At 38.3% G+C, this 127,179-nt stretch overlaps 1 long non-coding RNA gene and 2 pseudogenes across 1 annotated transcript, besides 2 other annotated features; 1 reads left to right on the top strand and 2 right to left on the bottom strand.

Moving 5' to 3' along the window:
- Positions 36,390-36,509: an enhancer, noted in NCBI's record as "active region_5495". NCBI's record gives its function as "activates an Ori minimal core promoter by ATAC-STARR-seq in GM12878 lymphoblastoid cells {active_cell/tissue: GM12878}" and the evidence as "EXISTENCE:reporter gene assay evidence [ECO:0000049][PMID:35858748]".
- Positions 38,372-38,985, bottom strand: RPSAP50 (ribosomal protein SA pseudogene 50; annotated as a pseudogene).
- Positions 48,388-74,854, bottom strand: LOC105369484 (uncharacterized). The gene is made up of 3 exons (XR_948004.2): positions 74,676-74,854; positions 48,978-49,057; positions 48,388-48,875 (listed from the first exon to the last, which is right to left on the bottom strand). It is a non-coding gene; the product is annotated as an uncharacterized LOC105369484 (long non-coding RNA).
- Positions 75,026-75,115: an enhancer, noted in NCBI's record as "active region_5494". NCBI's record gives its function as "activates an Ori minimal core promoter by ATAC-STARR-seq in GM12878 lymphoblastoid cells {active_cell/tissue: GM12878}" and the evidence as "EXISTENCE:reporter gene assay evidence [ECO:0000049][PMID:35858748]".
- Positions 113,504-115,481, top strand: TFAMP2 (transcription factor A, mitochondrial pseudogene 2; annotated as a pseudogene).

Below are 127,179 nucleotides of genomic sequence, written 5' to 3'. Positions count from 1 at the left end.
GTTTGTATTTTTCTTTGATTATTTCATTTTTCCTTAAGAGATTAGTGTTGACCTCAGGGGCTAACTGCAAAGTGGCAGCCTCTCAGCTTTAACTGTTAGGCTTCCATTTATTTACACATTGAAGTGGAACAAAGGAGCACTTTCTCCAAACTGTCTTACAAGTGGGAGAAAACAATCTCATGTATGGTACTTTAGGAACTATGGAGAAAGAACTTCCTTGAAAAAAGTCCCCTGGGCTAGGCAAGGTGGCTCACGCATGTAATCCCAGCACTTTGGGAGGCCAAGGCAGGTGGATCACCTGAGGTCAGGAGTTTTTAGACCAGCCTGGCCAACATGGTGAAACCCAGTCTCTAATTAAAAAAAAAATAAAAAAAATTAGCCAGACATGGTGGTGGGCGCCTGTAATTCCAGCTATTTAGGAGGCTGAGGCAGGAGAATCCCTTGAACCCGGGAGGCAGAGGTTGCAGTGAGCCAAGATTGCACCATTTCACTCCAGCCTGGGCAACAAGAGCGAAACTCCATCTCAAAAAAAAAAAAAAAAAAAAAAAAAAGAAGTCCCCAAATGCTACCAGGGAGATCATTTTCTTTATTAGCAAACACATGCATAGTACTTAGAGGTCCCAGGTTTTACTCTAAGTGCTCTATAAATATCAATTAATTTAATCCTTACAACTATTCTATGATGTAAGTACTTGATGTAAGTGCTATCAATACCTTCATCTCATAGCTGTGTTTTTTGTTTGTTTGTTTGTTCTATAGGTTTAGGGGATAAGTGCCGTTGTGTTACATGCATACATTGCATAGTGGTGAAGTGTGGGCTTTCAGTGCACCCACCACTTGAATAGGGGACATTATTAAAACTCAGAGATGTTAAATAACTTCTGCCCAAGGACAGCAGCCAGTGGGAAGTAGAGTTGGAATTTGAATACAAACAGAGTTTGTGTCTCCAAGGTTTGTGCTCTTCACCACCACACATCATGCCTCCTAAGTAAGTTCTCTCCTTTAAAATGCATTCTTTGCTTTTCATCACTATATTGCCAGGATGCATTGGAGCATACATCTCTGAAAAGAAGGTTATAATTTACTCGGGGTCTAAGGTTCCATCTAGCTTGCTTGGTAGAGGAGCCCTTAAATTGCGGTTCTGAGTTTATGTTACTTTGGGACTTTCAATTTGGAAATTTACATTGGAGCCCACCTGAACTGGTAGTGGTTCCTTGGTTCCAATTTGTCAAATGCCTGGCAAAACACAGACGTTGCCAAACCTTAAGCACATCTGAGGGCAATAAAAATGATCACTAGTTGTATCAGTTTGTTCTCATGCTGCTGCAAAGAACTGCCCATGACTGGATAATTTATAAAGGAAAGAGGTTTAATTGAGTCACAGTTCTGGAGGCCTGGGGAGGCCTCAGGAAACTTACAATCATGATGGGAGGGGAAGCAAACATGTCCTTCTTCAAATGGCAACAATAAAGAGAAGTGCTGAGCAAAATGAAGAAAGCCCCTTATAAAACCACAAGATCTCGTGAGAACTCACTCACTATTATGAGAACAGCATGGGGGAACCACCCCCATGATTCAATTACCTCCTGCTGGGTCCCGTCCTTGACATGTGGGGATTATTGCAATTCAAGGTGAGATTTGGGTGGGAACACAGAGTCAAACCATATCGCTAGTTGACAAGGTGATAATAGTGGTAGAAAATTTTGGATTTAGAAGCCTCACTTTGCCCTAGGTTTGTTGTTGCTGTAAGTTATATGCTCAAAACATCTTTTTGGTTTTCTGGGTATAATTCCTATTTTTTGGTGTGCTCATTTGTGTGTGCGTTTTCTGTGTTTCACCTTTCATACACAGATGGAATCACTGGCAAACTGCAATATAGCAAAATCAAAGCATTTTATTTCCATATCTGTCATGATATTACATGGCTGTCATGATTTATAGTAGATTTTCAGAAAGCAAAGCCTTCGTTTAAGAAGAAGAAAAAGCAGGAAGACATTTAGAAATCCCTACAAAGAGAAGAAAAGAGTCCTAAAACTCAGTATCACTGAACTGAGAGACAATCTGAATTCTAACCCCAGCTCTTCCATAAATTTGTTGTATGGCCTCGGGCAAGAAAACATTTAATTTCTCTGGGCCTTAGTTTATAATTTTGATGATAATTTCAATCTCATTAATATGTAGAATTTTGGGGAAAGGGTGATGGCATACTATTCTGGAGGGGAAAAATAAAGAATGATTGATTCCATTCCCCCCTACTCATTGTAAAGTTGTGTATGTATTATTGTCTAATCAATGTGAGACAAATTACCTTGTAGGGCCATTTACAATGGGAAATAAAGGAGACGTCAAATCACTGAATGAATTTTATAGAAGCAAATAATTATAGTAATGTTATTTCCAATGAGATTTTAAATTCATTTTTTGAGATAGGTTGGATAGGTGAAGTAAGGGGGGGTATTATATTGATTTAAACAGTTCACTTAATAACCTTTTATACTAACAGAGATCTGGTAGCCACAGTGAGAATTTTTTTTTTAATTCACCAAGCTTATTATCTTTCTTCCCATGTCTTCTTTTATCCTACTGTTCTTTGTCCCTATCACCAACAGATGTATCTGTCCCCAAACCAACCTTTCTGTCACTTATTTTAAAAATAAAGAAAGCAGTAGCAAAAGGAAAAAGAATGTTATTATAAATTTTAATTTTATAAAAGCCATAGCACAGCAATTAAGGGGATACTTTAATGGTATAATAACATTTAATTAATTAATTCTTCCAGTTAATCAGTATTTCTTGGGCACCTACTATGTGCCTAGGCACTATGCCAGTGCTTGGGCATATGGTAGTGAGTGAAAATACCTCTTAGAGTCCGTGAAGGAGTCAGACAATATGAAAATAATTTCATAAGACTATAAACTGTGTTATATTATAAACGAAAAGTACAGACAGCTATGAGGTTGTGTGCCTGGTGGGGCCTGCCCAAGTCTTGGGCAAGAGGTCAGGGAAGATTTTCTTAAGGAACTGACTTTGGATCTCAAATATTAAAGAAAAGGACAGTCTATTCTGCTACTAATGTGCATATTTCTGTAAATCAAATTTGCTTACACTGAAATGGTAAATTGGGGAATAGTGTCAGTATAAAATGGAAGTCACATTGTTTGATTGATTATGTAGGTTTTTCCCAACATAGTACCTGTATCCAAGATTGCAATGAAGGCAAAATACTCTCATAGAGCTGAATACAGTGAACTGTGGGAGAATCCAGAGCTATACAGATTGTCCATGCATCCTGTTATACTCCTCTCTAGTTTAGACACATGCTCTATCTTAGAAGTACTTATTGTGTGGTTCTTTCCAACCTGTCAACATTTACCTTGTCTCTTTATAAAACAGAATGCTCAATCCTTCACCCCTTTCATCATCAAAACTTCACCTTTTGGGGATATTCTTGTATGTATTTTAGCATTTCTTTATTTTTTAGGATTATAGTGTCTTTTTAGTGGAGTAGTGTTTTCTGTTGGGATTGATACTGTTTTGCTGTTGCTTAGATTAGAACATTGCATAGATTTTGAGTTGTTTGTCCCCAATTTTTTTTCAGCTTTTTAAAGTGAGGATTTTCAGATACGTTCTAGCAGAAACACCTTTATTTGAAAGTAAACTCATAATTCAAAGCATATACAGCAACTATAAAATTTTCGTTTTTTAGCCGGGTGCAATGGCTCGTGCCTGTAATCCCAGCATTTTGGGAGGCTGAGGCAGATAGATCACCTGAGGTCAGGAGTTGGAGATCAGCCTGACCAATATGGTGAAACCCCATCTCTATTAAAAATACAAAAAATAAGCCGGGCGTGGTGGCAGGCTCCTGTAATCCCAGCTATTTGGGAGGCTGAGGCAGGAGAATCACTTGAACTTGGGAGGCGGAGGCTGCAGTGAGCCGAGATCATGCAATTACACTCCAGCCTGGGGAACAAGAGTGAAACTCTGTCTCAAAAAAAAGAAAAAAAAAATTTTGTTTTTTTTTGAGACAGGGTCTTGCTCTGTCACCCAGGCTGGAGTGCTGTGGTGCAATCATGGCTCAGTGCAGCCTCAGACTCCTGGTGATCCTCCTACCTCAGTCTCCTGAGTAGCTGGGACTACAGGCACGCACCACAGTGCCTGTCTAATTGTTTTCTTTCGTGAGTGTGAAATGGGGTCTCGCTTTGTTGCCCAGGCTGCTGTTGAACTCCTGGGCTCAAGCAATCCTCTCCCTTCAGCTTCCCAAAGTGCTGGGATTATAAGTGTGAGCCACTGCACCTGGTCAAAAAATTTTAAAATGAAACCCTTTTCAAAGAACTCAGTGTGGGTATGTTAAATCTCAGCTTTTTCACTCAGTCAAAACTTAAGAAGTATGTAGCCTTCACTTCACCTTTCCAAATAATTTGGATAGAGAAAGGTTACCTCACTTATCCAAGGCGACAAATTAACTTTAGTCGAATACTTTTTTCATAATGGAATATTACCTTGGACATGTGCATTATTTTTATCATTTACACAGTGTCTCAGACATATACTAGTCATATGATGGAGACCAAAATTTATTTTAAAAATAAATTTTATTGGCCTGGCGTGGTGGCTCATGCCTGTAATCCCAGCACTTTGGGAGGCCAAGGCAGGCAGATCACGAGGCCAGGAGTTCAAGACCAGCCTGCCCAATATGGTGAAAACCTGTCTCTACTAAAAATGCAAAAAAATTAGCCAGGCATGGTGGCATGCGCCTGTAGTCCCAGCTACGCGGGAGGCTGAGGCAGAAGAATCGCTTGAACCTGGTAGGTGGAGGTTGCAATGAGCTGAGATCATGCCACTGCACTCCAGCCTGCGTGACAGAGCGAGACTCTGTCTCAAAAAAAAAAATTATTGATGTATACTGTATATAATAAAAGTCACACATTTTAAGTGTATAGTAGGGTGAGCCTTGACAAATGTAGCACCACCCCAAAAAGATTTCCTTCAGCTCCTTTCCAGTGAGTCCTCCCCACACCTAGTCCCAAGCAACCATCAATCTACTATGAATCACTATAGATTAGATTGGTTTTCTCTAGAGTTTCATATATCAAGCAGTCAAGCAGCTCCTAGGCAACAGTGACTACTTCTGGTACTAGTCCAGCTTGCTCTTCTGCCATAGTCTTGGCCAGTGAGGAGACATGATCCCAAACAGATTTAGACAGTTTATTACAACACAGTAGGCAACTTGAGCTTTGTGTTCTTACTGATTCTCTTTGATCCTCAAGACATATGGGGTGATGTGGAGGTGGGCCCAGGTTAATACTGCACACATTGTGGATCTATGACACATAGGAACACTGAGGCTAGGATCCCTAATATTATACAGGGGCTGCTGGCAAACCTGTCCATCCTCCCCTGTGGAGACAGATATTATCTTGATCATCTTGGTCAGGAAACAAATTTGTCCTTTGATTCAGATTGAGTGTTATCTTTACAACCCTGGAATATCTCTGGAAAGAGAAGAGAAGACTAACTTTATTATGCTAGAATGTAAACAAATCTGATCCCTGCCATGGAGCAGCTTTGCAAACCTTGCTGAACAAAGCTGTCAATGCCCCTCACTCAGAAGACATGCATAAATGCCAGAATTGTCTCCTAACATCTCATAAATGGGATCATTTAGGATATGCTCTTCTTTTAGTATGACTTATTTTGCTTTGCATAATGTTATGGAAATTAATCTTTCTATTGCAGCCCAATATTTTTTTGTATGAGTATGCCATAACTTGCTTATCTGTTTACTTGGTGATGGACACTTGGATCATTGGCATTTTGGCTATTGTGGATAAAGCCACTATAAACATTTATATACAAATCTTTGTATGCACATATGTTTTCATTTCTCTGCAGGAAGTTATCTAGGAGTGGTAGGTATGTGCTCACCAAAAATGGAAAATATATGGTAGATGTACCTTGATATGATTCGGATGTGTGTCTCCTCAAAAATCTCATATTAAAATGTGATCCCCAATGTTGGACGAGGGGCTTGGTGGGGGCTGTTTTGGTCATGGGGGTGGATCCCTCATGAATGGCTTGGTGCTGTCCTTGCAGTAATGAGTGAATTCTCACTCTGAGTTCATGTGAGATCTGGTTGTTTAAAAGAGCCTGGCACCTCCTCTCTTGCTCCCTTTTTTGCCATGTGACACGCTGGCTCCCCTTTGCCTTCCACCATGACTGCAAGCTTCCTGAAGCCCTCACTAGATGAAGATGCAGGTGCCATGCTTGTACAGCTTGCAGAACTGTGAGCCAAATAAAGCTCTTTTCTTTACCCTGCCTCAAGTATACCTTTATAGCAACATAAATGGACTAACACAGAAAATTGGTACTGAGAGTGAGATGTTGCTATAAAGATATTTGAAAATGTGGAAGTGGCTTTGGAACTGGGTAATGGGTAGATGTTGGAAGAGTTTGGATGGCTCAGATGAATACAGGAAGTTGAGGGAAGGTTTGGAACTTTTTACAGACTTGTTAAATTAGTGATTGTGAGTTGAATGCTGATAAAAATATGGGCTAATGAAGTCTCAGATGGAAATGAGAAATTTACTGGGAACTGGTGTAAAGGTCACTCTTGTTATGCCCTAACAAAGAATTTGCTGCATTGTTTCCATGTCCTTTGGCTTGTGGAAGGTAGAACTTAAGACTGATGAGCTAGGGTATCTAGCAGAAGAAATTTCTAAGACCCCAGAATAGTAGACCCCTGGCAGTTTGCAAACTCAGCCTGGAAAAGCTGCAAGGGCAGAGCCACTCAAGGCCTTGGGAGCCCCCTCCTTGCATCAGTGTGCCAAGATGCAGGACATGTAGTCAAAGATTGTTTTGGAGCTTTAAGATTTAATGTCTATCCTGATGGGTTTTGGATTTGTGTGGGGCCTGTTGCCCCTTTGTTTTGGCTCATTTCTCCCTTTTGGAATGGAAATGTTTATTCAGTGCCTGTATCACCATTGTATCTTAGAAGTAAAGAACTTGTTCTTGATTACAGGCTCATTGGTGGAAGAAACTTTCCTTGGGTATCAAATGAGACTTTGGACTTTTGAGTTAATATTGGAATGAGTTGAGACATTGGGGGACTATTGGGAAGGGATAATTGTATTTTGCAATGTGGGAAGGATGTGAGATTTGAGGGCCATGGTGGAATAACACGGTTGGGATGTATGTCTCTTCCAAATCTCATGTTGAAATGTGATCCCCAGTATTGGAGGTGGGGCCTGGTGGAATGTGTTTGGATGATGGGAATGGATTCCTTATATCTTGGTGCCATCCTCAAAGTAATGATTGAGTTATCGCTCTGAGTTCATGTGAGATCTGGTTGTTTAAAAGAGCCTGACACCTACTTCCCTACTCCTTCTCTCTTGCTTCCTCTCTTGCTATGTGACACACTGGCTCCCCTTCACCTTCTGCCATGATTATAAGCTCCCTGAAACTCTCACCAGAAGAAGATGCTGGTGCCATGCTTGTACAGCCTGCAGAGCCAAATAAACCTCTTTTCTTTAGAAATTACCCAGCCTCAGGTTTTCTTTGTTTAATAGAGATGTAAACAGACTAACACATACCTCTAACTTTTTAAGAAACTGTCAGTTTTCTGAAGTAATTTTACCTTATTCTATTATTACTAGCAGTGTATGATAGTTCCAGTTGCTTCACATCCTCACCAACACTTTGTAGAGTTAATCTTTTTAACTTTAGACATTAGGAATTTGTCTATTTCTCCTTTATTTATTTATTTTTTTGAGATGGAGTTTTGCTCCTGTTGCCCAGGCTGGAGTGCAATGTTGTGATTTTGGCTCACCGCAACCTCTGCCTCCCAGGTTCAAGCAACCCTCCTGCCTCAGCCTCCCAAGTAGCTAAGGTTACAGTCACCCACCACCACGTCCAGCTAATTTTTATATTTTTAGTAGAGACAGGGTTTCGCCATGTTGGCAGGCTGGTCTCCGACTCCTGACCTCGGTTGATCTACCTGCCTCAGCCTCCCAAAGTGCTGGGATTACAGGCATGAGCCACTGTGCTTAGCTTATTTCTCTTTTACAGTCTGAAGACTTTAACTTCATCTGTTCTGAAGCTTTGTTATTAGATACATACATGTTCGAGATTATTGTGACTCACTGATGAAGTGACCTCTTTATCATTATAAAATGTTCCTTTTAATCTCATGTAATATTCCTTCTTCTGAAGTTTACTTTGTCTGATGTATTTCTTTTAGTGGTTAGTCTAATATTTACAATATACATCTTTAAGTTATCACAGTCCAACTTCATATAATATTGTCACTTCACATATAGTATAAAAATCAGAGAAGAATATATTTTCATTTTCTACTTGTATTCTTTGTGCTATTGTATGCCTACATTTTATATCTAAACATATTATAAACCCCATATTTTATTTTTAAGTGGTTATTTATCTTTCATATAAATTTAAACTTGAGAAAAAATGTATTCTACATGTACCCACATATTTATCATTTCAAGCAGTCTCTATTCCCTTGGGTAGACTCAAATTTTCATCTGGTATAATTTTCCTTATGTCAAAAGTACTTACTGTAATATTTCTTGTAGTTCAGGTCTACTGGCGGCACTTCTTTCAGATTTGTTTGGTAAGTTATTTTTTTTTGCCTTTATCTTTGAAAGATATTTTTGCCTCACATGCAATGAGGGAAGATGGGTTGACAAATTTTCCCCAAGCACTTAAAAATGTTGATCTCTTGTGATAGCCCACCTCTGACATGGCTTCTAATGATCCTCTCCTACTGGTATTCATGCCTTTGTGTAGTCCTATCCCACACATTGAAATTACATCATATGACTTCTAAGACTGTTTCATGAAGTTATTGTAGCTTACCCCTTGGTTTCTTAGAACACTCATTCTGGACACAGCCAGTCACCATGTTATGAAGATGCTCAAGCAGTCTCATACAGTAGCCCACTTGGGGAACAACAAACTTGTCAGCATCAGTGTGTCAGACACGAGAGTGATATACCTTGAAAGCGAATTTTCCTTCCCTAGTCAAGAAAACTCATGAGAGACACCTACACAGAACTGCCCAAATGAGCCACTCCCAAATTCCTGACCTACAAGAATTGTGAGAATTAATATGTTATTATTGTGGTTTTAAGCCATTAATTTTGGGGTCATCTGCTGTGCCACAGTAGATAGCTAAGGTAATTTTTTTCTGGTTTGTATAGTTTTTGACAAAAAAGATGAAGTAATTCTTAACTTTGTTGCATTGTATGTAATGTGCCTTTTAAACTTTGTAATGCCTTTGGGATTTTTTTCCTTATTATTGATTTTCAGTAATTTGATTATGTTGTACCTTGGTGGCTTCACGTGTGTGTGTGTGTGTGTGTGTGTGTGTGTGTGTGTGTGTGTGTGTTTATCTTGGCTGGTGTTTGTTGAAATTCCTGAATATGTGTATTTGTAGTTTTCAACAAATTAAGACATTTTTTGGCCATTATTTCTTCAAATACATATATGCCAGATTGTTTGATATTTTCCTTTAGGTCACTGAATGCCTGTTTTTTTTCTTTTTTTAGTTTCATTTTAGATTGGTTTTTGCTATGTCATCAAGTTCACAAATCTTTTTTTCTGCAGTGTCTAGCTTAATGATAATTCTATTAGATGGAATTCTCATTTTAGATATTCTATTTTTTTATCTCAGAAATTTCATCAGGTTCTTTTTCATATCCTCCATCTCTCTTCATATGTTCATGTTTAACTTTAGATCCTTAAATACCTTGAAAATATTTATGACCGGGCATGGTGGCTCACACTTGTAACACCAGCACTTTGGGAGGCCAAGGTGGGCAGATCACCAGAAGTCAGGAGTTTACGACCAGCCTGGCCAACATGGCAAAACCCTGTCTCTACTAAAAATACAAAAATTAGCTGGGCATGGTGGCACACAGCTGTAGTTCCAGGTATTCAGGAGGCTGAGGCAAGAGGATAGCTTGAACCTGGGAGGCAGAGGTTGCAGTGAGCCAAGATCATGTCATTGCACTCTAGCCTGGGTGACAGAGTGACATTCTGTCTCAAAAAAAAAAAAAAAAAGCTGTTTTAATATGCTTGCCTGCTAATTCCATCATCTTTATCCTTTCTGAGTATGTTTCTATTAACTAATTTTTTTCCACGCTATAAATCACATTTTTCTGCTACTCCTTATGTTTATTCTAGTAATTTTGATTGAGTTATGAACCTAGTGAGTTTTGTGTTGTTGAATGCTGGATTTTGTTGTATTTCTTTAAAGAGTGTCGAACTTCGTTTTAGTGTACAATTAAACTAAGTGAAGATTAGATCAAGACTTTCATATTAGATCAAGAGTTTAAAAAAATTCCTCAATAAAAATGTCCAGAATACCTTTTTCTATGGTTAATTTTATCCCACTATGTGTGTGACCTTTTTGGGATTTTGACTAAATGCCTAATGTATTCATCAATGTCTCTCTACTTCAACTATTGGGAACTTGAAAGATTCCCAGTCTTACATGAGCTCAGGGATTTGTCCTAATTACAAATACCCAGTAATTACTCTTTCCCCAGAAGCTGATTTTTCCTGGCTGTGTGGTTTCTCTTATGCACATGAAGATTGGCATTCAGTCCAAAACTCAAGTAGACCCATGTGCAGATTTCTGGTGCCTTTCTCCATGTAGCTCCCTGTTCTTGTAGTACCCTGTCCTACAAATTCTGGCCATCTCATTTTCTCCAATCTCCAGTCTCTGTCTCCTCAATTCAGTCCTATTTCTGGGCTCTGCTTGGGTTCCACCACCCTGCACTGTCCTCTAGAAATTGTCTTCAGGTTGAAAGCTGGTAGGACTCATCTCATTTCTTTTCCTCCTCAAGAAATCACAGTTCTGTGTTGTTGTTCAATATCTGAAACTTGTTTTTTGTTCACTTTTTCTAGTTGTTTATGGTAGGAGGGTAATTCCAGAGCCTGTCACTACCTAATGGCCAGAACTAGAAGTTCCAACCAAAATGTTATTATTAAGAAAATCTTAGGAACATATCATAATTTCTTTCATAGTCTTCTTACCCTTCTATGCCAACATACAAATTTAATTATTCAGTTATTGTATTCAAAAATTTTCTTGAAAAAGGCTATTCATTACAGGTATCTTGAAGATATTACATCTCTGATGTAGAGGAAAATCAACCAGATACAACCCAAATTGATGTGCAATACCATCTTATGGTCAGTCCACCCACCATACCTGTGGGTGCTGAGTCTTATTCCAGAGTTCAAATCACAGACCAAGGAGGCCAGAATCTCTGGCTTGTGACAGATCTTTAGGTTCCAGATAGAAAGTTTCATACTTTTGTGGTCTACTTTGAATCCAAGGTTACTTTCTCTTTTTAAGGAAAATACATTGTGCTTTTATATTTTAGTGCCCTTAAGTTCTATTTCAGTTTGCTTTTGCCCTGAGCATAGTGACAATGCAGCATATTTCTCACTATTCTTACTCTAGGAAAAGAAAACCGTGGCAGCAACCTGGAGATAGTTTCTTTGCTTTGCTTTTTTTTTTTTAGATGGAGTCTCACTCTGTTGCCAGGCTGGAGTGCAGTGGTGCAATCTTGGCTCTCTGCAACCTCTGCCTCCCAGGTTCAAGTGATTCTCCTGTCTCAGTCTACCGAGTAGCTCGGACTACAGGTGCGTGCCACCACATGCAGTATAGTTTTTTGTATTTTTAGTAGAGACGGGGTTTCACCGTGTTGGCCAGGACGTTCTCGATCTCTTGACCTTGTGATCTGCCTGCCTCGGCCTCCCAAAGTGCTAGGATTACAAGTGTGAGCCCCATGCCCGGCCACCTGGAGACAGTTTCTAATTGGATGCAGTCCTTCTGAGAAAGGTGAAAAATGACCCATTTTCTAATAGTGGGCTTAACAAATAATAACCAGCAATGTGACATGACAAATAGTTTATTTAGAATAGGAATAATAAATAGAAATAATAATGAAGGATGTATGTTAAATAAACATAGTAGCTAACGCATTACTGATATTTAATGGATACTGGAGTATGAAGGATGATAAAATGACTGCTGTTGCAAGGTATGCCCCTTTTCTGCCTCTAAGTGTCCTCTGCTGATCTAGGAGGGTCCTTCCTGTTGGATCTACTCCATTGTCTGATAAAATGTGCTTGTGCTTAGCTTGTTGAGCTCCTGAGTATGTGTATTTCCAACTTCTATTAGGCACATTCTCCTCTCCATTCTAGCTGGTAAAAAAATAAAGCATGATAGCTCTTCCCAGACATAATAAAAGATAATGAAATTGAATAAAACAATCAATTTTGATTCCCTATTTGTTCATTTGCCTAGGATCTTTTTTCTTTTTCTTTTTGTAGGTTTGTTCTGTATAGCTTTAGAGGAATTTCCTTCTTGGGGAAAAAAAATCCCAGTAGATTAACACATTCATAGAGCTGAAAGACTATTTTCCTTTAAGCATTATTCAAAAGAGACTAATTATCTTTAGAGAGCTGGGAGAATTTGCAATGACCTTTCAGGCTGAATTTGTGGTGGCTTCACAGGAAGATTTCTGATTGCTAAGCTATACCCATCTAATTTTTAATTTAAATAATTTTCTGTAAAAGATTAGAACGTGATTCATTTCAAAACATCATTACAGTTGCTCCTAGGCTAGTTTCAATTGTGTATCAGAACTGGATGCTGCTTTAAACATCCATCGGCTCCATTTATTTGGTTTTGTTTCTTGTAAGTATAGAATTTAAAAGAAAAGTGCTAATATTTGGACATATTTTAAGCACTGAAGCTTATTCTCTGTCATCATAAGTAGGAGAAATATTGAACATCAGTTGGGAAGGAGATACTGGATTGCATCAAGTTCAGAAATGACAATTTTAATAAGCTTAGTTTGTTCTAATTGTTTTAGATGACAGCAGCTAAGAGAAGTCTTGGGATGGTCCTCTGAGGACAACATCTTAGATATATTTGAAAAACAGAGGACACACAAGTCCAGGAACAATAGGAGGCCTTCTGTCCCTTGACATTCTTCTCTGCTAATCGTGTAGTTTACACATTAGAAAAGGATTACTTTTTTTCTTAACTGGAAGTGAAAAGAACAGAGAATAAAAACTTTAAGTAATAAATCAACACCTGAAAAAATGCTAACACTGAGACAGTGTGGTGCATTACTAGTGTGTCATCAAGACCAAATGAATTAATTCATAGAAAGTACTTAACACTGTGCCTAGCACATAGTGCTGCATGAGGGTTGTTAAATGTTATTACTTTGATTAAAGTAAACCCTGTTTGCTTTCAAAGTCAGCCACTCATTAGGAAATGGGAGCTTAGGTATAGATTGAGGGTTGGTTTGGGTAATCAATTGTTAGAGCTGTAACTATTTGGACCATAAAGCTTTGTCTTATTTCATCTCTAACCTGGAGACTTACGAAGGAGCCTTCTGAAATGATTGACATGATCTATTCTTTCCCATGCTAAATAATTTCTTCTGTAATTTGAACCTTACTTTACCTACATTTTTTCTGCCTTTTACTTTTCTTGGCATATTCTTAAACAGAAGAGAGACAAGACAGTCAAAATGAATAAAAGAAGTAGTCATAAGAAAAGAAGGGACCTGTTAAGTAAGGAAAGCAAATAAGCTTATGCATTTTTCTCTGATAATTGACTTAGAATTATATCTCATAAGTTTTCATATATAATGTTCCATTATAATTAATATCTCAATAGTCTGCAATTGCAGTTTTTATTTCCTCTTTGACCCTAGAGTTACATAAACTTACTTAAGTACATTTCATTTCTCTTTTTCTTTCCCTCCTTCCCTCCTTCCCTCCCTTCCTTCTTTCCTTCCCTTTCTTAATTTCCAACTAATTGGAGATTCTTGTGGTTTCTTTATGATTATCTCTAATTTTTTTCATGTGGTTAGATATGGTCTGAACTATTTCAACATTTTGAAATTGTTGAGACTTACATTGCTACCTAATATAAAATTAATTTTCATAAATAGTCCATGGCAGCCTGAATTTACATTACTCTCTATGAATTTGGCATTTATAAATCTATTAAAATAATTTTATTTATTTTGAACTACCCCATCTTCTAGGAATAAGGCAATGATGTTAATTTCTTCATATCTACAGTAATTTATTTTGAATTTTAAAGATATATTTATATATGATTGCATGTTATTTGGCACATAGGTTTATGATAGATAAAATTCATTGTGAATTGTCACTTCTTAACAAAAGTTGCTATTATATTTAATGCTTTCTTCTTTGATTTCTACTTTGATGTTTGTATGGAAACCTTTTTTTGTTGTTTTCTTTTTTTGCAGTGAATATCAGCAGATTATGTTTTTATTTCACCATTTATCTTAACTTTTCTGAACTACTTTATTTCGAATATATATCTCCTCTAGATAGCATATACAGACTGGGCGCGGTGGCTCAAGCCTGTAATCCCAGCGCTTTGGGAGGCTGAGGCGGGCGGATCACAAGGTCAGGAGATTGAGACCATCCTGGCTAACACGGTAAAACCCCATCTCTACTAAAAATACAAAAAAATTAGCTGGGTGTAGTGGCTTGCGCCTGTAGTTCCAGTTACTCGGGAGGCTGAGGCAGGAGAATCGCTCGAACCCTGGAGGTAGAGGTTGCAGTGAGCCGAGATTGCGCCATTGCACTCCAGGTTGGGTGACAGAGCGAAACTCCATCTCAAATATATATATATATATATATATATATATATATATATATATATATATTTTCATACATACATATCACACACATATATGTAAAATAAAAAATAAAAATAAAAAGAGATAGCATATACAGTCATGTGCCACTTAATGACATTTTGGTTAACAATTAATTGCATATATAATGGTGGTCTCATAAATTGCAATGGAGCTGAAAATTTCCTATTGCCTAGGGATGTCATAGTGCAACATATTACTCCAGTGCTTGTGGTAATGCTTGTATAAACAAACCTACTATGCTGCCAGTCATATAAAAGTATAGCACATATAATTATGTACAGTGTAAAAGACTTGATGCTAAACGACTGTGTTACTGGTTTATGTATTTAGCACACTATGCTTTTTATGGTTATTTTAGAGTATACTCCTTCCATTTACAAAAACCAAGTAAACTGTAAAGCAGCCTCAGGCAGGTTTTTCAGCAGGTATTCCGTTCCAGGTATGTTATCATAGGAGATGACAGCTCCATGCATGTTATTGCCCCTGAAGACCTTTCAGTGGGACAAGACGTGAAGGTGGAAGACTGATATTTATGACCCTAAGCCTGTGTAGTTCTAGGCTAATGTGTGTGTGTCTTAGTTTTTAACAAAAAAAAACTTAAAAAAGTACAAGTAAAGTAAAAAGTTAAAAAAAAGTTTAAAAATAGAAAAATGTTTACAGAATAAATATATAAACAAAGAAAATATTTTTGTACAGCTATGTAATGTGTTTGTGTTTTAAGCAAGGTGTTATTACAAAAGAATTAAAAAGTTAAAAAATGAAAACATTTATAAAGTAAAAAAGTTACAATAAGCTAAAGTTACTTTATTATTAAAGAAATTATTTTTTTCATATGCTTATTGGCCGCATGTATGTCTTCTTTTGAAAGGGCCTGTTCATGTCCTTCACCCAATTTTAAGGGGTTGTTTATATTTTGCTTATAAATTTGTTTAAGTTCCTTATATATTCTGGATATTAAACCATTGTCAGATGCACAGCTTGCAAATATTTTCTCCCATTCTGTAGGTTATCTGTTTATTCTGTTGATAGTTTCTTTTGCTGTGCAGAAGTTCTTTAGTTTAATTAGGTCCCATTTGTCAATTTTTGCTTTTGTTGCAATTGCTTTTGGCATCTTGGTCATGAAATCTTTACCAGATCCTACGTCCAGAATGGTATGTCATAGATTTTCTTTCAGGGTTTTTATAGTTTTAGGTTATACATTTAAGTCTTTAAACCATCTTCAGTTGATTTTTTTAATAGAGTGGAAGGAAAGGGCCCAGTTTCCATCTTCTCCATATGGCTAGCCAGTTATCCCAGAACTATTTATTGAATCGAGAGTTTTTTCCTCCCTGCTTGTTTTTGTCAGGTTTGTCAAAGATCTGATGCTTGTAGGTGTTTGGCCTTATTTCTGGGCTCTTTATTCTGTTCCATTGGTCTGTGTGTTTGTTTTTGTACCAGTACCATGCTGTTCTGGTTACTGTAGCCCTATAGTATAGTTTGAAGTTGGGTAAAGTGGTGCCTATGGCTTTTTGTTGTTGTTGTTGTTTGGTTCTTTTTGCTTAGGATTATCTTGGCTATTCAGGCTCATTTTTCATTCCATATGAATTTTAAAATAATTTTTTCTGATTTTGCGAAGAATGTCATTTGTAGTTTGATAGGAATAGCATTGAATCTGTACACTGCTTTGGGCAGTATGGCCATTTTAACAATGTTGACTTTTCCTATTGATGAACATGGAATGTTTTTCCACTTGTTTGTGTCATGTCTGATATCTTTGAATAATGTTTTGTAATTCATCTTTCACCTCCCTGGTTAGCATATTTCTAGGTATTTTATTCTTTTTGTGGCAGTTGTGAATGGGACTGTGTTCCTGATTTGGTTTTCAGCTTGGATGGTGCATTAGAGAGATGCGAATCAAAACTACAATGAGGTACCATCTCACATCTGTCAGAATGGCCATTATTAAAAAGTCAAAAAGAAATAGATGCTTGTGAGGTTGCAGAGAAAAGAAAATGCTTATATCCTGCTGGTGGGAGTGTAAATTAGTTCAGCCATTGTGGAAAGCAGTGTGGCGATTTCTCAAAGAACTTAGAATTATCATTCAACCCATCCATCCCATTATTGGGTATATACCCAAAGGAATATAATTCTTTCTACCATAAGACACATGAACACATATGTTTATTGAAACACTATTCACAAAAGCAAAGACATGGAATCAACTTGCATACCCATCAATGATAGACTGGATTAAAAAATATGATGCATATACACCATAGAATACTACGCACCTGTAAAAAGAACAAGATCATGTCATTTGCAGCAACATGAATGGAGCTGGAGACTATTATTCTAAGAAAACCAATGTTTTCTTAGAATACATTGAATACGTAATATATTAGAATACGGAACAGAAAATCAAGTACCGTATGTTCTCTCTTGTAAGTGGAGCTAAACAATGAGAACACATGGGCACAAACAGGGGAACAATAGACACCAGGGCCTATTTGAGGGTGGAGGATGGGAGCAGGGAGAGGATTAAAAAAATTACCTATTAGATATTATGTTTATTACCTGTGTGACAAAATAATCTGTACACAAAACCCTTGCAACACAAGCTTACCTCTATAACAGTCCTGCACATGTGCCCCAAAACCTGAAATAAAAGTTAAAAAAAGAAAGACATATTTAAAAATAAATTTAGTGTAGCTTAAGTGTACAGCATTTATAAAGTCTACAATACTATAATGTCCTGGGCCTTTACATGCACTCTTCCAGATCACCTTTCAGTCCTGAAATCACCTCCATTTGTGGTAAGTACCCTAAATGAGTGTACCATTTTTTATCTTTTATACTGTAGTTTTACTGTATCTTTTCTATGTTTAGATATACAAATGCTTACCATTGCATTATAATTGCATACAGTATTCAGTACAGTAACATGTTAGACAGGTTTGTAGCCTAGGAGCCATAGGCTATGCCATATAGCCTGGGTGTGTAGCAGGCTATACCATCTAGGTTTGTGTGAGTACACACTATGATGTTTGCACAATGACGAAATTCCTAACGACACATATCCATATCATTAAGCGACACATGACTGTAGTTAGATTTTGTTTTTTGACCCAGTATGAGTCTTTTCCTTTCAACAGATGAGATATTCCCATTACATTTCTTTTTATAACAAATGTTTATTACTTCTCTTATCTCATTTCATGTTTTCTGCCTTTCTTCTGTTTTGTTTATTGTCTTTTTTGATATATGACCTGTGTTTTTTTCCTTTAATTTTCTTTTAGTAATTCTGTGGATAAAAAACCGATATTTTGTTTTGCTAATAATTAAATCTTTAGGTTCAAACTTTCTCAAGTTATTAATATAAACTAATATCTAATGACTACCACCTATGAAGATAAGGAATTTATCAAAAATAATATTTTTTTCCCATTTCTTAGGTTTCTATTGGTATACTCTGGAAGTTTTTTTCTAGATAGTTATTGAATTGTTCAAACATCATTTTTGAAAATGCATTATCTTTTCTTTTAATAATCACATTTGTGTCTTGTTTCTCACCTTGTTTGCCAAGTCATTTAGATTTGATTACATGTTTTAATTCATACATCTGGCCTTTCATCCCACTGTGTCTTCCTCTGTGACTTCTTTATTTGCATCTCCTGTTTGCCATTGGTACGTATCTTTGGGTCATTTTTCCAGAGAGAATACATGGGTTGATACTTTCTGAGAATTGGCATATTTGATAAGATTTTCCTGCTATCTCTGTATGAAAAGGATGCTTTACTGACATAAAACTCTTGAGTCAGGCCAGGTGCTTTGGCTCATGCTTCTAATGAGCACTTTGAGATGTTGAGGTGGGTGGATTCTTGAGCCCAGGAGTTTGAGACCAGCCTGGGCAACATGGTGAAACCCCGTTTCTACTAAAAATACAAAAAATTAGCCAGGCATGGTGGCGTGCCCCAGTAGTCCCAGCTACTTGGGAGGCTAAGGTTGGAGGGTCACATGAGCTCAGGAAGTCAAGGCTGCAGGGAGCCCACCTCTGCTCTCTAGCCTGGGAGACAGGGAGGGAGACCCTGTCTCAGAAAAAACAAAACCAAAAAACTCTTGAGTCATAACTGTTTCTTTTAAAAAATTAATGTGATCCCATTATGTTTTTGGCATTTAATGTTTCTTTTGGCATTAAATTTCACAGAGAAGATGGCCAATTCCAGACTGTTTGTTTGTTTGTTTTCTCGTAGATAACCTGGAGAGCTGGATGTTGCTGGAGAATATCATTTGCTCATTCGGCAACTTGAATAGTGTAGAGAGGAAATTGGGGTTGCATGTGGGTCAGAAAAGAAGGGATGTTTGTCACTGAAGCTCTGTTTTCTCTCTTTGTAGAGATTATTGCACCAGAGGCCAGTATTTTTATATCCAGTTTTCTGTTCAGCTGACCTCTAATCCAAGTGCACAGAATGGGTACAGCTTCCTCTGGGATGTTTCCTGGGGCTTTTATCCACCAAATTGGGGAGTGTCCTGTCATTGTGGAGTGCTGTCCCTTTAATTTGGGAATACATTTGAATATATCAGAAGGAAATGGCCAGTTAGGTCAAATTTTGGATGAGAGAAAACTCCTGTGGCCGGCAGAGTTTCATTGGTGGCCCTGCTCCAATATACACTGCGGTTAGTGTCAATAGCAAAAGCACCTCCATGGGGAGTGGTCTTCATCTGTCTCATGGTCCTTCTTGCCTTCTCAGAGTGGGATTGAGGGTCCTGCCCCGCTTCCCCATTTTAGGAAAGTGCTCCCTCATGTCAGTATAACCCTAGGGCTGCTATTGAGAAACTGGGCAGGTGGCACACTGAGTTGCTGCAGAGTTTTCTGATGTACCCACAGGCTTGCTTCTTCTGCCCTGTCCCTGTAGCCTCTGACCTGTGGCTCTGTCTGGTCTACTGCTCACCCTCACCTCTTGCCCTCATTTCTCATTATTCAGGATTGCTGGTGATACTTATAAAGATTTGCTTAACTTCTTACTGCACTGCACCACTTCCAGAGTGGGAAAACCAGAGGGGGCTTTCAGTGAGAGCTTTTGATCTTGTTTCACCTTTGCTTTAATCTTCCCAGTTTATAAGATGTTGGCAACATCACTTACTCTCAGCACTGAAACTTTGTTCCAGTATTTTACTTTTATAATTTTGTCTGTTTCCGGGAGAAGGATTTGAAACAGACCTGTCACTTCCCTTGGAATTCAAGAGATTACAGAGAATTCTGCATAAATTGCAAATTTTGCATTTCATTTCCTTCTTAAGAATCAAAACACCCAAGTCACTTGATAAAACTTCTTTACCGATTTTTCTTCAGGTCACTCTCAGCATGTGGCTCAGCTCGTTCATTTTTCAGTTGATTCATATTAGCTTCCTTTGGATTTGTCCCCTGAATTTGAAGATGCTTCTTTTGTGAGGCCTATTGCCCAAAATGCTCTGACCACAACCACTCTGGAGGAGTGGGGTTCGTGCCTGAGGGAAAGAAAGGAGAGTAATTGCAGGGAGTAGAAGTGCTTGCATCCACCCTTATCCCTGGGCCACTGTCGGGTAGTGGCTGATAGACTGTAGAGACATCAATTATTTGGATTGGCCTCACTCCACGCTCTCAGTGATCCAGGCCACATCTCTTACTCTCTTACAGACACAATTTATTTTTGTAGATAATCTCTGGCAAAATGTTACTTTTTTGGCTTTGCTGTGCCCTTGAGAGTGCTATTGGGTATCTTTCTCCATCCATCAGGTAATTAATACCCAAAAAGGCAAACAAATCTTAAATATAGTTGGGAAGATAAATCTACTGCAAACAATAATGTTAGAATATAAAAGTGAATATACAGGATTTTTAGATTATCTTCCCTGTTGCCCATTATTGTTACCATAGATGATGAGTTGACTCTAACAGTGTGGACTGTATATCTGTAATTCCTCACCCTATTCCTTAAGTAAATCCCTTATTGAAATGATTTTATATACATTTCCGCTGCTTTCCACCTAACACCTTAGCTGTCTTTTCGAGTGTTATCTTTAAACCATTCCTACTAAATGAGATTTAGACTTTGAACATTATATATTTATATCATCTTTTTAAAGCTTTTTTATAGAAAAAGTATGCATTCTGATTTACTTTGTAAGGACTTCGAGTGATGTCCTTATTTAGAACATTTCCGTTTCTTTCTGACATTTACTAAGCTGTTAGAGAAAACTGATGAGCATAACTTGCTGTCTTCAAGTTACATCAGTTTTTTAGGGAGTTGAATGAGAATACATTAAACTTATTTTTAGAATGTTCCTTTTTATAAATGTATCATGTACGTCATACAGGCTTAGCAACCCCACTAATGTGGGAAGTGAGCATGTCAGATATTACTCCCTTTGCACGGTCAGGCTTAACCGAACTTAGAGAGGGCGATAGGGAACCACTGAAGAAAACTCCAAGTAATACAAGTAGTGGTATTTATAAACCTCTGAGTCAATAATGATTCAGCACTGAAGTACCCTGCTAAGGAGACTGTTTGGTTAAAGTGACATTGGTGTGAAATTAAAGCTGAGAACATTTGCAGTTCTTGTTTGACATTGTGGATATTTGGCACTGTGAGTAGGTAAAACATTTGGTATAAGGCCATTTTACTCTAGAATCATTTGTGTAACTCTTCACAAACTTGAAAAACAAACTTGCCTTCATAGATTCTTCCTCCCAGTTTTTAAAATATTAAAAACGGAAAAAAGACATCCTGCTTAAGTTCATTTAAAATTAAAATTAGATATCTAATTAGATTAAAAAACAGGATTAGCATTTTACAGGATTGGCATTTACTTTATGCCAGACTCATTACAATTACATGCTGTTGGTCTTACAATACCCATTTTACACATTATGAAGCTAAGGATTAGAGAGGTTAAAAGCCTTCTGAAAGTAACATAGCCACTGAATAATTTTCAGTCAAGATTCAAACTCAGGTCTTTGCTGTCAGACAGACCCAAATTCTCTACCCCAAGCTGCCTCCTGTGGCAAAAAGAAGGGAATTGCCATATTTAACTAGGCCACGTCAAATGAGCCAAACTTCCAAATTCAACTTGCGTTTCAAGTAAACTCCCTAAAATTTTAATTGCTAAATGATGGAGGTAACATTAGAAATGGTTTTAAAATTTTGGAGGATAAAAGCTTGATGTAAATGAAGGTGAAACATGTCTATCTTTGGCTTGATATTGGTAAAATTATAACCTCCAATTTTCATTCTTTTTTTCTTTAGAATTTTTGAAGACAGATTCAGGTCAAATTTGTCAGATTGGTGATGATTGCCAAATGTATATTTGAGAATCTTTCTTTCAGAATGACACTGGAATATGATGAGCTTCCTTAGTAGAATATGTGGGGGACCAAGTATTCAGGATTATTCCCTCAGTTGGCAATGTGAGGACAGACTGTACCAAGGATTTTGGAAGGCTTAGAAATACTCAGGCTCAGCAACAGTTTGCAAAGCAGTGTGTTCTTCCAACTGCCCCGGGGCGGGACTCTGCATAATGCAGCCCCCATCCCTCCAGAGAAAATCTGGCTCCTTGAATAACTGGACCATTTGTATTGCTGGCCAAGGTGAATTTGCGGAGAGAGAGAGAGAGGACTGCAGAAATATTGCATTGTGTCTTTTCAGCATGGAGAGTCCTGAGAGCTGCAGAAAGCAAATGTCAGAGAACAAAGCCACACATGTCTGGGTTCACAGAGTGATACATCATTTATCAATCTATATATTAATTTATTTGGGGGTCACAGGATGGCCAACTTTTTATTTTTCAGTTAAGAACATTAAAAAAACCCTACTATCTACTATCATTTCATGAAAGAAATGCTACTTTAAATCTAAAAAGAGGAAGGATATCATATCAGAATAAAGAACAAACTTTTAGATGGAATAGATGTAGCTTCATTAAAAACTCACTCTATTGCACTTATCTCTAATTTTTCTCAGCCTGCTGGAACTATGCCACGGATCAGCACTGCCTACAGACTGTTGTCTGACAATCCCTGAATGGGAAGCAATTTGAAACCAAACATGAGTTCTAGAACTTTAATCCACTCATCAGATCTGAGGGAAGTCTTGAAAAATATGTGCTTTCCAAAAAAGCAGCCTGGGCTTGGTGCAGTGGCTCACACCTATAATCCCTCCTATAATCCCTGAAAGGCTGAGGCAGGAGAATAGCTTGAGTCCAGGAGTTCAAGACCAGCCTGGGTAACACGGCAAGACCCTGTCTCTATGAAAATAAAAAAATTAGCCAGGTGTGGTGGCACATGCCCATAGGCCTAGCTACTCAGGAGGCTGAGGTGGGAGGATCACTTGAGCTGGGAGGTCAAGGCTGCAGTGAACCGTGATCATGACACTGCATTCCAGTCTGGGCCACAGAGCCAGACCCTGTCTCAAAAATTTTTAAAAATTAGAAAATTAAAAAGCAGCCTGGAACAGGGTCTGGTACATATTGTGTGCTCAAAAACATTGTTTAAACTGTAGAGAGACGAATGCCAAGTCCTAGGATTGAATCTAGGGAGTGGGCCCATTCAGGGGACAAAGAATTCCTCAAGGCCTCCCTTCACAGCTCCTCAGCCTCTTCGCCCCACTGGTGTAAAGCACTAGCGTGTGGGGGCTGCAGCCTGAGGATCAGAAACCTTCAGGAACCAGATGGTCTCCACTGGGGGTCCATGTTGGAAGGGCCAGTCTGGGCTGGGCTGCATCAGTGGTGCCTGCACATTCCCGCGGGGAGGTCCCCAGGTGTCCTCTGTGCCACTCTCTACCATGGTGGGCCTTGTGATTTTGTTGCTGGGCTCTCCGTGGGCCACAGAGGCATCAGGATGTGATGACGAAGAAGATCACCAACTTTTAAGACAGGCAGACCCGGTTGGAATCTTTATAATTAGACTTAATACCTAAAGGCGTCCTTCTCCTAAGAATAATACCTGAGTATCAAAACATAAACATGGCCAGCCATCCCAGAATAAGTAGAGGAGGAATAAATAAAAATACAAATGTTATATTATGGGCTGGGTGTGGTGGCTCATGCCTGTAATACTAGCATTTTGGGAGGCTGAGGAGGGGGGTGGATCACCTGAGGTCAGGAGTTCGAGACCAGCCTGGCCAACATGGCAAAATCCTGTCTCTACTAAAAATACAAAAATTAGCCGGCATGGTGGCGCACGCCTGTAATCCCAGCTACTCGGGAGGCTGAGGAAGGAAAATCGCTTGAACCTGGGAGGTGGAGGTTGAAGTGAACCGAGATTGCACCACTGCACTCCAGCCTGCATGACAGGAGCGAGACTCCATCTCAAAAAAAAAAAAAAAACCCACAAAAATTATCCAGGCATGGTGGTGTGCACCTGTAATCCTGTAATCCCAGCCACCTGGGAGGCTGAGGCAGGAGAATCACTTGAACCCGGGAGGCAGAGGTTGTAGTGAGCCGAGATCGCACCACTGCACTCCATCCAGCCTGGGCAACAGAGTGAGACTCTGTCTCTAAAAAAAAAAAAAAAGCTATATTATGAAAGTGATCATTCAAATAACCCATTATATAATCAACGTTCGTGTCAATTAAAAAAAAGATTTCTAGTGGGTTTTGCTTTATCCCTTTCATAAATGGTGTCTTTATGTTTTATAACCTTCCCCTTTGTCCTGATTAATGCTTTAATCTTAAATGCTGTGTTGGCCAATAATTGTAGTAGTGTTGTTTTCTTCTCCTTCCTTTCTTTTCTTTTTTTCCTTTCTAAAAAATATGTGCTTTTCCTGATATCCATTTACCTATTTTTAACATTAAGAAAACACTTTAAGTGTGTTTTGAAATCAAGATACATCTGATTTATTTAGTCTGAAAATGTTTGTCTTTGAAAGATGAATTCAGTTCATATTTAATTTAATAACGGATATATTCGATTTTGTTTATTTCATCTTACCTCATGTATATTATTTATTTGACATTGTTTTTCCTTTTCTTCACTTAATTTTGGTAGATTCATCAAGGTACTATAATTACATTTTCCTTATTAAATTTAAAGATTCTACCACACTTTCCCATTCTTCTAGTGAATGCTTCCCCATTCTGTTCACTCCTGTTGGACCACTGATTTCTCTGCGACCAAATGAAAACAAGATGCCAACTATCTCTCTCACTCAAATAGCTTTATTTTCTCACTGCCCTCTTCCACCTTTATAATGCTTTCATTTCCCTATGCTTATCTAAGATGAAACCTTAAGAAAATTTGTACTTCCCTCTCTACTTACTCCCTCCTCCCTTCCCAAGATTTTGTTAAATAGTTTAGTACTTTTAGACATTTTTAGGTTTTCTCCTGTAGAATGCTTCTTCTATTTGTATAATCATTACTCAGCACTTATATTACAAATTCCCAGTCACTCTATCATTTTCAGTTTAGATTTCAATATGGGTATGCCTAAGTGGAAAGTTACACATACACACACACATAGAGAGATAGAGACTCAAACTCATGGCTGGTTCCTCACCTCCTTGTGCCCTACCAGGGACTCTGTTCAGGTTCATATTTTGCTGTCCTAGAGCCCTTCCTGAAGTATTTCCTTACATGGAATATGGCGGTGACATAAGCCTCAAATCCTTCCATATTTGTGAGCACCTTTCTTTCACCTTGGCAGGTGCACTGCGGCTCTCTCAGCAGAGGGTAGGACTTGAAGCTGGCGTCCTGTGTTCTGTAGCTGTAATTCTTCTGTCTTCTGTCTCCTGTGTTAGTCCAATTTATGTTGGTTCTTTCCTTTGTGTGTAACACAGTTTTTATGCCTGACAGCCTACAAATTTTGTGATGTTCGAATTTAGGATATCTACCAAGATATAACCAAGTATTTTTTAAAAGACAATTTTACCCCATAAATTTTGCCTGGAACTTGATGAGCACTTCAAATTTGCAGAATTGAATCTTTCTTAAAACCAGGGAAAATTTCTCCTATTATTCCCTTAATTAATGCATCCCTACATCTGTTCCTTTCCCTCCTTTGGAAGTCCTATTATTCATAGGTTTGGTCTCTTCATCTGTCCTCCAATCCCTTTTCAATAATTTCTCTCATATTTCCATCTGTTTGTGATTTTGCTTTCTGCATTGAGCTATCTTTTTGCTTGATCTTACAGGCCCATATTCAATCCTCAAAGAGACTAACAACTCTTTCAATTCATCTGTGTAAACTGTAAAGTTGAGCAAACAAAAACCCTCTTTGAATTTCAGAGTCTTTTTTTTTCACATTGGGACTGAATTTCTTTAAATGCGATTGTTGTCATTATTATTATTTTATCTCATTCAAAAACTACAGTTGCCACCTCTCTTCTTTAGTTTATAAGAAGTTCCAGTTTATAAGAAGCTGCCTGTTTTGGGCATTCTGCTTGCTTTTTCCTCTCTCTGGTTGCTAGGTCCTGTGGATGCTATTGTTACTTTCTTTTTTCTATGCATGGCTCTATTCACCCATGGGTTATAAGCCGGCAGTTGAAAATGCACTTAAGTGATGGCAAAGCCAGGGGGAAGCAGTGGTCTGTGCTCCTTTGAACTGGTGATGTACTTCCTGGCGAGTGGTCAGTCATTCCTCATGGAAAGGCCAATGCATATGTTGCCGGTCAGGAGGTTCTCCTAGATAGCTCTGCTCCAAGCAGTGACTCAGGCATACGAGTCCCTTCCGTCTCGTGGATCTTTAATCCTTTGGGATCTTCTCATGATTCTCTGTGGGATCTAATAAGCATGGTAAATTATACGCGTTATAGAAAGTTATAAATGCTGTTAAAATAGAGCAGGATGAAGTATTGGGAGCATGTATGGGCACACTTGCCGTTTAAATAGGGGTGGTCAGGGTGGCTTTATTAGGAAGGCGGCAATTGATCAAAATATCAAGGAGGATTGAGCCATAAGGATATTAGAGGCAAGAGAACAGTAAAAAGAACAGCCAGTGCAAAGCCGCTGAGGTGAGAGCAAGCCTGGAGTATCCGAAGAGCAAGCAGCAGCCAGTGTGGCTGGAACGGAGTAAATATGGAGGAGAGTAGTAAGAGATCATGTCAGAAAGGGATGGAGGGCCTGATTAGATAAGAGACTACTGCTATAATCCTGGCAAGAGGTAGTGGCAGCTCACTCTCTGAAGGTAGTGGTGGAACTGGTGTAAAGGTGTCAGATTTTAGACATGTTTTGAAGGTAAAATCAAAGGGATTTCCTGATGAATTGGAGGGGAGAGTGTGAGATAAAGAAAGAGATTAAGGATTTTATTTATTTAACCTACATGTAGCATTTACTATGTGCAGGTATTGTTCTAAACATTTGACAAATGCTGACTCATTTTATCCATACCACCCTTAAGGGATATTATTGTCCTATTTTTAAGATTAGGAAATTGAAGCATAGAGAAGAGAAGTAGTTTTCCCAAGGTCACACAGCTAGTATCATATCTAGGATTTGAATCCAGGCTGGCTAGCTCCAGAGTTCATGATCTTAACCACCACATTATATTGCCCTTCATGTGGGGATTCTGCCAGTTGCTGAGAATGTCAACTCCAGTGAAAACATAAGGCACTGCGGAACTAATCACAGTGTGGGTTTCTGGACACACCAGGCCCACTGTGAGATTTAGGTCAAAATTCCATTTATTTCCTGACTTCTGTAAGTTCCCATTTGGTCTGGTAGACCACAGTGGTATTTTGAGTTCTCAGGAATGAGCACCAATTTAGAGCCAGTCTTAGTAATCCCAGAAAAGTTTGGGTATTTCCATTTCCATTGTGCACAGTTATCTTGGTAACTGGCCACATTCCTTTGGGGAAGGCTAGGAGGAAGATTTATGGTCCTCATAGCATTGGGTCCTTCCTCAAAGGGATTTATGACATTTTACTAGGGTCCCTTTACACTTGGGAAAAGAAAAAAAAAGCAACTCCAACTTTCAGGAAAGTAGATAGTAATTATGTGATTTTTGAATTGAGCAAGTGGAAGGATGGATGCTATTGACTGAGATGGAAAAAATTGGATGATCCAAACTTGAGGGTGGCAAGAAGATCAGGAGCTCAATGTTGGGCATATTAATTTTGAGATACCTTCTAGATATCAAAATAGAATTGTTGAATAGATGGTTGGATAATGAGTCAAGATTTCTGGAGGTGTAAATCTGGCAGTTGTCAACATATTCAAAGCCATCAGATCCCAAGATGTGTAGACAAAGAAGAGGCCTGAGGACCAACCCCTGGGCTTGAAGAAGAGGCTAAACTAGCAAAGCAAACAGCAGTGTGTGGTCATACCTCCAAGTGAAGAAAGTATTTCCAAGAAGCTGAATGTGATCGACTATATCAAATGCTGCAGTTATGTTAAGTGAGATGAGGACTGAGCACTGACTATTGAATACAGCAATGTGAAGATTATCCGTGACCTTGGAAAGGCAGTTTTGTGGAGTGGTAGTGGCAAAAACCTAATTAGAGTGTGATAACAGAAAATTGGAGGGCGAAATTGGAGGCAGTGAATAGTCAAATCTTTTGAGAAGTTTTGTGCGAAGGAGATCAGAGATATAGGCATAGCTAAAAGGGGAAGTAGAATCCAGAAAGAACATGTTTATAAGGTGATTAAGATCAACTTGTGTTTATATATCACTGGAAATGACCCAAACAATAGATGGGAAAAATGACAGGACAGAAAGGGGAACATTCCTGGTGTAATTTCTGGGCTGTTTAATTACAAATATGAATTAAACCATAAGCTGTAAACCACAGAGATAGACTAATTTACTACTTGTTTGCTTGTCTTCCGCCTTCAAACATAGTTGATAATCACTGCTAAATCTTTATGAGAGCAATATGTCTTTATGAACCACCGTGGAGAGAAACCTCCACTCTTAGTCTGATATTCATATCCATGCAGATCCATTTCACATTGTGACTCCACAGAATGTCCTCTGAGAATGCCATTTACTGGGCTCCAGTCAGGAAGAGGTGGCCTAGGAGGGGGCAATCACTAAATTTTAGGACCTATAGAATATCTAGTTCTATTTCTCATGGGATATCAGCAGCATTGCCCACTTATGTACACATTTATGTTGCCCAATTACCCATGGCATTTCATTAGGAGAGACCATAAATTTCTAACTTCATTTAAAGTACATTCTGGAGCCTCCAGAGAGCAGTTCCCTATTCTTTATGATAGTCAGTTGTGTCTAAGTACCCTTGACATTTTATTTATTCATTTCTAATTTTTTGTCATATTGCTTATTGATGTACTATAACTGAATATTATATTTTTAATAATTGTTTAATCCTCTAGCTATTTCACTTAGAGTTCAGGATGATGCCAGGTAGCTTTTAACTTGAAGAAATTAAAAAGCAGAGACTTTTAAACATTAATAATTATAAGGTTTAATTCTCTTACTCCTTTTATTTTTTTCCAAAACAAGCATATTTTTTCAGTATTATCTGTAATATCACTCCAAGATAGATTCCCAGTGGACATAAAGATGAAATATTCCAAAGGTGGCACAATCAGCCTCATGGTTTAATTGTCTGAGGCTTAACGAAGAATATTAGATTCTGAAAAATCATCTCCCACTGGCTTTTATCTGCTGTTATTCTGATTACTCAGTCTCCTTATGAATCTAATTTTTAGTTTAATAGCTTCTAAATTCAAACCAGGCTTCATTTTTATACATCATGTCAATGACAGCTAGAGGCAGCACCTCTAGACTTAACCATGGAACATTTGAGGGAAGAGAGGATGCAGTCATACCTTCTGCCCTGAGCTTGCTGTTTGTTTGCTTGTGTACAGTGTACAGTTTTTATATATGGACATGTCAGTCTGCTCCTCCAGATGATGTCTTTGTGGAGGGAGACTTCATGCTTTTTTATCTTCTTCTCTGAAGTGCCCAGTACAGCGTCTGCCACATAGAGACACCCAATAAATATTTATTGAATGAAGGAATACACTATGTCATTAATAAACCATGTGACCTAGTTATCAATTTCTGCCTGAAAGTAGCTTGCAGTTTAGGAGATAATATAGTCTTTCATTAACATACTTAGTCTTCACTTTAGCTGTAAATAAACTAAAAAAATAAATAAATATATTTCTGTTTAAGCCACCCAGTCTGTGATTTTATTATGGCAACTCTAGCAAATGAATACAAGGACCTCACATAGTTCCTGGCCCATTGTTCAATTTCAATAAAAAAGAGTCTAGGGGGAAAAAAAAAAAGAAAGAACAGGAACCTATAGATTGAAAGACACTTCAATCTGTAGGTATACATCTGTAGTATACATCAACCATTTGCAAATATGGAGTTTACTTGGATCCTTATTTAAACAATGAAAAAATAAATTGGGGAAATTTAAATGCTAAGTAGACATTTGATGATATTAAGGAATTATTAACATTTTTAGATGTAATAATAGTATTGTTATGTTTTTAAAAAATGAGTTCCCAGCTGTAAGAAATACATACTGAAATATTTACGAATAAAACAAAAAGTGTAAAACTTTTTTGATTAAAAATGGTGCTGCCCTACACTGCTCATTTTAAAATTCAAGCCTGCATGTAGTGATACACATAAAATTTGACAAGCAAATACAATATTACTGCCGATGTGTACTGTGATAAACAAAATGCCAGGCAAGGTTTAGGTGCCTCTGTTCTGCTCCTGTTCTCACTGGCATTAATAATCAGGAGAGTGCTGCTGTGTCATGATATTTCATGGTAGATATTTTGGTGCTTTTTGTATATTATGAGTGCTTTTTTTTCTGACATTATAAAAAATGAAAGGAACTCTTAGATATAAATTTTCAAATTTAAAAGGAAAAGTACTACTATTCCTCTTTTTTTGTTTCTAGATTTGTTTATTTAAGGACAACCTGAGATTGCAAGGTAAGCTGTCAACAAATAAAAAAATTTTCAAAGCTATCTGTGGAAGTCATGATTTTATTGGTGCTGTATAACCAGAACAAAAGACATAATTTGGATGCTGAGTTTGATATAAATCTGGATATTTTCAAATGCAAGATTTTTTATTTATTTGTGAAATGAGATTCCTTGTTCCAATTGACTGACTACAATAACACATTATATATGTAGGAAAGATGTCTAACAGGAGAGGAGAGGGCAAACATAAGGTTTGGTTCCTCTGCGGAAGTGATCTCATTCTGCTCTTTCTCAAACATCATCGCGGATCACTGGGATTGGAGTGACTCCTGCCTGCTCTTCTCTTTCTCACTGATGATCTTACCTTACATTTAAAAGAGAACATCAATGTTAAAGGGCATGCCACCCTTGGCTTTTAGTCCTGATACCTACAAACTTATCCTCATCTGCATCTCCTTCAACTACCTTTCTTCAGCCTCAGAGCAAGATGGGTCTCTTTTCACCAATCTCATGATTGTTCTGTCTTTGCTGTTCATGTACATTTAAAAAAAAAATTAATTTTACTCACATCCACATAACATACAATTGACCATCTTAACCATTTTAAGTGGAAAGCTCAGTAGTGTCAAGTACATTCACATCGTTGTACAACCAATTTCCAGAGCTCTATTCATCTTGCAAAACAGAAACTTAAATGCCCATTAAATAATACCTCCCCATTCTTCTGTCTCTCCTGCTCTGGCAACCACCATTCTACTTGCTGTCTCCATGAATTTGCCTATGCTAGGTTCTTCATATAAATGGAATCATACATACTTGCCGTATTGTGCATGGCTTATTACACTTAGCATAATGTCCTCAAGTTTTATCCATGCTGTAGCACGTGGCAGAATGTCCTTTCTTTTAAGGCTGAATGATATTCCATTGTGTGTATGGAATATATACAATGTCTGTGCACTCATCCATTGATGGATATTTGGGTTGCTTCCAACTTTTGGCTATTGTGAATAATGCTGCTATAAACCTGGGTATACAAATATCTCTTCAAAACTCTGCTTTCAGTTTTCTTATGTCTGTACTCAGAAGTGGAATTGCTGGATCATATGATAATTCTGTTTTTAATTTTTTGAGGAACTGCCATACTGTTTTCCTTAGGACTGCACCATTTTGCATTCCCACCAACAGTCACCTGCATTTCTAACATGTTTATTCTACTGGCTCTCTCCTTGCAAATTTATAAACTTCCTGTGATCTTGGACCCTTCTAACATCTCCCCTTCTCTTCATAGATGGGATTCCTGGAAGAATAGTCCACATTTACTTTCCTTGCTTCTTACCTCTTCTTCACCCACCACAACCAAGTTTCTCTTTGTATATTTTACACTATTGTTCTCTACAGTCTACTAGCAAACTCTTCACTCCTTTGTAGCATTCCACACTATTCCTCCAGAACAACACTCTTCCGGCTCCACTCCTATCTCCCTGAATGTTCCTTCTCCATTTGCATTGCTACCTGCTACAAGTTGTTATTTGCTGGGTTGTGTCTGTCCTTGGCTTTCATCTCATTCTACACTTATCTTGGGTGATCTCACCCCCTTACTCAAATAACTTCAATTCTGGAGATTCCTATGTCTATGCAAACCTTCGACCCAGGCCTCTTGCCTGCTCTTTAGGCTTGGCAAGATTAATTTATTACCACTCAGTGCTAAGACATTGTGTTAATCACTAAGGTTACAAAGATGACTGAGACATGGCTAAGCAAGCTTGCTGAAAAGAAGCCCTGCCTGTTGTAATGGTATCCTACTTTAAAATAATATTTTAAAGCCATTCATTCTTTTCTTGGCTTTCATGATGCCATGATATCTCGTGGCTTTTTTAAAAAACCGTATTTACAACTCCTAAGCATTCAGAGCCTATTCTTGGGTACTCCCTTTTCCTCCAGTTACACTATCTCCCTAGTGTCCCACCTATTCCCAGGGCTTTAGAAATACTATGTGGGGGTTATTTCCAAATCTTTACCTATGGTTTTGACTTTCGTTGCAAGTCCAGATGTGTGCATCCACTTGCTGACTTGACATCTCCTCTGGAATGCAACAGTTATCTCAAATTTAACATAGCCCAATAGGAATTCTCATTTCCCTTTCTCATATCTGCTCCTTTCTCAGTAAACATTACCACCATCTGCCCATTGCACATGCCAAACATTCATCAGTGTTCTTTGATTCCACTTTTTATTTTTTCTTCCATATCTAATCCACCAGCAAGTTATTTTTTAACTCTGCCCACAAACGTATCCCAATTCCATCTGCTTCTCTCCATCTCCACTACTATCTCCCTGGTCCATCTTGATCTCCCCTGAGGACCACTTCAATAGTTTCCTGACTTCCTTCTACTTCTATTCTTGTCTACCTTCTATAGAGCAGCCAGTTATCGTTTAAAAATATACACCTTCCCATATCATTTACCCACCGAAAACTGTATAGTGATTTCCTACGGCCCTTAAAACAAAATCCAAACACATTGCCCTAAACCTTATGGCCTTTGAATTCTAGGCTTGGTCTACTTATCAGATGTCACTGCCTACCATTTGCTTCTGGCTGTCTTATTGCTGGCCATGTTGGTCTTCTTTCCATTTTTTGAGCTGGCCAAGCTCTTTCTCTCTTAGGGATTTTGCATTAGCTGTTCCTTTGCCTAGAATGCTCTCCTCCCAATCCTGTAATAGAATGAGTTTCTTGTCGCTCAGATTCTGCTCAGAGAGGTCTTTCTTAGCCACACAATTTTAAGTCACCACTGGATACTTCTTTTATACCAGCCTATTTGAATTTTTTCACAGAGATTCATGCTATCTTCTATTTTTCTTGTTTATGTATTCACTTTTCTTGTTATTACATATATATGCCCCTGCTGGAATGCTCCATGAGAGCAGAGATCTTGTCTCTTTGGTTCATTACTGTATCCCTAGAGCTTAGGACAGCTCTAGGGATATTTACTACTTAAAGTATCAAGTACTTTAAAGGCACTTAAAAGTGTTTGACTGAATGAATAAAAGGTCTTCAGGCCCCAAACTGTCTCATCCAATCTCGGCACAACTGCCAGAGTGAACTCTCTAAATCATATAATACATCTCACCAAGTCACTTCCTATTTGAAATACTCCAGAGACTCCACGTTGCCAAGAGAATATAATCCAAACTGCTTACTATGGCACACAAGACCCTCCAATACCTGGCCACTGCTTCCCTCTCCTACCTTATTTCTCTCCGAGCTCCCCTCTATGCCTAGCAATTTGCAGGCATCTAACCATCAGCATGTCCAGAGCCATGCTGTTTCATCTTCTGAAGCTTTGATAACATTTCTTCATCATGCCTGGACCACCCTTTCTTCTTGTTACTCCTCCCACTTTAACCCTCATGTGTGCTCAGTTTTTAAGACACAACTTGAGTCAAGAAGCCAGTCTGATTCCCATATTACCCTAAACTCCAACTTTGTTTTTTTTCTTTTCTCTCTGTTGCCCAAGCTGGGAAGCAGTGGTTAGATCACAGCTCACTGCAGCCTTGACCTCCCCAGGCTCAGATGATCCTCCCACCTCAGCCTCCTGAATAGCTGGGACTACAGTCTCACACCACCGTGCTCAGCTATTTTTTAAGTTCTTTGTAGAGATGGGGTTGCCATGTTTCCCATGCTGGTCTCAGACTTCTGGGCTCAAGCAATCCACCCACCTCAACCTCCCAAAGTGGGATTACAGGTGTGAGCCACCACACTCAGCCTCCAACATTTAGAAAAATCAATTATTTTTGCCTCCATCATAGCTGCTGTAACTCTTTGTTGGTCTTATGGCTTTCATGTGTGTCTCTACTTGGACTATAAACTCCATGAGGCGGGTATAGTGTTGTATATGCCATTTTATTACCAGATGTGACTTATGGTTGTTGCTCCCACAAGTGTTAATTGACTGACTCACTGAATGTATGTATCAATTTATTCTATTTGTCATAAAAATGCAAAGGGCTTGAGAATGCTTGATAACCTTTGCCATTAGGGTTGACAGATGTTACTCATTACACTGTGTTTACTGTGGCTTGGGCCCCACTGCATAATAACTCAGATTAATGTAGACAAATGTTTTCAAACTCTTAGGAAAAATGTGCTCAGAAAGAACATAGTCATTTTGCTACCTAGAACTAATTCTTAGATCATTACAAGAGAAATGAATTGCCTGACAAGAATTGGAAACACTTAAGGAAAAGTTGATTAAAGAAGACTTCATGAATGATGAATTATAAAATGTAATATCTGTGGGAGAGAGTTTTACTGACATTTAAATAAAGGCCAACAACACAAGCTGCAATTAAGCATTTACCATAGCAAATAAAGCACCATGAACGTGTTCATTCTGAATCACAATTATGTGCCATTCTGAATCACAATTATGTGCCATTCTGAAATAAACGTTCATGATCGGCAAGAGTCATTGATTGGAGTCTTGTGTTTTGGACGCTTTTGTGTTTACCATGATGATCACAAGTCCTGCTATGCAAAGGCAAGTGTGTTTTGCCTCCTTTCCCTGGGCTCCCAGCCCTTCTTCAGTCCTTTGCCTTCTGCTTTCCAGACATTTTTGCTTTTTAATGACACTTTTTTATAAAGTCCCCTGTGACTTTCTGATGAACAAATCCAGTGATCCCAGCCTAGAGTTTCTGGGATATTTAACATACAGATTCAATGAATACTTATTTATCATTTACTATGTGTCAGAGTTACTGACTGGATGCACTGTAATTTAAAAAAAGCAAAAGCCTTCCCCTTCTTCCAGAGAAAACCCACCAAAAACGACAAAGCAAAAACAAACAAACAAACAAACAAAAAAATAAAAACAAAAACCCAACCAAACTAAGTGACAACAAAAAATAGACTGGGTTTCTGACCTTAAATGTCTTATTATCTAGTAGGAAAATAGACATTAAATAAATAAGCACTGCAATAAGCATTTAATTAAATTCTGATGAATGCTATGAAAGAAAAGCATTGTGTTCTGAGAAACAATAACAGGGAAACTTATTTAACCCAGGGATCAAGGTAGCCTCTCTGAGAAGAAGACCTAAAGGAGGAGAAGGGAGAAAAAGTCCAAATGCAGAATTAAAAATAAATGATAGTTTGCAAGATATGTTCAATAGGACAATACGTGAAGAATATCCCCCAACTAGTAGATGAAGAGGAGGAATCTTCAGCTCCACCAGGAAACCAAACACTCCCGGGGATAAACATGATAAACGCAAAGAGAAAGCATTCATGGAGCCATATTTTAAAGATAAGAGGGAAACTAGCTTACAACATTTTTCTCACATTGAGGTGGTTCGGAAGAAAGATGAGAGAACCAAATTGCTTGGTCATACATATAAGGAATGTGAAATTTATTGTGTAGATATTCCAGCAAAAGAAAGAAAAGAAGTTGACTTCCTATTCAAGACATTTTGCTAAATTCCATCCAACACACCAGAGAATTTCTGAGAAGCTGGTTTTTCTTCTGACATGTAGCGGATATTCCCTTAATCCTTGATAGCACCTAAATGTAGGGTATATCCACAAGCTCGGGAATGAAGAAGATAAAATCATTGGCTGAAAATTGCTTAACGCATCTATGACTGCAAATGATAAGTATGAAAGAGAAACTGATAGTTTTTATAGAAGTGAAACTTCCTTTGTGTGGTTAGCACATGTGATTAAGACAACGGCAAAGTGTACTTACTACCCCTGGCAAAGTGTACTTACTACCCCTGTTTGGGCTTTTCTGGATCCTAGGAACTTTCTTATATAGAAATAGGGAAAAGGTCTTTTTCTTTCTCCCTCTTTAAAGATTAAAAAAAAATTAATCAGTAGTTCTCAACCCCACTACACATAGAAATTACCTGTGGCACTTTGAGAGCTCTATATGCCCTGAAACCAACTCGGGAGCTCCTTATTCAGTGGGTTGTGGGGGTAGAGCAGGGGTGGAATGGCTTAGGGATCAATAGTTGAAAAAGCTTCCCAAGTGATTCTGATGTGAGCCAAGTTAAAGAACTACTTCGGTAGGGCCTTATTTACTCTCATCTCTTTTTTTCTTTTTAAAATAATCTTTGTTTTTCCTAAATCAAATTAGCACTGAAGGAACTTTAAATAACTAAAATGATCAGATTTTTTTTTTTTAATAAAAGGAGAGAAAGGAGAGGCTTGGAAAACTTCCACCAAGAATGTCTGTGCTCTTATAGTTCTAGCCTTATCCCTTACATTGTAGGGAGTGGTGAGTGGCTGGGCAGTAGGTCCCAGTAGGTAAATCTGGCTTTGACTGGAGGACTTAGCAGGGTTTCCTAAATATTCTCACTTGCCATAACTTCCACTAGACTCTACATGTCTACAACACAGTCCCATATCTGATGTTCTCTCCCTTTGACAGATCACATGTTCTAATTTGTGCTTCTGAAAATGGGGCCCTTGGAACCATAAGAGCTTCCCCCATTTCCCTTGGCTTCTCCTCCCTTTGCCTTCACTTACCTCTAGCAGATGCCAATGTAGATCCATAATCCTTTCTCTGAAACCTTTGGAGCCAAATGTGGATTGGAATTCAAGATGGATTGGAACTCAAGACTTTTGAAGGGTAAACTCTGCATTGCATATTTTACACACTTCCTTCAGTGTAGTTGGAGGAACACCCTGTGATCAAACATTTTCATGTTTCTACAGGAAACACAGAACTCCTCTCATGAAGTGGGATGAATAAAGACCACAAGCAGCCTCATACGTGTTCAGTTCAGGTTCTGCTACCAGATGACATTGCCAGAACTTTTTGAATTAAAAACTCAAGAGTTTCAGAGCTCTTTGGATTTTGAAATTGTGAACAAGGGATAGAGAATCCTTGGTAGCTTCATCGTTTAAAAATTGGTTGGCAAAACTACTTTTTCACAGACTTTACTAGTTTTTCTCATCCTTGTAACAAAATCATAAGTAACATGAAAAACCAATTTCCATGGTCAGTTGCTTTCTGAATATTAATACTTTCAATTTGGTCAGAAATGGAAACCCCAGATAACCCTAGTTTATTTTTTTAATGGCAAAACTAAAATAGATTCAAACAAACAAACAAACAAACAAACAAACAAACAGACATTTAGAAGCTATATCATTGAATCCTGGTGGCTCAAGTTCAGAAATCTAAACAGCCGCCTTGAACCTAAGGTGAGCCATTTTGTTAACCCATGGTCATCCTATTAACTCCGTTCTTCAGCCTTCAGACATCTTTTCCCCCCTCTAATTGTAAGTTATATAGTTTTCATAGTTGGATTGGCTGAATTTCTCTTAGATTGTCCTTGCTGGGGTTCCTGGGGTTAGGCGGGCTTGCTGAAGAGACCATATGGGTAAATGTTATGTGACCTCACTGTTTTTATAGGCTGGTGAGGCCCAAGAGACGTTGAGTTCTGTGCATTTATTTTCTTATTAGGTTAGCTACTTACTGTTTTAGGACAGATTTTCTCCCTGTGTACTTCTCAGAACATGTGATATAGTTGGTGGGTGGTAAAAAAAGAAAAAAATCTCCTTTCTTTTTAAAATAGTTCATAGTAGAATTTGCTTTGGGGAGGAATGGGCTTGAAAATATCTTTTTTTAAAAAATTAAAAAAATGGATGTTTATTTACCATCAATCTTATTTCCATCTTGCTTAAGAGCCCATGGAAGAACAACTTAAAATCACTTGGTGGTGGTTCCTACCCCTTCAGTGGCCTGAGTCAGGGGAGCTGCAGACCATTCTTCCATAGCAGGTTGAATGCTGTAGTTTTCAGTCGAAACCTGCTGAATGGCCACAGGGGCACCTGCTTGCCTTCAGACCAGTCTGCAACCTCTGGTTGAGTAGCAGTGGAGTCAGGAGCTAGGGTAGTCCATTCACTCTGAAATTCCTCCTTGGTCACAGTCTTTTCAGCAGCAGCCTGTTCTTCCTTTTCAATCTCTTCAGGATCTCCATGGAAGTAGAAATCAGGCATGACCTTGATGAGTGTTCACAGGAGATGGTGCCACTTGTGTGCAGAACTTCCTGGGCCAGTCTCCACCACATCAGACCCACTGAGTGAACTCCCTTATTGTTGCATGGGATGGAGATGCCCACAGAGCACAGAGGAGAATCTGTGGAACACAGAGCAATGGTAGGCAGGTTACCATAAGATGTCTCTGTGAAAAGCTGGTGGTTAGCCCTGGGATCAGTAACCACCAAAAAACACGGCTCCTGGAAGGCTGCCTGGATTGGGTTAGTGAAGGTTCCAGGAGTAAAGCAGCTAGCAATAGGATTTGCTCCAGTGGCAGTAGCAAATTTGAGCACAACCCACTGGCCAGGATTCCTGGAGGACATGACACTGACATCAGCAGTGTTTTCAATGGCAACAATAGATGAGCTGTCAGCAGAAGCTTCTCCCAGATCCTCTTCAGACTGATGATGTAGATGCTGTCACTTTTCCTCTGGAAATCAAGGTTGGTGCCACCTAAATGAGTTCCTGCTGCAAGGAATTTAAGGACATCCTTCTCCTTCAGTTGCAGGACATCAAGGGCTTTGGACATTGTAAAAGTTTCCCTTTAAGCTACAGGAATCTAGAATACATCTTGATGGAGCATTTGGGAATGAAAAATCCTATCCCCATGATAGGATTGAGAAGTCTTAGGGCAGAACAAATGGAAGGTAGAATGATTTTTCATTTAAAACAAAATTGCTGATGGGGGCAGAGGTCATATAGGAGAGAGAATGGCTGAGCAATGTGAGAAATCAGCAGAGAGACTATAGAACTAGGTTGACTGTTATTCAGATCTTATTGTTTATGGGTCAACTGTGCAAACTCTGTATATTTCCTAACTTCTCTAAACTTTCTATAAAACCTGCTACCCAAAGTCTTTGTGTGAATGATTTTTTGTGTTTGTGTGTAAAACCAAGGAAGATAGCGGAATACCAGTTCAAGAACCCAGTGGGAATAAAGAAAAAGTTGCAAGGTGCCAAAGTGCAGAACAAGAAATTAGCTGAAGCAAGAGGCACTCAGGAGAACATAAGCCCTGGAGAAATACATGGAAATCTTGCAGAGGGAATTGGACTTTCAATATCGGGTGTGCTGGAGACCAGAAATAGTCTTGTCTAGATTTTAGGAGACAGGGTGATCCTAGATATCACCTAGGTTAAATAGTATATGGTCAACAGAAGTTATAAATGGCTTATTTAAACAATGGTAAACTGGACTTAGAATGTCACAGTCATCTCATAATGGTAAGAGTCCTGGAAAGGGACTTAGAAGTCCTGGGCTTGAGTTTTGTGGCACAATAATTATGTGACTGAGAAGACAGCTAACCACTATGAGGTACAGTTTTCTCATCTGTAAAAGGAGAAAAGAAACTAATTATTGGTCCTTTCATTTGGAAAATGGCCCAGATAGTAACTAGGATGTCCTAGGAAAATGCACACAATTTGGAATCTGAAATGCCCATGTGAAATATACAAACACATCCTGCTTTTGCCATGTGCTGGCTGTGTGACCTTTGGTCAGCTACTTAAATTCCTAAGCCTGATTCTTTATCTTTAAAGTAATAAGCATGCCTCAGGTGGCTTCAGGAGGATTAAGTTATTTAGCCTAGGTAAAGTGCCTGTGGTAGAGATGCTTGATTAAATATTAGACCCATATCTCTCGAATATAAGTCAACTTCTTTGCTCAGTTTTCTTCCCCATGACCTTGTGGGAAAAACATTTCAGTTCTGTTTTATAGAGTAGTCCAACTTGACACCCACTTATCCCTGCTGAGCAGAAAAAGAAATCACACCAAGCAACAATTCAACTGCACATTTTGCCAATTATATGGAATTTAAAAGCATATATTCAAATCCATATGCTGCTATGGTTACTGATTATAATACACTAAGGGTTTACGAAGAAAACTCTATATAAGGAACAGTATTCAGAGAAGTGATAAGTTTTGCCTGCTGATTCCTTCGTCACTATGTAGTTTCTATATTTAATATAAACCTTTCCCAACATCAATTCTAAATCCCAAGATTGTTTGTTGTAATAATCCTGAGAAATACAGTAGTAATGGAATTCTTATCAACTTTTTTTTTTTTTGCCTTGGAATGATTGGGGGCTGCCTCTGTCATCCACTTCACTCCTATCTTCACCAAGCCAGGGGTAGTTCCAGTTAGGCTTATAGTGAATAAGGTATAAAATCCTCAATTCTTCCATGAAAATGAGACATCCCTTTCTTATGTCCCAACATTTCTTCTCACTAGCCAGCTATCATCAGGATGCCTTGGACAGGCCTCCATCCCACTAAACACTGCCTCTGCAGTACCACTGAAGAACACCTAGGGTGAAGGGTTAGGTCTACCTGCCTTCTTTCCGTCCATGTTTCTTAGGTGCCTAGGGTTTCCATCTCCCTAGGGTCCTAGTGCCTTGGGAGAGGAAAGGGAGCTCTTTCCTCTACCTCAGAAGTATTGATAGGGCCAGGTTTCCTGTCCCAAATCTGCCAAGTCTATTTCCTGCTGGACCTCATGGTGTCTCCCTTTTATCCACAGTGTGTATCTGACCCATACCTAATAAAGGACTCCATAATAAGGAAAGTGGGTCTGAGGATAGGTAGAAAGCATGGGTCACTATACAGAACCATACAATTATATTTTCTTAATTTTGGTTCACATTTTCACTTGTTTACTGAATGGAATAAGTAAATATTGTATTGCCCCAACCTGCATTTAGTCACCCCTAGGTTGAAAAAAGAGTTCTTAGCTGAAGAAAAATTTCCAAACAATTATTGTGCTTCAGAAGATGATGCTCATTTAGGCATTGTGTCGAATTATGTGCTACTTATATTTTTGACCTAGTATTTCCTTTTATTTGGGTAGGCTATAGTCTTTCTTTGATAAGCATTTGTAATCCTGAATTTCCCACTTCCTAAGGGAAATAAGCAGATTGTGAAAGTTTACTACATTTTCATGAAGATGGTAATGAAGTACACAAATATTTGACGTTAATTTACTTCATTTTCCCTGGGGGACCCAGGATGTCCTAAATTGTAAATATATCTTAAGCAGAGAAGTCAGTGTTTCAATGTAGGTATGACATCAACGCTATGTCTCAGATTTTCACTGATGGGCAAAAAGACCTTTATTAGGTCAGTGTGACCAAATTGTGTTAATGTGGCTTGCTCTCATAAGGGAAATGAGATATAGAAAGATTAATTTTAGGGGTTCAGACTTTATCAGAATTTATAATTGAGAAGACAGATTGGGGCTCTAAATCTGAGACTCTCAGACAGTAAACAAAGGGGAAGGAATATTTATCATTTTTTTTTTTTTTGAGACGTAGTCTTGCTCTGTCACCCAGGCTGGAATGTAGTGGCACGATCTCAGCTCATTGAAACCTCCATCTCCTGGATTCAAGTAATTCTCCTGCTTCAGGCTCCTGAGTAGCTGAGATTACAGGTGTGCACCACCACACCTGGCTAATTTTTTATCTTTATCTTTTTAGTAGAGATGGGGTTTCGCCATGTTGGCCAGGCTGGTGTTGAACTCCTGACCTCAAGGAATCCACCCGCCTCAGCCTCTGAAAGTGCTGGAATTACAGGCATGAGTCACTGTGCTGGGCTATTTAACTTTTAAAGAGGTCACTTTCCAGAAGTTGATTGTTTTGGAACTCAGCACAATTTCACATAGGATTGAAGTTATAGGTGGCAGTTGCTTTAGTCTAGTATACACACATGCAAATGTAGAGCACAAGGCCTGTGAATCTGGAGCTTGGCCCAGGCATGGATTGAGGGAGCTGGAAGAAGACTGGATTTTTATAGAGCATCAGCTTTGTAGTCAGAGCAGGCTGGGGCATGAATGCTACAGGCTGGCTCTAGGGATGGCCCTTGGCACCACGGCCTTTTGGTTTATTGAAGTCTGATCAGTAACCACAATAACCATATCAATTTGACTTCCCATGCACTTATTAAATCTGTGAAATTGTCTTTATTTTTATTACCACCAACACGGCACCACATCCCAACAGGACTCCTGGAATAACTTTCTAACTGATCTGCTTTATATCTACTCTTTCTCATTGAGTCTCCATAATATAACCAAACTGATCTTTTAATGATTAAATGTTTAGGGAATCATGGCTGTTTTGAAATCTGTCAGTGGTTTCTCATTGTCCTTACAATAAATACCCCAGTCCTTACTGAAGTCTACAAGGCCTTCTACAATCTGGGCTCTCTGTACTTCTGCAACCTCATACTGGGCTGTTCTTTACAGTGATCTTATTTCCATTCTCAAATACGCCAACCGTACCATGTTGGGACCTTCATGCATGATGCTCCTTTTCCTGAAACACTTTGACCCAAACTCTGCTTGATCCACGGGCAATATTCTTGTATTGGCAGGTTCTCAGAGGTATTCATCTATGATTAAAGCTCAAAATCATAAAACATTGGATAGAGGCCTTTCACAGGCTGATTAAAACATAGAACTAGATTTATTTGATTTGAAAGTCTTCAGCATATCCTATACATACACACATACACACCGCATTATTAAAATGAAAAAAAGTTTCATAAAATATGTTAGTTTATGAGCTGCCATTTAAATCTTATGAAACAGGAGAGTTCCCTGACCCCCCTTGCAGGACATGCAACAGGGGTGTGGCTCATCTGTTTGGCCGCTGTGCACTCAAACCCCTTACGGGATGGAGAGCACAGAGACAGGTAGGTGCAGGAGCTGGAGCGAGTGCTTTTGAGCTCTGGCCCCATGGTAGCATCTAGTGGTTGGTGCCTCTGACTCGCAAAGCCCCAGTGGGTGTGCTACAGTGCTCTTTTAGCTCTGCTGTCTGTGGCTTAAGTGTTAACCAGCTCAGTGACCCCTTGGTACCTGGGTTCTTGTCTGGCATCCAGGAAGAGTCAGGTCACACATGGACTTGAAGGTTGGTGAATGTGGGGGGTTTATGAGTAGTGGAGGGGGCTCTCAGTGGGATGGATGGGGAGCTGGAAAGGGGATGGAGTGGGAAGATGATCTTTCCCTGGAGTTTGGCCATCTAGCAGCCGATATCCTCTCCAACCAGCCCCAGCCAAACTCCTCTCGATGTTCAGATGCTCCATCTCCTCTTTTCTCTGCTCCACCATTCTGCTGCTCTTCTGCTCTTCTGTTCATCTGCTCATGGAGCCTGGAGTTTGGGGTTTATATGGGTACAGGATAGGGAGTGTGGTGGGCCAAAAGGCAACTTTTGGGTGCAAAAACAGGAATGCCTGTTCTCATTTAGGGCCTCGGGTTTCCAGGCTTGAAGTTGGGGCCTTTGCTGGGGAACAATCCTTTTCTACCCAGCATTTCCCTGCCTCCTGTCCATATCACTTAGAGCTAATGTTTTAGTTCATAATACTTAAAATTACAATACAAACATGAATCATATCTTGAAAATTCCAGGCAGGGTAAAAAAAAAAACCTTGATCAAAACATTTAAACTCTATCAAATGTTATTATAAGGTGGGCAGATTGCTCTCCCAAACAACAAGTGGTTATAATGAAAAGGAGACTTTCCTTCATTTGCCAATTAATTGATATTTCCATAAGTAGTTACTAGTAAAATAATTCTAATGTTTAATATAACTTAGGTTCTGTTCAGTGGTCATTTACTGAATGGTCTATAGGCCAGAAGTAGCCTACATGTGTTTTGTTTCATCTATTGCATATTAAAAACATTTGAAGCAGTATTTAATAATTGGGAGAATTAAAATAATGGAGACTTCTGCTTCCCTTTGAACATGGAGGCACTGATGACCTAAGATCCATACTCCCCACATGGAAACAATCAGCTGGAGAGGAGCGGGAGGTATTCCCTTTAGGTACGGCAGTGTTTCTCAATCCTGAGTGTGCATCAAAATCACCTGGGGGGCTTGTTAAGCCATAGTTTTCTGGGCCCCACCCTAGAATTTCTCATTCAGTAGGTCTGGGATGGGGCCCCGAAATTAGCATTTCTAACAGGCTCCCAGATGATGCTGATGCTGCTGGTCAGAGTCAGAGTCCACACCTTGAGAACCACTGAAGTGGGGACTATGCTTTTCTGTTCACAGCAGTGCCCCTACTTCTTGTTGATTACCTTAACCTGAATATCCACTGCCATTTATCAAACTCACATTATTACTTTTTGCATAATTAGAGAATATTTTTCCCTATGTATTTATCTTGAAAGTGTGAAGATAACAAAAAAAGGAAAAAATATGTTTGTGGAAGGAAAGAATATTCCAACGTGTTTGCTATGCAAACACTTGGCCCTCTTCACCCATGTGCATTTCCTATTTTAGTACATGGCTTCTGGACCCTTTGAGTTTGTGAGCTCAGTGTTATGGTACTTTTCACACAGAAGAAGACTAAACTTGGACAGTAGGGTCTTGGCTTTTAGTCATTCAGACCTGGGCTTAAGCCTCTGGATCTGTAGTTTACTAGCTCTGTGACACTGGGAAACTTCTGAATCTCATTAAGTCTCATTTCCTCATGTATAATATAGGGATCTTAGTAATAACTATTCCACTGGGTTATGGTAAAATTAAAAAATTGAATGTGATGTGTCTCGCACATAATAAATGCTCAATAACTATTATTTGTCAAGGCATTTATTGGCATTTTAATACTAATTTTAGAATAATGCAACCGTGAGCTGGAAGGAGAGGAAAGGAACTAAGCAGAAATGGAGTCAGGAAACTGGAAAAGCTGAGTTGGGAAACTGGAAAAGCCGAGTCAGGAAAGTTAAAACCCAGAATGAGTAGAGGTTTGCAAAAAGCACAAAGGACAACAAAAGTGGAGTCTCACAGTCATTTTTAGAGTTAGAAAAATAAGGAAAGAATATTGATTAAGGAAAATTAATGTTAATAGACAATAGGAAAAAAATTCGAGAAATATTGAATTGGTGTTTGAATTTTTTTCTTCTTGGTCAAAGAGAAGTATTTTCAGTCAGAAGGGAAAAATAAATATTAGTAAGAGGAATCTAAATTCTTAGATTTATCTAAGAATCACAAAGAGCTATCCAAATGAGTTCATATTAGCCATGTTTGTATAAACCAGGTCATTGGTTCCTGGAAGAAAGGGCAGGTAAGGTTGTGGAAACATAAATGACAATCGATGAGGAATTACAGAGCATGAGCATGTTCCCTTACAACCACAGAGACCCATTTTAATTCTGATTTCCAAAAGAAAGAAGAGGAAGTGTCTACTCATTCTCATGACTTTATGAATTATAAACCAATAAGCTTGATGTGTACCCCAAGTGAAATAGTAAATGAATTGATCATCAGCATTTAGGAAAGGAAAATAATGAGTATAATTGGGGTCATTGGTTCTTAAATGAAAGTTTTATCAGTATACTTATTGTCTTTTTTGATAAGATTATTAAACTAGTGGATCATGGAAATGATTCACTTATTCAGCAACCATTTATTGAATACTAGTTAGGTGCAGACACATGGTCTGTTTCATTTTTTATTGGAGAAACAGCCAATATGTTCACCTGTTAATGAACATGGGATACAATCAAACATTCCGGAAAGAATGGAACAGAGATCAAACCAAGTATACACATGCCCACACAAAAAGATGGGCTTTTTCAAAATTGGAAATACAGGAGTTGCTGGATGAGATAATAGAAAATGAGTTAATTTTAGGACTTGTGTTTAAAATGTGTTAATGATGTAGCTAGAGATGTCTATTAACTTACAGACACAGAGCTCAGAAGGCCCTAGGCTGGAGATAAGGATCTGGGAATCATTAGCTTGTATAGATTGTCAAAGTTATCACAATGCCTAAGATTTCCCAGGAGGGGCATGTTGAATGAGCGCCCCAGCCAGAACGCAGGAAGAATGAATATCTAAGAAAAGAAGAAAAAGAGCTTATAAAGAAGACAGAGAAACAAAAAGCGGGGAGGTAGGAGGAGAATCAGGAGAGAGTGATGCCACTGGCCAAGGGAGGAGAGCCATTCCTGTGAAATGCTGATGGCCAGCTGCATTTGGAAGCCTTGCTTCGGTTGTGACACCAATCTGCACTGATGTGGGAGTTTTCTCCAGCAGCTCATGCTGAGCTAGCAGGGTGTAGGAGAGGAAAAGGGAGATAGACTGAATGGTCTATATTAGGAGGTTTGCAGAAATAGTAAAGTGGAAGAACAAGGAAAATAGTAAAGAAGTTATTAAAGAAGTACATTCATATGGTGCTTAAATTTAGCATAATGTGATGTTGGGTGGGCAGCCAGAATCTCAGTTGTCTTAATTAATACTCAAAAGTAGCATAATTGGGCTGTGCACAGTGGCTCACACTTGTAATCTCAGCACTTTGGGAGGCTGAGGTGGGAGGATCACTTGTGCCCAGGAGTTCAAGATTACAGTAAGCTATGACTGTGCCATTGCACCCCAGGGTGGATAACAGAGCAAGACTCCATCTCTTAAAAAAAAAAAAAAAAAAAAGGAGCGTAGTTGAAACAAATAGTCAAATCTAGCAGACGAAAAAATCTAATGGAGATGCATATACATTCTACACTTTGCCAGGGAATTGTCAGAGTGCTGAATGAAGCAGAGACGAGGACAAATTCCTGTGGAATAAAGCTAGACACTTACTCCACCTTCTTCTTTTCTCTTTCTCCTAAAGTGACAATGAATCTTTAATTAATATTTTCTCTTTTAAGAATGGATTTTAAAAAGACAATGAGTTGAACCAACGTTTTTCCATCTGGACATAAGATAACCACGTGGAGGTCAATTGACATTCAGATTTTGTAGCTGACTTTCAACTCACTGATAATATTACATTGCTAATAATATAGGTAACATTTTATGTGTTAAGTAGTTTTACATGTGTTTATGTGTATAGTAGATCTATGAATCTCAGTCCATAGACTGCATTGATCTAGAAAAATAACATTTCCTCTAACTCAATTTGATGTTTTATCTTTGTACTAGCAGGCTAAGGGTAACACTCTCCGATTATTATTGGTTTCTCTCTTCTTCCCGGGGGTTGAGACAAAGACCCTGTTGGGATTTACTTAGTGCCTTTAGCAGTACATTGAGGGAGGGTGAGCCTTCTGGTCCCTGAGCCATCTGTTCCCATTGAGTTACCCTGAGAGAGTATTTGGCTTGCAGCATGGCCTTTTAGAACTGGAGGCTCACAGAGATATTTTGCTGCATAGCTTGAGGGCCAGAAATCTTGTTTGGTTTTTGTTTGTTTGTTTGTTTGTTTGTTTTTGAGCCGGAGTCTTGCTCTGTCGCCCAGGCAGGAGTGCAGCGTCGCGATCTCGGCTCACTGCAAGCTTCGCCTCCCAGGTTCACACCAGAAATCTTTAAGAGGCAATGAACTGGTGTGCCTAGACCCTGCACGAAGCCATCTCCTCTTTGGGGTATTGCTACCTCCTGCTTTGGGGTATTGCTACCTACTGCCCAGAAAGAAGGGAACCTGGCTCTTGAACCCCTCATTCTGTCTGTTCTCATCATTATCTGCTCTTCACTCTCCATGCCTCAGACCTCAGAGAATCCTATTCTAGGTGGTGGGTGGAGGAAGTCAATGCTCTTTGACCTCTGTTTCTCCCACACATTTGATCTTGACATCATCCCCAAAATTCTAAGTTCCCTCTTTTAAAACACAGAGACAAAAAGTGCCAATTGGCTATTTATATCTTCTGACTAATTGCCTCCCCTCCCTGAGGCAATGAGTGCAGGATTGCCTATATACTTGGAAAAGGGGAAAGACCAGAAGAAAAATGGACTCAAATAACTCTCCCTCCACACCCACATTAAATTCTTTATTCTTGTAGCAACAAAATTAGAAAATTAGCTAGGAGCTTGGCTATTTGCTTTAAAAGCATCCTTCCAAATCTGAGATTCTGTAGTTTTATCAATGTTAGGCTAAACCAGTTGGTTTGTGCTGCTAGCAAGGATGGAAAAAACCATGGGGCAGCTTTCGAGGCAGATGACAGCAGCTAATCAGACACTGAGAGCAAGGGCCCTGGACTTCTAGTCCTTTAGTTCTGGAGTGTTCAGAAAGATTCTTAAGAAATAATAGTGACCAAAACGGAACACTTCTCTGATGCCTAACTTTGTACTTTGCCTCTGACCATTAAATGGAGGTTTTCACTTCTCTGTGTGGCCAGACCTGGCTCTTCTTCAACTCCAGTTTCTCTTCTGATTGTGGCTCGACAGCATGTCTCAGTCCTTGGTGACTTTCAGTCTCCTGCATTGGGGTCAGGACTGTGATGCATCCTGGTGGCCTCTGAAATTTTATAGAACATTATTATCAATGAACATTGGTCAATATTAATTGCGTAGAGCTCTGTGCTAAGGTTTTGCATATTGTAAAACTAAAGGGGCTTACAGTCATGTTGGAGAGATGGGGTGTGTGCATCGTCCAGTGCAGCATGTCTCAAGCACCCTCTATGCGATGGTCCCAGGAGTCTGGGGAAGGAGAGTAGCACGAAGCAGAACTATCAACTGCTGAGCCAAAAAGGCATGCACTGTGACACTTGAATTGCAGCTGCTTTAGAACCGTACCTAAAAATAGCTCCAGCTCAATCTGCAGAAATTCTGACCTTAATGGATATGCTCGAGTTCAAGAAAGATGATTTATTCTTAGATCTTTATAACCAACTGCGAAGGAAGTCTCAATCTCAGCAACATCAGTGATTACTCCTAATAATATCTATCTCCCAGACACATGCTTTGAAGATGAAATGAGACGATACAGGCAAAACAACACTGATTGCAATTCAGATATTTACTGGTATGGCTCATTATTCTTATATATTCAAGAGGTACAGTGGGTGCTTTTACATTTTAATAAGGAATACTAGATACCGAGTGAGGCCCTCCCCTCACATCCACCAAATTGATCACTGCAGTGTTTGCATCAAAATAGCAGTATCAGTATCAAAATAATCAGATTTTGAATGCCTCAGAATACCCAAAGCATCCACTTCTAAATTGCTATTTAAGATGAATGCTCTACCTTTTATATTGCATTTTTGAAACTGAGTCAATCAGAAAAGTACTTTGATGTTGTAAATACCTACACATCAGCTCATCTGCTTTTAAATTAATCAAAATATTTAGGCATCTTCACAGAAATTTCTCATATTCATAAAACAAGGCAATAGTTATTTACTTCCTGGCATGGTAATATGTTTTGGGCAATCTCTGTTTGACTTGCATAAAAGGAATAAAAGCTAGTTTCATGAAACTCCATTGTCAGAATAATGAATGTTTTAAAAATACACTATTCAAAGCCTGCTCAACTCTCTTCCTCAGGCTATGGAGAATGTTTCTCCAGTGAGTCTTAGAAGGAAGGAAACCCTTCCTTCACCCCACTTCCTGTGCCTCCTTTAGAGCTGGGCTTGTAGCCAGAGTGAACAGAGAATGGCAAAACTGTTAAAAGGTTAACCGTCAACATGGCGTTCTCAGCATCTCTCAAAGGCACTTAGGAAACTAGTTGCAAGGAGATGAGTAGCAGCCAGAGAGCACCCCAGAGAGTACACTTGTGCTTATTATTCCACATGATTACATATTCAAATTGGTTTTAATTCCTGGGCAGCCATGGGGATGTTGGGGGAGGTGGGAAATAGCTTGCTGGAAAGGGGCAAGAACGGCGGAAGGAGCAGGTCTGGCATTAAAAATGTGCTGCAGATACTTCTCTAAGGCAAATGAGCCTCACGATTACGAATTTAGGCAACAAGGAAAGAGCTGTGGATCTAAAAAACGAGGTTGAATTTCCACGTGACATATGATAATCCCTTTCAATACATTAAGAATTCTACTTTGCATCAGCGTTACAGACTTCTTTTTCTTGAATCCTTCATAAAGGGCTTTAAAAAATTCTACTGTGGCCAGGTAAGTTAACCCATACCCATGCTGCCTTATAGATTCAAAAACCCCAGGGATTATAAGTAAATGTCTGTGACATTTTAGTCAGCTGGAGTTGGTGTTAGGAAACTTTTGAGGGTTCGTGGCTACAGATATAACCTTTGGCTGTCTTCACCAACTGTGGTTTTGAGAGGATTCACAGTGGTTACGTTTGAAGGTGTGGGCAGAGGTAGGGGAATTTGAAAAACATATGCAATTGTTTATTAGCTTTGTATGTTTGTAACCTTTCAATGGCACTTTCAAATAAAAAATACTCAGCATTTGAAAAGCCATGTTTTATTGCTAGAAATAGAATAAATGGAATATAAACATAGATAGCAGTGAGTATAATCTATTTAACACACATTATAGGATTTAAAAATCCTAATCAAGTTTGCCATTTCATCCAGGAATCTGTAATAGAACCTAATTGAGATGTGTTGAGACTTGGGAGGATTAATCACAGGAGGATGGAACTGAATTAGGAGGAGGTGAGACTCGGAGAATGAAATGCAGCAGGGATTTCGAGGAGAGGGATTGGACTCAACACAGCATTATCTAGAAGGTTAACAACAGACTATGGCTGATAGACCATGTAATAGCAGGAGAACCCAACATAAGGGTGTGGGCAATGAGAGTTTTGACCAAGAAGAATTTCAGAGCAAGTGATATTCAAAGGTCTAAGTAGCTCTGTCCAATAGAAATATGTAGTTTAAAATTTTCTAGTAGCTATATTTTAAAAAGTAAAAAGAAACATATACAATAAATTCTAATAATATATTTCATTAAACTCACTATATCCAAAATATTATAACTTGTGGCACAGTGCCCAGTGGCCACAGGTGGCTATCATATTGAAAAGCACAGAAATCAATCAGTTCTTTGGCACCAGGTAAGTCTATCAGGTCAGAGGAAGACCAACATCATGACTGGATGGAAATGGGCATATTAAATGGACGTGTTAACTGGTAATTTGCAGAAGAGAAAGTATAAATGGTTAGACAGTTTATAAAATAATTTCCACCTCACTTGTAATAAAAGCTATAAAAATTAAAATATCAGCAAGATATTATTTCTCAACTGTCAAAATAGCCAAGGTTAAAAAAATGGAGTTGTTTGAAGGTATGCTAAAACTCACATGATGCTGTTAGCAGTATAAATTGGTATAACTATTGGAAAATAGTTTTATATTTCATATCAAGAGCTTGGAATTGTTTTTCTTACTTTTGGAACTCTATAACAAAAAACAATAGCAATCATTACTGAATGCTTATTACATGAAAGATGATATGTTTAGCGTTTAATTATTTTAAGTCTTTTAACCATCACAACAGCTCTGGGAAGTAGATGTTATTATCCAGTTTTAACCCTATGAAAATAAATCAAAGTATGGAAAAATTATGGATTAATATGTTATTAATAGCATTGTTATAAGAAGCAAAAAATAGAGGCAAAAAAACAGATTTAGTAAAAACCCTAATATTTCAGAATCAGGAAATAGTTAACTAAATGAAATTTTTCAATGGAATCAATGTATTTGTAAGAGTGCTTTTTAAAGAATATGAAATGACATGGGAAAATACATATCTTAGTCTGCTATTGCCACAATAAAGCCGCATAACAAACATTAAATCTGTCTGGCCGAAAACAACAAACATTTACTTATTTTGCTTATGTTTGCGGGTTAGCTGGAATGAGACTCTGCTTTTGGCTTCAGGTAAACCGGCCTTGGCTGCAGGTTGCAGGTCTGGGCTCAGGTATGTTGCTCTGTATTCATTTTGGAGCCCAGGTTGAAGGGGTATCTGCTACCAGGGGGAAGCTCTTCTCATGGGAGTCTCCTAGGGGGCAAGAGGATGAGTGCAACCACACAGCACATCCGCTTGCTTCATGTCTACCAACTTCTGATTGGCCAAAGCAAGTCACATGGCCCAGCCTAAAGTGAGGGATGGGGAAGTATCCTCTGCTTGCCTTGAGAAGATGGCAAGAATGAGTTATGTCTAATTCTCTTTTGAGGGAAAAAAAGAACAGGCACAAATAATTCAATTAACCCCAGTCTGCTTTCCATTGCCTTTCTTCACATCCCTCCCACAGGTGCTTGCGTCCATCTCAAGATCCTTCCAAATCTCATCCCCTGCTGGTGTCTTCTAGTAGGAGAAGAGTGAGATGCACATAGCGGTCATGGTTTATAGCCATTGTGAAATCCTCGTTGATCAATGTTGCCAGGTTCCCCTACCTTGGGAGAAGGGAATATTCTTACTGGCTTAGACCCCATTACTGCTCCCTGGGCATAGCTCCCCAAACCTCAGTTCATTATTTCTCTATGGTTTTTGGCTCCACTCTTTGGGAAGTCCCTTGCCAAAATCCCCCTTGGTCACTTCTAAAGTGGGCATTGGAGAATATGCCGTATTTGGTGTCTGAGTCACCCTCTCAGCCTGCACCCTCCCTGTGGAAGGTTGGGGTAGGAGGAGACTAGAGGCAGTTTTATATCTCAAAAAGTCACAATCGCTTTTAGTTCATGTTAACAGAAATTTTCTCAATATAGGTTTATTTTTTTATTCCCTATAAATGCAGGATTTCTGGGCCATGTTTATGTACTCTCAATTCTGTTGCAAGGTAGCCATGCTTTCCTTGGAACCTGTATTAGTCAGGGTTCTCTAGAGGGACAGAACTAATAGGATAGATGTGTATATGAAAGGACTTTTATAAAGAAGTATTGACTCACACAAACACAAGATGAAGTCCCACAATAGGCCATCTGCAAGCTGAGGAGCAAGGAAGCCAGTCTGAGTCCTAAAACCTCAGAAGTAGGGAAGCCAAGAGTGCAGCCTTCAGTCTGTTGCTGAAGGCTCCAGGACCCCTGGCAAATCACTGGTGTAAATCTAAGAGTCCAAAAGCTGAATAACTTGGAGTCTGATAGTTGAGGGCAGGAAGAAAGGAAGCAAAGATAGTTGAGGATGAAAGAAGCAAGGAAGAAAGATGAAGGCCGGAAGACTCAATGAGTCAAGTCCTTCCAACTTCTTCTGCCTGCTTTATTCTAGCCATGTTGGCAGCTGATTAGATGGTGCCCACCTGGATTGAGAGTGGGTCTGCCTCTCCCAGTCCACTAACTCAAATGTTAATCTCCTTTGGCAACACCCTGACAGACACACTCGGGAACGATACTTTGCATCCTTCAATCCAATCAAGTTGACATTCAGTATTAACAATCACAAGTCCACCCTTTGTCAACTTGAACCCGTACGCATCTCCTGAAATCATACATAATCTTCAAATAAAGACAATCAATAAAAGGTCATAATTATGCCTAACATAATACAACTATTCTTTGTACAAATGGAAGTGCACTAATCCTTAACCTAAGTGCTATTACATAAAGTTAACAACACTTAAATGCTGATATAAAGTCAATAAATCTTATGTCATATGATAAAGGAAAAAGAAAAGAAATAAAATGAAGATATTTCCTTAGTATAAGTGTACACATGCACAAACATGTTCTTAACAAAATAAGGGGAAATACTCATGACAATTACAGTTCTCGTTTCTGCAGCTGGTCATGTGGTTGTAGCTGGTATTGGTGACTACCTTCTACTAACCATTCTGTATTCCCTTTGCCTTCAGCAAGCACCTCAGTGGGTGGTGAATTTTTACCTGGTGGAGTGACCCAGACCTTCATTCCTGAAGGGTCTGGGTCATCTGTAGTCCTGCCTGGATTGGGTTGTTTTAGTTTCCCATTGACCTTAATCACAGGGTATGATATAAGAGACGCCCTAAGAGATCTCCTGTGTAGACTGATTTCATCTTGACAGACCAGATCAATCACCCCAGCCAACAATGTAACTCCTTACTTAGCCTGTTGACTTAGAGGTAGGAGGAGCCCAAAGTGTCCAGGTGGCAATCGTAACTTCCAGTTTAATGGGATCATTGTTGAGTCTCCTGGTGGCAGCATTCCTCCCTCTGGAACTAAGACCTCTAGACCAGCAGAACGTAATGTCACAGGAACAGGAAGCAAAAATTTTGCTGGGGGGTCACTAGGGATGATGGTGAGCGGTGCCACTTCCATTTCCATCCCTTGATTCCTGGACCCATGAATACTGGCTCTGAGGGAAACAGTACCATATATTGGATGCTGATTCAAAGCATACACAACCTTCTGGAGAACTTTGCCCCAGCCCTGCAAAGTGCTATCACCTAGTTGGTGGTGTCATTTTGACTTCAAAAGGCCATTCCACCGTCCTATCAATCCGGCTGCTTCAGGATGATGGGGAACATGGTAAGACCAGTGAATTCCATGAGCATGAGCCCATTGCTGCACTTCTTTGGTTGTAAAGTGAGTGCCTTGGTCAGAGGCAATGCTGTGTGGAATACCATGACAGTGGATAAGGCATTCCATGAGTCCACAGATGGTAGTCTTGACAGAAGCATTGTGTGCAGGATAGGCACACCCATATCTGGAGTAAGTATCTGTTCTGGTGAGAACAAACCATTGCTCTTTCCATGATGCAAGAGCTCCAATATAATCAGCCTGTCACCAAGTAGCTGGCTGATTGAGGAATGGTGCCATATCAAGAGCTCAGTGTTGGTCTCTGCTGCTGGCAAATTGGGCACTCAGCAGTGGCTGTAGCCAGGTCAGCCTTGGCGAGTGAAAGTTCATGTTGCTGAGCCCATGCATAACCTCTGTCCCTGCCACCATGGCCACTTTGTTCATGGGCCCATTCGGTGATGAGAGGGGTGGCTGGGGAAAGAGGCTGAGTGTTATCCACAGAATGAGTCATCCTATCCACTTGATTACTGAGGTCACCCTTTAGTGAACCTTCACATGAGATACAAATAGCTTCACAGTTTTTTACCACTCAGAGAAGTCCATCCATATACCTCTTCCCCAAATTTCCTTGTCACCAATTTTCCAATCATGCTTCTTCCAAGTCCCTGACCATCCAGCCAAACCATTGGCTACAGCCCATAAATCAGTATGTAATCGCACATCTGGCCATTTTTTCTTCCAAGCAAAGTGCACGGCCAGATGCACTGCTTGAAGTTCTGCTCACTGGGAAGATTTCCCTTCACCGCTGTCCTTCAGGGATGTCCTAGAAAGGGGCTGTAGTGGTGCAGCTGTCCACTTTCAGGTGGTGCCTGCATATCATGCAGAACCATCTGTGAACCAGGCCCTAGTCTTCTCTTCCTCTGTCAACTCATCATAGGGAACTCCTCATGAGGTCATTGGTGCAGGCTGAGGGAGAGAAGGCAGGGTGACAGAAGTGGAGATCATGGGCATTTGAGCCACTTTCTCATGTAACTTACTTGTGCCCTCAGGAACAGCCTGAGCTCCATCACATACATACCACTTCCATTTAATGATGGAATGCTGCTCTGCATGACCCACTTTATGGCTAGATGGGTCAGAAAGCAACCAGTTCATGATAGGCAGTTCAGGTTGCATGGTGACTTGATGACCCGTAGTCAAACATTCAGTTTCCACCAAAGCCTGGTAACAGGCCAAGAGCTGTCTCTCAAAAGAAGAGTAGTTATCTGTGGAAGATGGCAGGGCCTTGCTCCAAAATCCTAGAGGCCTCTGCTCTGATTCACCTATGGGGGCCTGCCAACGGCTCCAAACAGCATCCCTATCTGCCACTGACACCTCAAGCACCATTGAATCTGCTGGGTCATATGGCCCCAGCACTTACACAGCAGCCTGGACCTGCAGCAGAGCCTTCTCCTGTTCTGGACTCCATTCAAAATCAGCAGGCTTTTGGGTCACTTGATAAATGGGCCAGAGTAACACACCCAGATGAAGAATATTTTGCCTCCAGAATCCAAATAGGCCCACTAGGTGTTGTGCCTCTTTCTTGGTTGTAGGAGGGGCCAAATGAAGCAACTTATCTTTCACCTTAGAAGGATATAAAGATATATAAAGATATAGGCCACACACCACTGGAGCCCTAGAAATTTTACTGAGGTAAAAGGTCTCTGAATTTTAGTTGGATTTATTTCCCATCACGTGGCATGCAAATGTCTCACCAATAAGTCCAATGTGTTTGCTACGTCTCGCTCACTGGATCCAGTCAGCCTAATGTCATCAATATAATGGGCCAGTGTGATATTCTGTGAAAGGAAAAAGTGATCAAGATCTCTGTGAACAAGATTATGACACAAAGCTGGAGAGTTGATATACCCCTGAGGTAAGATAGTGAAAGTGTATTGCTGGTCTTGCCAGATGAAGGCAAATTGCTTCTGGTGGGCCTTATGGACAGGAATGGAGAAAAAGGCAATTGCCAAATCAATGATTGCATACCAGGTACCAGGAGATGTGTTAATTCATTCAAGCAATGAAACCACATCTGTTACAGCAGCTGCAATTGGAGTCACTACTAGGTTAAACTTATAATAATCCACTGCCATTCTCCAAGATCCATCTGTCTTCTGCACAGGCCAAATGGGAGAGTTGAATGGGAATGTGGTGGGAATCGGAATCACCTCCCCTGCATCTTTCAAGTCCTTGATGCTGGTGTTAATCTCTGCAATCCCTCCAGGGATGCGATATTGGATTTGGTTTACTGTTTTTCTAGGTAGAGGCAGTTCTAATGGCTTCCATTTGGTCTTTCCCACTGTAATGGCCCTCTCCCTACCTGTCAGGGAGCCAATGTGGGGGTTCTGCCAGTGGCTAAGTATGTCTATGCCAATTATGCATTCTGGCACTGGGAAAACAACAGGATGAGCCCAGGGACCCACTAGACCCATTGTAAGTTGGACCTGAGCTAAAACACCATTAATTACCTGACCTCCATGAGCCCATACTTTAACTGGGGGACAACAATAACATTTTGGGTCAGTTAGAATCAACATCAGCTCAGAGTCAGTGTCTAGTAGTCCCCCAAAAGTCTGATCATTCCCCTTTCCCCAGTACACAATTACTCTGGTAAAAGGCTGGAGGTCTCCTTGGGGAAAGATGGGAGAAAGATTAGCAGCATAAATTGTTGGTAGTGTAGTGGGGTCCTTTCTCAAGGGAACCTGGCCTCCCCTTCATTCAAGGGGTTCTGGGTCTGTAAACTGGCTCAAGTCTGGAAACTGACTGAAGGGCCATGATTCTCTATTTTTATAATTGAAATTAGTCTTGTCCACTTGATGTGGAAGTTTTCTGCTTATACAAATCAAGTAAGAATGCAGTAGGCTTCCTATCAATTTCACTTCTAGAAGCACTGTGATTAATTAGCTAATGCCAGAGCTCTACTGGAGTCAGACTATTCTGATTGCTGCTTTGCCCCTGCTGTCCATTACAGTAACTATGCCCACCTTGCTTTTGACGGTTGAGGGCTGCCACTTGGCCACTGCCACCTTGAGATCCAATTACTCTCATTGCATTTAAATTTTCTAATTAAGTGACTGTGGTTCTCACTGTAAGATCTGGCATACGGAGAAGAGCAATCACAAAGCTCTTCAAGGATATAGGTTCTCCCCTCATAGATCTATTTTGGAAAGTATTGGTGAAGGGTATGTCTTCTGGACCCTCCCAGCTGGAATGAGTAGGTCTAAAGTGACTAATCCACTCTAGTATTCCAATCTCCCTAAGCCTTTTGATCCCTTCCACTACATTAAACCAGGGGAGATCAAGCATTTCCAGCTCACTCACAGTGGGCCATCTGTTAATCTATATTTCAGCTAACCAAGCAAATAAACTATTAGAACCTTTTTAAACTCCCTAAGCTGCAACATTAAATGCAGGATCCCTTCTTAGTGGGCCCATATCAATAAATTCAGCCTGATCCAACTCTATGTTCCTTCCACCATTATCCCATACCCTTAATGTTCATTCCCTTGCCTATTCTCCAGATTTCTGCTTATATAAATTAAAAGACTCAAGCAGTTCTTTTGGAGTGTAGTGCACCTCCCCATAGGTCACACTCTGAACCTCGCCTCTAGGGGTCTGCGGGGACTTGAGTCTACTTATTGGTCTAGAAGCAAACAGGGGTGTTGGGGGTGGGTCCTGAGGAGAATCAGCATTGTCTTGCCTGGTAACTGCCTCAGAGGAGGCCATCACTGTTGGCTCAGTCAGTGCAGGGTTTAACTCCTCAGATAAAGGTGGAAAGGTTGATGGCCATGTTGGTGGGGGAGGGGATGTTGCCACCACTGAGGGTGGGGAGGCTGTTTCCTCTGGCAAAAAAAACTCATCAGAGTTTACAAGCTCAGTGTAGTGAGGGTCCTCTTACACATCTCCATTCCAAGTTGCAGAGTCCTATTCTTTTCCAGTCAATGCTCTCACTTTAACAGTAGACATCTGATGAGGCTGAGCATGCACCTTTCCTTGCAGGTTAGCCATTCTCATTATAAGAGCTTGTGTCTGATTTTCTGCAATTTCAGTCCTTTGTCTATAGGAGATAAGAGTCTCACTTGGGGCAAACTTAGAAGACTTGAGGCTCAGTATGTGCTTCTAGAGCTGGAAGTTAGAATCCCTGAGCTCATCCTTTCCTTTCATCACTTTGTCCAGTGAACTTAAGAGCAACCAACCAACTTCATTATATTTCTTGATTCTCCACATATGGTCAAAGGTATTATGTATAGAGTCACTAAACTCCTTGCCTCTCATGAGCGATTAATCAGGAGTATCAAATGCATTTAGTTTGCATAACTCTCTAAACAGTTCACTCCAAGGACCATCGGTGTTCTCCAGACTGTTAGAAGTAGAGTCCTTAACATTTTTGAGTCTCATCATATTAAGTAGCCAACTCCAGAAACCCCAAAACCAACTAAAGAAATCCATCCTTAAAATTCTCTTCCTCTAGAACTGCTCCTGGTACCAAAACCTGGATTAATCAGGGTCTTCTAGAGGGACAGAACTAATAGGATAAATGTATACATGAAGGGGAGTTTATTAAGGAGTATTGACTCACACAATCACAAGGTGAAGTCCAACAATAGGCCAACTGCAAGCTGAGGAGCAAGGAAGCCAGTCTGAGTCCCAAAACCTCAAAAGTAGGAAAGCTGACAGTGCAGCCTTCAGTATGTGGCCAATGGCTTGAGAGCCCCTGATAAACCACTGGTGCAAACCTGAGAGTCTAAAAGCTGAATAACTTTGAGTCTGATAGTTGAGGGCAGGAAGTCTCCAGCATGGAAGAAAGATGAAGACCAGAAGACTCAGTGAATCTCGTCTTTCCAACTTCTTCTGCCTGCTTTATTCTAGCCATGTTGGCAGCTGATTAGATGGTGACCACCCAGATTGAGAGTGGGTCTGCCTCTCCCAGTCCACTGACTCAAATGTTAATCTCCTTTGGCAACAACCTCACAGACACACCCAGGAACAATACTTTGCATCCTTGAATCCAATCAAGTTGATACTCAATATTAACCATTACAGAACCCATCTCTTATCATAACTTTTCAAATGCAATTCAACAACCCGCTTACCCTATCAGCATTGCGAATTGAAACTTGCTTGGTCATCATCCCAACTTTATCAGGTCCATTGTCTGTCTTTTGGTTTATTGAAAGTAACAGTTAAAACAAATGCTTTACTTTCACTACTATATAACATGGACCACCATTTTTTCCAGGCTTTTAGAACAATATTCTTCTTGTCTAATTTCCAGTCCTAAAGCTGATGGCACATATTTTGGGATTTGTTATGGCAGGACCCCACTTCCAACATATTCAGCTATTGCCACCATAATGCTCTATAACAAACAACCACAAAATCTCAGAGGCAGGCAGCAGTAAGCATTAGTTTCTGGCTTATGTGGACTGGCCGGGGTTTGCCTCCGCTGCTGGCTGGGAGTCAGCTGGGCTTAGCTCCTGACCTTGAGTTGGGTCCAGGCCTGCTCCCTGTGTGGTTGTTCTGCAACCCTGGCTGCATGAGCTTTTCTCATTGCAGACAATCACATTGCAAGAGAACAAGCCCAACCACATCAGCACATTCCAAGCCCTTGTTTGCATCATGCTGTGGTAATCATGTCTTTATACTCTGTTTTTGTTGATGCTTTGACATCTTGGGGCCTTGCTGACCCTGGAGTGACTACTTCTCCCAGGGTTAGCTAATTCCTAGAGATAGCAAACTACTGGCCTAAGAGTGCACCTTTCATACACAAACCAACTACTCCAGAGCTCATACCCCCCAACACCTCCATTAATGAACTCTTACATTCTGGGCCGATACTCCAGGACCAAATACCAGACAACTGTACCATAGAGTCCACTGAAATTATTCAAAGTGGCCAATCCTAAACCTGCTTACCCTGCCTTGCCCATTATTTTTCCCGCAGAAATGACAATAAAATCTTCTCCCTGCTTCCTCTGCCCTTGACTGACCCTGGTGCTTCCCCATGTGGCCCTGCATTATGGTGTGGCATGCCCTTTTGTCTTGGGGTCTGTTGAGTGTAACAAACTATGTTTACAGTGGTAGCTGTCTCCTGATCTGTTGGCTTTGCCATATCTTAAATAATAAAACCTACATTAAAAAATATTTGTCCACTAATAACCCTTTGGCCAATGTAAATCACTTGATTAATCCCAAAGTCAAGGTGTTGGGAATAACTCTCTGCTCACCAGCCTGGCGAAAGTAAAGACATATTTCTATTAGAAGGGAGAAAAATTGGGATGCTCTTCCCCAGAGTGGCAAGAGTGTGGATATATAATTCTATTAGAGAGGAGTGAAGAATTGAGACCAATAATTCAATCTGTCACCACTTTATATGTATATATGTGCATACATGATGTTTGATTAAAAAATTGAGATATGCAATATGATGTCAAATATGTAAAACAGAATCTCTGTAGAGAAAGAAGTCTTGAAGGAAAGACATTGGAATGTTAATAAGGCATATCTTTGGGTGCTGAGACTGTGGATGATTAAAATTACTCTTTCTTCTATTTTATGAATTGTCTTTCATGAGACTATATTTATTTTATAATTTACAAATATACTGTATTAACTAGAAGCTGAGTCTTCTAAGTATTAAACTAAAATTCCTTGAATATTTTCTGTTTGGGATCAGTAATGGTCCTAAAAGCAGAGCAAGGAGGATTTGCCTAATTCCACCTGGGAGATCAGAAAAGTCTTTTTTTTTTTTTTTTTTTGAGACAGAGTCTCGCTCTGTCACCCAGGCTGGAGTGCAGTGGCACTATCTCGGCTCACTGCAAGCTCCACCTCCTGGGTTCATGCCATTCTCCTGCCTCAGCCTCCCGTGTAGCTGGGACTACAGGGAGAACAGAAAGGTTTCTATGGCAGGGAATAGAGGGTATGACAGGGGTTGTCCTCTTTTGTTCTTTGCTATTTAAAGTTTGGTCCACAGATCACCAGCATTGGTGTCACCTGGGAGCGTGTTAGAAATGCACACTCTCAGTTCTCATGCCAGAGCTACGGAATCAGAATCTGCATTTTAAGAGGATTCTCCAGGTGGTTTGCATGCACATTAAAATTTGAGATGCACTGAATCTATTCCATACCGTTTATTTTAGCATCATTTAAAGTAAATGCATTTTTGCTTCATGATTCAAAATGGCTGGTAGAAATTGTTGTTATAAAATGCAAAGATAGTGAAATAGGCTAACAGATGGGCTGGCTTAATGACCAAATACTAACAATTCTCATACAAAAAAAATGAATTATTCAGTCTATAATATTTATTGATTGACAGTCTGATGTGGGCCCCTGTTACAGGTTGAATAGCATTTCTCTAAAAATTGTAACACAGAACTATAATTCTGGGAGGTATTAGTAAGACATTAATGGGCCCCACTGTATTAGTTTCTTATGGCTGCTGTCATAAATTACAACAAACTTGGTGGCTTAATACAACACGAATTTATTATCTTACAGTTCTGGAGGTAAAAATCTGAAAGAGGTCTCACTGGGTTAAAATAAAAGTATCAGCAGTGCTGCATTCCTTCTGGAGGCTGGAGCTTCCCATACTCCTCTGCCTCCTGACATCTTCAGAGCCAGCAATGACTGGTCAAGTGTTTCTCATGCTAAATCACTCTGACACTGTCTTCTGCCTTCCGGTTCTAGTTTTAAGGACCTTTGTGATTATATTGGATTCACACAGATAATCCAGGATAACCTCACTATTTTAAGATTGGCTGATTAACAACCTTTATTCCATTTGCTACTGTAATTCCCCTTTGCCTTGTAAAGTTCCATCCCCTTTGCCTTGTAAATTTCCAGGGATTAGGAAATGGACATCTCTGGGAGGCCATTATTCTGCCTACCACATCCATGAAACGCAGATTCTGTGGTCACATAAATCTGCAAGTAATATTTCTTTCTTGGAGCTTTGCAATGTACATCGGTATAGTCAAGGCTCCGAGAATTTTTGGAGTAAAGAAACCCCTTTAAGTTTGCTCAACCTAGGAACTCTTTGCTTGCACATTTCATGAAGCTGAACCAGAGAAATATGGGGAAATTCAGAGAAAATTAAAGAACTGTTTTCTGCCCTAAAGGAATTGAAGACAGCTTTTTATTTTCTCAATCATCGATTGCAAATTAATACTGAATTCATTAGCGCTGAGGGAATGCAGGGCAGAAGAGGGAGTGGGAACATCTGTAGAAATCAGAAGCCCTAATTACCAGGCTTCTGTTCCATACAAGGCAATGATGAGAACAGCGGTAGTTGTGGGAGTCTATGCTGATTTCCCTTTCACCATCGACATATTGTGGCATTATGAATAATTTAAAAAATCTGCCTGGGTCATTTTCTTAATCTCCGTGACTCCGTATCTCATATGTAAAGTTGGGTTAACATTCTCTCTTTCATCCAGTATGATTATGGGCTTTTAATTAATGTTAAAATGCTCTTTTTTTGCATTCACATGCAAAAGGAGTTATTAAATTTTGGTGCCAAATATTATGATGGTAATGAGAACTCGCTCACCAATATCTCATTACATGTGCAACTTTTTCCCTTAATTTACTGCATAAATCACCCATGGCTACACACAGTATTATCCCTATAGCCAGAACAGCTTCTTTCATCTTTTAGATATCTCATGTTGAAACCAAGAAATACAAGCTAGAAAAAGCTGAGTCTTATTTTAAAAGTTCCCAGAAGGCATTTGTTTTATGTGGTGAGCATAATGATTGCTTACAATAAAAAAGCCTTGAAAGGTCTCACTTGTTCTAAGATTATTCATGCAGCAATTATGCTATTGATGTCAATTTGTTTTTATGATAATATAAACTATTCTGAACCCACTCAACAGTGCATAGTATAATGCTTGCAATCTTCCCCATGACCTCTCTTGCTAAGATACCTATTCACTTCCTTGATTAGAGAAAACCAAGGAATATAGGCATTTTAAAAACAGATAAAAGTTTTGATCATTTGAAATCTAAAAATGAATCAGAACTTGTAATTTTAAAGTGAATAATCACAAAAGAGAGAAATAGCTGGGTACTCTGACTTATATTCTAGATGACGTTATGTATCACAGTACAAATATTGTCCAAGTGAGCTCCCCTAAATTGTGTGTGTGACATAAAGGGAGGGGAACTTGTATTTATTTTGTAGCTTGCCAAGAGCAAAAGGCTGTCTCAACTTAAATTTTGGACATCTTAAGTTTGTTCATCTTAAATTTGGCTTTGGATTGCTATAGGTTTTCGGGTAACTATTCATATTTCAAATGATGTTATTATTTTGCTTCCGAAGGTTCTTACGTGTTTCTGTAGAATAGGTAACATATTAACGTATTTCACTTTAAAAACAGTAATTGTGGTTACTTTGCCTGCGTGAGTCTATATGTAAACGTGTTTGAAATAGTTATTGAAAGAAGATGTGCTCCCTGATCTTAATGAGGTTAAATCTCACTCTTGTTTCACTGTTTCAAATTTTATTATGATCTTAAATTAAGGTTATATTCACATGGACAGAGCAAAAATTCACCACTGGCATATCTATTTGATGCTGTCAGCCATGTTCACAGCCAGTCTGCAAAATTCATTAGTTATTATGTAAAAGGTGCTTTTAATCCTCAGTAGCAGGATTCTTTCCTTATTTACTTTCCTTTTGCCTTGTAGATATAATTTGAGCAAATAATTTGAAGATGGGTAAATAGAAGTTTGACTGAAGCTGATGAAAGTAAGCACATTGATTAATATTCTTATCATTTTTATAAACTGCATTACAGAAATACATAATTTCTGTAAAATAAAATGTAAAAACAGGCATGGAAGTCAGGGCAAAGGCATATGACTAGAGAAAAGTAAAATGAAACCAAATGTGAGGTGACACCTGGAAGGCAGCCTGTTCCTTTAACACACACAAGCACTCATTCAGGCTAAACAGTGTACACACTCATTTCCAGGTGGGCCACACTATTTAGTTCTATATTTTTAGTAGCCCATGAAATGAGGGGAAAGTGGGTTGGGGGAAATGGGCTAAATGTATAGAGTTGAAATTAAGTATGCTTGTGTAATGGCTCTATTGTTCTCTAAAGTGAGCTGTTCAAAGAACAAAATTTTAAAATTCACTTACCTCTGTAAGTTTCAGAAAGGAGGGAAGTGGTGTAGCTGATCATCTGAAAATATCAGATGATATAGCATAGTCCTATTTTTAGCTCTGAAATGCAACCATGGGACTTTAAAACAACATCCAGTATCTTTTGTTAGAGATGCCACAACCAGTCACGACTGGCTGGCACTGCAGAAAACAGAAAGTTATGGCAAAGGGAATTACTGTTGAGAGCAAAGAACTGGGGGAAAGGCGTCATGCAGTCATTGATGGCTGGTGGGTTCGCTCCAGTGGTACAAGAGTTTTGTGTGTGCTTAAAAATCAGAAGCAGCCACATGTATTCAACCTGTGTTTTTCATCATCAATGACTATGGGTGAAAGTGCTCTTGATTTTGAATGCTCACATGTCTGGGTGCCTTTGGAAATGTGCAATCTTGTCTTGGCCCTTTTAGTGACTGGCTTTGTAGTCCTGAGATAATTGCTTCCTATTTCATCGTCTATTTCCTCTCAATACAACGTGAATTAGATGGCCTTCGAAGACCCTTCCAGGACCAAAACTTTAAGCAGGTCCCACAAACCTCACACATATAAACACGATTCTTTTTTTAAACACCTCTACAGTTGAATTCAAGTAGCCCCTATTTCAATAACAGTGAGAGAGAAAAAAAAATAAATCAAATCAAGTAAACAAACAATAAACAAATTAACCTTGTCACTTTGATTTTCTTCTGGTTTAGAATTTAGTCTTTCGGTGTAATTACCAAGAATTTAAATTTTGTTGATTCAAAATTCAGGTTGTCAGGGGTGTCCTTTTCTCTCAAGGGCTCCTGTAACTCCTTGCCCCTGCTCTCCTGGATGTTTCCCTCCTCCTTTTTGTCCTGCTTTACTGCTGATGAAACTGGAGCGTTCCCTGACCCCCCCTAGCAGGACATGCAACAGGGGTGTAGCTTGTCTGTTTGGCACTGTGCATACTCAAACTCCTTACAGGAGGGGGAGCATGCAGATGGGCAGGTGCAGGAGCCGGACCGAGCACCCCTGGGCCCAGGCCCCATGGCAGTGTCTGTGGGTGGGATCCTGCAACCCCCAAAGCCCAAGTGGGCCTGTGTTACAGTGTGCTCTTTTAGCCTTGCTGTCCACGGATGGCTTAAGTGTTAACCAGCTCAGTGCCCTCTTCGTACCTAGGTCTTTGTCTGGTGTCCAGGAAGAATTGGGTCATATATAAACCTGAAGGATGTGTGCAGGGGTTTTGTTGAGTGGTGGAGGTGGCTCTCAGTGGGGTGGATGGGGAGCTGGAAGGGGGATGAAGTAAGAAGATGATCTTCCCCTGGAGTTTGGGCAGCCGGTGTCCGTTCTCCTCTCCGACCATTCGCAGCTGATCTTCTCTTGGCATTCAGATACTCCTTTTTTTTTTCTTTCTGCCATGCTGTTCTTCCGTTCTGCTCTTCTGTTCATTGGCTTGTGGAGTCTGGAGTTTGGGGTTTATATATGTACAGGATAGGGGTGCATGGTGGGCCAAAAGGCAACTTTTGGGCACAAAAACAGGAATGCCTGTTTTCATCTAGTGCTGTGGGTTTCCAGGCTTGCTTGAAGGTGGGGTCTTTGCTGGGGAACCACCCTCTTTCGTGCAGTATTTCCCTGTCTCCTGTCTATACCACTTATTATGGCTTCTGAGTACAAGTGGAAGCTTATACAGTAGCTTGGCAGGAGTGGTGAGCTGTCCTGGATTAGCCTCTACTTGAGTATCTCATCCTGCTGGTCATTTTCTGCTTGTATTGCCGGTCCCTGCTCATCCTTCTGACTTGCACCAGCCTCTGCTGCTGGTGCCCTTAGGTGTAGCCATGCTGTCTGATCTTCAGGTCCTTGTACTCTGGGTCCTCCTCATTGTCTCCCCTTCTTGGTTTTCTGTCCCCCTGCAGCATGCAGGAACTGCTGGATAGGAGCTACTATGAAGCCAGGAACACTAAGGCTCTCTACTGAAGTATGCTATACTTTCATTTCTAGTTCCCTGAATCTATCCTATGATGGCTTATGGCACACACCAAGCTTGTTTTTAATGAATCTTTTTTTTTTAGCATAAAACATACTCTTCTGTCCTCAGTTCCTCAAACCTACCTAGGGGTTTACACTTTTCACTAAGGGTCTCAATCCTGGGGGGTTGGATACTCACCTATGTCTGTCTGTTTCCTGCCTCCCTCATGTCTGGGAGGAATGCTTTATCTGGTTTAGTGGGATATAATATCCATATCATATCACATAGCCTGTCTTTCAGTGTCTTACACTAAACATTCTATACTCAAACCCTCTATGGTTTAACTCTTTGAAATCTATGAAAGTATTTTGCTTCCTCTTAATGAAATTTGGCTGTTGCGAATGAGAAATGAAAGATCTGGCTTTCTTGTCTTTGAAATATGCATCATTTGCTAATTTAAGAAGTTAGAAGATTGGGCAGGGTGTGGTGGCTCATGCCTGTAGTCCCAGCACTTTGGGAGGCTGAGGTGGGAGGATCACTTGAGGTCAGGAGTTTGAGACCAGCCTGGACAACATGGTGAGACTCCATCTCTACAAAAATACAAAAATTAGCCAGGTGTGGTGGTGTGCACCTGTAGTCCCAGCTACTGGGGAGGCTGAGGCAGGAGAATCACTTGAACCAAGGAGGTGGAGGTTGCAGTGAGCAAAGATTGCACCACTGCACTCAAGCCTGGGCGATAGAGGGAGACACCATCTCAAAAAAACAGAAAAAAAAAAAAAAAAAAGAAGAAGAAGAAGCTGAATATTCACTATTTCTTCCCTGCTTCTAAGCCAGGGATTCTAAGACTTCTAGGAATAGAGAAACAATGAGTAGCAAGAATTAACAAAAATTACAAGGATATAGAAGAACTCAATGATATCATTAATCAACAGGATCTAACTTAACTTTCATAGAACACTCCACCCAACAACAGTGAATATACCTTCTATGCAAGGGCCCATAGGTCCCATAGAACATGTGCAAAGATAGATTATACTCTGTGTTATAGAACAAGCCTTGACAAATTTAAAATGATTGAAATCATACAAAGTGTGTTCTATGACCTCAACAGAATGAAAAATTAGTAGCAGAACAAAATAACAGGTGAGTCTTGAAATACTTGGAAGCTAGCACACTTCCACATAATTCAGGAGTGCTGTGGACTGAGTGTCTGTGAGCCTCCCCCTCAACTCCCGATTTGTATATTGAAGCCTAATCACCAATGTGATGATGTTTGGAGATGAGGCGTTTGGGAGGTAATTAGGTCATAAGGGTGGAGAAGAGACAGGAGAGAGCTTGTGCTTCCCTTTCTGCTCTCTGGCATGTGAAAATACAACAAGGAGGCTGCCATCTGCAAACCAGAAGGTGGCCCTCACCAGATGTGGGATCTGCCAGCACCTTGAACTTGGACTTCCTAGCTTCCAGAATTCTAAGAATTAAATGTTTGTTTTTAAAGTCACACAGTCTATAGTATAATTGTTATTGCAGCCCAAATTGACTAAGACAATGCGTCAAAGTGTTAAGATAAATATATTTTTAAAAATATATTGAACTTATAAATCAATGAAAATGATTGAGGTGAGTCTCAATCATTGTAGGAGGTTTATTTGCCAGAGTTAAGGATATATGCTCAGGATACAGGTCTGTGCCTTTCTCCAAAGGCTTTGATATTTAAAGGGGAAAGAGCAGATATTGGAGAAAGGGGTAGAAACTGTTTGAAAGGTGTGGATAGATAAAAGACAGACGGTTACATTTTTGAGTCTTTGATCAGCCTTTCATGGAATATACAATTTACATGTGACAGGGGAGTAGAGGAATAGTCACTTATGCCTTCATCTGGCTCAGAGAATCTGCAGTAGAGGATAGAGTAGGATAGGGTAGAAGAAGCAATCAGATACACATTTGTTTCAGGTGAGTAGAGGGATGACTTTTAGTTCTGTCCTTTGTCCTGCACCTGTGAAAATAAGCTATCAATTTACATGGCCAGGGTGAAATTCAGCAGAACTGTTTTAGGGTAAAGATCTTGGGGCCCACAGGGAATTTCCTTGTGGGCAATCGGTGAGGGAGGTATGTAACTTTTCATCTTTGTAGCTATCCTATTCAGGAACCAAATGGGGGGCAGATTTGCATAACCCAGTTCCCAGCTTGACTTTTCCCTTTGGCTTAGTGAGTTTGGGGTCCTGAGATTTATTTTCCTTTTACAAACTGAGTGAAAATAAAATACAACATTTCAAAATATGTGGGACACAGCTAAAACAATGAGTGGTAAATTTATAGCCATAATGAACTGCAATAATGACTGCTCTCATTCCAGACACAAGTCACCAGTCCATGCCTCCAGAACTTCTGACTTACCAGCTTCAAGTCGGGGTTCCCACAACCCCCACTTTGAGTTCGATTCATTTGTTGGAGTGGCTCACAGAACTCAGGGAAACACATTTGCTGGTTTACTATAAAGGATGCTACAAAAGATACAGATGAAGAGATGCATAGGGCAAGGCATATGAGAAGCAGCATGAAGCTTCCATGCTCTCCCTGGGCATACCACCCTTCAGAAACCTCCATGTATTAGACTATTCAGAGGCTCACTGAACCCTGCCTTCGTGGTGTTTTTATGGAGACTTCATTATGTAGGCATGATTGATTAAACCGTTGGCCAATGATGATCAACTTAACCTTCAACCCCTCTCCCCTTCCGAATGTTGGGGACTGGGGCTGAAAGTCCCAATCCTTTAATCATAGCTGTGTCTTTCTGACAACCAGCCCTATCCTGAAACTATCAATTAACATTAACATACAAAAAGACAGCACTTTGGAGGGTCCAAGGATTTTAGGAGTTGTATGCCATGAAAGGGCGATGAATACCTAATATGTATTACAGGGTAATATTAGCTTCATAAATTGAATTGGAAAGTTTTTCCTCCTCTTTTCTTGAAGAGATTGTATAGAATCAGCCTTAATTCTTCTTTAAACATTAGGTAGAATCATCCCATGGACCTGGAGATTTATGTTTTGGGGTATTTTATAATTATGAATGTAATTTCTTTAATATTGATAGGGCTATTCAAATTATTTATATTAGATTAGTTGTGTAGTTGTGCTATTAAAGAAATTGATCCATTCATCTGTTTCCAAATTTATATGTATAGAGTTATTTGTAATGTCTCCTACATTTAAAGAAGGATTAACACAAATTTTAAACAATCTCTTCTAGAATATGAAAGAGAAGAAAAAATTTCTCAATTAATTTGTGAAGCTAGTATGATCCTGACACCCAAACTAGACAAAGATAGTACAAAGAAAATTATGGACCTATATCCTTCATGAATATAGATGCAGAAATTCTCTGAAAACACTTAAAATATGATTCAGCTACATAAAAAAAGAATTATACATCATGAGCAAATGGAGTCTATTCCAGGAATGCAAAGCTGTTCAATATTTCAAAATCGGCCGGGCGCGGCGGCTCATGCCTGTAATCCCAGCACTCTGGGAGGCCAAGGCCGGTGGATCACGAGGTCAAGAGATCGAGACCATCCTGGCTAACACGGTGAAACCCCGTCTCTACTAAAAAATACAAAAAAGTAGCCGGGCGTAGTGGCAGGCGCCTGTAGTCCCAGCTACTCGGGAGGCTGAGGAAGGAGAATGGCATGAACCCGGTAAGTGGAGCTTGCAGTGAGCCGAAATCGCGCCACTGCACTCCAGCACTCCAGCCTGGACAACAGAGCGAGACTCTGTCTCAAAAAAAAAAAAAAAAATTTCAAAATCAATTAATACAAACATGTTAACAGGTTAAAGAAGAAAAACCACATGATCATATTAATTGATGCAGAAAAATCATGTGACAAAGTTTGAATTTAATCCATGATTTTAAAAACTCTTGGAAAAATAGAAGTGGAGGGGAAACTTCCTCAGTTTGATAAAGAATATCTACTTAAACCCAACAGCTAATGTTACATTTAATGCTAAAAAATTGAATGTTTTTGCCCTATGTCAGGAACAAGGCGAGGATGTTCTCTCTCCTCACATTTATTCAACATAGTAGTGGAATTTTAGATAGCGCAGTAAGGTATGAAAAGAAAATAAATCCCATACAGATTAGGATGGAAAAAGTAAAACTGCTCCTATTTGCAAATGACCTGAGAGTCTATGTAGAATATCCCAAAGGATCTACAAAAATATTACATTCCACTCCACACAGGACCCCCCCTGCTGTGTGGAGCCTCTGGACTTGGTGCCCTGCATCCCAGCTGCTTCAGCCATGGATGAAAGGGGCCAAGGTACAGCTCAGGCTGTTGTTTCAGAGGGTGCAAGCCCCAGGAGGCCTTGGCTACTTCCACATTGTGTTGGTCCTGTGGGTGTGCAGAAGACAAGAATTGACGTTTGGGAACCTCTGTCTAGATTTCAGAGGATGTATGGAAATGCCTGGATCTCCAGGCAGAAGTCTGCTGCAGAGGTGGAGACCTCATGGAGAACCTCTGCTAGGCAGTGTGGAAGAGAAATGTGAGGTTGGAGCTCCCACACAAAGTCCCCACTGCGCAGTGCCTAGTGGAGCTGTGAGAAGAGGGCCGCCATCATCCAGACCCAAGAATGGTATAATAGACCCACCGACAGTTTGCACCGTGTGCCAGGAAAAGTCGCAGACACTCAATACCAGCTGTGAAAGCAGCCAGGAGGGAAACTGTTCCTTGCAAAGCCATGGGGTAGAGCTGCCCAAGACCCATGAGAATGGACTGATAGAACTACAGAATTCTCAAAACTGAATTTAAAAAAACCAGCACCAAACCAACTGATTAGAAAATGAGTAAAAAACATGATGACATATTTCACTGAAAAACATATACAGATGGCAATTAAGCACATGAAAAGATGTTCAAGATCATTAGCAATCAGGGAAATGCAAATTAAAAACCACAATGAGATATCACTAGACGTCTACCAGAATGGTTAAAATAAAAAGTAATGACAACACCAAAAACTAGCAAGGATGCAGAGAAACTGGATCATTCATACATTGCTGGTGGGAATAAAAGTGGTACAGCCTCTCTAAAAAACAGTTTGGCAATTTCTGAAAATATTAAATATGCAACACTTACATGACCCAGCAATTACACTCTTGGACATTTATTGCAGAAAAATAAAAACTTACATTCACACGAAATATTGTACATGAATGTTTATAGCTCTTGGTTTGTAATGCACAAAACTAGAAACAATCTAGGTGTCCTTCAGTGATAATTAGTTAAACAACCTATGGTACATCCATACCCTAGACTATTACTCAGCAATAAAAGGGAATGGACTATTGATACATACAAAAACTTGGGTGAATCTCTAGAGAATTACGCTGAGTGAAAAAAACCAATAATGCAAGATTCCACTTATAGAATAATCTCAAAACAATAAATTACAGAAATGGAGAATAGATTAGTGGTTACCAGGGGTTAAGACCCAGATATGGGATGAGGGGAAGGGAAATGTGTGTTTCTATAAAAAAGCACCGTAAGAGATCCCTGTGTTGATGGAGATATCTCTGTTTTGACTGGATAATGTCAATATACTGGTTGTTCCATTGTACCATAGTTTTGCAAGATGCTACTACTGGAGGAATCTGGGGAAAGGGTACATGGGATCCCTGTATTATTTCTTACAACTGAATGTGAATCCACAATGATCTCAAATAAAACAGTTAATTAAAAAAGGTAAAAAGTTGTGAAAAAGCAATAATTATTCTGTATTCAACAGCCTGTTGTCCATACATAATTCTTAGTACTTAGAACAGTTTTGGTAAGTAGAAGGTATTTAATTTTGCTGAATGAATGAATAAGACATGAGTTTGAAATAAGGAATTATGAACTTCTGATATGTATTGAAGATTCAAGGCTACAGTAACCAAAACAGCATGGTACTGGTACCAAAACAGAGATATAGATCAATGGAACAGAACAGAGCCCTCAGAAATAACGCCGCATATCTACAACTATCTGATCTTTGACAAACCTGAGAAAAATAAGCAATGGGGAAAGGATTCCCTATTTAATAAATGGTGCTGGGAAAACTGGCTAGCCATATGTAGAAAGCTGAAACTGGATCCCTTCCTTACACCTCATACAAAAATTAATTCAAGATGGATTAAAGACTTAAACGTTAGACCTAAAACCATAAAAACCCTAGAAGAAAACCTAGGCATTACCATTCAGGACATAGGCATGGGCAAGGACTTCATGTCTAAAACACCAAAAGCGATGGCAACAAAAGACAAAATTGACAAATGGGATCTAATTAACTAAAGAGCTTCTGCACAGCAAAAGAAACTACCATCAGAGTGAACAGGCAACCTACAAAGTGGGAGAAAATTTTTGCAATCTACTCATCTGACAAAGGGCTAATATCCAGAATCTACAATGAACTCAAACAAATTTACAAGAAAAGAACAAACAATGCCATCAAAAAGTGGGCGAAGGACATGAACAGACACTTCTCAAAAGAAGACATTTATGCAGCCAAAAAACACATGAAAAAATGCTCACCATCACTGGCCATCAGAGAAATGCAAATCAAAACCACAATGAGATACCATCTCACACCAGTTAGAATGGCAATCATTAAAAAGTCAGGAAACAACAGGTGCTGGAGAGGATCTGGAGAAACAGAAACACTTTTACACTGTTGGTGGGACTGTAAACTAGTTCAACCATTGTGGAAGTCAGTGTGGCGATTCCTCAGGGATCTAGAACTAGAAATACCATTTGACCCAGCCATCCCATTACTGGGTATATACCCAAAGGACTATAAATCATGCGGCTATAAAGACACACGCACACATATGTTTATTGCAGCACTATTCACAATAGCAAAGACTTGGAACCAACCCAAATGTCCAACAATGATAGACTGGATTAAGAAAATGTGGCACATATACACCATGGAATACTATGCCATAAAAAATGATGAGTTCATGTCCTTTGTAGGGACATGGATGAAATTGGAAATCATCATTCTCAGTAAACTATCACAAGGACAAAAAACCAAACACCGCATGTTCTCACTCATAGATGGGAATTGAACAATGAGAACACATGGACACAGGAAGGGGAACATCACACTCTGGGGCCTGTTGTGGGGTGGGAGGAGGAGGGAGGGATAGCATTAGGAGATATACCTAATGCTAAATGACGAGTTAATGGGTGCAGCACACCAGCATGGCACATGTATGCATATGTAACTAACCTGCACATTGTGCACATGTACCCTAAAACTTAAAGTATAATAATAATAATAATAAAAGCAACTTCCAGGAGAGGTAGATACTCTTTCTCTTCCATGATCTGTAGGTGTTTTAAAGTCTCCTCCTCTCTCCCCCATAATATTGGTTTATTCTTCTAAGTTTGTGGACAGAGCTTTGAAGAACTGAAGAAAGCAGAGAATTCCTGAGAGTACAAACTGCTCACACAAGCCAGTCGGAACATTTTAATTGTTCTAAATAAATTTTATTCACTTTTGCTCTTCCTTACTCTTTGGGGATGCCAGTTTCATAAATTACTTCCTACTCTGCACGTACTTGAGATTAGGGTCTTAGTTGGCACAGGGTCCAAGCAGCCGCTTGACCCAATGGTAAGTGACTGGGATGATACCCTCCCCAGGCTCCTATTTTATGTAATCCAGCACTCAGTGAGTATTTTGGAAATGAATATTTTGGGGAGAGAGGGGAAGGGGGTTATCCTTCTGACCTACTTACTGATAGAATTATCCGTGAGGGTGCAGTCAGCTTATCACTCATCTGTAGTGGGGAAACAATCTCAGCTGCTTAGGAGGCAGACAGGCTGCAGAAAGAAAGCCAAGACTCTGAGAACCCACTCTGGTTCAGAAACAGAAGTGTTTGTTTCCATCCTTACAACTCTGAGGCCAGGAGAGTATATTTTGCAAGTCATGAAGGAGAGATGATTGGGTCAATGACCAATTACGTTTCTGAGGAAATTGCTACGAAACAATACTCCACAGTCACAGCCAGAGGAATGCGGAAGCCTGGAGTCTCATACAACTGATGGAGCAGTTCCCTCTAGTGGTCGGAGCCTGCGCTACCGAATGAAGCAAAAGCATGTCTTGTAATTCCACAAATTAAGGCTCAAGAAAATAGACCCTTTTCTTAGTTCAGGCCATAACTAGCAACCTCTGATGTTCATAGGTGAATTTTCAAGATTTGTAAAACAAGCCAACTTCCATGGGCTCCAAGACGGGACCTAGGTTATGATTGGTAGACAGCCACCCAGATGCAAAATTGTGAGGTACTCATTTGCCTTTGACATCTCAGCCTCACTTTCATTATTAAAAAAACTTCCCTGTGCCACAAAACTTCTCGATTCTCCTGAGTGCAGCCCATCCTATATATATTATGAATACAAACCTATTGCCTCCATCAAGATCTGTGATCTAGTATCAGACTGTTAACATTTTTCTGTGAAATTAAGTATTTCCCAATGGAAATACATTCTAAGCCTTGTTTAATCCTCGTAACAACCATGAAGTAGGTTTCTATTTTATTTCTTGTTTTTCAGATGGAGAAACAGAAACATGGAGGTTATGTAAAGTGCCCAGTGTCACCTAGCTAGAAGGCTGACTCAAATCTTGAACTTGAGTAAAAAGACCGAGGTTATGTTCCTGATTGTGTGTTTTGGGGCAAGTCCTTGAAGCACCTCTGAGATTTTCTTACCTATGAAATGGGGATAATAATTCGTGCTCTGTGTACTGCGCTAGGTTACTATGAGACCATTCATTTATTTCCCAAATATTTGTTGAGTGCCAACCATATGTCTACTGGAAGCACAACTGTGATGACAAATGTGTTCTTGACTTCATGGGCTTTGCATTCCAATGAGGAAGACAGAAACAAACAAACAAAGTCATTGCAAATTGTGCTAAGGGTTTTGAAGGCAATGATGCAGGAGTTAAGTTAGGGAAGCAAAGTTGAGGGTGGTGGAGTGTGTATAGTGGTGTGACTGCATTACTTCAATTACTTCAGGTCGGGGAGTAGGGTGATCAGCAAAATCTCAGAGGAGGTGACATGTTAGTTGAGACCTGGGTTTGACTGGGAACTTGCTGTGGAGAAACATTGAAGAGGATGGGAGAATGGATTGTTCCAGATGGAATGGCATGTGCAAATGCCATGTTGTGAGAAAGAGCTGGCTATATTTGTAGAAACTGAGGAAGACCAGTATGACATCATCAGTGGAGTTATTGCACGTAAAGATGTGGAAAGAGCTATAAAAATTAGGGAGTACAAATACTCTGAAACAAAGGCACAGACACATTTGTTCCACTTAGGCCAGCTACAACAGAAGGTTTCATGAAAAATCTGGTTAGAATAATCCCAATCGTTGTTCCTCCTCTTTGCCTGTAGATGCATGTGGCAACCTCTGCTGCTGCCCATTTTTTAGTGTGGCGGGACAGTTTATTGAAACATTTGGGTCTATTTTTCTGTATTTTCTTCTTTCCTGTTCTCCTGCGCTGCCCTGTGTGTTTTGTCTCAGGAATTTTTTGCAGTTTTATTCAGTCTTTTTATTAAAACCCTATACCATGGAAGGAATAAAGCTGGGCACCATTTTTTTCTCTCTGTTTTCTCTCCATGCCACTTGTTTTTTTAAATTATGATTTTTATTTACCAAAGCATTATATAGTTATTGTAAAACACAGATATGCAAATCAAATAAATTTTAATTACCTAATATCCTACCAGGCAGAGGCAAGAATTATCAAGCTTTTAATGAATACATAGTCTTCTATAACCTACTGTTTTCCTTTGATATTCCTCTGCAATTCTTTTTAACTTTTAATATTTTTCAAAACTCGATTAAAATAATTAGGCCTTAAAAGTTACTAGCAAAGACAATCTTTTAAAGAATTAAACAGTTAAGAAAAATGTATAGGCTGTACTTACCATTAACTTCAAAGCTTAAGTATATGATTAATTAACTAAATAATGTTTTATCACACATTTAAAGTTTACTTTGGTGTCAAAAATCTCTAGAAAATTATCCACAACTTTGAGGATTCTGGTTTGGTAAGTGGTAAGACTTCTGTAGGTTCTGATATCAACTTAATCATTTCCCTTTTCTTCTCTCTGATTTCTAGTTCTCTAAGGTATCCTTACATCAGAGAGAAGATAGAAATAGCTATAGATCAAATTTAAAAAAATCCAAAAACTTAGCTGAGTATCTGGCACACAATAGAGATTCAAATAACGCTAATTTCTTTACTTCCATTTTCTTTCTCTAATCTAAGAACATAGAAGCTACCCAGGTTTATTTTTTTCCTAATTAGATGAAGATATTTTTCCTTCTTCCTCCCTCTCCCTCATCTCCCTTTCCTTCTTTCCTTCTTTCCTTTCCTTCCTTCCTTCCTTTCTTCCTTCCTTCCTTCCTTCTCTTGCAAGAATTATTACACTTTTCCATCTTCTTTCTAGCTGGATATTTAGATAAACTACTTATTGCTAATTAAGTTTGGATATTTATTACTTTTAGCAAGCACTCAATCAAGAAATATTTAAACCTAATATGTGCTGATAACTATGCTTGGATCTGTTGGAGAAAGGGATGGTAACAAAAAAATGAGACAAAGTATAAGTAACATCTGCTTTGATTTGCAAATTACCTCTACAGTTCTCTCAAAAATAATATTTTCCCCCCAAGTCTGCATCTCTTTCACAAAACATTACATTCCGAACAGAAATTAGGTTTTAACTCATTTCTATTTTTTTTTCTTTTTTTGTATTTGGCCTAAGAGGGCTAAGGTAGGATTATGTATTTCTCACTTTTTCTCATAATGTTGGGTGAAAAAAAAAATCAATCCTGACTCCCTGAATCCCAATTGCTACATTATAAATATACAAAAATGCAACTGGAAGGTCTTTGAACAAAATATTATTGGGCTTCTTATTTTAAATATTCTCCTTATGTGTGTCATTTAAAAAATTCATATAGTTTGGGGAAATAACCTTATTTTAAAAATATACCTTTCTTCAAAAAAAACAAAAACAGACAAAATAAATAAAATATACCTTTTTGAGATATTATCTTACCTTGCTGCTGCTATTTCTCTCTCTCTTCCTCTCAGTCTCTTCCTCTCTTCCTCTCTCTCTCTCTCTCTCTCACACACACACACACACACACACACACACCACAGTCACTTAATCTCATCCTCTTGCTTTGGGGACAAGCTTGGTAGCAAGTTTGGGGACAAACTGAAAAAATGGCCATGTAGCCAAAGAAACCAGATTGCAGCTTTCATCTACCAAGAAACAATCGTATATAGATGAGAAAATATTGAACATTTCTGACAGTAATTTAATGTGATCCATTTAAAAGTCAAATGACAGTTTTAAATATGGAAATTTTAGTTTCTCATCCACATCAACAGATATTAAAATTTCTACAATTCCTTATGGCTATGTCAGTCTTGATGTGCATAATGCCTTTTAAAAATAAGACTCAGCAGAAAAATCTCCATACTAATCTGGAGCTTTGGAAGAAACAAAATTACTTTTTTATGACAACTGAATAGCTTCTTAAATCATTAAAGTGCTCCTTCATTTTAGCCATCAGTTGCAGCTGAAGGCTAGATCCTGAAAACTGAAGTATTTCTAGCCTAAATATTGGAAGAATAGCCTGGTAGTTTGAGGCTGGAAGGACTCTTGGAGCCATCTTCTCCTTCTAGGCCCAGACTCCATTTCTCAAGGGACTTGTCCAAAGCCTTGTAGCCAGTTGAGGCAGGGTTGGGCTGAGAACTCATGCCTGTGATGTTCAATCCAATCCTATCCCATGTGCTAAGCTGTTCTCTCAGTCCTAGAGAACTATAGCCTCCCTCATTGTCTTCTCTGAGATCCATTCAATATTGTAAAAGGTCCATTTCTGTTGAAAGAGAGAGTGTCAATATCAGAGCAGGAATAATGAATCCTACCCCAAAGTTCTTAGGCACAGAAATACAATTCTCACGCATAGACATAAACGCAACGTTAATGTGATAGTTTGTCTTCAGTACAGCATATATAATGCTTTCTCTAATAAATTTCACTAATATTAACTGGATGCGTGGAAGCAAGAACCAAATCATACAAAAGAATGGTGAGTCCTAACTATGAAAACAGTAGAAGTTCTTTACCTAAGATACCCATAATTATGGCTTTCAATTGTTTTCTGTTTACTTAAAATCATTACATAAGCAAAGCATCACACTTTTGCAATTTGCTCTTGATTCTTGCCTACTACTAGGAGCTTAATTTGCTACTTTAGAGAGAGAAACTTTGCATAAACAGGGTCTCTTCCTCCAATTTTTTCCATATAAACAGCAATTATGTGATTTTTTTCTTGTATCTTATTTAGACAATTGAGAATGTATGTATAGTACTAAACATTTCTCTTTTTGAAATATAAATAACTTGACTTCCTTTGTTGACATTTTCAATTCTCCAAAAATTGAGGAAACAATGAGGGATTGGCTTTCTGGAACTTAATTCTAAGCAAAAGAGATTTAGAGTGAGACTAGATTTCTTAAGTGCAATTAATTGGTTAAATCTATATTTATGTTTTGATTTAGGAAATAATAGTTAAGAATAGAGAAATCTGATGCTTATTATTATTGGATAAAAGCATGCCAAAGAGTAGTAAAAGGTGCTGTAAAGACATGACTTGACTTTCAAAGGAGGGTGATTGAAGATTGGCTTAGAGGTGTTAGCAGAGAGCCAAGAGAATGCCACTCTCTCATCCTCTCAGGGCAGAAATACAGGAAGCTAGAGAAAAAAGGAGTGCCAACTTGAAGATATCTCTAGAGAATGGTGTTCACCGGGGAAAAAATTTAGGTTTAATTTTGTGAGTACATGTTTAGCTGGAGCTCACAACCCTTTACAACCCTTTTTCAGAGAGGTTTCAAATGTAAGCTCATTTGATCAAACACACGGGGAGCTCAGGCAATGATGTTTTTATTGGCATTTCCTTAGAGTAGTATCAAGTACAATTGTTTCAATGTTGTTGAATATTAAAGATGGAAGAAAGCTAGTTCTATTTAGTCTCTTATTCTGACTTTGCCAAGATACCATAAATATTGTTACTCCCACATTTCTCACCATTCTCCAAAAGTCAAATCACAAGTGTTGATTAAATGTCTATTTATGCATTTAATTAACTGGGATGGAGGTTCCCGTGGAGAAAAAGACATTTGTCCATCCTTTTCCTACACTATACCATTGTTTATTTCTCATGTCTCTGACTTTACCCCCTTAGCCATCCTTCTTTACCCCCTTAGTCATCCTTCACCGATTTGCTACTTGTGAACTCTTCCTTGTTCGTCAAAACTTCAGCTTAAATTTTACCTTCTTTTCCATGTCTGCCCGGATTCAGCTAAGCTGAATGAACCCTTCCTCCTCCTTGTTTTCAAAGAAACGTGTGCAGATTGCGTGTCATGGCGCTTCTGAATGTTGTATTACAGTTACTTGTTTACATGCTCTATCACCACTACGTTGTCAAGTCATGTCTGAGTCATCTCTGCCACTGTCTCCAACCTTAGGTCTTATTAGAATTTGATGACTGTTTGCCTTGAGGAGCTTACTCTTTAGGCAAGAAGCTTGTTTAAAATAATCGAAAATTATAGGAGGCAATAATGAATTCTTTAACTCATTTAGCAAATTTTTTACTAATTGCCAATCTTGGCCTGAATATAGAAATGAATAAGACAGACTTGTTACCTGACTTCATAGGCTTTAAAATTTGAGCTTAGAGATAGGGTTTTTTTTTTTTTTTGGAGCTGGAGTCTCACTCTGTCTCCCAGGCTGGAGCTCAGTTGTGCGATCTTGGCTCACTGCAACCTTCACCTTCTGGGTTCAAACAATTCTCCTGCCTCAGCCTCCCAAGTAGCAGCTGAGATTACAGGTGTGAGCCACCATGCCTGGCTAATTTTTGTGTTTTTAGTAGAGACAGGGTTTCACCATGTTGACCTGGCTGATTTTGAACTCCTGACCTCAAGCGATCTGCCCACCTCAGCCTCCCAAAGTGCTGGGATTACAGGTGTGAGCCATCCCACCTGGCCTAGAAATAGATATTAAGTAACAAAGTATAAAGATGGCTTGTGATTAGTGAGAAGACAGAATGCAGAATAGACACAGGGCACAGCATGTTCAAAGGCCCCGAGGCTATAAGAAGATTAGTCCTTTGGATAAATAGAGAGGATTGGTGTCAGTGACACAGGGATGGATGGAGAATGGCAGGAGATCATCTGGGCAGAGGTCAGATCACATAAAGATTTTTAGGTTATGTTAAAATGTCTGGAATTTATCTTAAAATCAAAGAAAAATCACTGAAGAATATTAAGCAGGACTTCAATAGATCAAATTTATTTTTTCATTTGTTTTTTTTTAAACAAAGTTATTTCTGGTTGCTGCATGAATATTAGATATGAGGAGATAAATTAGGAGGGTAAAGGATGATTCCAATTCATGTTAATGAGTATGTTTAGGTTATATCATGTGTAATGTCAATGGTAATCGAGGAAGTTGATGGATTTGAGAGACTTTTAGGAGCTGGAATCCACCGTTTTTAGAGTTTGTGTGTGTATTTGTGTTTGTGTGTTATTGTGTGTGTGTTATTGTGTTGGATGGATGATGGAGCCATGAGGGAGAAGAAAATGTCAAAGATGACTCCCAGGCTTCTGGATTGAGCAGCTTTATGAATGTCAGTACATTAAAAAATGCTTATATGGAACAATTTAAGAAATGAGAGGCTGCTCACCCCAACCTCTCTCATCAATCTTTTGAACTTGAAATTCTGTCAAGTCTTTATACAGTATTCAAGTAGCTCATATAAAAAGGCAAATAAAACATTTAGCTCAGAAGCCCATAAATGTTCTCTGTGACTCAGAATCTCTTACTAATTAATGCAATAGATTTAAAAAAAAAGTCTAAAAAAGTTTTAGTTTTCTGCCATTCCCACCCCCATTTCCCTCCATCCCACACTTGGAGCTAAATATAAACCAACCCATCTGACTAAAACTGGCAAAGGTCTTTCTAAGAAGCACTAGATGGCAGCAGAGGAATTCCTTCACCTCAGCGGAAAAAGGTTCTGCATAAGGGGACTGTGCAGGAAAATGGCCAAGTTCCAGCTTTCCACTGTTACCTGAATTAAAGGCAGAGAGAATATAAAAGAGGAAAAGTAGCATGGTTAGCTAAATGCTGCTTCATCAATTCAACCTGCTTGGTATTCATGTCACATGGAGAAAAGGTTTTCCAAGTACACTTGTCTCTTGTTTGATGAGGTAAATGCATTTCTGTTTTCTTTATAAGCCATAAAATTAATTTCCATTAAAGCAACCCTAAATTTTCCTGCTGAATTTCATTATTGAATTGGGGATTAGTCCTGTAGGAAAAAAAATCTGTCTTCAGGCATTATTAAATTATAGTCAGCAATGCAGTAAATGTTTTAAAATAGCCCATTCAAAGAAAAATAATACTCACCTGCCCACAATACTGACGATAATATTGAAATATTTACAAGTAATTAAAAAATATCAGTAATAGTGTGCTATATTCCAAATAAGGTGTAAAATAAAAAAAATTAAGAAGAAAAAATATAGTACAATCTCAGGTTCTTTAGAAGTAAGTGATTAATCTTTCATGTTGCTCACTCCTTAAATATTTAGCATTTGGCTCGTTTTTTACACTGTCTTGAACTCCTTTATCTCCTGCATATTAAAAGTAATTCATTAAATTTTTTTTTTCTGTATTTGGACTTGGGCTTTTCCCAACTATTAGTTCATGCTAACTCTTTCATGTCCTAAGTAATGCTTTCTTCATTTACCTGCTAGCAGATGTTTCTTATTAGGTGATGATATTGTTACTATGCAACATTTGCATAATGGGTTATAGGTTGCAGAATTTTTTTACATATATTATTTCATTTATTCTTTGTACCAATATGTTATATGGGGATCGTTATTACACCCATTTTACTGATGAGAAAAAAATTAGAAAGGCTAAGTAACTTTCCCAAGGTCATACATCTTTTAAGTGATGGAACTTTGACATGAACCTAGGTCCTTTGCCTTTAAATTATAGGATCTTTGCACTGTTACTCACTGACTTCCAAACAACTTGTGTATTTACAAAATTAAGTTTACTTATTAAAAAACCCAAGAACCATATAAAGAAGAAAAAACTATAGCCCACTGTGTTTAAGGACAATGGGAGGCCACTAGAGGGTTTTAAGACAAGGGTTGATATGACTTGCATTTTATGAAAGAGACCTGTTATTTCAGTATGGAAAGTGGCTTGAAGGCAGCAAGAGTGGATCTGGGAGATTGATTAGGTGGCTATGTCAGCAGTTCAGGAGAAAGAGGAGGCTTTGGGTGGTGGCAATGGGTATCATAAACAATTGGCATATTTGAGAGACATTTGGGAGTTAGATTGAGTGGGCCTTGGTGACTGAGAGCAGACTGGGGATACGGAAAGAGGGTGTCAAGGATGAACTTTAGGATGAGCAACTGGGTGGGTGGAGGTGTTATTTACAGAAACAAAACATTGAAAGAATATTTGATTTTTCTTGTATTGTTATTTGACCACCATTTAATTAATTGACAAACATCCTTGTTAAAATAAATTCTTTTATATTTTAAACTACAGTTAAGAAAGGCTGAACACTTTTGCCTGGAATATTCTTTCCCCAACCTACAAACCTAAGCTTAATCTATCTCTTCCAAGAAATCTATTTCCCAGCTAGAAATCTTTTTCCCAGCTGGAAATCGGTTGTTCTTTTCCATGGCACCGTGTTCATGCCTCTGGCATAGCTCTTGTCATATTCTGCCTTTACTTTGGTGCTTATACCTACTGCCCCAGATAGACTATGTTCTCATGAATTATATTTTAATAAATATATACTGAATAAATACTTGAATTAATTGATTTTCACTCCCATTTTCCTTCCATTTTAGAACAAGTAAGATGGTCTTTCTATTAAAAAGGGAAAATTCCGCATCACAAACAAGACACTTAAGCCAAAGATGTATGCAGGGCATTAGTAGACACTTAGAGTTCTAATCCAAATTATTTAAGTTCTAGCTCCAGATACTTGATTTTATAGAACAGTGAAGAGATTTTAGATGTGACCTCAGGGCTATGAATGATAATCTTTTGGAAATCATAGAGAATGTCAGATGACTCACATGGATAGAAATGAGAGAATGTCACAATTCCAAGTGAGAAAAAATGGTAGGTTCCAGAAACAATAAATCACTAATTTCTATTCAAATCATAAAATAATAAATTAACTGATTATCTTACTTATTCCAAAAAAAATTGACTACTGAGGGTACAAAGATGAGTAAGATATTGATCCTGCTCTGAAGGAAGCCACAGCCTCTTAAGGGGAGACAGAGATGTGAAAAAATAAGTAGAATATGATGTGACCTGTATCATAATGGAGGCATGTGTATACTGCTATGTGAATACAAATGAGAGAGAAATTAATTCTGTCTGAATATGTGGTCAGGGTAGCTGTAGACAGGAGGTAACGTTTGAGTTAGTCTCTAAATAATGAATAGGAATTCCCCAGTAATCAAGTGGGAAAGAGCATCACAGGCAGGCAAAAATGCATAATGGAGTTATGAAAGAATTACAGTGTCCGTCTGAGTAGGTGGGGTGGAGGATGTGTGGAAGAAAATGGCATGGGGTGACCTGGAAGGACAGGCTAGAACTGAGATAGAAAAGGCCTGGCCTGGAAGCCATAACAAGGGATTAGAGCTTGATTTTGTAGAAAATTTTAAGGTACATTCTAAAAATATCTGGTTTACAAACCTGCAGGAATAAAATGTAGATGGATAAGAATATTCATACTGTCTGGCAGAGAGGGATGCTCAGTGAATAAATAATGAATGAACTTAGGTTCATAAAAAAGTTTTTCAGCAAACCTGATTTATAATATTTATGATATAAAATAAATGTGTAAAAACCAGTAGTTTTTTTATATACTAGAAGTGAACAACTGGAAATCATAATGGAAACAATGCCCTTTACAAGAGCAACAAAACTTAATCTACCTATGTGCATGCTTGTAAGAAATAAACTAGAACCTAGAGAAGTAACACAGCAAAATATTAATAAGGGATATAAAAGATGACTTATGTATTTGAAAAAATATGCCATGCCATTGGATGAGAATACCTAACATTTAAATATGTAAATTCTTACAATTTATTTAATATTTTAGTGTTACTTCAATGAAAATCTCAATGACTTTTTTTCCTCTGCAGAAAAGAATAGTTTAAATTTCTTCTAGAGGAGTATTAAGAATATCCAAAAGAAATTTTGTTAATAAAATTACAAAAAACAAATAGAATGAGACTTCTGGTTCCTAAAAGCAAAACATATTACAAGACTATAATAACTGAAATAGTGTGCTACCAGGACAAAACTGGACACAAAGATCATTGGAACATCAGAAAAAAACTCGGAAATATACTTCAGTGTATAAATAAGACATCATGGAAAATTAATGGGAAAAATTATTTGAATGCAAATTAAGTTAATTAAAGTTTTTTTGCCTTTTAATAGTGATAAAATTTTAGTTAAATGAGGGGAATAAAATTAAGAGATATATTGTTCAATATGGTGGCTATAATTAATAACATATTATGTTTTTGAAAATTGCTAAAAGGGCAGATTTTTGGCATTCTCATCATTGAAAAACGGTGTTTGTGAGGTAATACATGTTAATTAGCTCAATTTAGCCTATTCCACAATATATACATGTTTCAAAGCAACATGTTATACATAATAAACATATACAATTTTTATTTGTCTATTAAAAATAAATTTAAAAGAAAAAAGAAGCAGGAAAATAGCAAAAGACTGAAAAAGATTGCAATAGTACTAGAGTTTGGTTGTGTTTTACAGTTGGCAGGAACATAAATCAGTATAACTGTCTGGAAAGAAAATTGTAAATATATACTACGGGCCTTCACACTTCCAGATTTGTTCATTAATTCACAATTTAGGATTCTATTTTAAGGAAATTTTAAAAATTAGGTAAGTATGATAAATTGATCTCTGAATTATTTATATTATCAAAAACCTAGAAATAACCTGAACGTTAAATAATGCTGGAATGATAATTAGAGATTTTCAAACTTTTGAGAAAATCCAATGGAAGTCTTTCCAAGTCTTTTGTTACTTTCTAAGTAACAAAATCTTACTTAGAACTGTAATATTTAAGACACTTAGCAGATCTGTTCTGAGGATGGCAAAGTCTGGAGTGTGTCCACCCACCGAGTCCTTCCTGGGCTCTTTGCAGTAGATCTTGCAGAGAGAACTCCAAAGAACTCTATGACTTTGACAGCACAGCTTGCAAATCATTCCATTAAACACATCCTCCTTGTAATCTATATGACACATTATGATATTTGCAAAAATACTTGGAGGTTTGAGAAAACTTTATGACAAAAATTTAAGTAAAATATAAAATACAAAGCTGTAAATATAACTTTATGATCTCAGCTATCAAAAATACATCTGGGAAAAAAGATTGAATCGGAATACAAAAAAACCCAGATTATATCTGGGTAATAAGATTATAACTAATGTTTGTTTCATCTCTATACTTTTTTGAATTTCTCAATCTTCTTACAAGGAGGGTGTATCTTGTTTTGTTGAGAAATAAAAATGTGTGTGTGTGTATGTGTGTATGTATTTAAAGTCTATTTTGCCAAACAGACATCATTTTGTTTTTTTTTAATATGTTGCTGGCTTGGCGGAAATGCTGTAGTCCTAGCAATCTTATTTCAGCTCAGTGTTTGACAAAATTTCTCAGGATATTTTATTACATCAAATGGACTGTAGACTGAATGAAGTACAGTTAGGTAGAGTCACGATTGAACAGTGCACTCAGTTACATTTATTGAACACTCACGATTTGCCAGGTCCTTTGCTGGGCACTGAAGATGTGAAGTGAGTAAGATGGGATTCCTGCCCTCAATGAGGCCCAGTCCAGGTATCAACAAACATGTGTGCAAATACCCATAGTTTCACAGTGATAGGCATCCACTGGAGGTATGTCAAAGTGTTCTGGAAACTTGAGGAATGACTGGCCTTGGGCCAACATCATAGAGGAAAGAACTTTTGGTATCCACTTTCTTTATGTAAAGCACCATTTTAAATACCTTGTTGCATCAGTCAAGGGTCATAGTTGCAAGCAACAGAGGCAGACTATGATCATGCAGAAAAGGAGTTTTATCCAGCCTGAGTGACAGAATGAGAACCTGCCTCTAATATATATATATATAAAAATCTTATCTTATATAAATAATATGATATATATCATATATAAATAATATATATATTTTATATTTATATAACTATATCTTATAATATATCTTATTATATATAATATCTTATATATAAGTTAAATGTTAATATATGAAACATATATAATAATATATAAATATATATATAAAATATTAGGAAAAGACATTGTATAGTTTTTTGCCTGAAGAGCCAGGCCTGAGACTGAGTTTCTAGGAGCAATATCTAAAACCTTGCTGCAGAACTGGCTCCAGTGAATACGGCCATCACCGTGACTGATACTGCTGTATCAGGATTCAGTCTGGCTACCACTCAGCCCCTGAAATACAAAGTGTCTCTAACAGCATCATCAACAAAATAATCGCCGTGATATGCATCCTTCTTCAAGCTACCTCTTTAGGATTGAAGTCTAGGGTAGGTGAGTAAATGTGGTTGCTGGAGCCTCAGTTACATGCCTATGCCCCAGCTGTAATGAGGCTGGAGTGTTCTTTTTTTTTTTCACATGAATAGACAGGACTCATAAGACTGGGCACTCTATACACAGCATAGGTGCTCAAAATATGCTAGATAAACAGAAAACCTGACTGATGTCCACCATACACATTATATCATTTAATCCTTATGATAGCCCTGTGCAGTATTACGTTTTCTCAATTTTTAAGATGAGGAAACTAAAGATTAAAGGGGTCAAAAAAATGTGCCTAAGTTTCCAAAGCTAGGATGTGGTAGAGCAAGGAACAGAAGTCTGTCTGGCTCCAAAACTCATACACTGATAAGTAAGTACATACCACGCTATGACTCACAGAGGAGGCGCAAACTTTGGCAAAACCCTGAAAGGATAGGAGTTTTCAAGTTCACTGAGGCTTGAACAAGTGTTCACTATGAAGGAGCAGGAGGAGATGATGCTGGAAAGGTAGTATTAGAGACTGAATATGTAACCCTCCAAATTTATATGTTGAAACCGTAATCCCTAATGTGATGGTATTTGGAAGCTATTGTCTGACTCCAAGCAAGAAAATGATGAGGATTTAGTTATATAAAAATTGTTAACTGTTTTGTGAAAACTTAGACTTCTCTGTGGACAGCTGTACATTAAATCCAGGTGTTCAATTACAGGATAGGTAAGGTTCACATGATTTGAAGAAGTTCATATTTGGGAGTTCTGTGGCCTGTTAATTTTACTAACAAAATGAAGTAGCTCTGAAAGCCCTTTTAGGTTGAGCGAATAGAAGCAGTGTTTCCTCAGGGAAGCGTAACACACTCTGCTTTTCTCTGGTTGAGCTGTAAGTAGAATACTGCTTCAAACCTTAGGTGCTATGTATAAAAATATATCCATGTAGAGCTAAAGAAAAAGGGCATTTAGGAGAAGGGTGATAGGGCGGTAAAATGCTAGGGGATTATTTCACATATGTAAGAGGGAGGATCAGAGCATGATACTGCTTGAATCAGATTAGAGGAAGACAGAATAAATGTTTTCAAATATTTGGAAGGCCACCATGTGAAAGAATAGTTAGGTTCTCCTCTTTCCCTCTCTCTCTCTCTCTCTCTCTCTCTCATGCTCCCGAAGTCAGAAAGAAGACTATTGAGAAGGAGTTAGATTTGGGCTCAGTTTAAAGAAGAAGTCAATAACAACTTCAGCTGTCTAAAAAGGAAATGGCTTTGCCTCATAAGGCAGAGGGGCATTTAGACAAAAGCTGGAGAACCATCTACCAGAAGTTCTGTAGGAGAGAATTCTGCATGGAAGCCAGAGGCTGGTGCCGGGAATGGGTAATGGATCAGAGGAAGATGGAGGAGAATGAGCCATTTGAACTCTAAATTATCTTAAATTCTAAGAGTATGCAATACCACATAATCAGATTTCACCATCTTAATTATTCAAGTGATTGGGATAAATTATTGAAAAAAAAAGTAATGGCCAAAGGACTCTTGAGGCCACAGCAACTTCTGAGAGATTGAAAGAGAAAACAGTGATACAGTAGTCACCTGTGAAAAAAGCATTCAGACACTCTATCCTTTTTTAACATCTGAGTTTTCTTTCTCTGGGCTTACTGGGCAACAGTGAGACTTCATAGAAGGAAAATGCGTTTTTATTGATTGAAAAGCAAAGAGCAATGAAGAGTTCACAATGTTGGATAAGACACTGGAATGGAAAGAAAGGGGAAAAAGGGCTAGAAATTATTTCCCAGGAAGAGCAGGTAGTGGTGAGACAACAATAAAATTACTAATAATTACTTTTATAATTGTTGAACATTTATTATGTGCCACACACTGTGCAAAATGTTTTGCAAACATTGTTTCAGTTCACGTTCACAAAATCCCTAAGACGGGAGGACAGGGTTATCTAATCTTTTGGGTTCCCTGAGCCACATTGGAAGAAGAATTGTTTTGGGCCACACATAAAATACACTAACAATAGCTGATGAGCTTTAAAAAATGGCAAAAAAAATCTCCTAATATTTTAAGAAAGTTTACCAATTTTTATTGGGCCACATTCAAAGCCATCCTGGTCTGCAGGCGGCCTGTGGGCTGTGGGTTCGACAAGCTTGCCCTATCAGGTAGTATTAATGTCATCCCCTTTTTATAGATAAGAAAGTGGAATCTTTGAGTTTAAGTAGCTTGCTAGTAAGTAGCACTGGGATTATTAAATGGACCACTTAAATACATTATCCAAAGATTTTCAGTATCCAGAGTTCATCCACAGGAGTGCATAATCCAAAGTTTATATAATTGAAAGCTATTTTATTATGTTAATATTAATTAGTCTCCAAAGATCAAACAGATTTCTCTCTCAATAGTGCTTTCTCTAATCCACTCTTGTCTTTCTTAGATAAAGCAGTGCTGTAGCTGTATAGCCAGATGGATACAGCTTGGATTGACAGGGGCCCTCAATGTTTATAAAGAATAGTTTCATGTTCATCTACCCATCTGCTTGGTATCCATGCGACCATGAAATGGAACAGCTTTTGCATATTTATACTCTTCTTCTTCCTGCCATGCAGAGATGGGGAATTACATGGTCATTTAGAAGTTTGACTGTCCATTTAGGAACATCTCATAATACCCAACAGAATAAAATTACAGAAAGAGAACATTTTCCTTCCTTCTTTTCCTTTCTTCGTGTTATAGTTAATCATATGGGTATGATTTGGATTGACTAAGACTCCTTCCCGTAAGCAGCTTACCTTAGCTTGCAAATCAATTCTCCAAATGATTTGGCTTAGCAAAATTCTTGTTGATCCACAAATTCACAGTGTTTCTGCCTGTCCCTTTTATTTTGGCTTGATTAATGACCCTTTGCCTTCTATTTAGTTTTGCATTGATAAGCCAAGGGAATAGGAAACATCTGTTCATAGCAAGTATTCCTGGAGTTTCAATAGACAAAGATTACTCACCCTATAAATTAAGACATAATACACATTGATACCATATTACAGAGATTGTATAAAAAATGCTTTTTAAAAAAAATCTTACAGTTAAACAATTTTACTAAGAATGTTGTTGCCATGACCAGCCAAGTCCAGGGACAGCATTAAAGAATATGAGTGTTTCTCAATGATTCTTCTAGTCTATTAGCCTCACTGAAGGTCTGTATACTCCCTTCTCCCCCACACACAGCACTGGCCAAAGTCAGTCACTGCTGACTTTCATACATCTTTCCACACTGCATGCGGCCCTTTAGTGAATTATTTGGCCTAAATTTACCTGGACCCAAATAGAAGCAGCAGGAAGGTGGAGAACAGACAATGCCGTCTCCTTTCAGGGAGTAATCTGACCACAGCCATCAGGCCTTGCCGTACCTCTTGCTTTGTACTGCTCCTCTTCCCTCTGCCTATTTTCTAGTGAGAAGTTACTAATTTCATAGCCAGACATGAAATCTAATTAATTCTCAGACTCAAGAAATGTTAGTACTAGAAGAGACATCACCTCCTCAGATTAGAGCAATATTTTTCAAACAGCAAGTTGTGACCCATTAGTGAGTGTTAAAATCAATCGACTGAGTTGTGATCAATTAAATATGGTCAGCTGGGTGCAGTAACTCACACCTGTAATCCCAGCACTTTGGGATGCCAAGGCGGGTGGATCACATGAGGCCAGGAATTCGAGACCAGCCTGGCCAACATGGTGAAACCCCATCTCTACTAAAAATACAAACGTTAGCTGGGTGTGGTGGCAAGTGCCTGTAATCTCAGCTACTTTGGGAGGCTGAGGCAGGAGAATCGCTTGAACCCAGGAAGGAGAGGTTGCAGTGAGCCGAGATCCCACCACTGTACTCCAGCCTGTGTGACAGAGGGAGACTCCATCTCAAAAAAAAAAAAAAAAATTAAATATGATCACACATTCTCTGACTCTCATTATTAAGAAAAAGGAGTCCGTGTTACCTCTTGAATCTGGGTTGGCCTTAGTAATCGGTTTGGCCAATAGAAGGCATCAGAAGTGTCATTCTGGGACTTTGGAGGCCAGGTCATAAGGAAGCTTGCAGGTTCCGCTCAGGTGTCTTGCAAAGCTCATTCTTGGGACACTCTCTGTGGGAACCCAGATGCCAAGCTGTGAGAACCCAGACCACATGGAGAAGCCAAGTATAGCTGCTTAGTCAACAACCAGATCTGAGCTCCCAGCTGCCAGCCAGCATCTATTGCCAACCATATGAGTCCTCTAGGATATCCAACACAAATGAATCTTCAGAAGTCTGCAGCCTCAGCCTTCTGACTACAAGTGCGTGAAAAACTCCAAGCAAGAACCACCCAGTGGGGCCATTCGACCCACAGAAACTCTTGAAATAATATTAACATGTTGTTTTTAAGCTCTAAGTTTTGTTATGCAGCACTATGTAACCAGAACATAGATCAAGAAATTTTTTTAACGAACTAGAATAAAATAGAATACAAAATAATAGAGGGCTATAAAGGGTAAGTGCTATTTTGTAAAACTTTGAATATTTTGTGTGTGTGTGTGTGTGTGTGAGAGAGAGAGAGAGAGAAAGATGGAAAGAGAGCTGAGTTGTGATGTAAAATGTTTTTTCTTCTTTTGAAAGAAGAGATTTATAGATCTATTACCCGCATACCATACAATTCATTCATTTAGAGTGTACAAGTCAATGCTCTTTAAAGTATATTCATTGTGTTTTGCAGGTATTACTGTGATCAATTTTAGAACATTTTAGTCACCTCCCCCCTCAAAAACCTTTATCCATTAATAGTAATTTCCCATTTCTGCCCCCTGCTTAATGTGAGGCAACTACTAATGTACTTTATGTCTTTATAGATTTACCTATTTAGAACATTTCATATAAATGAGATTATCTTAGTCCATTTGTGTTGCTACAAAGGAATATCTGAGGCTGGGTAATTTATAAAGAAAAAAATATATTTGGTTCATAGTTCTGCAGGCTGTACAAGAAACATGGCACCAGCATCTGCATCCAGTGAGGGCCTGAGGCTGCTTCCAATCATGGCAAAACGGAAGGGGAGCCAGCATGTGCAGAGATCACATGGAGGGAGAGGAAGAAAGAGAGAGAGGGATGTGCTGGACTCTTTTGAACACTCAGCTCTCACAGGACTAATAGAGTGAAAACTCACTCATTACCATAAGGATGGCACCTAACCCTTCTTGAAGGATCTGCCTCTGTGATTCAAACACCTTCCATTAAGCCCCAACTCCAACACTGGAGATCAAATTTCAACATGAGATTTGGAGGGGGCAAATATCCAAACCATAGCAGAGATGATACCTCATGTGGTCTTTCGTGAATGAATTCTTTCATATAACATGTTTTTAAGGTTCATTCATATTACAGCATGTAACAGAATTTTGTTTCTTTTTGTTACAAAATAATATTCCATTGATGAATATAAAACATTTTATTTATTTATCAACAGAAAAAAGGGCAAAGGCAACAAATAGGACAGAGTAACAAATACAGTGGAATAATGGACACTGGAGATGTAGAAGGGTTTCAGAGTAGGAGGGAGGTGGACAATGAGAAATTACATAATGGGTGCAGTATGCATTATTTGGGTAATGGGTACATTAAAAATTCAGACTTGGCCACTACACAATATATCATGTAACAAAATTGCACTTTGTAGTCCTTACATTTAACAGTTAAAACTTTCAAAAAGATACTAATTCAATTCTATCAACAGTCAATTCCATTTTTATCTTTAAAAATGAACAGATATAATTGCATGTATTATTAGGTACAACATGATATTTTGATATGTACATTGTGGAATCACTAAATCTAGCTGATTAGGCTATGTGTTACCCCACATAATTATCACTTTTGTGGTGAGAACAGGTTACAGCATTCTCATAGCATTTTTCAAGAACATAATATATTATTAACTGTAGTCACCATGTTGTATATTAGATCTCCTGAATTTATTGTTCCTATCTAGCTGAATTTTTTTATCTTTTAGCCAACATCTTTCAAACTCCTCCATCCCACATCCATCCCAGTCCCTGATAACCACCATTATCACTTCTATACGATCAACTTTTTCAGATTCCATATATGAGTGAGATCATGTGGTATTAGTTTTTCTACACCTGGCTTATCTCACTTAACATAATGTCCTCCAGGTTCATCCATGTTGTCACAAATGACAGAGTTTTCTTATTTTTAGGCTAAACAGTATTCTATTGTGCATATATACCACATTTTCTTTATTCATCCATTGATAGGTACTTAGGTTGACTCCATATCTTAGCTATTGTGAATAATGCTGCAATAAACATGGGAGTGAAGATATCTCTTCAACATATTGATTTCATTTTATTTGTATGCCTACCGATAGTAGAATTGCTGGATCATATGGAAGTTCTATTTTTAATTTTTTGAGGAAACTTCATACTATTTTCCATTATGGCTTTACTAATTTACATTTCTACCAACAGTGTCCTAGGATTGCATTTTCTCTGCTCTTGCTAACACTTGTTATCTCTTGTCATTTTAATCACAGCTGTTTTAGGTGGGGTGAGAAGATCTCTTTGTGGTTTTGACTTGCATTTCCCTGATGCTTAGTGACAAGCGTTTTTTCGCATACCTTTTGGCAATTTGTATCTTCTTTGGAGGGATGTCTATTCAGATCCTTTGCCATTTTTAAATTGAGTTTTTTTTTTTCACTATTGAGTTGTTTGAGTTCCTTTTATAATTTGCATATTAATTTTTTAATCAGATATATAGTTGGCAAATATTTTCTCCCATTCTGTAAGTTGTCTCTTCACTCTATTGATTGCTTTGCTTTGAAGATTTTTAGTTTTTATAATTCCATTTGTCTATTTTTGCTTTTATTGCTTATGCTTTTGGGGTCATATCCAAAAAGTAATTGCTTAGATTCATGTCATGATGATTTCCTCCTATGTCTTTTTCTAGTAGTTTCATAGTTTTGGGTTTTAGATTTATGTCTTTAATCCATTTTGAGTTGATTTTTGTATGTAGTGTGAGATAAGGGTCCAGTTTTACTCTTCTACCTGTGGATATTCAGTTTTCTGCGCACTGTTTATTGAAGAGACTGTTTTTGCCCTATGTGTGTTCTTAGTGCCTTTGTCAAAAATCAATTGACTGTAAGTATTTGAATTTATTTCTGGGACCTCTTTTCTGTTTTTTTTTTTTGTCCATGTATCCAGTTTTATGCCAGTACCATATTATTTTGATTACTATAGCTTTGTAGTATATTTTGAATTCAGGTAGAGTGATGTGTCCAGATTTATTCTTTTTGCTCAGGATTACTTTGGCTACTCAGGGTCTTTTGTGGTTTCGTACAAATTTGAGCATTGTTTTTATCTATTTCTGTGACAAATGTCTTTGGCATTTTTATAGGGATTTCAGTGAATGTGTAGATTGCTTTGGGTAATGTATTTGTCTGTTCTCACACTGCTAATAAAGACATACTTGAGACTGGATAATTTAAAAAGAAAGGAAGTTTAATGGACTCACTGTTCCACATGGCTGGGGAGGCCTCACAATCATGGTGGAAGGCAAAGGAGAAGCAAAGGCCTGTCTTACAGGGTGGCAGGCAAGAGAGAGCACATACAGAGGAACTCCCCTTTATAAAACCATCAGATCTCATGAGATTTATTCACTATTACGAATTGCTCTGGCTTGGAGCTCCAGTACTATATGAAATAGAAGTGGTAAGAGTGGGCATCCTTGTCTTGTTCTGGATCTTAAATAAAAAGATTTCAACTTTTCCTCACTGAGTATGATGTAAGTTGTGGGTTTGTCATGTATGACCTTTGTTGTATTGAGGTACATTCCTTTTATACCTAATTTGTTGAGAGATTTTATTATGAAAAGGTATTAAATTTTGTGAACTGCTGTTTCTGCATCCCTTGGAATGATTATATGTTTTTTTTCATTGGTTCTGTCAATGTGATTTATGTCTGTTGACTCATTTTTGCATTTTTGGGATGAATCCAACTTGATCAGGGTGAATGATTTTTTAAAATGTACTGTCAAATTCAGTTTGCTAGTATTTTGTTAAGGATGTTTGCATCTATGTTAATCAGGGATATTGATCTATAGTTTTCTTTTGTGTAGTGTCTTTGGCTTTGGTATCAGGGTGGGGCTGGCCTCTTAAAATAAGTTTGGAAGTATTTCTTTAATTGTTTGAAATGGTTTGAGAAGAATTGGTATTAGGTTTTTTAAAAAAAAATTTGATAGAATTCAGCAATGAAGCCATCAGGTCCTGAGCTTTTTAGGATACAAAATCAATATACAAAACAATTAGTAGCACTTCTATACATTACTAGTGAACTATCTGAAAAAGAAATCAAGAAAACAACTCCATTTACAATAGCTCCAAAAAATAAAATACTTAGGAACAGATTTAAGAAGTAAAAGATCTTTACACTGAAAACTGTAAAACATTGGTGAAAGAAATTGAAGAAGGCACAAATAAATGGAAAGATATCCTGTGTCCATGGATGGGAAGAATTAATATTGTTAAAATGTCCATATTACCCTAAGTAATCTACAGATTCAATGAAATCCCTATCAAAATGCCAATAACATTTGTCACAGAAATAAATAATCCTAAAATTTGTATGAAACCACAAAAGACCCCGATTGCCAAAGCAATCCTGAGCAAAAAGAATAAATCTGGACACATCACTCTATCTGACTTCAAAATATACTACAAAGCTATAGTAATCAGAACAGTTTGGTACTGGCATAAAAACAAGACACATGAACCAAAAAAAACAGAATAGAGAGCATAGAAATAAATCCACAATTTTGATGGGAGACTCTTTACTACTGATTACATCTCCTTATTTATTATTGGTCTGTTCAGATTTTTTATTTCTCCATAATGCAGTATGTAATATCTCTTTTTTCATTTCTGATTTTACTTGAGTCTTCTCTCTTTTCTTATTCTATCTAAAGGTTTGTTGATTTTGTTTATCTTTTCAAAAAAGAAACTCCTAGTTTTGTTGATCTTTTCTCATTTTTCTAGTTGTTTCATTGATTTCTGCTTTGATTTTTGTTATTTTATTCCGTGTATGTGTGCATTTTTTTTTTTTTTTTTGAGACAGAGTCTTGCTTTATCACCCAGGATGGAGTGCAGGGGCATGATCTCAGCTCACTGCAACCTCCACCTCCTGGGTTCAAGTGATTCTCATGCCACAGCCTCCCAAGTAGCTGGGACTACAGGCACGTGCCACCATGCCCAGCTAATTTTTGTATTTCTTGGTAGAGATGGGGTTTTGCCATGTTGGCCAGGCTGGTCTTGACTCCCGGTCTCAAGTTATCTGCCTGCCTCAGCCTCCCAAAGTGCTGGGATTACAGCCATGAGCCACCACACCCGGCCTTTTCCTTCCATTAACTTTGAGCTTAGTTTGTTCTTGTTTTTCTTAGTTCCTTGAGGTGCAATGGTAGTGTATTTGAGATTTTTCTTCTTACGTATTTATTTGTTGCTATAAACTTTCTCTTAGAACTGCTTTGCCGTATCCCACAGGTTTTGATATGTTGTGTTTCCATTTTCATTTGTCCCCACAATTTTAAAATTTCTTTAACATTTTTTCATTAAAATTGTTCAGGAGTATGTTGTTTAATTTCCACATATTTGTGAGTTTTCAGAAATTGCTCCTCTTATTGATTTCTAGTTTTATACGGTTATGGTTAGAAAAGATACTTGATATGATTTCATCTTCTTAAATTTGTCAAGAATAGTTTTGTAGCCTAACATATGATCAAACCTGGAGGATGTTCCATATCCAGTGGAGAGGAATGTATTCTATAGCTGTTGGATGGAATGTTTTGAATGGCTTTGTCTGGTAGTTCATATATCTCAATTTCAATAAAAAGCCACTGTCTTCTTATTTTGTCCATTTAGTGATGCTATGTTTTCCTGATTGTTCTTGATTCTGTGGTTGAGTGTTGATGTCTGAGTATTTGAAAGACTAGGTCCTTATTCCAATTTTTACAGACTGGTTTTGTCTAGGAAGGCCCTGTAGCAGGTATGGTGCTGGGGCACACTAGAAGTTCAAGGTAGCTGCAGCTGGCACAGTGCTGCCAGAAGCCTAGGGCCTGTTTGGCAGGTGTGGCACTTGGGCAGGCCAGAAGCCTGGGTTAGATACGGCCAGCATGGCAATGGAATGTGCCTGAAGCCTAGGGACCACTGAAGCCTACCTGATGCTGAGGGCTGTCTGGAGCCCAGGGCCACTGATGTTGGCCGGCTGTTGTGTGGTCTGGGGTTAGAGTTTGTCATAAGCTTGAAGCTTATGTCTATGTAGTTCAGCCTGGCATTTTAGTGAGTCTTTAGGCTCAATCCATGGGTACTGGTTTGAAATATGAAACTGTGGGGGTCTGCCTGGTGCTGAGTTTTACTACAATAGGCCCAGCGTTGGGGTTCAAGGCAGTCTTGTGCTCACTGCCCTCTCTTTTACCCAGTGGACAGTGTCTCTCTCTTTCTCTCTCTCTATGCTGTATTGCCTGGGGTTAGGCGGGGGTGATGGAGATAATGTGTAAGTGTCCCATTTGCCTTCTTCAATACATCTTTTCTTATTATTTTGCTACAACCAGGTTCTGTCATCTCCCATTTCTTTGTTTGTTTTTTCTCTCTTGTGAAGGCATTTTTATGCTTGGATAGTTGTTCCAATTGAAATTTCTGCAGGGGGATAATTGCTGGAAAATCCTTTTCCACCATCTTTCTCTGTATCTATCAACAATAAATTTGAATGTGAATGGTCTCAACAGACAAATTAAAAGAAAGAGATTGTCAAGATGGATCAACAAGCAAAACCCAATTACATGTTGGATACAAAACCCCCACTTTAATATAAAGGCATATTATAGATTAAAGAGATGAAGAGGCTGGGCATGGTGGCTCATGTCTGTGATCCCAGCACTTTGAAAGGCCAATGTGGGAAGATCACTTAAGGCCAGGAGTTCTAGAACAGCCTGGCCAACATGGAGTGAAGCCCCATACCTAGTAAAAATACAAACATTAGCTGGGTGTGGTGGTGAGCAACTCTAATCCCAGCTACTCAGGAGGCTGAGGCAGGAGAATCCCTTGAACCTGGGAGGCAGAGGTTGCAGTGAGCCAACATTGCTCTCCATTGCACTCCAGCCTGGGCAACAGAGTGAGACTCTGTCTCAAAAAAAAAAAAAAAAAAAAAAAGTAAGGAGATGAAGAAAGATATGCCTTGCTGACACTAACCAAAAGAAAGCTGATGTAGCTGTGTTAACTTCAGACAAAGCAGTCTTCAGATTAAGAAATATTATCAGGAATTAAAAGGGACATCACATAATTATAAAGAGGTCAAAACTTCATTAAGACATAACAATTCTTAATGTGTATGTGCCTAACAACAGAACATTAAAATACATAAGGCAAAAACTGATAGAACTGCAAGGAGTAATCGATAAATCCATGATTATAGTTGGAGAGTTCAACACCCCTCTATTAGAAATGAACAGATCCAACATGCAGAAAATCAGTAATGGCACAGTTAAACTCAACAACACCGTCAATCAACTGGACAAAATTGACAGCTATTGACTATTTCATCCAAAAACAGCAGAATATACATTTTTCCAAGCTCATATGGAACAACCAACAAGATAGAATACATTCTGGATCATAAAATATAACTTAAAACAATAGAAATTATAAAATGTCTTCTCTCAAACCATGGTGGAATTAAACTAGAAATCAATAACAGAAAGATAAAAAATCCCCAAATACTTGGAGATTATACAACACACTTCTGAATAACACATAGGTCAAAGAAGAAATCTCAAAAGAATTTAAAAAATACTTTGAACTAACTACAAATGAAAACATATCTTACCAAAATTTGTGAAGTACAGCGAAAGCAGTGCTCAGAGGGAGAGTTATAGCGTTGTATGCATGTATTAGAAAAGAAAGATGTAAAATCAATCATCTGAGCTTCCACCTTAGGAAAGTAGAAAAAGAAGAGCAAATTAAATCCAAAGTGAGCAGAATAAAAGAAATAAGAAAAATTATAGTAGAAATCAATGAAATTGCAAACAGAAAATTAATAGAGAAAATCAACCAACCCAAAAGCTGTTTCTTTGAAAAGATCAATAAAATTGATAAGCCTCTAGCCAGGCTTACTAAGCAAAAAGGAAAGAAGACGCAAATTACTAATGTCAGAAATAATAGAAGGGACACCAATACAGATCCCACACATATTAAAAAGATAGTAAAGGAATATTACAAACAACTATAACCCCATAATATGATAATCTAGATGAGACAGACCCAATTTCTTGAACAATACAATCTGCCAAACTTGCACAAGAAGAACTATATGACAGGAATAGGCCTATATTTTTATTAAAGAAACTGGATCAATAATTAACAACCTTCCAAAACAGAAAGCTTCATGTCCCTATGGGTTCACTGGTGAATTCTATCAAACATTTAAGCAAGATATCATGTCGTTTTTCTGAAATCTCTTCTAGAAGGAGCAGAGGGAATACTTCTTAACTTATTCTATGAAGCCAGCATTACCCTAATACCAAAGTCAGAAAAACATTGCAAGAAAGAAAACTACAGACCAATATCTCTCATGAACATAGATAAAAAAATCCTCAATGAAATATTAGCAAGTCAAATCCAACAAGGTTAAAAAAAAATTGTACACCACAACCAGTTGGGTTTACTCCAGGTATGCAGAGCTGGTTCAACTTTGGCAGATCTATTAATGTAATCCATCACAGGAATAAGCCAAAGAAAAAAAATACATGATTATATCACCCATTTATGATACAATATCCATTTATAATAAAAACTCTCAGCAAACTAGGAATAGAAGGAAACTTCCTCAACTTAATAAAGGCCATCTATAAAATGTTTACAGCTAACGTCATACTTAGTGGAGAGAAACTGGAAGCTTTTCTGTTAAGATCAGGAGCAAGACAAGGGTGTCTCTTCTCACCACTCCTTTTTAACATTGTCCTGGAGATACTAATTAATGGAATAAGACAATAACATAAAATAAAAGGTGTTCTAATTGGGAAGGAAAAAAATAAAACTGCCTTTGTTCACGATAATGTGGTCATCTATGTAGAAGATTGGAAAAAATTAAAAAAAACCTTCTGGAAGTAATAAGCAGCTAGAGCAAGGTTGCAGTATACAAAGTTAACATACAAAAGTCAATCACTTCCTGATATAGCAACAATGAACAAGTAGAATTTGAAATTTAAAATACAGTGCCACTTATTTTAACTCCCTAAATAATGAAATCATTAGATTTAAATCTGACAAAATATGCACAAGATCTATGTGAGGAAAATGACAAAACTCTGATGAAAGAAACCTAACAAGAACAAAAAAATGGAGACATACTGTATTTGTGAATAGGAAGACTCAATATTGACAAGATGCTAGTTCTTCCCACCTTTATCTACAGATTTAATGAAATCTCAATAAAAATCCCAGTAAGTTATTTTGTGGATATTGACAAACTGATTCTTAAGTTTATATAGAGAGCCAAAGGACCAATAATAGCCCAAAATTAAAGGAGAAGAAGGTGGAAGACTGACACTATCCAACTCCAAGACCTCTTATAAAGCTACACTCATCAAGACAGTGTGATATTGGTAAAAGAACAGATAAATAGATCAATGGAACATAATAGAGAGCACAAAAATATACCCACATAAATAATCTTTGACCTTTGACAAAAAAGCAAAGGCAATACAATGTAGCAAAGATAGTCTTTTCAAAAAAAGATGCTGTAACATCTGGATATCTGCATGCAAAACAAACAAACCAACAAAAAACCCAAATTACTAATCTAGATACAGACTTTACACTCTTCACAATAATTAAATCAAAATAAATTATATACCTAAATTAAAATGGAAACAATGAAACTTCTAAAAGGTAACATAGGAGAAAATCTATGTGACCTTGGTGCTATGGTCTGAGTGTTTGTGCCCTCCAAAATTTATATGTTGAAACCTAGTAACTGACATGATGGTATTAGGAGGTGGGACCTTTGGGAAGTGATTCAGTGATGGGGGCAGGGTCCTCACAAATGAGATTAGCACCCTTAAAAAAGAAGTCCCAGAGACCTGTCTCATTCCTTTTGCTATGTGAGAACAAAGCAAGAAAGCACCATTTGGGAGTCTGGAAGTGGGCCCTATCCAGACACTGGATGGCTGGCCCATTGATTTTCAAGATCAAGGGATCCCCAGAACTCTAAGAAATAAATTTCTATTGTTTGTTAGCCAATTAGTTTATGGTATTTTGTTACGGTAACCTGAATGAACTAAGACACTTGGGTATGGTGATGACTTTTTGGTCACAACACCAAAGACACCATTCAGGAGAGTAATTATTGATAAGTGGGATTTCATTAAAACCAAAAATTCTAGTTCTATGAAAGACCAAAAAAGAATAAGAGACAAGAGAATAAGAAACAAGCCACAGACTAGGAGAAAATATTTGCAAAAGGCTTATTTGATAGAGGGTATCTAAAATGTACTTAGAACTCTTAAGACTTAACAAAAAGAAAATGAACAACCTGATTCATAAATTACAAAAGTTCTAAACACACACTTCACCAAAGAAGGTATACAGATGGCAGAGAAGCATACAAAAAAAATCAACATCATACGTCATTAGGAAATTGCAAATGAAACAACACTGAGATACCACTACACACCTAGTAGAATGGCCAAAATTTGAAACACCAACAACATCAATGCTGGTCGGTGAGGATGTGGAGCAATAAGAGTGCTCATTCATTTTGGAGCAGAATGCAAAATAGTACAGGCACTCTGAAAGACAGTTTGGCAGCTTCTTACAAAGCTAAACATACTCTTACTGTATTATCCAGCAATCACACTCCTTAATGCTTACCCAAATAAACTGTAAACATTTCTACACCAAAACCTGAAGACTAGTGTTTATAACAGCTTTATTCATAATTGTCAAAAGCTGGAAGTAACCAAGATGTCCTTCAGTAGACAAATAAACTATGGTACATCCAGATAATGGAGTATTATTCAGCATGAAAAGATAGGAGCTATAAAGCCATGAAAAGCCATGGAGGAAATGTAAATGCATATTACTAAGTGAAAGAAGCCAATCTGCACAGGCTACATACTATATGATTCCAAATATATAACATTCTGGAAAAGGCAAAACTATAGAGACAATAAAAGATGAGGAAAAGAGGGAGAGAAGGATGTATAGGCAAAGCACAGAGGACTTTTAGGGAGGTGAGACTGCTCTGTATGATACTACAGTGATTGATGCACGTCCTTATAAATTCATTTACACCCATAGAATGTACAACACCTAGTGTGAACCGTAATGTGAACTATGGACTTTGGGTGATAATAATGTGTAGGTTCACCAATTATAACAAATGTACAACCGTGGTGGGGAATTTTGATCATGAGGGATGTTATGTGTATGTGGGGGGAGTATATGGGATATCTCTGTGTAGTTTGCTCAAGTTTGCTGTGAACCGAAAACTGCTCTAAAAGTAAAGTTTATTTTTTTTAAAGCAACAGGCTAACATCCAATTAAAAAAAATTGAAGCGTTTTTTGGCCTAGACTTAGGTAGGAAAGAAGAGATAAGTTCACTCAGTACATATAAACTGTAAACAAGAATTCTTGCTGCTTGAAAATACTCATCATTGACTTTACCTGTGCATACAAGAAAACTGACAAAATGCTAAGGCTTACCTGCATGATTAGTGGATATTTTCCTTGTTCAGCAAAAGGCCAGTAAAAAATATTTCTGACTGAGCTGCAACATGAAAACAATTTACCACCTCATCACTCTTAAACAAAAGGTTCAATTCAAAGTGTGTTCAATCCTGACATATACCATATGCCTGAGAATGATCACTGAATAGAAACATGGATGTGAGGATAATAATGCATATGTATGGTAACCAATAAATATTTCAATGAGGTTTGTTTATTCTGCAGTAGCGGGGTTTGAATAATTCAGGTATTTTGATTCCCAATCCCATCTATTTTCTTTTTAAACCATAGAGTCTAGGTCAAGTATTGGCCTGTTACCTAACTGGTGGAAGCACTCAATGAACATTTCCTGGAGAAATGTGAATGTTTTGAAATGGGCTGATCAATATATCTCCAGAACTGTCCAGGCAAGGGATGCATTGATCAAGTGATAAAGCGGGACACACTGGAATCTGCTTGCCATCACTTGGATCATCACTTGGTTCTTAAGATCATTTATCTCCTTTCCCCAGTGAGTCTATAGTAACCTTGCTTTTAGGCCAGCAGACACTAAGATCATTCTGCTACCTGGTGGTGCTATGTCTCACCTGGACTATTACAATATTGTCCTAATCTATCATCGTCTAGTCTTACCCCATTTTATTCCATCCTGCATGTCCCTCTAGAGTTACTTTTAAGAAATACAAACTTGTCACATCACTTTGTATGCATAAAACCTACTGCCTGCAGGACAAATTCCAAGTTCTTTAGCATGAAGTACAAAGTCTTTCACAATTTAACCATGGTTTACATTTTGAACTTTTTCTCCCTTTCCTTTCGGTGTGGAATTCCAAATGCTCTGTAATTTCTAACCCACCCATTGTGCAGGGCAAAAACCCTGGAGTATCTTCAACTCCTTCCTTTCTCTCACATCCCATTTCCAATCCATCAGCAAATCCTAATGGCTCTACCTTCAAAATATACCATAAATTTGAGCATTTTAGCCATATATACTCATACTATCCTGGTTCAGTTTAACATGATCTGTTGGATAGATTATTGGAATACTTTGTAACTGGTTTCCCTGATGTCTATGTATCACAGAGTAGGATAGTGATCCTCTTAAAACCTAAATCAGGTCACATCACTCCTGTCCTCAAAGCCCTCCAGTGACTTCTTGTCTCACTTGGAAGGAAGCTCAGAGTCCTCACCAGGGTCCTAGATCACCTACTACTTCCCCACTCATTTGCTGTGCCGCAGCCACTTTTCCTGCTCTCAGGAGCTTTGCACGCACTATCGATCTCCTCTTTCTGAAAATGCCTTCCCCGGGTATCCACACAGCTGACTATCTCATTTATTTCAGGTTTCACCTCGAATGTCACCTTATTAATGAGGTCTTCCCTATTCAATGTATACAAAATAGTATCTCCTCGTTTACACTCTTTAACCTGCTTCATTTTTCCCCATAGCATTTAACAACATCAAATATGTTTACTTATATGTTACCAGGCCCCACATTAAAATATAAATTCCACTGGGCATGGTGGCTCACGCCACATAATCCCAGCACTTTGAGAGACTGAGGTGGGTGAATCACCTGATGTCAGGAGTTTGAGATCAACCTGACCAACATGGTGAACCTCCATCTCTACTAAAAATACAAAAATTTGCCGGGTGTGGTGGCACATGCCTCTAAGTCCCAGCCACTTGGGAGGCTGAGGCACGAGAATCACTCGAACCCCAAAGGTGGAGGTTACAGTGAGTCAAGATTGCACCACTGCACTCCAGCCTGGGCAACAGAGCAAGACTCCATCTCAAATAAATAAATAAATTCCTTTAGGGATGACTTTATCTACTTTGCTTATTTTGGCATCCTTAATTTCTAGAACAGTGCCTAGCACAAACTAAGGACTCATTAAAATATTTCTTGCCTTAATCGAAGTGATTGAGGGACAGTTTTGCTTCTTTCCTCATGTTAAGACTAGATTGTTGAGCTCAGTTTCTTTTGGATAACTACTGAGTAATTTGCTCTAAGTAAAATATTATCTGAGCTGAGATTTTACAGGGGTATTTATATTTCTAATAATACTGATACCATATATAGGACATTGGAGAATGCTATATTTTTATAGTAACTGCATCTTTATTATTTTATTTGGCCCTCATAACACAATATAGAAGGTATTAATGTTATCACTTCCATTTTTTCTTAGGTTAGAAAACCGATGCTTTACTAAGATGCAAAATGTCAGTACTTTAAAGATAAGGAAACAGTAATCTACAGAAAATATGGATTCGACCATGACCCTAGTGTAGCCTGGAAAAGAAAAAAACAGAGAGATAATATAATCTTTTGATATTTTACAGTCAGTCTATGGAAGGACAAACAATTCCAACCAATGGAGTGAGAAATATTTTTGAAAAATTATATCCATCCCAAAATAGAACAAGCCACCTTGAGAGTGACTCATCAATGGAAGTGTTGCAACAATGACTAGACTATTAGTTTCAGGCCAAACTTGTCACAGAACGAATGCCATACAGAAAACTCTAGGTATTCTTTAAACCCAATGATCTATGAATCCATAAACTGTATCATACTTCATGCTCCAAAGAGTATTTCAGATCCTTTAGTGATGGAAAAAGAACCGTTATGAAAAAGAGTGAAATAAATCACTGTCTCTTGCATAGCTCCCTTCTGTATCTCAGGTAGCTTGTAAGAAGCAGCCCTGTTACAAATTTCAAGTAAAGAGCCTGAGGGCTTAACAATGAAATCAAAGAAGGGACATTAGACCAGGCAATACCAGCTGCTATAGCGGCAGGAGAACAAGCTCCACGAATTTCCTTGATACAAACAGTCCAGTTCTGTGCTTAACCTCTGCACCAGCTGCCCAGAGTGAGGGAACAGTGTCAGAACTAGCAGAGTCTATTGTTGACAAAAGGAAACTGGTGGTAGAAGGTCAGATGCAAGTAAGAGATGGTGTTTTCACATCCTGGGAATTGAGCTGTTGTTTAGAAGTGAGTTTGATAGAAATCATTTTTCCTTTCCTGGCTGATCTGCAGCCAAGCATGTGGGTCAGAAATTTCAAACAGATAAACAAGGGTCTCACCCTAAAGCACTCTCAAGAAAGCTTGTTTAGTCAGCTACATAATGTTTGAGATAAATTTAAAAACTACTGTTTTGTTGACCCTGAACTAATTTTGTTTAAATGATGCTTGAAACTAAGATCTGGGCTAAGGAATGGGGGATTGAAATGGAATGCTTAACCAGTGGCATATGAAAGGATAATTTTTTATCTCATTGAGTTTATAGTACATTTATAAATAGAAAACATTGCATTAACCACATAAAAGAAATTATGAAAGCAGTTGTCATGAATATCCAAAGGGAAAGCTCAATATTTTTCAAGTTCTTCAGTAAGGGAGCTTTAAAGTCAGTAAATTACTATGGCGTATCAAGAGACAGCTTGTCTAAGAGATAGTTGTCTATCGTTTGTTGTCAAATCTAATTTCTTTGTGAAAGATCTCCCCACCTCCTATCTGTGTGCTTTACTCTTGCTTTAGGACCTCTGCTGGCTTCCTCTTCATTTTTGAACAAAGCTCTGACTCCAGTATGGTGTAGAAAACCCTTCACACTGAGCTCTGTTAGGTAACTCTAAGCGCCAGCATTGTGCCACTCTACAGGCTCCACAGCAGAATTCCATTTCCTGAACCTGCTAGACTGGTTTCAGCACTCGCTCTTACTCATTTTTACTCTGCCTACTCGGAATGCTCTCTCTTCGCTTCTTCATCCCAGCAAGCTCCTTTCCATCCTGAAACTTGCAGGTAGTGGTGGTAAGGGAATGAACCCTTTCTGAAGTCTTGCCCATCCTCAGATGAACTTACAATTCTCTGTAAACCAATGGGATTTCTCATCTTTACTGCTACGCTGTTATAGTCTTGATGAACATCTTTATGGTTCATAATGAATTACTAATTAAAATGAATGTATCCTGACCATCTTTACACTCTCACTAATGATGCAGTTTAATACAGTGGCACTGGAGCCAGGCTCCCTGTACATTTTTTAAAGGCTGCTCTACTTACTAGTGGATGTATTTGGGCAATTATCTAATCTTCATAGAAAGTGTTTAGAATAAGGCCTGGTTCATGTACTCAGTACACTTTAGCTATTATTTATATGTCCCAAGACTGGCACGTTCTTGATGTTTAATAATCATAACCACAAACACTTACTAAGCACTTGGTATGTGGTCATGTTAAGTACCTTTTTACTTTTTATTCTGTGGGTACATAGTAGGTGTATATGTTAAGTACCTTTCATGTAATGCCTCATGAATTCACACGGCCAGGGCCAAGACTAGAGCGAGGGGCTAGCAAGGCATCTAAGGGCAGAAAATTTAAGGAAGTGCTCAATGTTGGGGTTGAGCAAGTGACCTCTGCTGAGCCTACACTGCATGGTCTTGAGAATGACAACCTCCGTAACTTATCTAACACCTTTATTGAGATATTTATATACTATATACTATAAATCAATTTATATACTATACAATCCATTTATTTCAAGTGTACAATTCAGTGGCTTTTAGTATATTCACGGGGTGGTGTGACCATCACAATCAATTTTGGAACATTTTCATCACCCTCGCAAGACCCTGTACACAGTCAGTCCTCTCTTACCTTCAATCTCCCCGGCTCTAGGCAACCACGAATCTACTCTTTGTTTCTATAGATTTGCCTCTTCTAGACATTTTATATAAATATGCCTTATGTGGTTCTTTGTGACTCGCTTCTTTCACTTAGCATATTGTTTCCAAGGTTCACCCATGTTGTGGCATCTCTCAGTACTTCCTATTTTTAATTGCTGAATGGTATTCCATTGAAGGGATATACCACATTTTACTTATCTATTCTCCAGTTGATGAATACTTGTTATAGCTTTAATTAGTGCTAACATTTAGCTTATGATATATTGGAGTTAATTTTTTTATTGTGGTAAGAACACTTAACACTATGTACTTGGGTTGTTTCCACTTGTTGACTACTATGAGCAATGTTGCTATGAGCATCTGAGTGGGTATGTTTTCATTTCTCTTGAGTATATACTTAGGAGTGAAGTTATTGGGTCAAATGGTAACTCTGTGTTTGACATTTTGAGTAACTGTCAGATTATTTTCCTAAGTGGTTGCACCATTTTACACTGCCACCATCTGGGTTCCAAATTCTTCACACTTTCCTCAACACTTTCCCTTTCCATCATTTGGGTTATAGCCACCCTAGTGCGTGTAAAGTGCTGTCTTACTGTGGTTTTGACTTGCATTTATATTTTCATGTGATTATTTGTCATTTGTATATCTTCTTTGGAGAAATGTCTATTTAGATATTTTGCCCATTTTTAAATTGGGTTATTTATGTTTTCATTATTGAGTTGTGTTTCTTTTATATGTTCTAGATAAAAGTATCTTATCAGATATATTATTTGCAAATATTTCCTCCCATTCTGAAGGTGTATTTTTATTTTTATTTTTCAAATAATGCCTTTTGGAGCAGAAAAGTCTTTGATTTTGATGAAGCCAAGTTTATCTTTTTCTTCTTTTTTCAATTGTGCTTTTGGTGTTGTATCTAAGAAAGCCTTGCCTAACCCCTGGTCATGAAGATTTACTCTTTTTTTTTGAGATGGAGTCTCACTCTGTCACCCAGGCTGAAGTGTGGTGGCACGATCTTGGCTCACTGCAACCTCGGCCTCCAGGGTTCAAGTGATCCTCCTACTCCAGCCTCTCGAGTAGCTGGGACTACAGGCGCCTGCCACCATGCCCCGCTAATTTTTTGTATTTTTAATAGAGACGGGCCTTCACCATATTGGCCAGGCTGGTCTCAAACTCCTGACCTTGTGATCCGCCCACCACAGCCTCCCAAAGTGCTGGGATTACAGGCCCGAAGATTTACTCTTATGTATTCTTTTAAGAGTGTTATTGCTTTAGTTAGTGCTAACATTTAGGCTTATGACATATTGGAGTTAATTTTTTTTTATTGTGGTAAGAAGACTTAACATGAGATCCACTCTCTTGACAACATTTTTAAAGTGTATAATGCAGTATTGCTAACTATTGACATAATGTTATACAACATATCTCTGGAATTTATTAATCTTGAGTAACTGAAATCTTATGCCGTTGAACAGCAACTCCTTATTTCTTCCTCCCCTCAGCCCTTGGCAACCACTATTATACTTCCTGCTTGTATGAGTTTGACTAATTTAGATACTTCCTAAAAGTACACAAATGTACTATTAGTGTTTTTGTGGCTGGCTTACTTCACTTAGCGTAATGTTCTTAAGGCTCATCTATGTTGCTATATATGGCAGAATTTCCTTCTTTGTTAAGGTGAATAATATTTCATTCTGTGTTTATAACACTTTAAAAATCTACTCCTCTGTTGATGGACATTTAGGTTGTTTCCACATTTTGACTTTTGTGAATAATGCTGCAATGTATTATGGGAGTACAATATCTCTTATAGAGCCTATTTCAATTCTTTCAATTTTTTTCAATTCTTTTGGATAAGTACTCAAAAGTTGGACTGCTGGATCACATGATAGTTCTATTTTTAATCTTTTGAGGAAACTTCATACTGTTTATCATGGCAACTGCACCATTTTACATTATCCAAAATAGTTTACAGGGGTTCCAGTTTCTCCATGTCTTCACTAACACTTGTTATCTTTTGTTTCTAGTTTTTGATAAAAGTCATTTTAATAAGTGTGAGGTGTTAGCTATCTGATTCTGGTTTTCATTTGTATTTCCCTGGTGATTAAAGATGTTGAACATTTTTTCATGTACTTGTTAGTCATTTATATGTCTTTAGAAAAATGTTTATTTATGTCCTTTGTCAATTTTTGAATCAGGTTTTTAGTTTTTTTTTTAAACTATTGAGTTGTAGAAGTTCCTTATATATTTTGGATATTAACCCATTCATAGATATGTGGTTTGCAAATATTTTCTCCCATTTTGTATGTGATCCCTTCACTCTGTTGATTACTTCATTTGCTGTGCAGAAGCTTTTTAGTTTAATGTAGTCTCACTTGTTTATTCTTTGTTGACTGCACTTGTTTATTCTTTGTTGACTGTGCTTTTGGTGTTATATCCTTGAAACCATTGCCAAGACCAATGTCATGACGATTTTCCCTTGTGTGTTTTTTTCTTTCTAGAACTTTTACAGTTTGGGGTCTTAAATGTAAGTCTTAAATCCATTTTGAGTTTATTTTTGTGTATGGTCTAATATAAAGGTCCGATTTCATTATTGTGCATGTAAATATCCAGTTTTCCCAAACGCCATTTATTGAAGAGACAATTATTACCCTGTCATATATTCTTGACACTCATGTTGAATATCAATTGACTCTATATGTGTGGATTTATTGCTGAGTTCTCTATTCTGTTCCATTGTTCTGTCTTGATGCCAGTACTAGTACAAATAGATTTGTAATGTATTTTGATATGATGCTCCAATTCTGATATTATACTTTGATATGATACTCCAGCTTTGTTCTTTTTTTTTTCTCAAGATTGTTCTAGTTCCTTTGTGGTTTTATATGAATTTTAGGATTTTTTTTCTATTTCTGTAAAAAAGTCAGTTGATTTCAAAAGAAGACATACAAATGTCCAACAGGTATAAGAAAAAAATGCTCAGTGTCTCTAATAATCTGGGAAATGCAAATCAAAGCTACCATGAAATATTCTCAGCCCAGTTAAAATGACTGTTAACAAAAAGACAAAAAATAATGGGTGCTGGTGAGAATATGGAGAAAGGTGAGGGCTTTTATACAGTTGTTGGGAATGTGAAGAAAATGCAGCCACTATGGAAAATTGTATGGAGAGTCCTCAAAAACTTAAAATAGAACTACCATATGATCCAGCAATCCTACTGCTGAGTATATATCCAAAAGAAGGGAAAGCAGTATGTCGAAAAGACATCTGCATTCTCATGTTTATTACAGCGCTATTTACCATAGCCAAGATATGGAATCAACCTAAGTATTCATCAACAGATGAATGCACAAAGAAAATGTGATACATACAACAATGAAATATATTATTCAAGCATAAAAATAATGATGTCTTGTAATTTGCAGCAACATGAATGGAACTGGAGGTCATTATGGTACATGAAATAAGCCAGGCACAGAAAGATAAATATCACATACTCTCACTCATACGTGAGAGCTAAAAAAATGGATCTCATGGAGATAGAGAGTACAATATTGAATACCAGAGGCTAGAAAGTGGGGAGGATGAAGAGAGGTTGACTAATGGGTCCAAAAATACAGTTAGGGCCAGGTGCACTGGCTAACGCCTGTAATCCCAGCACTTTGGAAGGCCAAGGCTGGTGGATTCCTTGAGCTCAGGAGTTCGAGATAAGCATAGGCAACATGACAAAACCTTGTCTCTACAAAAACATACAAAAATTAGCTGGAAATTGTGGTGCACAGCTGTAGTCCCAGCTACTTGAGAGGGTGAGGTGGGAGGATGGCTTGAGCCTGGGAGGTGGAGGTTGCAGTGAGCTAAGATTGCACCACTGTACTCCAGCCTGGGTGACAGAGCAAGACTTTGTCTTAAGAAACACATGTACACACAAACGAACAAAGAAAAAAGAAACAAAACCAAAAATATAGTTAGATAGAAGGAGTAAGTTATAATATTTGATAGTACAATAAGGAGAGTTTAGTTAATAATTGATTGTATATTTCAAAATAGCTAAAAGAAAAATAAACAAAAACAAAAGAAAAACCAAAAAATAGCTAGAAGAGAATAATTGAAAATAATAACACAAAGAAAAGATAAATGTTTGAGGTGATGGATATCCCAATTGCCCTGATTTGATCATTACATATTGTATACATGTATCAAAATATCACATACACCCCAAAAATATATACAATTATATATCAACTTAAAAAATTCATTTGGGATTTGTATAGGGATTGCATTGACTCTGTAGATAACTTTGGGTAGTATGAACGTTTAACAATTTTAAGTCTTGTAATTCATGTACGTGGAATGTCTTTCCATTTATTTGTGTCTTCTTTAATTTGTTTCAACAGTGAATTGTAGTTTTCAGTGTATGTCTTTCACCTCCTTGGTTAAATTTATGCCTAAATATTTTATTATTTTGATGCCATTGTACATGAAATTGTTTTCTTAAAAATTTTTTGGGTAGTTTGTTGTTAGTGTATAGAAGCACAACAGGATTTTATATGTTGATATGTTTTATATGTTGATATGTTTTATATGTTGACTTTGTATTCTGCAACTTTACCAAATTATTTTATTAGTTATAAGGTATTTTTTTGGTAGCATCATTAAAGTTTTCTACAAGATAACACTGTCTGCAAACAGAGAAGATTTTACTTATTTCTTTCTGATTTGGTTTAGATGTTTGTCCCCTCAAATCTCTCCTTGAAATGTAATCCTCAGTACTGGGGGTGGGCCCTGGTGGGAGGTGTTTGGATTATCGGGGAGGATCCCTTATGAATGGCTTAGCACCATCCCCTTGATGATGAGTATGTTCTAGCTCTGAGTTCACCCAAGATTTGGTTGTTTAAAAGGGTGTGGCACCCCTTCTCTCTCTCTCTTATTCCCACTCTCACCACGTGATATGCCTAATCTGCCTTCACTTATCATGAGTAAAAGCTCCTTGAGTTCTCACCATAAGCCAAGAAGATGCTGGCATCATGCTTTCTGTACAGCCTGTAGAACTATGAGCCAATTAAACCTCTTTTCCTTATAAATTACCCAGTCTTATGTATGTGTTTATAGCGCCACCAGAACAGATTAACACACTTTACAATTTAGATGCCCTTTATTTCTTTTTCTGGTCGAATTGCTCTGGCTAAGGCATCTAGTACCATGTTGAATGGAAGAGTAGGCTTCAGTGCTTTGTTTCTGATCTTAGAAGAAAAGCTTTCCAATTTTTTCTTATTATTGAGTATGATATTAGCTGTGGGCTTTTCACAGATGACATTTATATGTTGAGGTAATTTCTTTCTATTCCAGACTTACCATAGTGCCTTTCAAGTGGCAGGTATGATAATAAAGAAAGGAGGGTCGCATGAGGGTTCTAGTTGTCACTGCAGGGGTTTTTCTGTGCCAGGAGGCTCTCCGAGATTGGGGCTCAGTCACTGCCTCATTTGCCAGTGCGATGGCCTTCTTCGAAGCATGTGGGGCATGCTGAGTGCCCAGTGAAGGTCCAGAGTGGAGCTGTGCACTGGCTGTGGAAGTTGACTGTGCTTACCTTTCAGTTTTGTGTATTTACTGAAATGGTTTTCATCCACCTTAGCTAGTTATCTGAAGAAACCTATGGTGTCTTACCTTCGATTTTTGAAAGAACAGCTACTCATATTTAAAGTTCAGAACCCAGATGCAAAAAATTCAGAACTAATTAAAAGAATCACTGAGCTATGGAGAGAACTTGCTGATTCAGAGAAAAAAATATATGAAGATGCTAACAGGGCAGTCTGGCAGGCATTCAGAGAAGAGATAAACAGAATTCAGGAACAGCTAACTCCAAGTCAGATAATATCTTTGGAAAAGAAATCATGCAAAAACTTTAAAAAAAGAAAGCGTTAATAAAAAAGAGAAAGCTAATAATGCTTGGAAAACCAGAAAGATCTTGCTCAGCTTACAACATTTTTGTATCTGAAAGCTTCCAAGAAGCTAAGGATGGTTCATCACAGGCAAAGCTGAAGACTGTAAATGAAAACTGGAAAAATCTGTCTAGTTCTCAAAACAAGTATACATTCAGCTTGCTAAAGATGATAAAATTCATTATGATAATGAAATGAAGTCTTGGGAAGAACAAATGATTGAAGTTGGACAAAATGATTTTATACATCTTGAAATGAAGCAACCACCGAAATTTGGCAATGAGGAGTGTTAAAATAGAAGATTGAGTTGTGTTCATGATGGATAGGCACAAGAAACCAATTAGGTCTCAATACCTGAAGCTACTATAAAATTAGAAAGGATAAAGTTGGTAAACATTTTATATTTAATTTATTTTTCTTTAGACTGTGGACTCCTGTCAGTTTAATACATATTAGTATCTAGATTTGGAAAACCCAAACAGATAAAGGTTTATGCAAAATTTGTTTTGTGTTTAGGAACTACTGAGGATCAAAGTAATCCATGCAAATGTAGCAGTGAATCATTTTACCTTTGATAAAGCTAAATCAGGCTGTGAAATTTTCTTTATACTGGATGACAACTATGGAAAGAGTATTGTTGTTTACTTGTATTATGGAGTTAGGAGTTTCCTTTTCACAATTGTCACAAATTGTGGAAGCCACAGTGTTCTGTGATTGTGCATTTTTAAAAAAACAGCCAGAACTCATCTAGGTAAATTTCAGTTCCTAGGTATAATTCATATTATATTCAGGGCTGATGGTTGTACATGTAAGTGATTGCTGGTTTCAGTTGCAGCTTTTTATAAAAGAGGCTGAGAAATTTATAAACCTTTTTTCTTGTTGCCTTTTTCCTAAAGTAAAAACTAAGAAATTATGTACTAGATCTTTGCATATTGTTTTATGTTGCGTAGCATAACAATTTTCATCTTTAATTTTACATTTCCTAATTGTATGTTTTAAGATCAAACATTTTGTTTCACAGCTTTTCCCTTTTTTAAGTAAGGCTTTGTATTTTTTTCTGAATTATTTTATCTCTCGTGAGTATATTTATCCAGAAAGAAAACTTGTGTTGTATAAATTTTAAAATGAGAAATCTAAAAAATAAAACTCTCCAAAGTCTCTGGAATTTGAAACATTTTGCATAACAAATAAAAGCCTGTATAAGATATAGCCAGCTATGGTCTGTGGGCCAAATCCAGCGTGCTGCTTGCTTTTTATGGCCTGTGAGCTAAAAATTGGGTTTAAATTTTAAATGGTTAAAAAAATACTTTTATGATACATGAAAATTAATGTATTTAGTGTCCATAAAGAAAGTTTTATTGGAATACACACACAACAAATTTCTATTTCTAGTTTCTTGAGAATTGTATAATGAATGATTGTTGAATTTTATTGAATGCTTTTCTGCATGTATTGAGATGATGATGTATTTTTTTATCTTTCATTCTGTTAATGTGGCATGTCACATTGATTGATTTTTGTGTGTTGAACCATTCTTGCATCCTAGAGATGAATCCCAGTTGATCATGGTATATTATTCTTTTAAAGTGCTATTGAATTTTCTTTGCTAGTATTTTGTGGAGGATTTTTACATTTGTGTTCATCAAACATATTGGCCTATAGTTTGTAGTGTCTTCAGCTTGGTATCAGGGTAATTCTGGAATGAGTTTGAATATGTCCCCTCATCTTTAATTTTTCTTAAAATTAAGAAAAAGATTGGTGTTAATTCTTCTTTAAATGCTTAGTAGAATTCATCAGTGAAGTCATCTGGTCCTGGGCTTTTCTTTGTTGGGAGGCTTTTGGTTACTAATTCAATCTCCTTACTATATAAGTCTGTTCAGATTTTCTGTATCTTCATGATTCAGTTTTGTTAAGTTGTATGTTTTTAGGAATTTACCCATTTCTTCTAGATTATCCATTTTTTGGTGTATAATTATTTATAGTATTCTCTTATGTTCTTTTTTATTTCCATGAAATCAGTTGTAATGTCTTCTTTTTCATTTCTGATTTTACTTATTTGGGTCTTCTCTTGTTTTTTCTTAGTAGCTAAAGATTTGTCAATTTTGTTAATTTTGTCAAAAAAAACCTCTTAGTTTTGTTGACTTTTAAAACTGTTTTTCTCTTCTCTATTTTACTTATTTCTGCCCTAAATCTCTATTATTTTCTTCCTTCTGCTAACTTTGGGGATAGTTTGTTATTCTTTTTCTAGTTCCGTGAGGTGTAAAGTTAGTTTATCTGAGATCTTTCTTCTTTTTAAATGTTAGCATTTATAACTATACACTTTCCTCTTAGAATTGCTTTTGTTACTACATTTCATGACTTTTATTATGTTGTGTTTTTGTTTGTCTCAAGAAATTTGCTAATATCTGATTTCTTCTTTGACTCATTGGTTGTTCATGGGTTAGATGTTTAATTTACATATACTTGTGAATTTTTCAGGTTTCCTTCTGCTGTTGATTTCTAGTTTCTTTCCACTGTGGTCAGAAAAGATACTTGTTATGATTTCAATCTTTTTATATTTGTTAATACTTGTTTTGGGGCTTAACAGTGATTTATATTCTGGAGGAAGATCCACATGCACTTAAGAAGAATGTCTATTCTGCTGCTATTGGGTGAAATGTTTTGTTTATGCCTTTTCAATCTATGGTATTGTTCAAGTCTGTTGCTTTCTTATTGATTTTCTGTCTCATATTTATTTGTTACTGAAAATGGGGTATTAAAATCTTCTATTATTTATTATTGTCTATTTCTGCCTTCAGTTATGTCAATGCTGGCTTTATATATTTAGGTGTTCTGGTGTTGGATGTATATAGATCTACGATTGTTACATTTTCCTGGAGGACTGATCATTTTATCATTATAGGATGTTCTTCTTGGTCTTTTGTGATAGTTTTTGATTTAAAATTTATTTTTTCTAATATAACTGCTCCTTTTCTGTTTTGGTCACCACTTGATAGAACACTGTTTTCCCAACCCTTTAGCTTCAGCCTGGGTGTGTCCTTAAATCTAAAGTGAGTCCCTCATAGTCAGCATATAGTTGGATTTTTTTTTAATTAAAAATTTTTTTGAGATGGAGTCTCACTCTTGTTGCCCAGGCTGAAGTGCAATGGCGTGATCTCGGCTCACTGCAACCTCCACCTCCCGCGTTCAAGCAATTCTCCTGCCTCAGCCTCCTGAGTAGCTGGGATTATAGGTGCCCACAACAATGCCCAGCTAATTTTTGTATTTTTAGTAGAGACGGGGTTTTACTTTGTTGGCCAGGCTGGTCTCGAACTCCTGACCTCAGGTGATCTGCCCACCTCAGCCTCCCAAAGTGCTGGTATTACAGGCGTGAGACACCATGCCTGGCCTGGATCTTATTGTTTAATCCCTTCAGCCACTCTGTGTCTTTTGATTAGGGAGTTCAATCCATTTATATTTAAAGTAATTTTTTATTGAAAAGGACTTACTATTGCCATTTTGTGAATTATTTTCTGTCTGTCTGGTAATTCTTTCATACCTCTTTTTTCCTCTTGCTATATCTTCCTTCATACTTCATTGAATTTTTTTGTAGTGATATGCTTTCTTTTCTATTTTTCTTTGTGTATTTTGTATAGGTATTTTCTTTGTGGTTACCATGGGGCTTACATGAAGCATGTTATAGTTAAAACAGTCTATTCTAGGCTGATAGCAACTTAACTTCAATTGCATATAACTCTACACTCTCTCTTCCTATACTTTAAGTTAGTAATGCTACTCATAAAATGATATCTGTTTACATCTATTTATATTCTGTATCAACTAACATATATTTATGGTTATAATTATTTTTAATACATTGTCTTTGAACTTTTATGCCAGCATTAAGTGATTTACACACCACTGTTACAGTAGTACAGTATTCTGTGTCTGTCTACATATTTACCATTGCTAGTGTGTTTTAGACTTTCATATATGCTTCTGTGTTACTGTTTAGCACATTTTGTTTTTTTTTCTTGAGATAAGGTCCCACATTGTCACCCAGGCTGGAGCGCAGTGGCATGATCATGACTCACTGCAGCCTCAACTTCTGATATAGTTTGGCTCTGTGTCTCCACCCAAATCTCATCTTGAATTGGACTCCCATAATTCCCACATGTCGTGGGAGGGACCCTATGGGAAATAGTTGAATCATGGTGGCAGTTTTCCCCATACTGTTCTTGTGGTAGTGAATAAGTCTCATGAGATCTGATGGTTTTATCGGGGTTTCAGCTTTTGCATTTTCTTCATTCTCTCTTTGTCTGCTGCCATCCATGTAAAATGGGATTTGCTCCTCCTTGCCTTCTGCCACGTGGAACTGTAAGTCCAATTAAACCTCTTTTTTTTTTTTTTGTAAATTGCCCAGTCTTGGTTATGTCTTTATCAGTAACGTGAAAATGGACTAATACAGTAAATTGGTACCAGTAGAGTGGGGCACTGCTGAAAAGATACTTGAAAATGTGGAAGCAACTTTGGAACTGGGTAACAGGCAGAGGTGGGAACAGTTTGGAGGGCTCAGGAGAAGACAGGAAAATGTGGGAAAGTTTGGAGCTCCCTAGAGTTCCAGTGTTGAATGGCTTTGACCAAAATGCTAATAATGATATGGACAATGAAATCCAGGTGAGGTGGCCTCAAATGGAGATGAGGAAGTTGTTGGGAAATGGAGCAAAGGTGACTCTTGTTATGTTTTAGCAAAGAAACTGGCAGCATTTTGCCCCTGCCCTAGAGATTAGTGGAACTTTGAACTTGAGAGAGATGATTTAGGGTATCTGGCAGAAGAAATTTCTAAGAAGCAAATCATTCAAGATGTAACTTGGGTGCTTTTAAAGGCATTCAGTTTTATAAGAAAAGCAGAGCATAAAAGTTCAGAAAATTTGCAGCCTGATAATGTGATAGAAAAGAAAAACTCCTTTTCTGAGGAGAAATTCAAGTTGGCTGTGGAAATTTGCATAAGTAATGAGCCTAATGTTAATCCCCAAGACAATGGGGAAAATGTCTCTAGGGCATGTCAGAGGTCTTCATGGCAGCCCCTCCCATCACAGTCCTGGGGGCCTAGGAGAAAATGGTTTCCTGGACCATGCCCAGGATCCCTGTGCTGCATGCAGCCTAGGAACTTGGTGCCCTGCATCCCAGCTGCTCCAGCCAACGTAGACCTTGGGCTGTGCCTTCAGAGGGTGCAAGCCTCAAGCCTTGGCAGCTTCCACATGGTGTTGAGCCTGCCAGTGCACAGAAGTCAAGAATTGGGGTTTGCAAACCTCTGCCTAGATTTCAGAGGATGTATGGAAATGCCTGGATGTCCAAGCAGAAGTTTGCTGCAGTGGTGGGGCTCTCATGGAGAACCTCTGCTAGGGCAGTGTGGAAGGGAAATGTGGGGTTGGGGCCCCACACAGAGTCCCTACCTACTGGGGCACTGCCTACTGGAACTGTGAGAAAAGGGCCATTGTCCTCCAGCCCCTAGAATGGTAGATCCACTGACAGCTTGCACTGTGTGCCTGGAAAAGCTGCAAACACTCAATGCCAGCCTGTGAAAGCAGCCAAGAGGTAGGCTGTACCCTGCAAAGCTACAGTGGTGGAGCTGCCCAAGACAATGAGAACCCACCTGTTGCATCAGCATGACCTGGATGTGAGACATGGAGTCAAAGGAGATCATTCTGGAGATTTAAGATTTGGCTGCCCTGCTGGATTTCAGACATGCATGGGGTCTGAAGCCCCTTTGTTTTGGCCAGTTGGAATGGCTGTGTTTACCCAATGTCTGTAGCCCCATTGTATCTAGGAAATAACTACCTTGCTTTTTATTTTACAGGCTCATAGGCAGAAGGGACTTGCCTTATCTCAAATGAAACTTTGGACTGTGGACTTTTAAGTTAATGCTGAAATGAGTTAGGACTTTGGGGGACTGTTGGGAAGGTATAATTGGTTTTGAAATGTGAGGACATGAGATTTGGCAGAGGCCAGGGCAGAATGATACAGTTTGGCTCTGTGTCCCAACCCAAATCTCACCTTGAATTGGACTCCCATAATTCCCACATGTTGTGGGAGGGACCCGGTGGGAGATAATTGAATCATGGCGGTAGTTTCCCCCATGCTGTTTTTGTGGTATTAGTGAATAAGTCCCATGAGATCTGATGGTTTCATCAGGGGTTTCTGCTTTTGCGTCTTCCTCATTTTCTCTTTGCCTGCTGCAATCCATGTAAGATGGGACTTACTCCTCCTTGCCTTCTGCCATGATTGTGAGGCTTCCCCAGCCACGTGAAACTGTAAGTCCAATTAAACCTCTTTACTTTGTAAATTTCCCAGTCTCAGTTATATCTTTATCAGTAGCATGAAAATGGACTAATGCAACTTCCCAGGTTCAGGCAATCTTCCCACCTCAGCATCCTGAGTAGCTGGGATCACAGGCATGTCCTACAATGCCTGGCTAATTGCCTCTCCCTCTCCCTCTCCCTCTCCCTCCTCTCCTCTCTTTTCCTTTCTTGCTCTGTTGACCAGGCTGCAGTGCAGTGGCATGATCTTGGCTCACTGCAACCTCTGCCTCCAGAGCTCAAATGATTCCTGTGCCTCAGTCTCCTGAGTAGCTGGGACTACAGGGATGCACCACCATACCCAGTTAATTTTTGTATTTTTAATAGAGATGGGGTTTCACCATGTTGTCTAAGCTGGTCTCAAACTCTTGGCCTCAAATGATCCACCCACCTAAGCCTCCCAACGTGCTGGAATTACAGGTGTGAGCTACCACATCTGGCCTAGCTAATTTTCTAAAAAAGTATTTGTAGAGATGGGGTCTGCCTATGTTGCCCAGGCTGCTCTTGAACCCCTGGCCTCAAGTGATCCTTCCATCTTTGCCTCTCAAAGTGCTGGGGTTACAAGCGTGATAGCATTTTTTTTGTTTTAACTTGAAGAACTCCCTTTAGCATTTCTTTTAAGGCAAGTCTAGTGCTGATGAACTTCCTCAGCTTCAGTTTGTCTGGGAAAGTCTGTATTTCTCCTTCATTTTAAAAAATGTCATTGTATATTGAATAATTATAGTCGTATATATTTATGAGGCACAAAGCTGTGTTGTAATTTTTGAATATAGTGTGGAATGATTAAATTAAGCTAATAACATATCTATCACCTCAAATATTTAGCATTTTTTTGTGTTGAAAAAATTAGAAATTTATTGCCTCAGTGATATAGAAGCATTCAATATTCAATTGTTAGCTATATGCAACATGTTGTGTTACTGATCTGAAAAAAATTAAACTTATCCTTCCTACCTAACTGTGGCTTTGTAACCTTTGTCTGCCATCTTCGCATTCCCCCTACCTTGCAGCCTCTGGTAACTACCATTCTATTCTCTACTTCTATGGGTTTAATTGTTTTGTATTCCACATGTATGTGAAAACTTTGTCTGTGTTTAGCTTATTTTACTTAGCATAATATTCTCCAGTCTCCTCTCTGTTGCAGCAAATGACAGAATTTCTTTGTTTTTCAAAGCTGAAGAGTATTTCATTATGCATGTATACCACATTTTCTTTGCCTCTTTATCCCTTGATGGAAACAGGTTGATTCCATAACATGGCTATTGTGAATAATGCTGCAATGAACCTGGGAATGCGACACATATTGATTTCACATATTCAAATCTTTTGGGTAAATACCCAGAAGTAGGATTGCTGAATTATATGGTAATTCAGTTTTCAGTTTTTTGAGGAAACTCCATACTGTTTTTCATAATGGCTTCACTAAATTATGTTTCCACCAATAGTGTGCAAGGATTCCCTTTTCTCTACATCCTTACCAACACTTGTTGTCTTGTGTCTTTTTTGATAATTGCCATTCTAATAAGTGTGAGATCATATCTCATTGGAGTTTTAATTTGTATCTCCTTAATGATTAGTGATGTTGAACATTTTTTTCATATTTCTGTTACCCATTCATGTCTTCTTTTGAGAAATGTCTATTCAGGCCACTTGCTTATTTCTTAATTAGACTATTTGTTTTCTTTTTATAGAGTTGTTTGAATTCCTTATATATTTTTGATATTGGCCTCTTATCAGATGTATGACTTGAAAATATTTTCTCCCTAATTGTAGGTTGTCTCTTCACTCTGTTAGTTGTTCCTTTTGATGTACAGAAGCTTTTAGCTTTGATCTAATCATAGTTGTCTAGTTTTCCTTTTGTTTTCTGTTCTTTATTCATCAGATTAAAAATAATTATTGCTCAGACCAATGTTGTGTAGTTCTCCCCCTGTTTACTTTTACTAGTTATATAGTTTCAGATATTATGTTTCTTTAATCCGTTTTGAGTTGATTTTTTGTATATCATGTGAGTGTTTTAAAAAGACAGCATGGCTGGATAGAACATTCTTATTGCCAGTGCTTTTCTTTCAGCACTTTGAAAATATCATCCGACTCCTTTCTGTCCTGCAAGATTTCTACTGAGAAATCTGCTGACAGCCCATGGAAATTCCTGTATATTTTATGAATTCCCTTGTATATGATAAGTCAGTTTTCCCCTGCTGCTTGCAAAATTCTTTTGCAAGAATTTTTGACAATTTGATTAGAATGTATCTCATTGTGTATTTCTTTGGTTTCATTCTATTTGGGATCTGTTGGGCTTCCTGCATCTGAATGTCCATTTTCTTCAGAGGAGTTGAGAATTTTTTGACCATCATTTATTTGAATTAGCTGTATAGCTCTTTCTTTTTCTATTCTCCTTCTATGACTTTCCTAACCCAGTGCATATACTGGTCCACTTAATGAACCAGTGCATATACTGGTCCACTTAATGGACCAGTGCATATACTGGTCCACTTAATGGTATCCCATAAGTCCCTTAAGCTTTTTTCACTCTTTTTCAAATTTTTTTTCCTTATTGCATCTCTGACTGGATAATTTTAAATGGCCTTTCTTTAAATTAACTGATTTTTTTTCTTTGTTATCTAGTGTGCTGTTCAACACCTCTAGAAAAAATTTCAATTCAGTTAATGTATTCTTCAGCTTGAAGATTTCTGTCTGGTTATTTGTAATATTTTTAAATCTATTTGTTGAGATTTTCACTTTGTTTATGCAATAGCCCCCACCCCTGGCCCCCGGGTTTGATAAACATCTCTATGGCAATTATTTTGAATTCTCTGTCAGGTAATTCATATATCTCTTTTTCATTAGGGTCAGTTTCTGGAGCTTTAACTTGTTTCTTTCTTTGGGATGCATTTCTCTATTTCTTCATTTTTCTTGACTCTTTGTGTTGGTGTCTTTGCATTAAAAAAAAAAAAACCCAAATCTCTTAGTCTTTATGCACAAGACTCTAATAAGAGAAGACCCTCACCAATTGGCCCAGCTAGTGATTCTGGAGCCTTCTCAAACTGAAAAATAAAAAAAAAATAAATTACTAAGTGTGAAAAGACAAATAATAAATATTAAAATTACTTCATCGAAAAAGTAGTTAGAAACAATGTTATAACATTATCTGAAGGAACTTTCTATATTATAAGAGAGATTAATGATAAATGAGAAGGTAACCATTGGAGAAAAAAATGAAAGTATTGAATTCTTCATCTTCCATATATTGGGCTTAAAAATAATTTTGGTTATAGATTTTAGCAATTAGATAAAAATTATGTAAAACATTAAGATAAAGTAGAATTAAACATAAAGTTATTTTTAATTATTTGGTAAGTTCTTTTAATAATTGCATTTAACTGTTACATAACAGCTGAAAAACTACCAAATTTATTTTATAAATATATCATCATTCTGATACCAAGTCTAGCAAAAACAAACTAACACAAATCCTATGAACAGGAAATATTCTAGGAGAATTTACACTATAACGTTAACTAATTTTCTCTGTGGTGGGTTAGTGGGTAGTTTAGTGAGCATTCTGGATGTTAAGGCTAAAGTAGTCAGCAATACAATCCCAGCCTTCAAAACGTCTACTGCCTAGCAGGAGAAAGATGTCAACATCTCTGGAGGCACATCAAGTAGGCTGCGTTTTTCATAGAAGGTATGTTTTTATGTCTGTTATGTAAATCTCTAGGTATAAGCTGCAAGCCTTTTTTCTCTTTCTTTTCACTTTTTAATGTTTTATTAGAAATTAATATTACTACCAATGCATTTAATTAAAGAATTATACAACTTATAGGCAAATTGCAGTCCCTTGTCCTTCCACCCCTTTTAAATTCCCAGAGGAAACCACCTTTAATACTTTCAGTAATTTTGGGGGGCTATACTTTTATTTTTTTAATTATTATTTTTGGAGATGGAGTCCCTCTCTGTTACCCAGGCTGGAGTGCAGTGGCGTGATCTCGGCTCACTGCAACCTCTACCTCCTGGGTTCAAGCAGTTCTCCTGTCTCAGCCTCCTAAGTAGCTGAGATTATAGGTGTGTGCCACCATGCCTGGGTAATTTTTGTATTTTAGTAGAGATGGGGTTTCACAGTGTTGGCAAGACTGGTCTTGAACTTCTGACCTCAGGTGATCCACCTGCCTCAGCCTCCCAAAGTGCTGGGATTACAGGTGTGAGCCACTGTGCCTGGCCATACTTTTATATTTTTACATTAAATGCTGGCACTGCTCTAAGTTATTCTAGATCTCATGCCTGCATCTTTCCTTGCTTAGTGGAGTACATCCTCTAGAATAGCCTTTCTCAACCATTTGGTTTCAAGACTCTTTCACACTCTTGAAAATTACTGAAGCCCTCAAAGGGTTTTGTTTAAGTGGGTTATACTTACTAATTTTATATGGTAAAATTAAAACTGAAAAATTTAATAATATTACTTAATTTAAAACAGTGGTAAAGAACACATTGCATGTTCACATAAATACAATAAAAATTAGTGAGAGGAGTGTCATTGTTTTACATTTTGGATAATCTATTTAATGTCTGGTTGAATTAAAAAATGCCAGATTTTCAGGTGGGCGCAGTGGCTCACTCCTGTAATCCCAGCACTTTGGGAGGCCGAGGTGGATGTATTACTTGAGGCCAGGAATCCGAGACCCTCCTGGCCAATGTGGCAAAACCCAATCTCTACTAAGAATACAATAAAATTAGCGGGGCATGGTGGCACGTGCCTGTACTCCCAGCTACTTGGGAGCCTGAGGCACAAGAATCACTTGAACCCAGGTGATGAAGGTTGCAGTGAGCCGAGATCGAGCCACTACACTCCAGCCTGGGTGACAGAGTGAGACTCCATCCTTTCAAGCTATCATGATGTCAAACATCATGTAGCCTTAGGAAAACCCTACTATACACTTATGAAAGAATGAGAGAGAAAAAGACAAGTGACACCTTAGCATTTTTGTGAAAATAGCTTTGCCCTTGTGGACTCCCTGAGAAGAGTCTCAGAGCTTCCCAGGTGTCTAAATCACACTTTGGGAACCATTGCTCTAATAGTTTATTGAGAAAAGGCAAAAGGGAAGTGTATTAGTTCATTTTCATGCTGCTGATAAAGACATACTCACGACTGGGCAATTTACAAAATAAAGAGGTTTATTGGACTTACAGTTCCACGTGGCCCAGGAGTTCCACGTGGCCCGGGAGTTCCACGTGGCCTGGGATGCCTCACAATCATGGCGGAAGGTGCTAGGCACGTCTGACATGGCAGCAGGCAAGAGAAGAAAACTTGTGCGGGAAAACTCCCCTTTTTAAAACAATCAGATCCCATGAGACATAGTCACTATCACGAGAATAGCCTGGGAAAGACTTGCCTCCATGATTCAATTAACTTCCACCAGGTCCCTCCCACAACACATGGGAACTGTGGGAGTTACAATTCAAAATGAGATTTGGGTGGGGGAAGAGTGTAGTAAAATATTTGAAAACAAACAAGTCCAATAAGATTGTTTTTCTACCTGCCTACTTGACTAAGTATTTAGTTCAATGTAAAATTCTAGATTGAAAATAATTTTTCTTAAAAAATGTAAGAGATTTCTCCCCTGCTTTTCACCTCGAGGGTTGCTGATATGATGTCTGGCAACACTTGGATTCCCTATGCTATTGGTAGCCCCTTTTTTGTCATTTGAAGCTTTTAGAATGTTCTTGTTATTTTCAGTTTTTATTTTACTGGGCACTTGTAGGTTCTTTCAATCTTCAAAGTCATGTATTTTGTTTCTGTGAAACTTTCTTGTATTAATAATCTCTTCCATTTCTTTTGTTTTCTTTCTGGAACTCTCATCATTCAGATATGTAATCTGATTGGATCTTTTAGTTTTCTCACATTTTCTCCCCTATTTTCTATCTCTGTGTTTTCTTGTTCTGCTTTCTGGGAGATTTCTTCAATATTATATTACAGTTCTTTTTGTTTTCAATTTAATTATAGTCATCTTTAATTTCCAGGAGTAGTATCTTTGAATATTTTAATTATATATTTTTAATGAATTTTTTTCCTGCTATCTGCCTTGTATATTTCTGTTTCTTTTTTTAAAACAAAAACTTGAAGTATAATAAAAAATAAAAATAAATAAATAAATAAATAAAACAAAAAACTACTCTTTTTAGAGCCTTTCCTCAAATGCCTGGTGGTCCCTGAGTGTTGATTTCAAGAATGAAGCACTTAAAATTGAATGGCAGTGCACATAGTGGTAGGGCTCACTGAGAGTGACTGGATGAGCCTGGGAGATCTCTACCAGCCCATAGCTTTTCTTTTGGCTGGTAAAAAGGAAACCTTCTATCTCTTCCCTGGAGGATACAAACCTGTCTGCCAGCATAACAAGAGCAGAGCAGGGGATGTAAACTTCTCCCAAGTTATCTGCTTTCATTGCAACCCCAAACCATTATCTTGGTCTCAGGCACAGAGCTGCCTTCTTCCAAGATCTCCAGAGGATAAATAGCTTGGCTTCTGTGAGAGTTGGGGAGGGGAAGTCACTTGACTGTACCAACTGGAGCCAAGTATCAAATGTCTTCCCAAGACTTGTGGATCATTCTTCCTATCCCAGTTCCAATTTCTACTTTCCTCGAGCCCTTCTGCATTTTGCATTACCCTCCACAAGCCCTTAGGTTTCAGCTTCCTCTGTTTTACAGTTGGTTACAGTTTATTTTGATTCTAGTCTTCCAAACTATTGTTGACACATCTGAGG

This window comes from Homo sapiens, chromosome 11 (assembly GCF_000001405.40).
Source record: "Homo sapiens chromosome 11, GRCh38.p14 Primary Assembly".
Lineage (NCBI taxonomy): Eukaryota > Metazoa > Chordata > Mammalia > Primates > Hominidae > Homo > Homo sapiens.
This window is presented reverse-complemented; position numbering and strand designations above follow the sequence as displayed.